General features: G+C 44.2%; 1 protein-coding gene across 3 annotated transcripts; it reads left to right on the forward strand.

Annotated features, from left to right (window-relative positions):
- The first annotated feature begins 16,070 nt into the window (after positions 1–16,070).
- On the forward strand, positions 16,071–101,669 carry DUSP8 (dual specificity phosphatase 8). 3 transcript variants are annotated; one of them, XM_083470884.1, is made up of 7 exons: positions 16,071–16,410; positions 35,170–35,575; positions 49,496–49,634; positions 87,772–87,938; positions 89,538–89,697; positions 90,715–90,838; positions 91,673–101,669. In XM_083470884.1, the coding sequence occupies exons 2-7, from the start codon at positions 35,345–35,347 to the stop codon at positions 92,784–92,786; spliced, it is 1,935 nt and encodes a 644-aa protein (XP_083327010.1). In that variant the 5' UTR covers positions 16,071–16,410; positions 35,170–35,344; the 3' UTR covers positions 92,787–101,669. The 3 variants fall into 3 exon arrangements, with proteins under 3 accessions (XP_083327010.1, XP_083327011.1, XP_083327012.1); XM_083470885.1 differs by lacking the exon at positions 16,071–16,410 and having other exon boundaries at positions 35,028–35,575; XM_083470886.1 differs by lacking the exons at positions 16,071–16,410; positions 35,170–35,575; positions 49,496–49,634 and adding an exon at positions 68,206–68,632.
- The last annotated feature ends 35,074 nt before the right edge of the window (positions 101,670–136,743 follow it).

The raw sequence follows: 136,743 nt of genomic DNA on the forward strand, positions 1-136,743 counted from the left end.
TGTGGAACCCCCTTCCATCAGATGTCAAGGAGATTAAACAACTATCTGACTTTTAGAAGACATCTGAAGGCAGCCCTGTTATCGGGAAATTTTTTATGTCTAATGTTTTAAAATTTTTAATGTGCTGTGAGCCGCCCAGAGTGGCTGGGGAAACGCAGCCAGATGGGTAGGAAATAAATAATAAAATTAGTAGTGGTGGTAGAAGTGAGACCAGGAGCCACATCAGCAGCACCAGAAGCCACTGAGGACCATTCAGTTTGGTGTGAATCCCTCTTGCACAATCTGTCCCTATAGTGAAATTTCACCGTTTACCACGACCTTATATAAAATGGGTAGCAGAAGGCATTATTCATGCTGGTGTTATCCCTTTGTATTTTTAACATACTTTCTCCCCCTTTTACGCACCTTAAGTAAGAGGCAGCCGTGCTTGTACAAATGGAAGGAAATCAAATATATAACAGACAGGCAGCAGCGCCGCAGGCACAGGCGAGTCAGCAGAATGAAGAAATGGATACGCGACCAGCATACACAGTTGCATGATGAGAGGGGAAGGACAGGTTACAGATAATAGCTCTGCGAAGACAAGGATGTCCAAATTCCGTGTTGGCAAAATGCAAGGACAGCATGAGAGGCTGTGTGTGTCCGCATGCAACTAGTCATAGTCACGTGCACATTCGTATTCAGGGAGCTGGAGAGCAGAGCAAGTGAGAGTATATTCCAATCTCATTAGGCAAATATGGCATATTCACAAAGAACCTGGTTAGCTGATACTAAAATATGAATAGCTGGAACAGAATACAGATTGGTTTGTACCAAAACAGTAATGCCTATTATCCAGTACTGTACAGTGGTACCTCGGGTTAAGTACTTAATTCGTTCTGGAGGTCAGTTCTTAACCTGAAACGTTCTTAACCTGAAGCACCACTTTAGCTAATGGGGCCTCCCGCTGCCGCCGCGCCGCCGGAGCACGATTTCTGTTCTTATCTTAAAGCAAAGTTCTTAATCTGAAGCACTATTTCTGGGTTAGCGGAGTCTGTAACCTGAAGCGTATGTAACCCGAGGTACCACTGTATAGTCAATAGCAGTTGTAAGATCTTAATAACACACAGGCTTGTCGATACAGTACAACAGCTTCCCCATTCATTGCAATGGAAGGGGTGGGTCTGCACATTTCTTTCCACACATAGAGCTTCCTATGCTGCTGGAGCTAGCTGCAGCATACAGAATCCACCTGCATCCCGCCATACACAGGTTTCTGAACCAGACAGAACCAGCTCATAAAACCTAACGCCTTTTGTATTAGGATGTGCTACATGAGGCAAATAGGCTAAACAATTACACAAACTGGTCTCCCCCTGCTGGGTTGCAGACTTTCTCCAGGGAGAAATGTTCTAGCCTGATAGGTCTGAGAAGAGATGTACTGTAGCTGCTACAGTTGCTGTTGCTGTTGCATTTTTCCTCATCCCATTGACGTGCATATTTTTGTTTTACTTATTGCTCCAGTGATCTGAGAATCTTTCATGTCTGATTGCTTGCTCCATTTGTCAGAAGGTTAGCATTTCGGAACCCGAGAAGCAGCAAGGTGCAGGCTTTGATTTGTTATTTCCTTGGAATATTGCTACACACTTCCCTCTCTCGTCCTTGCCTTTTGCTCTGCAGTGAGGAGTGTCTTTGCAGCAGAAGCTGATTGTTGCTTTCAGGTTATTGATTAGCAGGGGAAACGGCCCACCTCTCCTCTGTTGTGCTGTTGGCACTCCTGTGTAAACAGAAGGGGAACAAACCACTTTTTCCAGTACTGAAGGCAATTACAGAAATATATTAGAAGCAGGAAGCAGAGGGGCGCAACCAATGTCCATTTTTCATTTGCATGTAATAAATATTTGCACAATGAAGGAAAATCCCAGTCCAAGGTCAGCAGAGACTGCTTTAGTTTCTCATTACAGTCTATATATTTTACAGCTTATATATAGGACTTTGATACAGTTTATCTACTATATATTATAGTACAGTAAGCCCGCAACTTACGCACGTTTAATTTGTGTGCATTCAGCTTTATATACGTGTCTAGATAGATAGATAGATAGATAGATAGATAGATAGATAGATAGATAGATAGGGGGCAGAAGGAAGTGAGCGTGTGGGGGGGAAAGACTTTGGCAATCCCACCCGCCATTGACCCTAATGTGTTTTGATCATACACAATTTTGGATTTAGGTGCCATCTCTAAAATGTAACCCCTGCATAAGTTTTGTACTTTCTGGTGCTGAATGATCTTTTCCCCAGCTGCTTCTTCTGTGGTTTATGTTCTTGCCAGGGCTCAGCATCAGTAAATTCAGGAATATGTGAAGACATAATGAAACAAACAGTCCCTAAGCATATGCAGAGTGCCTTTCCTTGATCACAAAGAAATTGCACCCTGCCTCCACACCTTTGGGTTTAAGGCAGAGGGTTTTCAAGGCTTCAAAGGAGGTCTTGCCCAAACATCTTTTCAGGGAGAAATTCAAGACTAAACTGCAAAACATGAAACCACCATAACAGAATTTGTTGTGATCATTTATACTTCTGTTTCATACCTCACAAAAGCTACAGTGATGTTAGCAATGATAATGACATGGGCCAAATATAGTCATCCTATTTTAAATAAAGAATACTGCACATATGGCATGTACACCTATCCCATAAACTCTAGATAATTGTTTAGAATAATAAATACTCAGCAGGCACTCACAATCCAACACAGAATTAGGCACATTTAAGTCTGGTGGATTAATATGTGAATAGCTCTGTGATGGACTACATCCTATGTTGTTGTTTATTAGTTGCTAATTTGTTATTAAATTTGGGGTTATTTTATTACTCCCTAATCCAGATATATGTGTTCCAAGGCCCTGTGCAAAATATAATAAAAGCAGCTTAAAAAAAACATGAAACAGTGCAGAAATTGGAAATATTGCATTTGACTTGGAAACCAATAGGAGGCACAAAATGGAACATTCTGATAGGAATTTGGCCTGTCACGGTTCCTGTGGTCCCTGCAAAACCTTGATGGTCAGTCCAGAGGAAGGAGGAAAGGTCAAGAACCAGTGGGACTGACTAGGCTAAATTTCCACATTTATTTACTTTTTGGCTGCCGGCTCTTAGTAATAGACAAACCCTCTGCATCCCCTTCTTACAGAGCACTTGAGAGGAGTACCCATGCGTGTATCATGAGTAATGATGTTAATGCCAGCAACACACACACACACACACACTTTCAGAAGTACACAGCAACAATGGAAGAGGGGCAGGATCAGGGCTGTAAGTAAACTTCCTTTGTAGGTTCTTTGAAAAAGAACAATAGCTAAGGATTAGCAAGACAAGCCATTCCTCTTTTGTTTCAAAGGATAACACCTGAATGATCATTCCAGCCAGAAAGTTTTTGATTATACAGTGCAGCACAGAAGTCATACAAGATTCTGCCTTCCTTTTTTAAACACTTTCTAGAAGGTGCTGTGATTTGTTTTTGCAATTTCTTGAAGAGATTCATGGGGTGAGTGTGGAATTGGTGAAGACTGGGAGACGGCTGGGGCACTTTGCAGGATTTCAGAGCGACAGGCATTCCTGAGGCATCATCACTTATGATCTAAACTTAGTAAAGGGATGCATGCAACAGTTCTTGTCCAAGAAATGGTGATTCTGGCTCTGAACAAACATGGTGCTCATCTCCACTTACCTCTTGCCCTGCACTTGCTAGGCACAGGTCTGTGCTTTAAAGTGCTATGCCAGAGTTATTTCTTTTTGCCCAGGGCTTTCCCTGCAAAAACTCGCTCTTTAATGCTGAACTGGAATAAACAACAACAATTCAGGTTTCCCACATATTGTGGTTTGCTCCAATTGAGCGGTAAAGGACTGGGCCAAAACTAAAAAGCGCTCACTTTAAGACCTGTGCCTAGAAATACCCACAGCCAGGGCAGTACCAGGAAAAGAGTGCTGGAGTGGCATAGAATGGGAGAGAGAGAAACAGGCAAACTGAGGCACAGGATTGTGTGTAGGCAACAGCACAGAGAGGGTAGTGGTTGTGTGGTTGTGTATAGTGGGACAAAAGAGTATATATTAAGCAGAGATACCAATTCTGCCTCTCTCTCTGAGACCTGAGGAGAGTGCAGAGCTTTACCAGTGTCTTAACACTAGAAGAAAATCCACCATCTTTACATGTGCTGTGAGCAGAGCTGTACATTATAAGGCAGGTGTGTCCAGCGTCCATTTCGGGGGCCGGTCAGTTTAATGCGGCCCCTGTGGCAGTTTATTTCAACAACTTCAATCCTAAAAAAAGGTCGGCCCTTTGGTCAGCCCTCATGGCCCTTCACTTCATCAAATCTGGCCCTCTTTGAAAAAAGTTTGGACACGCCTGGGGAAACACAGAGTTGCCAACCCAGCATTTTCCTTGAACTGGGCATGGGGGACACTTGCAAAGGAGTACTGTCAAGCGGGAGGGTGCTGACCCCTTATGAAAAAGTGCATGTCCCCACCTACCTTGTGAGGTAGGACAGGTTGGGAAGCTCCTTGTGTGTGATTGACTGCCAGCACCTCCTAGGTTCCCCTGACTTTGAAGGTGGTGGGGTTTCAAAGCTATGGGGTTTCCTGAGACTATGGAAGTAATGCTTATCAGGTCCACTGGTTGCCACCAGCCCAGACCCCACCCTGCAACTCCTGTTTATCCCTCCATACAAATGAGTAGCATATAACCCACAATAGCTTGGCACCTGAGTAAGGCCAAACCTGTGAGGTAGCACAATACTGTACTTCTTCAATTCCTGGCCTATAATTCCAGTTGCGTATTAAATGATTCAAGACAAAAGAGGAAGAGGAGTCGGAGACTGCAGAAAAAGAAAATAAATGGCAATTTGTTTTCTAGCTAACTTTTACACAGTTTCTAAGTCAGTTTAACATTTACATAAAACTCTGCATCCTTTACAGCAGAGATGCACTGGACTCCTTCGGAGGCTCAGATGAGGAATAAGCCATATTCAGGGTGAACAGAGACAAAGACATACTCAAGCCACCTTACTTTTATGCTGCTTTCCAGAAGGGGGCTATGGGAGAGGGGTGCAATCGGTAAGAGAGGATCTTTGGGTTCACCAGTTCCAGCAAAATAACAATACTTAACACCTTGGTAGCTCAGGGGAATAGCTTTAGGAAACTGCAAACCCAAGGCAGTCTTTCCCTCCTGTTCTTGCTAGACACTGTATGTATATGGATAGGAAATTTCTTAAAATGAGAAGACATTTCTTAAAGTGATAGGAAGGTGGCGCCATTGCTTTCATCACACAGTTTTCTCCCAGGCGCCAGCTCTTCCCCGTAGATTCTCACAGGCTGTTTCTCATTAGCCACACACACTCCTGACTCAAAGTATGAAGTAACCCGTGTGTGTGTGTGTGTGTGTGTGTGTGTGTGTGTGTGTGTATACAGTCATGGGAAGTGCATTTTCATAACAGCAGACCTAGGAGAAGTTAAGTTCCTCTACCTCTTGCCTGTTTTTGCAAGTGTCGCCTCAACCCCTGCATATTCGCAACCCCGAGTCTTCACTGCCAGCATCAGGAAATTTGAGCAGTTACATCGTCTGCAATAATGCCTTCCCAGCACTCACAAGTTTGAAGCAGTCCAACACAATGGCGGGGGGGATATCTTCCAAATGTCACCTTGCTCAACCACCTTCAGCATGAGTGCTTTGTTATTCATTATGGCTTTGGAAGAACTTCCTGTACATTCTGCCTGAGAAGACATAGTGAAACCACATCAGAAACTAATTGCTTTTGGTCCTCACCTTACCTTCCAAGATATGCCATACATCCCTCCTAGAAGATGGACTTCTTCTTCTTCTTCTTCTTCTTCTTCTTCTTCTTCTTCTTCTTCTTCTTCTTCTTCTTCTTCTTGTTATACAAATACAAAATTTAAACATGAACAGTGCAGCTTATCAAAATCCAAGGCAACAAAATGTTAACATTTCAAAAAGTAATAAAAACCAAATGCATTCATATTCCTGCCAAAAAAAAAAAGGCAAAAGGATGTCAGTGAGAGCAAAGGGGAAAAGCAATTTCTTCTAAGGGTCCGCGGCAGGTGAAAAGCTTTACCCCTTGACTGTTCCAGCAGTCTCTCCCCTGTAGCAAGTATCAGTGAACACAGTTTGACCTAGCATAAGGCAGCTACCTCCCTGTTGACCCATCTAATCCAGTGTTGCCTGCCTGGCAGACCCTCATCACCTGCTATCTGATTCTTCCATCCTGAGGAATCCAAGACCCTTGGCATGCAAACTGTGGCTGCTTTACTGCTGAGCTAGGCCTAGGAGGTGCCAACTCCATTCCTCATCTCCCCCACCCTGGCCTATTCATTCTTAAGTGAATCTGCCCATGGTTGCTCTGTGAGAAAGCCACAGCCACTCTTGGATAGAAGATGGCATGGAGGGACAAACAAAGGAAATAACCCTATCTCCAGAATACCTGTGCATTTCACAGGGAAACCAAAATGCTTGCTTACAAAGCTATTGTACTACCAACCTTACTATATGGTTGTGAAACATGGACCACTTATAAACGCCATCTCCAACTCCTTGAAAGATTCCATCAACGGTGTCTCCAAAAATTTTTACACATCACTTGGGAAGACAGGCGAACTAATATCAGTGTACTGGAAGAAGCAAAGATCATCAGTGTTGAAGCAATGATTCTTCAACATCAACTTTGTTGGACTGGTCATATTGTGCAGATGATTGTCTTCCAAAGCAACTACTCTATTCCGAACTTAAAAATGGAAAGTGTAATGCTGGTGGTCAACAGAAGACGTTTAAAGACTGTCTCAAGGCAAATCTTTAAAAAAGTAATATAAACACCAACAACTGGGAAACACTGGCCTGCGAGCACTCCAGTTGGAGAACAGCCTTTACTAAAGGTGTCATGGGCTTTGAAGACACTCAAACTCAGGATGCAAGGGAGAAACGTGCTAAGAGGAAGGCACACTTGGCAAATCCACACCGTGATCAACTCCCACCCGGGAACCAATGTTCCCACTGTGGAAGGATGTGTGGATCCAGAATTGGCTTCCACAGTCACATACGGACTCATTGTTAAAACCATGTTTATGGAAGACAATCTTACTCGGCTATGAGTGATCGCCAAAGAAGAAGCAGCAGCATTCAGACAGTTGCCTTCCGAGCCGAAAGAGTGATGGCACCTTTGCCACTTGTGGGCAGGGCTGTCCATTTCTAGTGCCTGAGGTAAAAAAAATACAAAATACAAATGACACCCCTTGTGCTAAATGAAATAAACAGGAAGTCCATAAGAACACAATGGTGAGCTATATCAAAGTCAATTTGTGTATAAATGTTTTTGCCCTCACTGAACAACAAAAAGCTCCCACTTGTTTGCGGACCTGACTTTAAGGTCTGCCACCTCCTTCAGGGCTGTGCTTGTAGTCATATCCATTTGTGCTAACCGACACAACTATTGCCTTGCACAGTGTGGGGCTTCCATAGATCCTGCCTTTATTGGAGAGCATTATTGATGTGGCAGGCAGAGGGCCCCCTCAGACTGTGCAATCTTTATGTAGTCAGGGAAGAAGAACCTGAAGTGGATTTGTTTACATTTTTTGCTCCCCAAACAGGCCTTTGGAACACAAGCCCTCTGAATGTTTCATTTCTCTCACATCATTTTTCATGGCCCTGGGACTAGGTTGACTCTTCATGTACTCTTCACAGGAGATTTGTCTTCTTCCCTGTCATTTGTGGATGCCACGGACGGAGAACTTGTTAGGTGAGTGAAGAGCTTGCGTAACTGGTAGTCACTAGAATCTTGTGTCTTTTTTTTTTTGTAATGCTAATATAAAGATGTTTTGCCACTTTCCAAAAGACATCAAGCTCTTCAGTTGCTTCTAAGATCTTTGCACTGAATGACCTCTCGTTGTACATGCCTCAGTGCCTGCAGGTTTGGCAAAACACACACACCAAGACCTTCATTTACACAAATGATGTAGATGATTTTGTTGAAATATAACATCCCTTTATGAAATACTTTACTGATAACCCTGAAGAATGGCAACCACCGAAATCACAGACTAAACCTTGGCAAAATTAAATAGACTGATCAGTCCTGGAGTGGGTGGGTGGGGGGCGTAAATTGGGGTTTTTATTTTGCATTTTCTCTCACTTTTTTAAAATTTATTTTATTTTATTGCTGCTATATATTGGAAATCAATCAAACCTTTTAAAAAAGAACTTCAATGCACTGCTGGCAATGTGATTAGTATTGCCATGAAATTGAAGTTGAACTAAATGGGTTTGGGGGGTTCACCCCTCCGACTGCTTGTGGAAAAAAGACTGCTGAAAGAGACACTAGATGGACAAACTTCGCCTGGCAGATTCTCTTTTGCTGGGAGAAAGTGTCTTTGAATGACTCCACTGTTCTTATGCAAAGGCCATCAACCTTACCACTGGTTCTTTCTCTATCTCTTTCTCCAGGAGATCACAATGTGAAATTATGTCTTTCTGCTGGAAAAGCTGGCAACTGACACCTAAACAAATAAATCTGTTACTACCTCCAGTGGCAATGAAAGCCCTATCGGTTACTGGGTTCACCAATTCCCCCTCCACCGCCAATTCCCAGAAGGAATGGTAAAGAACCCCAAAAGTTATGAAGGACCATATGTGCTTCAGGCTCCTGCTGGAAAAGTGAATAAGGAACCAAATGCTGAGTTGTCTTAGGCTTGGAACCTAAATTTCAATGCCGTTCACATAAGGAACAACCACCAGTTCCCTCCTCCATCAGCAGCTCCTACACAATCTATTCCAACCCCTCTCAAGCAGGGAGAGTTGCAAAAGGGGGTGGGAAAGTCCAATTTCATGAATGTGAGCTCCGTTCCATTCACAAAAAGGATAGTTCGGATCCAGTCCATAATCTTAAGTGTATTTGTAAATGTACCATCTGTTCAATGTGCGTTGTCATGGATACATTTGTGGGTGGCACTCCAGGGTGAATGATGGAAGCTATGTAATACCACCATTTGCTTGTGACTATCACTGCATGGAGAAAGTAGGGAAGGGCTGCAGGAGAAAGGAGGTCGGAACCCTTTTTCTGTGATCTAAAACCACTCACCCACCAGTGCTGCTATTAGCTCCACCACAGGAAAACACAGGCACATGCATCATACGTCTGCCTTTTTTTTTTAACCCTTGCACAGCAAACTGCAACCCTACAATGTAGACTGGTGAACTGATGGAGAACAGGGTTAAGACCTAGTATTCAAAGCACCTGCGAGGGGCTGCTGATTAGCATTGCAAATGCAAGTAACCCTGCTCCGAGGCCTCCCGCAGCACATTTAATTTGTCCTTCAATTGATTTTAGACATTTTCTCAGCCCAACAGTCAGGCTCATAGTTGTACTTAACAAATGTAGAATTCTCTAATGTTGTGGTGAGATAAATTCAGGGTGTTCTCCCCCAAATAGGAAGATGGATGCCTAATCCAAGACTCTCCTGATCTTGATAAGGATCTTGTATAGAGCAAGTAGTTTCATAGGAGTTGCAATATCAAGGAAAGCTTGAAGAGAGCAATTTAAACCATCCAAGTTGGCTTTATGCTTTCAGGTCACCCCGTCCCAGACTCCTTAAGGAATGGAAGATCTTCAAGGGACTTGCCCACTCATGAGGCAAGGCAAGACGACCACCTTGGGCAGCAGGATCCACAGAATCCAGCCTCCAAGGAACGCACCACCACCCCCTGCTGCTTCTGCTGTCGCAGTGTCAGCAACAGCTGTTGCATGCTTCTTGGAGGGACGATCTTCTGCCTCCTCGGCAGTTGCCTCCACAACAGCCTCTCAGGGAATAGGAGGCACCGCTGGTCTCCTCTTCCCCCTAGAGCTGCTCTTTGGGGGTCTCCTGGGCTCTGCAGCTGCCCAGCATGATTCAGAACAGCCCCCCCCCCGTAATGTCCTTTGATTCCCACTTCAGCCATTGGGGAAGGTTGATTTTATTCCCCACCCTTTGTTCCTGATGTAGATATTTATTCACCCTTTGCTCCTGGGTGTAGGTCTTCACAGCCCTTCTTCCCTGGCTGGGAGAGAGGTGCCGTATTGTGGTTTGCCTCAAGGTGCCAAACTGTATTGGGCTGGCCCTGGCCAGCTTACAGTCTACTACTCCTTCCCCTTTCTGACTCCAGTTGAGTCATCTCTACAAATGGGTCAGCATGGAGCTGCAGGTGCCTGACATAGAGGGAGACAGTTCCTGGTGTGGGGCAAAGCTTGAAGGGTATGGTGTGTGGCTCTCATCTGGGCATGATGCTGCTTCCTGGGTTGCCTTCTAGCACCTCTGGCTCCTGCACTACTGGCCTGAAAGGTCCAGTCTGGCCTGCACTTCTGAGTCGGCAGCTGGAGTGAGGACTGCTCCTCAAGACTGGGGTTCTGACAAAAACTGCTATCTAATCTAGCACCCCAAAGCTGATCCACAAATAGGCTGAGGGAGGCTCAAAGCAGTTCAAGGTCAGTTTAAACCTGCATGGGTTTTCCTCTCCCTGTCTCCATTGACATACCTTTCCCTGTTGTTGTTGTTTATGAATCTTGGCTACACCCACCATTTTTCCCCAGGGGAAAGGCTGATTCCTGATAAAAGCAAGACCCTTGCTGTTTTGCTTCAGCACAGCTTAAACGGTTAAGTTGTCTTGTGGATTCCATATGTATTCTCCTTGCTGAATGTGCACACACACACTGAGCATAAGAATTTGTAAAAGGGTGGTCTGATGAAAGCCAGCATATTGTCTTATTTCAGAACAATCCACAATCTGCTTAAATACATAGTGGAACCTTGGGTTGCAGACGTGACGGAGGCACGTCTGCAACCCGCAGTGTTCATAACCTGCAGCGCCACGTCTGCGCATGCGCGTGACGCAATTTGGCGCTTCTGCACATGCATGAGTGACGAAACCTGGAAGTAACCCTTTCCAGTACTTCCGGGTTTCCCGCGGTCCACAACCCGAAAACACATAACCCAAAGTATTTGTAACCCAAGGTACCACTGTACAGTACACGACTTGCATTTCTGGATCAGAGCAAGGTCCATTTCCCAAGAACTTTATATTAAATGGATTTCCACAGTAGTGACCAGCCAGATTGCACAGAGCACTCATGGCGGATCTGGGCATAAATATGGCAGCATCCACAGTTGTTTGCCTAGTTGTGGCTAATTAGAGGAATTCTGCCTTTCCATTTAGGCCGTGGGTCTAACAGCCCTAGTGGAATTATCCTATGTACCAGTTATCCCAGATGGGAGAAAGCAGTTCTTCTGTGATAGGGCATGTCATATGCATGCTCAGTTTGGGAGGTGAAGGAGTAAATCCACATCCAGAGTTAAGCACACCCTCTGGGTGGATCTACACCTGGGGGTAAAACTCTTTGGAAAAATCACAAAGAAATTTATTTGCTCTCCAGCACCACCTGGTGTTGCATGTTTATAACTCATTCAAAACAGTTTTTTGACTAATGTATCGGAGTCCTCTGTGTCCCTTGAAATACTACCAGGTCTCACTAGTCAGGGATTGTGCTAGCAACAACACTCGTATACTTCCCACACATGGAGGGAGCTAGTGAACCTATGACAATGAGGAGTCTCCCCATCACAAATCCCTATATCAAATCCATGCCCATCACATGCAAAATAACACCACAAGAACCCTCCTTCCTGATCAGCTCCAATGGCACAACCTTGGTCCTTCCAAGTCCCCAGGCATCCTTCAGGCAAGGGCTCAGGTCTACTTATGCTGCTCTTGTGCTGTGTTTTGGAGCACGATAAACACACAATGGGGAGGAAGGACACAGAGCCTAGCACCCACACAGCTTCCTGGACAAGAGTTCTGGGACAAAGGTTAAAGAGCCACCCAGAGAGAGAAAAAAGAAAGCCAGGGGAGGGCCAAGACACTTGACAGGGGGAACCCACAGGCACACCCTGATGTCACAAACACAGCCACCCCTTCCAGTGACTCACACAGCGTCACTCTGTAGGAAAGAGGAACTGGGAAGCAGGAGAGGAGTGTTTGAGCCCCACCAGGCAGAATCTGAAAGTGAAGGTGCTCCCACTCACCTTTTGAAAGGTCTGGTGCAGGGGAACCAGTCATGTCAAGGCAAATGGGAGCTTCTGGAACTGAAACCCCTTCTGCAAGCTCTGCAGAGAAGTTCCCTACCCTTTTACCCACAGTAACAGACAGGAATCAGACAAATAATGGAGAACTAGTCTCTCTCCCACATCCCATAGATGGTGCACACACTCCTGTTTTCTCTGCATCCAGTGTACTCCCACTACTGGTTCTGTAAGCAGTGTTCACAAGATGTTAGCCACAATCCATATCTATCTGTTGTTTCTTAGAAAACGCAGTACTTATGAAACACGTTTCTTATGAAATGATGCATTTCCTCTCAGCTTGAATTGAGGTAAAGAATAACCTGGCCACAAGGGAAGTTGTTTCCTGGGCTGCCGTTCCTCCCACTTCTGAGGGCAGTGGAACCACCAAGAGGACCCCCTCTGCCAATATTAGAGGGTCTGAACAAAAGGAGGAGACAGTCCTTCATATATTGACAACAGTAGAGGAGAACAACCCATTATCTAGCTCAGTCCCTCAACACCTTGGATTTGCTAAACTTGTTTTCCTTGTTTTCTTGCCACTCCCAAACTGTGTTTTTCTGATTTCGATGCCCGATTAAGGAGAAGTGAGTGGTAAAGATCAAAGGCTTTCCCCCTACACCTCTGTCCAAACTGATATCGACAGCCTCTTGCATGCATTGTGTGTTTTACTCACTCCAAGCTAGTCCAGTGGCCTGTTTTTCTGAACTTGTGGTATTAATTTCTTCCGGGCTTTTCTGAGTCTGGTGTCTAGCTGGGTGCTTGAAGGCCAGGCATTTGACCTGATCCTGAATGGCAGTTTATGTGTTTATATTGCAGAAGCTTGAAAAATAATTTCGTTGAAAAGATATGGAACAGATACATAAATATTTATTAAATATAGGGTGTGCGTTATTTGTTTTTCACGTTAATAAAGCAAATGTCCCTTACTCTTTTGGAACCAACCACACAAGGATTTTCCACATTCAGGGCCACTATTTCAGATTTCAGCTGTGGTGAAGGCAAACAGATGTTAGTGGGAAAGGATTACAGGTCTCTGTCTAGTTTAAATATATTTCAAGATTAAATAATGGCAAGAAGACTGTATTTTAAATTGTAGCGACATTTTTATACCTTATAGTAACTTTACAGTGTCTTCAGCATGAGTCAATAGATTCATTCCTTTGAAATGTGAGTCAAGAAAAAAGGCCCACTTAATGGTTTATCACAGTAGTCAACCTGTATGTAGTGAGTAATCCAGAAAGATAGGTGTTCCTGAGGAATCATTGTTTTTGACCTTATTCTGAAACAGAGGTGGGTGGATGATGTTCCCTGACTTCCCTAAATGGAGTCCCTGCCCGTTATCCCGCTTCCTGAGATCAACCCACAGCATCCTCAGCTTTCAAGGGGAGAACAGCCTTTCATCTTTGAAAACGCAATTATGCAGGAAAAACTGATGAGCTCAGAAAAGACTTTTGTCTTTGGCCAGATGGACAGAGATTGTTGATGCCACATTGGACTCTAGGGGCTATATATTGTTAAAGGGGCGAAACCTTAAGGGAATTGGAAGGGGTGGGAAAAGAGCACTTTGGGCCTGAGGGTTAGAAAACTACCGTATTTTTCACTCTATAAGACGCACCAGACCACAAGACGCACCTAGTTTTTGGAGGAGGAAGACAAGGGAAAAAAATATTCTGAATCTCAGAAGCCAGAACAGCAAGAGGGTGAAAGCAGCAATCCCTCTTGTTGTTCTGGCTTCTGGGATAGCTGCGCAGCCTGCATTCACTCCATAAGACGCACACACATTTCCCCTTACTTTTTAGGAGGGAAAAAGTGAGTCTTATAGAGCAAAAAATACGGTATATAAACCACGGTCTATACTAGGCCTCTGCTTCAACAGGACCTGGCCAGCTGCATTCAGAAATGAAAGAAAACCAAGAAAAGAAAAACCAAGGAACCTGGAAGCAAAGGGACGTCTGGAAGTGAGGTTGGGTTGTTCCTCATGTTCTTACAATAAAAGGATATTACTGAGATGGGTAACTCTGGGAGCCATATTTCAGTGTTGGGAGTCTATAACATCCCTCATCTTGCAGAAAATCCTCAATTAATCAAAGGTGTTGTGCCACTGCACCTTTAAGAGGCACACCCTCATAGCAAAGGCTCTTCCCGAAACATTTGTGAAGAATTTGGGTTGGGTTGTTTTTAATTTTCCCATGTAAAGTACCCAAGCTTAATAAAATTTAGATGATCTAGCTATTAAATGTACCCTTGCTTGGGGGAAAAAATCCCTACTGGGATTTGTTAGAAACATTGACAAATTAATTAAATGTTGCACATGTAGGCTACTGGGTATGCCCAAGCCATTGAGTTGACAATAAAACCCTGCACTAGCAGCGGAGAGGGAACTGGAAAAATTCAGCTGGACCTCTTCAGAACAGCCACAAGGGAAATTAGGGAAATGTCAAAACTCTCTCTCTCTCTCTCTCTCTCTCTCTCTCTCTCAGCTCTTGGTTTGGAAGAATATCACAGTTCAAAAGCCTACCAATTTATAGAGAGAAAAGTCAGGCATGCATTAAAACTTTAGTCTGAACAAGGGAGGAATTAAGGAAGACACTCCCCCACACTTCCCTTTTCCTTATCTTGCATTCCTTATGGTTTTGGATTAATAGACTTAAAGGATTATGTGTGGAAATCTCAGGTAAAATGTTACTAACTGGAGTATCTGTGACAGAAGGGACTCTCCCTAAAGTATGTCACACCTCATCAAGGAAGATCAGGAGGAGCAAAATTGTGACAAATGGGGGGGTTGGGTTTTGGTTAAAATTGGGGGAGGGAGTACAAGACTGGTACAAGGCCTTAAAACGGTGACAGCGTTTATAAAAGCTTGTTATTCAGATGTCAGTGCTGGATATGTTTTGCCCATATGTTGAATTTGATTACAGCTTATGCTAAAATACATATACACCACATTGGAAGGTTATGACTCTCCATCCTTGGAGGTTTTTAAGCAGTGGTTGGATGACCATATGCCATGGATGCTTTAGCTGAGATTCCTGCATTGCAGGGGGTTGGACTAGATGACCCTTGGGGTCCCTTCCAACTCTAAAACTCTATGATTCTATGAGAATAACTGTGTTATTACTATTAACACTGTTTACTTTGTCACACAAAATGTAAAGGCATTTTCATATGTGTTGGCACGCATGAAAAATTCCAAAATCCACACTCGGGCAATACTTCTGTTATTATGCCAACCAAAATGTGACAGTAGCTTAGATACTATTTTGCGATATTTTGGTTGGCCTAATAAGGTTGTTGCCCTAATATGGATTTTGGAACTGTTTCATCTTCTAAATCTATCCTTCTCTGGGTCATCAGGGCCAGCATTTGTGCTTCTTTGCCATATAGAAAAAGCACCACTAAGGTTTCGATACAAGAATGCATTTGTATTGGAGGTCATTTGGTACATCACTCCATCTGATGTGAAAATCTTAAGCCTGCTTCATTCAGCAGCCAACCAATTAAACTTTGTCTTGCCTTTGGCACAAGGGAAAAATATTTCCCAGTTCCTCCTTCTGAGCAGCAGGGATTATCTGTGCGCCGCTGAAATGAGCCAGCCCTCCCTTTCCCTCCTGCAACAATAAATGCCACATTGATTTAGAATGAGCGGCTTGTTTTACAGTGCTGCATCTCTGCACCAGCTTTCTCCACGGAGGCTGGGGCATTTCCCTTTTAAGAGCTTGCAAAACTGGAAGGGAACGAGGCAAAGAAGGAAAATCTAGGCCATTGCCCCTTTTAAGCTGCAATTCTGCCTGCTTGTCTCCCTTTAATCTGCACCCAAAGCCCCAGGATCAGAGGCTGACGTCATCCTGCCCCTGAGCCTCCCTCTCTGATTGGCTGAGGGTGACGTCAGGTGCTTTTTTTCAAGGCATGACCTCATCCTCAGTTCATTTTTAGTTCTAAAGTGCAACCTTCTGTCTTCCTGGATCCCTTCAGCCCTGTTAATGCTTATCTGTGCTACCTCCCCCCCTCACACTACCCTCGCCCCTTCTGCAGATACATGCCTGCCCCTTAGTTACAGGGCTGGCATTATGAGCGCATTTCAGTGTGGCTGCGCGCGTGTATTTGCAGAGGGCTAGATCTTGCATCATCAGCACTTGCCCCAGCGTTTCCAGAGCGTTCCCCACCCGACCTTCTCTTAATTGTGGTTAAATCATCCTGACGAATGTGCAGAAATCTGCAATCAGCTGGAGGGTTTAAAGGGCTTTGATCCTGGGCTACAGAGGAAGTGCCAGGAAGGTAAGTGTTTTTAAATGTTATTAAGGATCCGCGCGAGAGTCGGGGGTGGCGGTGGGGACTGGACTTCCACATATCGTTTAATGACCCTGCAGAATACTGCAGTACGGGAGATCCCATGAGGGTTTGTATGGGGGGCGGGTGGGCAGCGGGGTGGGTACTACAACCTGCCCAGGCTTTTAATACGCTTATTGGACCTTCCGCATCAAGACGCGAATGCTGCATGTTGCTGCATTCAGCATGCGTTCCCATGGAATCCTATGTGTAATGCCGGCTTCTACTAGATCTGTGACTGTGCATAAATTTAGTGCATGCATCGTAATCTTATCTGGGAAGGGAAGGCTTTGGGGATGGGGGAGTGGGGGAGTGCTAATTTTGGAAGGTAGAGCAGGTGCCGAAGGTTTTTGCAAAGAATAAATAAAGGTGTAATTCTAGCAGGAGGAACACCTCTCCAATGCTGCATACAGAAAAATGCGCAGTAGAGTCAGCCGTGCTGCAGGGAAGGGAGAGCTGCGTTCAGCGAATCGCATATTTATGACGTGTGTTTAAGTAACAGGAGGGTTTTAAGAATCGGATTATACTAGGCTGAAATAAAACAGCAGGCTCCTGCGAAGTGAAGGGAAAGTCTCTGTGCTTATATATGGGTGTGCGCAGTTGTGACCGGGGCGGGGGTGGGGGGGACGTGTTTGTGTGCGTTTCAGCTAAGAGGTGATTGTTATGCCTCGAGACTTTTCCTTGAAGAATCAGACGAGGAGAAATGTTCAAGGCTCGCTTTGGATGCGGAGCGTGGAGTGTCCTCATTCTTCTTAGGATCGCGGGGGGGGGGGGGAGAGAGAGAGACAGAGACGGTCCATAAAGCTTTCCCCCTGTGGTTTGTGAGGTTGGTGTTAACAGCCCTGTGGTTTCCTAATACCGAAAGTTTGGTTTGCCGCCCGGTTCCTTGGCGCTTCGGAAGCACCCGAGGAAACAAGAGTCTATTGCGTTTCACCTTGGCTAGCGCCTTGACTAGGAGCAGTAGTGCGTGTGTGTGTGTGCTGTGATTCAGCATTTGACGGTTTGAAAACAACAACCACCTCATCCAATAGAATGGCCAGGAAGGTTTGCCCACATTTCATGTCTTCAGTTCAACCAGGAACAGAGCAGGAAGGGCCTTTTCCCCCCTTGGTGGTGGAGATGGGGGACTTTTCTATTTTATTTTTTGCACGATACAGAATTAAGATTTGATACAGCTGTGGCCAAGAAATACTGCATGCAGACGTTCTGGGGCCTTTCTGTAGGAGAGGGATTGCCAACTTGTCATAATGCATGGATTTTTTGGGTGGGTGGGTGTGAAATCACTATGCTGTCAGTTGCAAAGGTTCTAATCCAAGCTTCATCGCTTTAGGCATCTCATACACACACATACACACACAATTAACAACCTGCATCTCAGTATGATTAAAAATATAAGACTTCTCTATACATCTCTCATAATGAATGTAAAGAGTTGTTTCAGCCTAACTCCTGCAAGCATCAGCTTAATAGTACGGCCACCTATAGAAACGCTTGTACTCCCTTGTTTTGAAGGCTTGCAACAAATGACTCCCAAGATCTTGCTGCAGTTTGGCTTAATTCTGGCACAACCCAGTTGAATTATGCTAGTCAAAATGCAAAAACTGCAGGGTGGAGGGACAGAAGCCCCCATGTAAATTAGCCGATGCAAGCCAGAACTTACCTTTTCGTACCTTTTTTTGGTAAGGCCAGTGCAACTTATATTTAAGGCTTGCATGACTACCTAGAAGCTTGGCATCACAACAACCCCGTGAGATAAATTAGGCTGAGAATACGTAAAGCTGAGCAGACATTGATTTGCTTTATCCAGACATTCTAGCCATTGCATCAGGCTTACCCTCTGGGTACTATTTTATAAAAGTATGGCTATTTTCACTGATGACACAAAGCAGTCAGTCTAGTCTTTCGTGCCACTTGTATACAGGTGTGAACAATGGGAAAGTAAGGGAAACGAAGCTGTTTTTAAACCAAATGTGCATTCTACTTTGTGTGGGCTTTGCAATCGTATTTTGCATGCAGGGGATGCAAAAAAGAAAAAGGAAATACTTTCAGTGTCATGGATGAAAATGCCCTTTGTCTGTAATGAAGTCTAAGGAGACTATGTGTGAATGGTCATTGCATCCAAGCCAGGGAAGTGTGCTGAGCAGACAGCACTACACATTTTGATAGGTCAGCTGATTTGTTTTGCATGTGAACAATAGCTGAGCTCAAGTCTGAATGAAACGGTGTGAGCAATAAAGAGAGAAGGGTTGCTAGCTTCACTGCACTCGGTGCTAGATGTCTTCTGTTCACCTCAAACCTTGCATGGGATGATCCCTCTCTTTCTCAGTCTCTCTCTCTCTCTCTCTCTCTCTCTCTCTCTCGCACACACACACACACACACACAGTTTGATTCCCTCTCCAGTTCTTTTCTTGTCACAGAAAGGGCCCAGATACCTCATCATAGGGAAGATGGACCAGGCATCCTCCAGGCCCCCAGACAAGGCTACCAGATTTCAACTTGGATATGTTTAACCATTCTAGAGCTGCAAAGGGATTCATCCACAGCATCCTGATCCTCTCTTTCTTCTTTGGCCCCTTTGTCCATCTTCTCTTTCCCTGGTGGAAATGGTTGGTCAAGAAGCTGTGGATTCGGAAAATTCAAAACCGCCCCTTCCTTCATGGTTGTGTGGTTGTTCAGAAACAGCATGATCTCTGGGCAGCAATTTAGCAGCTTGACTAGCAGGCCGGTGTAGACTGCGGTGTGTCACATGAAGAGAGCCTGCGCTTCAAAGGGGAATCCCACAAAGAAAAATGAAAAGCATCCCCAAAGCCCAGGGTCATTGGCCAAATAAGATTGTGTACGAGGAAACACTCTCCCACTCTCAATTAGATGGAACGACCAGTCAGATTCAGAGTACGGCCATCTGCACCTGTGCACTGATTCAGTTCTTATGAGCTGTGCTGAGCGCCACTCATTAAAATGTCGAGCAGCAGTCAGTGCAGGTGAGAGCAGTGACTGGTGGGAGTTAGGAAGAGGTTTGCAAAGCAAGCCTCCCGGTTGCTGGCCTGGCACTGCAGTGAAAAGCACTGTCCAGAAGCACCTTAAATAGCAAATATTTAACTCCAGTACTGAGCTGTATGCTTTGCAGAAAACAGAAGGGTCACAGCACCTTCCCCGTCCTGAGCACATGTGTCTCTTGTGGCTTGACAGAAATGAAGGTGAGAAGCATAGCTTGGTACTGGAAGTATCAAATATGGACAGAAAATGAATGAACCTTACAACATTTCATTTCCTCATGCTGAAAAGGGGTTGTTTGTAGATGGGCTATTTCTCCACAGGGGCTTGGGGAAAACACTTCTTTGTTTGTTCACAGGTCCAGCTAGTGTGTTTCTGTAATGAGCAGGATTTTTTAAACCCACACAATTGGCTGTGCAGGATGAAAACGCCTACTCTAAAGATCAAGAATTCTCCAACTGTTTAACCCTGAATATTCTCCAGTATGGCACAGTGAAGTTGTTAAGTGTGTGGATATGTTTGTACTACAGATACAGGAGAAGGTGATCTTCAGGTAATGTGGTCACAAGTCATAAAGGTTTAAGACCAGCACATTAAATTGGGCCTGGAAATAGACTAGCAGCCGGTGCAGCTGACAAGCCACAGGCAGAATTCAGTCAGAACCATGGGCTAGGAGTATGTGTGTGTGTGCACACATGCACATTCATATAATATTGTATGGTATATGAAGTTAAACATGGTAGTAAGATGGTCTTTAGTGAAACGTGGAAAAAGGCAACTACAGATTCACTCTTTATTCATTATTCCATAGGAATAGCTAAAGGGGGAAAGTGGGGTGATGGTTCAGAAAGTGCTCTAAATAGGTAATGGTATGCATTGACAAGAGCAGGGTGGAATGAACGGAATATGGCTTGTTGAAACTTTGTATATCCCTTCATCCTGGGCTTTTAATTTCACACGGTGAAATTTGCGCAGGCTTAGTGGATTCCACATCTGTGTTTGTGTGTTGTAGCAAAGAAGACAAGAGAGTCTGGCGACTTAAAGGCTGTTATTTCAGCATGAGATTTCACATCCTTGTTTAAAAAGATGGAGAAAGTATGCAGCATGTAAACAAGAGAAACACAGCCCTGAGTATTTATAAAGTATGGCCCTGTCACTGAATTATCTGCAAGAAAGCTGCAATTTTTATTTATTTTACTTTTGTTCAGGGGTCATATAAAATCCTTGCAAACTGCAGCAGCCTTTCACTTTAGCAACAGGACAGAGCCATTTCAATGCTTTCTATCCAAATGAATAATAAGTTTGATGAAATAATTTTGCAAAATGGGGTGGGGAAAATGCAGAGCTTGAAGGACTAGTTTTCCTTCAAGCTCTGCATTTTCCCACCCCATTTTGCAAAATCATTTCATCAAATATTCGTTTGGAGTAAGTTAGTCAGGGCAAGATAACATAGTGGAACAGAAGTGAACCTATTGGGTTTTTCTAAGGCTTGTCCTTATGAATATGACTGCACTCTAGCAGTGGGACCATAATGCCTACTTCATCATAAATTTGGGTTTAACAGTGCATTATATAGAAGGGCAAGCAGTTACTACATTTGTTTATTCATTTATTTAAAAATAGTGGGTTTTTTCCTGTTTGCAATTCATTGATTTATACGTTTCAGTGTAGACTATCAGTAGAATTAGTCAGAGTTATTTTATATGAAATCAATTATGGGATATATTAATATGGGCTTGATTTCTACTCATGGCTGACAGTTCAATCTTTGCTGCTGATTTAATAGAGACTTAGACCACATTGTGCAGTCAAATTTATACTGGCATGGTTTTTTTCTTTAAATGTGGAGAAGCTGGGTGGGCCAACATAGTTTATTTTGTAGTGAGCTAATTGAGGTTTTTTTTTGTAGCATTTATGCTGGTTTAACTGCTGTAAGTTTATTCTCTGGCATATTAGTGAAAACTGAAAGCAAGTGCACTTGAAAAAATGCAAGTGCTTCTGAAAAGTAGGCGGCTTTTGGCAATTTTCCTGTAGACACAAAGTGGTTTCTTATGGTAGACTTAATGGACTGTTGATGGAATAAAGTACTAGAGTCTTACATCACTTGCAATCAAGCTGAAATGGGAAGCGGAGGAGAAAATACAGTGAATTAAACTCTGCAAAATTAAACACACACATGTTTCTGAGGCATTAAAATAGCATAAATGGTAAAGATACCTAAAGAGTTAATCAACAGTGCAAATATTTCTTACACTGCTATCTAAGTCATGACTGCCAATAAATCATCTTTCCTACTTTTTATGCCAACATGGCAACAATGTTGTAAAACGCTATTGAATAGCTTCTTAACTGTTTCAATTAATTAAAACTACAGAGAGCCAGTGTGGCGTAATGGATAGGTGTGAGATTAGAATTGGCGGTAGGGGTGCGCTGCATGGGAATAGTAGAAATTGTGGAAGCAAGATAATTGACATTGGAAATTATTTTCTTGATGTCATTTTGATGCCTCGTGCTCATTATCTTTTTTGGTGGAGTTGTCTATTCCAGATACCTTTTCCAGTAGCTGGGGTCCTGGTCACCCCATTTTTCTTCAGATATTTCTTGTTGTTCTTTAAGCCACAAGTGAGGTGGGTTTATACATTTCCTTACTGGTTCCAGATTATGTGAAAGACACAGAAGCAAGAAAGATAAAACATTTTAGTAGATCAACTTTGCAGGGGAAAGGCTGACCTTTCAGTTGGACTGTTACAGTTTGCAAAACTTTCAGGACTCAGGGCCCATCTTTTGCAAAGTGCTACTCTTCCAGAAATAGTTAGCAAATGAAAAGTCACTCTACCATATGCTGGGCTGGTGTAGATCCGGAAGTTTTGTTTGATGTCTCTCCCATCACTTGGACCACAGTTGCTCTGTGTGTGTCAGAGACAGAGACTGCTGCTAGGAGCTTTAAACTATTGATCTGCATTATAGTAATTTTCCTTTCGGAGCATTGGCTTCTGTGAAGATACAGGACATGGATCTTCATCTGTCTCACTGTCAGCCTGGCTTTGAATTGGGTTAGCTCCAAGGTGCACCAATTTGTTACATTATGCTGTTCAGTAGGTATGGTTCATAGACTGTGCCAATATGAGGAACTCCTGCCCAGCACCGAAAAATGAAAAAAGGCAATACAAGATGGATTTCTTTAGGTTCTCAGCTGATGGTCTGAAACATGAAGGCTCCCTTTGTACATAGGCAGGAAGTGCATAAATAATTTTATTTACCATTAATGTTAAAACTTCCATTAACATCAGTAAGGTCTAAATTTAGTAGTTTCACACATCCTGGCCAGTTTAAGTTGATGTGTATAGCAATATGTGCAGAATAAACAGGGGAGAAAACTACTCTGGAGTGGGTGTTTACACATTTATTTAGCTATTTCTTCTTTTTTTATCAGTCATATACCAGTTCTAGTGAAATTCTAAAGCTAAACTGAGATCAGCAGCAAAATGGCGTGGGGGAAAGGATTAAGGCTGCGCATCACTGGATTGCCTCTGATTCAACCATGTTTAAACTATGTCATGGAAAATAAGTAGGCATTGTATCTGTAGTTTTAATTCATTACTGAAACAGGGATGAATAAAACCCTTTATATGAGCATGCCTGTCCGCTTCAGAGCAACGCTTACAGGATGAATTCATGTAATGGTTAATGCATGACAAGCTTGCTGCGGGCCTCCTTTCCTTTCCATTGACAAATACTATGCTAAGAGACTTGGACTGTGTTGATGGTGTATATTTATTGATTACATTTTTATCTTGCTGTCCCTGCTATGAGCTCAGCACTGTGTGTGCTGCTCCCTCCTCCTCCTCCCAGTCTTCCTATGCTGTGTTGAAAGGTAGCCCAAAGTGCTTCCAAATGAATTGTGCATTTGAACATGGGCACCTTTGAACCTAGTACAACAAGAACTGGCAACACAGGCAGGCAACCAGTCAGGTCTTGAAAATCCCAAATGCGCTCTGTGTGTGTGTGTGTGTGTGTGTGTGTGTGTGAGAGAGAGAGAGAGAGAGAGAGAGAGAGAGAGAGAGTTGGGCGGTGATGTTCCTCAAATTTCTGTTTCTTTTGTCAAGGAAATTTGCATGGCTGTGCACAAGATAGTGCTTAAAAATCTGGTGACAAAGAAATGACTCGATGGATGCAAGAAGCAGTTTTGTTAAGCATGGCACATTCTTTGTCCAGGGAAATATATATACCTTTTTAAATATATACAGTATGCTTTCCTTTTTTATTGCTCCTAAAGGGAGGCACTGATAAGGAAAAGCTTGCCTTCTACAATGCATTTTGGAGCAAGTAAAAAAAAGGAACATTAGAATATATATTTCTGTGACAAAGAGCTAAACCGGGACTAGGAAACCTGTGAGCTTCCAGATGTTGTTGGACTCTAGCTCCCATCAGCCCCAGTCAGCATGGTCAGTGGTCAAGGATGATGGAAGTTATATTCCAACAGCGTATGGAGGGCCACAGGGTTCCATCCAAGAGCTAAACTCAAGAAGGGCTGTTTTTTAGAATAAAAAACTGCTTGCTTCTGCATTTGAATCATTCCCTTTGCCTCTGGATATCCAGTGCCAGTGGCCCCAGAATTTGAGGCTGGTGCCTTGACATTTTGAATTACTTGGCCTATAAGCAATCAAGTGATGGCTTCTGTTATCATGTGAGAATTATGGTCATTTGAGTTCTTTGAATGTCTTCCCCTTTTGTTTGCTAAAATCTGAGTTATCATTTTCACGAGGCCGTTCTTTTTTAAGCCTTCCTCCCGCCCTCCCCTACTTGTTCCTAGCTTTGACACCAGCATATGGTTTGATCAACTAGTAACTGGCCCCAAAGATGGAGATACGGTGCCAAATTGGAAAGGGATTCAAAAGGAAGAAAATTATCCACTTGGTTCTTTCCCATGACCAGTGGGCTTTGTTGCACCTAAAAGACCAGCTGCCCTAACTGCTTTTCATTTCCCCTTCTAAAGAACTGCTGAAACATGTGATCGGGTTGCCAGCATCCTGGCTTGACCTGCTCCTGTGTCGTTAACAGCAGGCTGGTCTAAAGAAATTGGTAGCTTTTCATTGCATGGGCATGGCACGGAGCATATTGCCATCTGCTAATGATCTGTATCAGCCTTCCCTAGTCCAGCTGTGCTGCCTGGAGATAATGGAGGGCACCAGGTGGAGAAGGATGATATAGACCAACCTTAAAGGCGAAGGTGCAATGGCTGATCAAATGTTTACATTCCTAACTGGTAGTAGACCAGGTTATTTACAATCCACATTATTCAAGACTGTGCACTTAAGCAGGAGCTGGAGCCTGTCTCACCTTGGAGTATACCTTCATGTTGGATGTTTCTGCAAATGTTTCTTGCATAAACACTTGTAGGTGCATAATGCTAAAAACTTTATTGTGCACCTTAAAATGTAATTGTGAAGTGGCCTCCTTGGATAGGGCATGCCATCAGACAAAGGACAGGCTTTTGATAACAAGAATGCCCTAAAAAGTATACAACTTTGGAATCCATTTTTGAGAACAAGTACTGGAATGTTCTGCCTCCCTTTTCCAGCCAAAGTGGCTAATGAGCTGACCCATTTTGCCAGCTGTTACATCAATGATCCCACTGGAGATTATCTGTGCTGGAATGCTTTTTCCCTATTCTGTAAATTGGTGCAGTGAGGAATGAGAGATTTTGTGATGCAAGAAGAAAACCATTAAGTTCCAGCAGTGCGCATTTGCTACTCTGGGTAGCTGGGCTGGATGAGGGAGGAAGAAGAGCATGCATTGGGTTGATCTCTTACCCTCCCCCCAAAACACTGCATCAGCAAGCACAGCAATCCTGTTTGTAAATCGCAATTTTCAACCTAAAATTCAGGAATCGCATATCCCATAGTGTTGGCCCATCATCTGCATGCCAGATGTTCTTCCTCTTGGCATAAAGGTAGAGTAGGACCTCTCCAAGCTCCCCGATAGTGCCAGCCTATGAATCTCTTTGAGAAACTATTGTGCTTACAAGTACTGGTGCATGCAGGAAGTTGGACAGGTCTTAAACTGGATTGAACAGCTAAGGAACGGTCACACCTAGGCCAGTGTTTTGCATTACTTTTTATTATACTGGAGGACTTCTCTTAAATCATTCCCAGAGATTTGCAGCATTGTTGGAAACGATAATATGTAAAAAGTTTCCACAGTGACATTTTTAAGCATAGGAGTGATTATAACTTGGACAGTAGCTCCTGCTAACTTGTGTTCAGTATGAAGTTAAATCACTCTGAGTGCTCTTCCATTACTCCAAAGGTGACTTCATAGAGTAGAAACTCAATGCCTGTGTGAGTGTTTACATGAGGGGTGGGATTCTGTGGCCTTCCAGATGTTGCTAGACTCTAAATCCCATCTTCCATGACAGTTCCCCTCCCCACCCCACCCCACCCCGGTTTTCAAATTAATTTATCTTGAGGCCTTGATTGCAAGGTCACTGGACATCAGAGACGGGAGTATATTACATGCAAGGAAGGGATGTCCTTGATTAGTCTTCTTTTTCCTCCCTTCTGTTTCACTTCAGAATAATTGCACCCCCAACCCATCATGGGATGGGTTATTGAAGTATACTCAAGCATGTAAGCCTGTCAGGAACTGTTAGGAAGCATGTTAGAAGGCTGTGGAAAACGGGACTCAGATGGTGGAGTTGTTGATATTCGCTAATTGTTCCATTGAACTCTTACTCCTAGATAAGTGTGCAGAATTGTAGGTTCAATAACTGTATATTTGGGGCTTCTTGGTATTGCTGAAAACCCCTTTTCAGATTTCTCAATATAAATGGTTGTGTGGGAGCTTAGGAATGCAGAAGTCTTTCTGGAATTCCGCTTTTACAGTCAGTCATTGGAGTTCATGGGAAGGGTACATTGTTGTCTTCTTATGTGAGTCACTCCTATGATTTGAACCATATCATTGGGTAGGTTTATACATGTGCTTATTTGTTGAAAAGTCATGGCTCTGCTGAGAATGCAGGAGTCCAGTTGGGAGACTATGGACAAGCTCCCACAAATATTAGACTTGTTTCTTCTCTCTGCCTCTTCAGAATTCAGGTAAGGCTGGCCTAATTGAATATGCTCCAGAAATCTTTCCCAAACACAGAAAACTGGATGTTCAGGGGGAAAGGTTTTAGTCTAGTGTACTCCCAAGCGTGCTAGTTTGTATATACAGAAAAGTATTTTGATTCATGTTCTTATTAACAGATTTTGGCTTTTCACTTGTACTTGTCACAGTGCTAAAGAGTCTTACAAATGCCAATCAATTTCCATATGGGCAGCAAGAATGAGGGCTACAAGATCTTATGAAGGAAACGTATAATCTTTTCTGGGAAGATGCCCAGGACAGATGGTCTAGGAATGGTTTGACCCATTCTTTTTTTGTTAATTTATTGGTATAGAATTGAGAAACTGCCTTCCAGGTCCACAGTGTGTGTTATTTGCAGTTCCATGAGCATATTAGGAAATGCAACTTAAACTCCACTATAAGAAGACTGAAATGTCAACAGTGAATCAACTTTGTTCAGTGATTAAACAGTCTTTAATTATTTTTGTGTGTCAAATAGAGGTCCAGAACTCAGGTTATATAGCATGCCCAGTGTCTGCTTCACATGCTTCTTGTAAACTATCCGTGTTTCCACAGGACAGACTAAGAAAGCTGTTGTAAATACTGGAAACCAAGGCAATTCATGTGAAGTGTGTGGCATTAATTTCCAAAATATTTTCGACCATTTCATTCTTGTAAGTTGCCTTGAGGTCTTTTTTTAGATAGGTGGGCTATCCTTTCTTTTTTCCTTTTTGAATAAATAAGTAATATAAAATAAGACTTGATTGGCATGAGCAGTGAAAATCTGCACTCATGAAAGTAACTTCTGTGCCGAATGTCTTTTAATGAGCGATGTTACGAAAATGCTAATTACGCATATGTTGCCCTATTTTTCTAATTGCACCTGTTTTCAACATTGGTTTGCTCTTCAAAAGTTAGCCAGAGGGAGTGCAGAGATTAGTACAGAAAAAGGGGTGGTGGTGGCTGGGAGTGGAATCCCACCCGATTTGCGTGGATAAGGGCCATCTCTTGAAAAAGACTTTCAAAGATGCTTTTGGGCCCCAAAGCAGACAAGGTATCTCCACCCACCCACAGTGGGCAACACCTTAACAGGGCAGTCTGTGGAGATGTTGTCCCCTGTTCCAAACTGATGTTCTGGCTGTAGGAAATTGCCTGGGCAGCAGAGAGAACCAGGCTATGCCTGAAATAGTAAGAAACCTGGTCAGTGTCTGCCTGGGCTCCAAGGTATAGCTGTTGCCTGGCACCTGTGCGGTTGCTGTGGAAACACAAGGCGCTAACTTGTTAATAGGACTCGTATCCTTGCTTGCCACTATGGCAAAAATATGAATAATGATTTGGTAATAGTCATGTGATGTAGGGATTCCTTGTGTGGCACGGGGTGGGTGCTAGAGTGAGGCTTGCTAAGCACTTAAGCACTTGAAAGAAGAAGGGGTGGGTGGAAGGGAGGGAGGTAGGGAGAGATTTTAGCTACAGTGCCAGAATTTACATCTTAATAAGACTGTAGGTAGCTGCCCAGCTTAAGCCATCCTGCCAGCATTGCAGGTTCTAAGCTGACAGTTATTTGCCTTAGTAATCCTTCCGGCAGATAATAAACTGCCATGCCTGAAGACTGAACCAAGAATTACTTTCTGTCAACCCCTTGCCCTGCACATATTTTATTCTGAAGGCTTGCACACACTGTTACCCTTTACCCTTTAATTGCTGTACCAGGAAGCAAGTGCTACATGTAGCTCCCTACATAATGGCAGCCCTGTCTCCAAGCGGTGGCTACAGAAGATTCACTAAACAGCAGCTGGAAGCCCCAGGGCTCTTACTTGCCAGACTAGAAGCAAATGGGGTATGGAGAAAATAGCTGGGGATTCACTCAGACCATCTCACTATGTGTTTGGTGGCTGTGTGAACAGGCTTTACATGCAAATAGATGTAGATCATGGGTAGGCAAACCAAGGCCCGGGGGCCGGATCCGGACCAATCGCCTTCTCAGTCCGGCCCGTGGATGGTCCAGGAATCAGCATGTTTTTACATGAGTAGAATGTGTCCTTTTATTTAAAATGCATCTCTGGGTTATTTGTGGGGCATAGGAATTTGTTCATTTTTTTCCTTCAAAATATTGTCCGGCCCCCCACAAGGTCTGAGGGACAGTGGACTGGCCCCCTGCTGAAAAAGTTTGCTGGCCCCTGATGTAGATCCTGAATGGCACACGATAGATTGGAATGGGTCTAGATCAGGGTTAGGGAACAGGATCTGGCCAGCTGGCAGGCTAGTCGCTCAGGTCCCTCAGCCCCTTGGTGCTGATTGCAAACTCTGCTTTGGAAGGCGTTGGCTGCATTTGGGCATGGCTTGCATCCGGTGCGCAATTTAAAAGGTGCTGAATGCAAGCCCTGCTTGTCAAGGAATTATTCGAAGTACACTTTAAGGTTTCTGATTTGTTCTTTCTCAGCCATGGTTTTACTAGCACCGCATCTGATGTCTTGTACGGTGCTGGGTGTGGACAGGTGAGCATGGCTTAGGGAAAAATAAGGACACATAGCCTGGAAGTTTTGGCACATAGGCCGGAAGTTTGCCATGCCTGCTTTAGATTAGGCAGGCATGTCCAAAGTCCTAATGGGGCCCGTCGGTCGATTCAATCCGGCAGTATATGTCCTGTGATAAAATCCTTTAAAAAGCCCAGTAACTTCAATCCTTAAAAAAACCCTCAACAATTTTTGGGTAAATTTCAATCTTAAAAAAAGCTCAGTGACTTTGGTCAGCCCTCACACATGTTCACTTAATCAAATCTGACCCTCTTTGAAAAAAGTTTGGGCAGCCCTGCTCTAAGGATTCCTGAAGTTTCATTCAAGGAGCTTAGTGCTCTCTTGGCATGCCTCTACTGTATCTTCTCCTCCCTTCACTACAGGAACTGCATGTTGTCCTCAGGCAGCCTGTAGTTACCCTAATACCAATGTTAAGCTGCCCGTCTTGTCCCAAAGCTGCAGCTTGGCACTGCACCTCCTCCCTGAATATTTTCATTCAGGTTAACCCTGTGCCCATCTCCTCACTAAAGTCATTCAAGAGAGATGTGGGATTAAAGGATTATGATAATGGTCTTCGGGAGCACTCAAGAAGATTACAGTGGCTTTGATAAACTGATAAAAGAGGGGCATCATATTAACCTCCCCCCACTTTTAAGAATTAGTAGCCTGTTGGTCATTGTACTGAGGTAATAAGGTATACCTAATTCCTTAATTTTACCTCATCTTCATAAAATGCCTAGATTTGCAGCTTGCTCACATGAATCCCCTCTGAAGTTTGTAAGATTGTTGCTGGGTTAATGAGGAAGGTCTATTTGTGTTAACTAGTATCTTAAGAACATAAAAACCCTACTGGGTCAAGCCAAAGGTCCATCTTGTCCACTATCCTGTTCTCACAGTGGCCAAACCGATGCCCATGGGAAAGCAGCAAGCAGGACCTGAGTAAAACAGCACATTCCCCACTTGTGATTCCCACCAACTGGTGTTCAGAGACACATTGCCTCTGGCAGTGGAGGCAGGACATAGCCAAGAAGATGGTTTTATTGTTGGTAGCTTATGCATTTGGTTTAACAGTTTTTGTGATGTAAGGCCTTTGGTCCTTAACTTGAAGAGTTTTAGGTATTTGTGGCCTCCAGTGGGATAGGATGTTTTAGACCTGCCCCTTATATGAATGGATATGATTTTAGTTTTCTCTTCTCTTTGGGGGTTTTAAGTATTTAGTTTTAATGTTTATACTATTTTGTAAGTCACTTTTAGCCACTTTTTGTGAGAATAAATACAATAAAAAAGAGTATTGTGGTTGTATCATTTAATATAAATAGTGCCTCCATGTGAGCCCATTAGCAGACTCTGCACACACTTGAACCAATGCCATGAGTGGCTCCTCCTATCTGAACTGGACCTCAGAAGACATCCTTTTTCCAAGGCCAGGTAGTGCTTCCTGGTAATATTCTTTTTAAAAAGCTGTGTGAGAGAGATAATGAATAACACAGAGCTTGAAAAATTGTAAATTTTGCTAGCTTATTAAGTTGGGGGTGGGATCAGACTAAATTATATTTTTAAATTCAGCTGTGCCAGAGTCAAGTCAAATATTTTCCCCCTCCCTGCTGGTTCCCAAGAAGATATTGTTTTCCTTTGCTTTGGCAGCCTGATAAAGAAATAGGCTAAACATTTTCAGATTCTTCCCTGGAAATTTTGTTATTTTAAAATTAATAATTAAGAGGGGTTTTTAATAACTTGGTTGAAGTCATGTTGCTGCCACTCTTCCCAGCAGCTGACCCCTACAAGTCACATTCAGCCAACCAGTCGTATCCTGTGGCCTGCTTGTAGTTGACAAATCTCTCTCCTTTTCCTTTCCTTTCCTTTCCTTTCTTTTCCAAGAAGTGTATTGAACCTGTGGCAGGCCTTAACACATGGCTAGTGGGCTGCATCCTGCTTAATGTGGGCCTGCTTTTGACTCACTTCTTCACTAGGATGGTTTTTGCTGGCAATTGCTCCTGGGATGAGGAGTTCCTCTGGGGGTGCAACCCAACACCTCTCAAGTTAACACTTTCCCCCTTATTTGGGGATGTGTGCATTTCCTGTGTCTTGTAACTCATGATTTCCACTTCCATTTTGCTTTTGTGCTTTTTTGACGTGTCCTTTTTCTTTCTTTCTTGGGGCTGGCTTTGTATAGTCTTTTGCAGGTAAATGACCACATTCCCCTGGGAGAAAATAGTGAGGTTGGGGGAGGGCACATACAGGAGGCTCAAACAGAAAGTAGATGGGGGCAAGAACCAAAAATGGGCAGGAGCTCCCATCTCTCTGTCACCTCTCTCCATCCTTGTCTTTCCCCTTCATTCATCCGCACCTCCCCTTTCACTCAATCTGTCCATCCCTTCACATCCCCCCCCATTTACATTCCTCCACACACCCTCCCTCTTTACATGCATCCTTCCTCTAACTAGGGAGAGAGAATTATCCAGAAATCACAGCACGTCTGACAAGAAACGCCTGCCTGCCTGCCCTTCTCTCCCTTTCTCTCCTTGCTGTGATCCAGTGGGGCAGGAGAGAGGAAGGGCAGGGGATTGCTGGAGGCAAGCAGGCACCACTTCTAGCGTGACAGCTCTGAGATCCGCCCCCCCCCCCCCTTCTGCCCCTACGCTGGCCATCCTAAGAGAAACCTTTTCCATGTTCCATGCTTGCCTGCTTGCATCTCTCTCTCCTTTTCTCCTTGCAGCTGCAGCCTGATCACGGCTGGGGAAACAAGGGAGAAGAGAGTGTGGCAGGAATCGGGCATGGCCATGGGGCTGGAGGCTTGACTACAGAGTGCAGTGACTAGAGTGCCCTGTGGAAAGTTGCTTCAGACTGGCTGGGCTTTTCTGCCCTCGCCCAGGAGGGGCCTGCCTGCCTGCCTACCCGCAGTTGACTCCCTTTCTCTGTCTGTTCTTTAGTTCAATTTGTACTTGTGCTGCTAGAGGACAGGAAGGGCAGAGGAGAGAGAAACAGGGTGGGGGTAGCGCAGGGCCAACCGGAAGCGGCTGGCAGACCTTACGGAAAGGGCCTTTGGGGGCCAGAGCTATGTCACAGGCCACCACAAACCTTTTTCATCAATTAAGGCAGGGTCAGAGCACAGACTGGCTCAGTTGCTATTCAACCCTCACATGGATTTATTTCTTCACTACAGTTAAGCATATGCAAGGCACCTGAAAACCGTGTTTCTTTGAGCAGCTGTGATAAAGTTTTGTTTTGTTTTTAAATCTATAGGTCCTCTTTTGAATTGTGTTTTGAAAGACCTGGGCATTTGTCCTTCTTCATAGCCTTGAGAGCGGAAGGACTCCAGTTGTTACCTTGTCCTCAATCTTTGGCCAGCCTTCTGTATTCGACCACTCCTCCATTTCATTCTGATCTCTCTCTTTCTCTCGTCCCTTTGTCTGTATTATCTCTGTCTCTTTAATGAGAGCCTCTTTGTCTATCTGCTTCAATTAATCTCCTGGTTGGAATTTGGAGAAATGGAGAGAAATGTGCGGCTAGCTTTCCCCCACCAGTGGAGAGAGATGGGTTAAAATCAGGAGAGGAATGTAGGGGGAGAAAGCCAATTAATTCGCATCCTTTCTGATTACCTTCAGTTCTGTAGCTCAGGTACAGCAGGGGACCCTCAGCAAGGCGGAAAGTGCATAATGAAGTGTGTCATAAGGGTAGCAGGAGCCTCTGTCTTCCCCCTCAGACCCTTCTTAATTAGGGCTGTTTCAGTTTTAAAAGCCTGCCCTGAAGTGCAAAAGAAAATCTAATTGTGGAACATGAGAGAGAGAGAGAGAGAGAGAGAGAGAGAGAGAGAGAGAGAGAGAGAATATATATACATACATATTGAACTGAACCTGATGGTGCAGAGGGGTTGTATGCCAGCCAACTGCCAAAGCAACTGCTGTAATTGGTATCTTTGGCCAAACCTACAGATAAATAAATAAATAATGAATACTGAGAATTGAGGCATGGGAAGAGATTTAAGCAGAAAGAGTTTGTTTTCTTGCCTTGGCTTCTAGTATAGTTTTCAACGTTTCTTCTACAAGGAAAAAATGAAGACAATACTATGAGCTACATGATTTAAGGATTACTGGGCCGTCGTCCCCTCGAATCAATGTACGCAGACAGTTTTCAGTTCAGCATCTTCAGGCAGAGTAGACTGTGAGTAAATCAGAACAAAATCCTATGCATGTCTGCACAGGAATTAGCTCTATTAAATTCAGTGGGACTTACTCTTAAGCCCTAAGTCTGAGGTAAATATGGAAGGAGGAAGGTTCAAATGGGATCTATGCTGATTGGATTACAAACTGGGCCTGCAGTTTTTGTATTTGTTTTTTAAAAAAACAAATCATAGGGAGCGTGTGAATTGATCAGAAATGTAAAGAAAGCAGAAAATGTGTTTTCTTCTCTTTTAATTTGTTGTTTAAATGATGAGCTGGAAATGGTTTACTTTTTGTGATGGTTTTCTAAATAATTGGCAAATTAAGCCATGCCAGGTAAGATTTTCAAGTGGTTAGTTGCAACTTGCTAGGTTTAAGTTATAAGGGTGAATACAGATATTGATTTCTTTACAGAGAAATCTCACTATGAAGTGAGACATTTCTGTATATCGCCTCTGTTTTATTCTCCCCCACCCCAGTATAACCTTTATATGCAAAATAGGGGGACAAAATAGGGGTAGTATTTCTTCCAGTGTAAACATAAACAGTACATCCCCCACCCTGTGGTTTTCATGACCTATGTCAATGACTTTCAGAGTTTCTACTAGCAGGGACCCCTTCCCAACAGTGAGTTGTCTGCTGAGAAACCATAGCACATTGCTCTCTAGTCCAGAGCAAATGGTGGCCATGCCTGCTGGGTCTTGTACCTTCTGCATGTGAAATAATAGAGTGATCTAGAGCATATTGACTTGCAGCTATGTATTACAGGGTTTGATCCATAATGGTGAGCATGCTTTCATTGGTAGCTTCACCATTACAAACCTTCTTTTTGAATGGCTCATTATGGGTTTAGAGAAGGGGAGATAATCTGTGGTCCTCCAGATGGTGTTGAACTACAGCTCCCAACATCCCTGATAATTGACTCTGCTACCTGGGAGTCATGGGAATTGGAGTACAATAGCATCTGGAAGGCCACAGGTTCCCTTTGGTGTAGAGGAATCCCAGGCTCCCTGGAACATACTTTGAGAACCCTTCTTCCACACAGAACAGAGTGGGATTGAAGATCAGTGAAGCATCCAGAAAAGTTGAGGTCTTTTTTCTTTTTCTTTAGTTGTGAGTGATGTACAGATGATACACTGATGCTCAGCATCAAGGTCAAAAGCCCCAGGCTGTATCATTTCCAGGCTGCCATCTACAATTTCAGGGTTTTCTTTCTCTCTTTCTCTGGATGGCTGATCCATTAAGCCATTCAATGCACTGTGGTGCCTGCTTTAAAAGGGATGGGGAACATATGGCTCTTCAGATGTTTTTTGACTCGCAGTTTCCATCATCCCCAGTCAACATAGCCAATGGTCAGGAATGATGGAAGCTGTAGTTCAGCAACATCTGGAGGAGCCACCTCTGTTATAGAACTCTATGTAGCTTTTGCCAAACCTAAGCTAGGTAAAGGTCAAGGTACCTCTGACCGTAAGGTCCAGTTGAGACGACTCTGGAGTTGCGCTCTAATCTTGCTCTATAGGCCGAGGGAGCCAGCATTTCTATGCAGACAGCTTCCGGGTCATGTGGCCAGAATGACTAAGCCACTTCTGACGAACCAGAGCAGCACACGGAAACACTGTTTACCTTCCCGCTGGAGCAGTACTTATTTATCTACTTGCACTTGACGTGCTTTCGAACTACTAGGTTGGCAGGAGCTGGGACAGAGCAACGGGAGCTCACCCCATTGCGGGGATTCAAACTGCCGACCTTGCGACCGGCAAGCCCTAGGCTCTGTGGTTTAGACCACAGTGCCACCCACATCCCACCTAAATATGTCTAAGCTAGAGAAGAGCAAAATAGTACCAGTTTGGTATATGATACTTACAGCATCTGACTACATTTTCCACCTTTCTCTTTTCTCTGTCTGTCTGTCTGTCTCTGTACTTCTCAACAGGTTTGGCACAATGACTTGCTATACAGGGCCTTAGCAACGTGGCAAAATTTGGCTGTTTTCAAGCTGCCTCCCCCCTTCCCCCTGCCCCCTTCGCTTCTGGGAGATCTGAGCTGGCTTCCCCTGCCCTGGGCATTCCTTCCCTTCTCCCACTTGCTGCGGAAGGGACAAGTCTACCATGGCTGGGGACAGACTTCCACGCAAAGTGATGGATCCCAAGAAGCTTGCCAGCCTCTTGAGGAATGGGTCCGAAAGCATGCTGGTCATTGACAGCCGCTCCTTTGTGGAGTACAACTCGTGGCATGTCCTCAGCTCCGTCAACATCTGCTGCTCCAAGCTGGTCAAGAGAAGGCTTCAGCAAGACAAAGTATCCATCACAGAGCTCATCCAGCCAGCCTCCAATATCAAGGTACTTAAGCTTGGTGCCTTTGGTCACCCTTCAGTCCTGCTGTGACTCAGTGCTCCTGTGTAGCCTCAAAGGGCAGTTGACATATGAAGCAATGCAATAAATGATCTGCTAATGCTGTTGTATTAAGTTGGGACTTAGGCTACATAGTGGTCCTATTAGAGACCTTTTTATTTACAAATATGCATCAGCCCAGGTTGCAGTTCAAAAGGAAGGCCAGTGCAGAACCAGCAAAGAGGAGCTTTTTAATCCTCTCCCCATTTGCTGTTTTTCTACTGAAAGTTGCCCCAGACCAGATGCTTTTATCCTTATTGGAGAAATATGAGTATGAGTCAGAAAGGGTTAAGAAACTGCTCTCCTCCATTTCCAGTCTTCTGCTTCCATCATGGCTGCATAATTCCCAATTCCATTGTGGTAAAAAACAACCACACACACACAAAATTCATACTCAAAGAGAATACTGGGATTACACAAAATGTGTAGTTCTGCCTTTAAACCAAAACTATTTTGGACATAGTGGGAACCAAATAGAGTTAACACAAGCATAGTATTAACTAACATAGAAGGCTGCACAAACACTGAGAATGCTTTGCAGTTCTGATTGCTACATATATTCATTGGCAATGCAAAAGTGTTTTAAGATTGGTTCCACACAAGCTCTTTTCTCTGAAAGTACCTACTTTTTTTGCTTTGCTGTATAAAAATGAAACCAGAGCGGGGAATAAGAGAAAATATAATTAACCACTCATCATAACAGAAAATTACAATAAGGAACAATGAAGAGAGGCTGTTCAAGGGGTGATTAGAGGGCTGTTCATCATTAATCCCCAGGATACTCAATGGTCAGCAATAAAACAGGCTGAACCTGCAAACAGGAAGTTTTTAATTAACATTGAAAAGAGACCTTTGCTGAATAGGGCTTACTATTAAGTAAACATTGTGAAAGGCTCTTGGCCGTGAAATAGCACATTGCCTGATAATATAGTGCTATTTAAGTGCTATGAGGAAACTCTTTTTAAATTTTGTTTCCAGAGGATCACTAAAAAAACACACCAAACTCACAGCATTAAAAATATTTGTGTGTGGAAGAAACCTCAGAGTGTCTGTAATACAGGCAGTGTTTCCTCTATTCATTCATCGAACCTAGTTCTGTGTCTCTCTGAACTCAGTTGCCTGATGCATAATCTATCCTCAAGAGCCGTGGGTTAGCAGGGATAATCCTTTGAAGTAGGATTTATGTCAATGAAAATAATTGCATGCAGAGTAAATTGTGTGCAGAAGGGAGGAAGGAGCAGCGTTGTGCTCCTGACGAGCCATCATTCTTGATCCTTTTTCCTTACAAAGGGCAGTGAATGACACAGAGGTGGTATAACTCTGCATGCCCATTTGGCACGGTGTGTCTTCTGCTTGCCAATGTTCTGAAGCAGGAGAGGTTAACTACTGGTGCCTCTTCTTTCTAGAACCTTGAGGGCAAGCAATTCAGCCTCATTATCCAAATTGTTGATCAATTCCATCAACCTCCTTTTCCAGAGTCAACCTCTGCTCACATCTACTTTGCCTTTTTACTAACAAGTTTTGTTGTGCTATGCTCCTTGGGGCTGGCATGCAGCCTCCTTCACCTTGGGTGTGAAGGGCATAAGTGCCCAACACTAAGGTTTCCTTCGGATGTAATAGAGCACACCCAGAAGGGAACTGCCTATGTTCCCCATAAGGAACACCTGATTCCACAATCAGGTGTGCAGATAGTACCCTGTGAAATGAGGCATACGTTTCCCACTGAATATCCCCATGTTCATCATAGCCAACCAGCTGTGTGGTCCAGTAGAAGAGCAGAATAGGCTGAAGCAGGCTGTGCAGCTGCACTATGAGATCTAAAAATAGGTGTAAGTGCAAGGCTTTGCCATGCTGCCCTATAGCAAAGGCAAGCTGGGATGCTTATTCATACAGCCGAGGAGGAGACAGGTGAAAGGGTAAAGAAAGGAAATTTTATAAAAATATGTGGTTTTGCTCCACCCAGGGAATTTAATCTCAATGGTGCTTACTCCCAAGGAAGTACAGTGGTATCTCAGGTTAAGTACTTAATTCGTTTCGGAGGTCTGTTCTTAACCTGAAACTGTTCTTAACCTGAAGCACCACTTTAGCTAATGGGGCCTCCTGCTGCTGCCGCGCCGCCGGAGCACGATTTCTGTTCTCATCCTGAAGCAAAGTTCTTAACCCAGGGTACTATTTCTGGGTTAGCAGAGTCTGTAACCTGAAGCGTATGTAACCCGAGGTACCACTGTATACACACTTATGTGACAGCAAATCCCTCTGCATTCAGTAGGCTTTTCTCACAGGTAAGTGTGTATTGTATTGCAGGCTTCTGGTTGCCATCATCTTTTATATCGGTCATGCTTATTTGCCAATGGCATGTAGAAATTAAGCAGGTTAAGCTACACGTCAGGCCGAAGAGCACAGCTAACAGCAACAACAAAGAGAGTCTGGCAACCCTTGTCAGGTATGCCTCGCTCTTTTTGACATGCTGGGTTTTAAATCCTTGCTACCAGCCTTACGAAACAGAAAAGCAAGGAGGCAAGCTTTTAGCTCATGACGTATAGACCTTGTTGTCTCCCACACAGCCTGCTGCCCTTCTTCCGAAGAGCCCAGGTACAGTCTATTCAGTTCAGCAGCCATCCTTTCACAATAGACCCTCCCCTCCGGCTCTCTATTTGTGGGTAGCCCTCAGCAGCTGGATTGCTTTTTAGTGTTTGTTCTTGCTTTCCCTTCCCCCATTTTATTATTTTGTAGCAAAGAATGGTAATTCAAGCGATTAATCAAATGCTAGGCCCAGCTGGAGCCATCTGTGGAGTCCTCATAATCTCCCTCCTCCCCTTGCATGTGTGCACACGGCTCATTGCAATTGGCTAGCAGTGACATCACCCCTGCTTGGATGTGGGGAGCGTGGAGTGTGTGTGTGTGTGTGTGGTGGGGGGGGGGATACTTCTTGCCTCCAGCCTGCTTTACTGACGCTTCAAGGGAACGTTACAGAGAAAGGTTCCTGAATGGCTTTTTAAAGCACTACGAAGAACACCGAATAATATACAGCATTATCTCTTTTTGTTCTTAACTGCTTAGGGAGCTGTAGGGGTGGGGGTGTGTGTGTCTGTCACTGCTGCCGTGCTTAAAAGCTAAACGCAATTCTGAGAGAGCTTCTTGACCTAGAATAACTTGCTAGCTATTCCCAAATACTGTACAGGGAAATTGACTTGCCATCTGGTAACTGTTGCAAGGAGAGCAAGAAATGAGTTAAGGAGCTGCTCTCAAATGAGACAGCTCAGAAGGCATCTGCAGACATACCTGTATTCCATGATTCTGTATTCCATGCAGGTACCACATAAGCATGGGCAGTGTCCTGAGGACCATAGCTCTGCACTTAAACAAAACCCAAACCCCAGCCAAACCTACAACAGGCTTTGAGCTCTTTTGATTACACACGATAGGCTTTCAGTGCGCATGTGACCTGGTCAAAGGTATATGTTGAACTGGATTTTTAGTGATCATTGTAGAAAGGCAGAAAAAAATGGTATGATAAGCCAAAGTTACACACATTTCTTCATTTAGATCCTTCATGCATGTTGAAGAACTGGTCTCTTTGGGAGCCAGATTTTGGGTTACATACGTGTAGAAGTTTGATCTTGCTTTTATTTTTTAGTGGAGGGTGGCCCAAACACCCAGACAATTAGTTGGTGATTGTGGAATGAATGCAAGCTTCTTCTCTCCCTGCTCTCCAAAGGTGAAGAGTTGGAGTAGGGGGCCTGATTTAAACAACACCTCTCCTATACCTCATGCCAGTGCCCTGATCCAGATTGGGCCTCCCAAAGCTGCCATTTATTTTTAAAACTCCATTCACACAATTGCTAACTGTGTGATGGCTATCTCATCTATAGATTTTGGCCCTAAATCTTCTCCCCAGAAATTATTTTTGCCAGTTAAAATTTTTAATTAGATGGTTTAAGAAAAAATAACTTGAGTTGAAAGGCATTTTTTTTAAATTTAGAAATATTTCTGTTTTTGCTTTATGGTTTTCAAATGCTACAGTTTACAGGTTTTGATTTCATATAACTACTAAAATAGCAAATATGAATATCTATAGGGGAAAGAACTGGAGTTAAAATGCAACAACAGTAAAGGAACTTGGGGGAATTTTCATGGTGACTTTCACAGGAACAAAACATTTATTGATTCAAATGATGTAATCAAAAACTTGCACAGGTCTTTTGTATTCATCATGCTAGATTTCTCAATGTAAATAATAGTACTGCATCTGTTGTATTGTTAATCATCATGTGTAGATATGGGTATACAGTGTTTGATTCGTAGATAAATTCTGCAGCCTGAACAAACTATCCCAATCTGACAAATTTGCTTATTTTGCTTATTCTTACATAATTTACTCTGCTTCAGAGACTCTTAGCCCTATCCTTTCTGAATCCTTTTTAAAGCTGTCTGGCAGTCATCATATCATGTGAGAGTGACTTCTACAAAGTAATTATACATCATATGAAAAAAAATTCAATGGAATACCCACCATTGTTTTCAATGGGAGTCAGTCAAGATACCTGAAACCTGCGCCTAAATTCCATTGATTTCAACAAAAGGGCATTAACGAGAAGGTACATTGAAGATGTAAATCATGTAACAGCAGCAGGTTCCTAGCTCTAGGTGTTTGGTGATCTGTTGAAAGTGGGGTGAGCAATTTTGCATGGTTGGGTTTTTTTGTTTTCACAAGATTTGGAGAAGAGGTGACAGCAAAGGAAGAATGCCTTGTGAGATTTTGGGTGCTAGTTAATTGTCTCTCTTGGGAAATGAGGCAATTCCAGGTGGAGATTTCTGCTATAGGATTTGTTTATTTTGTCACATTCCTGCGAAGGCGAATACATTGAGCTATCCATGTATGTTGTTCTTGTAATGAATCTCTGAGGTGGGTTAGGCTGAGAGTGGCAAGACTTACCAAGTGAACTTCATTCTTCAAGAGCTTAAGTAGGGATTTGAACCCAGGTCTCTTTAGTCCACATTAAACACTACTATATACATTACATCTGATTTAGGCACTGTATCCTTCTGTCAAGGACATAGCAACTCTGTCTAAAGGAAAGCAATCCTGGCCCTCTAACAACATATTGTTTGCATATTTGCTCTGAAGTAAGCATCATTGTATTCAATGGGATCTACTGACTTGTATGTCTGCATAGAATTATACAATTAATAAAACATATTATGTAGGACTCGGTATATAAACACACCACATTATTCACAGTAGTATGACCAGTTTTGAATCCCCGTGACGGGGTGAGCTCCTGTTGCTCGGTCCCTCTCCTGCCAACCTAGCAGTTCGAAAGCACATCGAAGTGCAAGTAGATAAATAGGTACCACTCCGGCGGGAAGGTAACTGGCGTTTCCGTGCGCTGCTCTGGTTCGCCAGAAGCGGCTTAGTCATGCTGGCCACATGACCCGGAAGCTGTCTGCATACAAATGCTGGCTCCCTCGGCCTATAGAGCAAGATTAGAGCGCAACTCCAGAGTCGTCTCAACTGGACCTTACGGTCAGGGGTACCTTTACCTTTTTATGGCCAGTTTACTGTCAACTTACAGCCAGTGTTGTGTAGTGGTTAAAATAGGACTTGGGAGACCAGGGTTCAAGTTGCCCCTGGCCATGAAGCTCACTGGGTGACCTTGGGTGAGTCACTGTCTTTCAGCCTAGCCTACCTCACAGGGTTGTTGTGAGGAGAAACTAGGGGAGGATACCATGTATGCCACCTTGAGCCCCTTGGAGTAAAGGTGGGATATAAATGTAAGTGACATAAATAAATAAATTTCACATGCACAGAACAGGATTCCGTGCCAACGTGACCCAAGTTCAGTTGTAAAAAAAAATTGTATTCTGCAGCAGCAATAAATTATGCATATCTAGCAAATTTGCATGCACTGCTTGTTTTCCATGTTCTGCTGCTTCTGGTCATGAGCATAGACTAGGAGCTGTGCAGGATGGCGAAGCTTTGCATAGCTTTGCATAGCTAGAAATGCTATGCAGCTACTCTCTGGCTCTTGATCTTTGGCCACTGTGTGTGAACAGCAGGGTGATGGTGAGGGTATGGCCAGGTTCAGGAGGCCAGCACAGTGGCCAAAGATCAGAAGAGGGGAGCCTGCTCTACACACATAGCCACCCCACCCCCATGATCTAGAACCCTGTGATATCAGGGTTCTAAGTCCACCAGGGAGCCCCCATGCATAGAGTAGGCCCCTTTCCTGAGACCTTACCCTCAGTGCATGGACAGCAGTCGGGGCATTCAGCCAGGATAGGGTGCAGAGTCAGAAGCATGGCCTTGATCTCCTTATGCAGCTGTAATCACGCAAGGGGTAAGTGCCCAAACAGAGCTTATATGTTGTCAAGATGCTTGTAATAAAGGACATTCGTAAATTATAGCTGTAAGCCTTTGGGGTTCTGGGACTAAGGGGCTTTAGTTGTTGTTAGAGGTAAGTTCAGAGGTAGCACAGAGAGAGAGAGAGAGAGAGAGAGAGAGAGAGAGAGAGAGAGAGAGAAGCAAATCCCTTTCAGGATGTTGATTATTGCACCCTTATCTTCTCAGTTGCTCATGTAACAACTGCATGAAATACAACTAGTTCTTCTTTAGCTTTTTTTAAAAAAACAAACAAACAAACAAACAAACCAATATTAATTGAACATGTGTTTGCTGTCCTTGTGGTCAGAGAGGAAAAACTTGGGAGGACTGCCAGTCCATTCATGAAGTTGCAACCTCTCCCTTTAACTTGCAGCCACTGAGTCAGTCCCTTGTGTGGCTTCTGGTGGGTCGACGGGAGCCTCCTTAAGCTTAGTTCAGGTAGTATTGAGTGAAGCATTGAGTCAGAAGAATCTGAGAGCAGGGCAGATCCCTACTACATGCCTCGATCACTCGCCTGCAACCCAGGGTCACTATTTTGGGGACAGTAAAAAACCCCAAACCAATTACATTTAAATTGTGAGTTTTGGCCTTCTTTTGTAACCGGTGATGCTTCTTCAAATTCTCCTGAGATGAGAATGGACACGTGGAGGGCAGCAGTGTTGTGAATTACCCTCATGTTATTATGTGGGGTCTTTTTGTTTCTAATGGGGGAGGGGGCAGGGGGTGAGTGGAGCTGCTGCTGAGTAGCAGATGGCAGGAAGGGTGACATCATAGGCACAATTGTCCTGCCCCATTATTCTTCCTGACAAGCTCCTGCCCTCCTTTTTGGTTTCCTGCTGACAGAATTTGAAATTGTGTGTGTGTGTGTGCTGGGAGGCAGCCAGAGGTCCTCCCAAATTCCTCCCTTTTGGGTAAATTATGTTTATCTAGTACTAGTAGTATTTTATTATTGCTTCTAAAACAGTCAGGTACTGACCATAAAGACAGGCCCTCCTCCCAATTTGCAACTGTAGGGAATGGAAAGAGTAAGAGGAGATCAGTATGGCCTATATAATTTGGGTTGGTATGTGAGACAGGAAGGTTATGTTTTTACACATGCGCACAGGCCAGACGTGGACATGCTTTCCCAGGATCAGGTTCCTGTGAGTTCATTGTGACTTACTAGAGATTTAGGATTGCAGCCTTGGACTTGTCAGCTCCAGGCTCTACAAGGTCTCCTGTTTCTTTATGGTTTAAGAGAAGGAAGATAATGTGCTGTGTGTTGTCCCACCTCCCGGCAATTGTCATTCCAGTAATGTGATGGGGAAAATGCATTGGGAAAATATGCCCTTCCCTGTAGCCAAGGCTGGCATCAAGACTCTGCAATCCATTGCTCATTCCAAGGCCTCTGCAGTGTGCCTGGCACTAGCCTCTGGCCCTGGTATTGCCCCTCCTTGCTATGGCTAACTTTTCACCTTCCCTCTCTGAATGAGCAGGTTGGGACAGGATTAGGAGCAGCATCCTCTGCCTACCTCACCCTCTGGACCAATATGCAGGTTGAGCCCACAGAAGGAGGGCAAGTGAATGGGGCATTCACTTCTTCTTTGGTGATCACTCGTAGCCAAGTAAGATTTTAAGAGGAGGTTTTAAGAGGAGGTGGTCCCATTCAAGCAGATGGCTTGCTAAGGCCATTTTGCCCAACGACCCCTCCATACACACAGTAACAATACAGGAGACTTCTCTAGTTTTGAATGTCACTCTTAGTCTGTGTCCCTTGCTACTGGGTTGGCAAATTTGCATGATCACATGTGTGGGTTCCTTCATTAGCAACACTAAAGGGGGGGTAGGATCCTTTTATTGTAGCAAACCAGTTTATACTTAGGGATTGATTTGTTACTCTGCAGCTTGAAACACGCTTGATGTGGAAGGTGATTTCCATGGCATTTATATTTTCATGCAAATGTGCTTAGGATCGCAACCTTTTGAATGAGGAAGAATCAACATTGCTGCAGTTAAGCTTGATTATTTGATTGCAGGTTTTGCTTTGATGCTACGGGCTCATTCAGCCAATGATGCAGCATTGTATAACCCAGGTATAAGTTTGTTTAGAAGCTCATCCCTTTTCCATGCCTCTTCTGTCATTCTCACAAGTCAGGATGAGGTAGTAGGTGATGAAGCCTGAGCTGGAGACAAGGTAGAAGGCTTTGGTTATGACAAGTGGAAACTGCATAGGGTCTGGTCAGGGAAGCATTCTGGGGGCAAAGAAATGAAGAAATGGTTTGGGAACCCTGTGCAAGCAGGCACTAACAGTTGAGGCTTTTAAACATAGATCCATGTCAGCCGTCACTCAACACTTTTATAGTTGAAGGAAACGCAATCCCGTTTAGCCAAAATGTATTTGAAACATCCACACCCCTTCCCGCTATTCCCCAGTTCTGAACTCAGTCCAGGCAATACCATGTTTACTCGATGTGGCTTGCTTCTGTGCTGCCAGTGCTTGTCTGGGATTTCTATTGCCTGAAACCTTATAACTTTAATAAGATATAAACCGTGTCGCATCCATCTGCCGTTGCTCAGCAACCCGTCAGTAATGCCCAAAACAAAGCTCCCCATGTGGAAGGAACACTAAATCCTACTGTGGGATAATTCTGCTTCCAAAGCTGTTGTTTCCTTCGCTGCTAACAGCCCTGTCCTGGTAGCGAATCCTCCCACCTGTGGCAGCAGTGCACACTGCGCATGAGTGACTCTCCTGTCACCTTTGCCCCTGTGGCCAGGGCTGGAGGGATTACTGTGCTTGCCATGCTAGATGTGCTTAGGTTATGTCACAAGAATAAATGTCTGCTGTTATTTTTAAAAATCGCAGGGCACTTGTATTCACATCCTGCATTAAATTTTCCAATACAAGCCAGGAAATACACTGTTGTTGTTCTTTGTTTGTTTGTTTTTTAAGTCAGAAAGGCCAATGAAGTGTATCCTTTGGTGCTTCTCAGCTAGATCAATAACTCAATTTCTCAGTATTCCTCTCAGGTGCAAAATGATCGTTGCAACACTGCATGTCACATGCATTTTCTTAGCAGGTTATTCATGCTGAAGCTTTGGAATTGGTGTTAATGTGCGTGTTGCAGGGGAAATTAAAACAGGAATGGGCCACTCAGTATCTTTTGGATTCTGATCACAGGGTTTCGGAATATGTACTAGGGAAAATGGCAGGCAGTGAGTATAAAAGATGTGGCATGAGTATATATGTGTGAGGGTGCAGGTGAAGGCAGGATCAGCCAAAGAACCAGGCTCACTTCTTCTGAGAACCTCTCCATTAGAGCATAAAAATGGGAATTCTCCCCCTCTCCTTTTCCAGCCGTAATGTCCCACAGTCCTTCTGCTGCTTAACTCCCACCCCTCTTGAGTTTCAGATACTACAGACAAAACCAAATATCCATTTCCACTGGAAATATTTAGTGAGGCATGACATGCTTGGCATTTATTTATGCTACTCTCTTATAGTGGTTTGTTTTGACAGTCATAATTGAGGGCTAAATTAGCATCAATAGCATCCCTCAAGTTTCATGCTGGCAGCCAGACACGAGTCAATCAGCAAGGGATGTGTTGAAAGTTGCCAGGCAACTACACATGGTTAAACAGGTCCAGTGAACTCAAAACAACTTGGAATATAATCTGTTTTCTCTGTGGATTTGCAAGTTGGTTTTGCACACTCTTCTATGTCCAGAGGAAGGTGCGTGGGATGTAGCTTTTTGTTCATCTTGTTTCGGCTTGCATGAGCTTCTCAAGTGGCTAACATAGAATCATAGACTTGGAAGGTTCCCCAAGGGCCATCTAGTTCAACCCCCTGCAATGCAGGAATCTCAACTAGATTGTACATGACAGATGGCCATCCAACCTCTGCTTTGAAACCTCCAAGGAAGGAGACTGCAATTAAACAAAAATCTGGTGTGACCTCTAGGGATTCCTCCCCTAGCTTTTTGAGGACACAGTCTTTTGTTCCCCACCCCAGATTTGTTAGTATAAAGGGAGAAATGTGAGAGATTGGTGTGGCATAAAAAGGGTCAGCCATAAGGGCTCCATAGGCTGCATCTGACTGTGTTAAACCAGACCTAGTGATATTAATGGATCTAATATAGCCATGTCCATCCATTGAGTGGGCATCCTTGTAGTACTCTCACAAAAGTGGTCTCATATAGGGATGGGTGGTACGGTTCCCATGGCAATTGCACACCTGACATGCACTGCATGGCTGGACTCTTTCTGCCATCTGGGCTAGTGGTAGTCTGCATGGGCACTGACATGCCAGACACTTGAAAACCAGTTGTGCACAGAAGCAGCATTAGCTTCTACCCACAGATAGGTTTTCTTATTTTCATGCATCTAATTAACTAGGCTAGTGCAAAGGAATTTGAAGGTAAAAAGGAAGTGAAAGGAAATTTGGAGTTATTAGCATTACAGCAAGCCCTAAAAGCTGCAGTCAGAAGTCTCTCCCATCCTGATCCAGAGATGCCAGAAATAGAGCCAAGAAACTTCTGCAAATAAACTAGATGCTCTATCATTGAGCCATGACACTTCTCCGCATTGTGACTGTATGTTTCCCCACCTTTTTTTGCTAATAGCAGCTCTGGAAAGGGTTAGGATAGAAGCTGTGGGGATGGGGGAGAGAAAGGGTTAGGGGACCCCCCCCCCCTGCTTTGCACACAAGTTCTACGGTTTTATAAAAAGAAATTTACTGATGCAATCACCAATTGGCTTCATGTCTATTTGAGTGCATAGGCTTGTGCCAGAGATTTAGTAACTCCCTCTCCTCAGGGCCTGAGTTAGGAATCTGAAACAAAGAATTCTCAGAGTTCTCAGCAAACTACAATTCCCAGCATTCTTTAGGAGAAGGTATGTGCTTTTGGTTTTGTTACCAGGGCATGTATGCTATCCACTGCTCTTCCTCGGTCTGATACACTGAACAGCGGGATGGCTGCATATGAAAGCGAACTTGATTTTAAGTGTCTTTCAAAGCTGACCAAACACATACTCAGAGACTATCTGGAATGTAATGGAAAGAGCTGTTTAGTCCTTTCCCCCATTTGGCTAGCGCCCTCTCTCTTTCTATCCGTCCGTCTGTCTGTCTGTCTCTCTGGCTTTGCTTCACCACAGCTGCTGTTCTCTGACAGCAGAATGATAGATGTGCTTTGCGCCAGAGGGAGGAAGGCCGCCAGCTCAGAAGGCCGGCGTATGCCACCCATCAGCCTATTCAGTGGATGCACTGAGCCATGGCACTGTGAGGATTTTATCGGCCTTTAATGCATTAACCTTTCATTAGGCACGGCAGCCCCTGACTGTGCCTCGCACTCTCCGCCTCTGCTCCTGCCATGGCCTAGGTACGCCACGGAGGCTTGTCATCGGAGGGAAACCCCTTTTGTCCCTACTCAGGGATCAAATGATACATTCTCGCAAACCCGCTGAACCTCACGCCTTCTTTTCTGCACATGCACAAAGTTCCAGACTTGGGTCTGCTTCCTTGTGCTGGTGTAGAGAAAATCGTTTACCTTCCCACCGCAGCTCCCTCGGCCTGCAACAAGATGAGTGCCACACCCCATAGACGCCTTTGAATGGACTTAACTTTTTTTTTTTTTTTACTTAGAGAAAATTGTGCTAGAGAAATCGTCCTCCGACATTCTTCTCTGCTCTAATCTGCATGCACCCCCACCCCCACATGGCATTTTGTGCCATGGAGAAATCCTGTTAGAATCTGAGAGAATACAACTGATTGCAGGCCAGATGGCAAAGAACAGCTTATTCTGATTCTGGGAATGGGAGTAGATGTGTTTCCTGCAGCCTTTGCTAACCTAGTGCCCTCCAGATGTTTTGTACTGTGACTCCCAGCCAGCACGGCCATTGGGAGTTGCAGTCAAAACACCTGGACGGAACCAGGTTGGCAAAGGCTGCCTTAGGAGGTGTGTGCTTTCTGCCCTTGTTCTGAAAGGGGGCTTAGCTTAGCTGATGAAGGCTGAGGTCTAACCCTAGCCCCCTTTTAAGGGCACTCACAAACACTTGATTCCCCCTGCTTCCTGACAACTCCCACCCAATTCATCAGAAACGATACCACTGCTATTGGGGTGGATGGTTAGGAAATGGGTGGTACAGGATGGAAGTATGAAAATGTGGGGTGAAGAGAAAGAGTACGCATTTCCACCCTGGTTGTCCAGCTTTAATTTCTGTGTTTGGGTGGGTGGAGTTAGCATAGTGGCTTTGACCCCCCCCCCAAAAAAAACCCCACTGTCGAGAGGAAGCCTCTTTTCATGCTTTGTCTGAAACATATGCAATGGGACTTTGCACGCCTTCTTTGCAGAGAGAGAAGTGTGAGCTCCACACAGATCTGTAATTACTGTATCTCCCCACAGATGCAGTGTGCAGATTCCCACTTCACACCTTCGCAGGAAGTGTGAAAGAAAGTGTGGGTCATTTGTACTTCATCTGCTCCTGCTTATTGCTAACATCTGTAGTAGTCCTCAGCCTTGTGGTGGCGGTTGTGTTCTTCATAGCGGATGTATCCCTGCCCATAATTAGTTCCCTGTCCTCATCTATCAAATGACTCCTATTCCTTTAAAAAACAAAACAAAACAAAACAACCTCTGCTTTTTCTTCCTTCCCTGAAATTTCCTCCAGAGCACGTATATGACACCACTTCTCCAGATCACTCCTCTTCTTCTGTGAGGCTGCTGGCTTAGCCCAGCTTCCTCCAACCTTCAAAGTACCCATTAGCCATTAGTCCTTGTCTCGTTTGGAAACCAGTAACCGAAATGAATGCTGTGAGCTGCCTCCATTTTCTTACCCTCCTTTTTTGTCTCCTCTGTTGTCAAATTTTGGTTTATAAGCTTCTTAGCAGGGATCTGACTTTCATTTTGCAAAGCAGCGCACACATTTTAGTGTTGCTTTGTAAATAATCGCTGAATGCATGGGATGCTAATAGCACAGAGACAGGGGTGGTTGATGACAAATTGGCTGAGTTAGTACTTCTGCTATAAACATCCATTATCATTTGTGTTATTTGTTCTGCGAAGGTGCTGAGAGGACCTCTTCTCCCTCTCCTGGCCTCCACAAACTTCAGATAACTGAGCACTGCACTGTACTGTACAGTTCCTGAATACAATTTGTGCATTTTCGGAGCTGTGTTACCTGCTACGTTCTGGCATGGCTTGACCACCCTTTGCTAGCATAGGTGGATAACAGAGTTTCTGTATTTTACATATGCCAGAATAATAAACTCTGTTAACTCTTTCTGCAACCACTAACAACAGCTTTCTCACACGAGTCCTGCTCTCTCCTGCTTTCCTTCAAAGCATTTATAAATGAAGAGAGATCATACAAAGGAGTGGGGCAAACCATTGTCCCCCTGGGTGGGGACAGTAAAGAGATCCACTCAGTTTTCTTTGTTTTGAAAGCTGTAGCAATTTAACATTTATGGGTTATGGAATAATGTTTGTCTTCTTGTGGCACTTCTCTTGCAGGTAGAAGCAGAAGACCACCAAGATGTGGTGGTCTATGACCAGAGCACACGGGATGCCAATGGACTGGCGTCTGACAGTTTTCTCTCCATCCTCCTAGGCAAGCTGGACAGCTGCTTCCACAATGTCTCCATCCTCACAGGTAGGAATTGGTGGCAGCCATAGTGAAAGGCCAAGATTTTGCCTGTTAAGTGTATGGGAAAGAAGCACTTCAGAGGACAAAGAGCGGCGGTAGAAAGCCACAGACTACTCTGTCTTGCCGTTTAGTGTTCTTTCCATGTGATTTATGTTGGACACAAGCCCCAGATGTGATGTTTGCTGTAACTAATAGAGCTGCATTGGTGGACCGAGGGTCGAATAGCTTCCCCCTCCATCTTTTGTGTCACTCCTGAATTTAATTGCACAGCTACGAAGAAGGGAACTTTACCAAGGGGTTGGATGATGTGTCATGGCATCAAGATGGATGCTAGAGTGTGAGAGAGGAATCAATGGTAAGCCTTTAATGCAATACCTTTCTAGGTCTCGAGTACCTTGTGGCCTAAATAGCAACCTGTATTCCTGAAAGTGCTTTACTGCAGCCACGTCACAGTTTTGTTTTGTTTTTGTTTTGTAAACCCTCCTCTTCGGGAACAGTAACATTATCTGAAGTGGAATGTGCATGCTGATATAATTTTGGGAAGGGAGCTTGTGACCCTAAATGTTGCTGGACTATAAATCCCACCATTGGCCATGCTGGCTGAGGCCTTAAATGGCTCAGGACCACAATATCTCAAGGACCGCCTCTTTCCACATGAACCTACCCGGTCGCTGAGATCATCTTCTGAGGCCCTTCTTCATGTGCCTCTTCCTTGAGAGGTCCAGAGGGTGGCAACATGAGAACAGGCCTTCTCTGCAGTGGCTTCCCATTTGTGGAATGCTGTCCCAGGGAGGCTCGCCTGGCGCCTTCATTATACACCTTTAAGTGCCAGGCAAAAACATTCTTTTTTAACCAGGCCTTTGGTTGATTTGATTTATATCCTATGCCCTTTTGAAATGTGTTTTTTTGGGGGGGGGCTATTGGGTTGTTGTTTTTATTTTTATTAGGTATTTTGTGGTTTTATATCTTGATTTTATTCTGTGAATTGCCCTGAGACCCCAGGGTATAGGGTGGTATATAAATTCTAATAATAATAATAATAATAATAATAATAATAATAATAATAATAATAATATATAATGGGATTCAGTCCAACAACATCTCCAGGACCACATTCTTCCCACTCCTATGATACTAGATACCTTGACTGCCTTGAGCAGGGATTCAGCTAGGATTCAGGAACTTTCAGACCCATGAAAGGGACTTTAAAGTGACCATCCTGCCTGATGCCTGGTGCGGGTGCCTGATGATGCCACTGAGCTTAAAGTATCAGATCGAGAAAATAGACTGTGTTCCTACAAAACTCAAGCACTCATATGATTGTACCTTCTAGGGCTTCTTTGCCATATACCTTTATTCCCAAGTTCTAGTTGCCTTGCTTAACTCTGTTAAGCTATTGTGTGAGAGCAAGATTCATGGACTTCTCATTTGCCCTCTTATATTGGACAGGAATTGATGTTAAATATGGATATGTGTTGTGGACTCAGTTAGGGACTCTAAGGATACGGCTTGTTCCATATATTAAGATTATCTTGTGATTTTTATTCAGTTGCTAATTGTTATGATGACCCTTTGGGGTTTTGTAATCTGTTCCTCTACTTAGAGATGTAACGTATCCAGGAATATAAAAGCCTAGAGAGAAAAATGTTTTTGGAGGTGAGGGGAATGGAAATTGAGGGAGGGGGAAATAATGGAAATATACAGCATTTTTATCCAACCAAACTTAAGTTAGGAACGTGAAATCCATTATGTATAATGTAGGTAGCGGGGAAAAGTGTGGTGTTTGGCATTTTTATGGAATGTGAAAATATAAGTTCTTAATTTTAATTCAAGCAATAAATAGAAATATTCTGCTTCTGTGAGCTTTTACACCCTAATGTGCCTGAAGAATTGTCTGCTACAAAATGTTGCAATGGGAGCGATGTAAATAGCTTTACAGGGGTATAAGTCAAAGGCATAAGCACGTAGGCCCATCAATGGCTAGTAGTCATGGTGGCTAGATAGAACCTCGCATGTTCAGATGTAGTGCACCTTTGAATATTGGGGAACACCATTGGAAGAGAAGGCTGCCTGATTTTGGCCACGGACTGGTTGAATAATATGTTCTGAAGGAAGCAGGAGTAACTATAGACACCTATTCCACTGGCATGTTCCACTTAGCATGGAAAAGTTCTGTATGCTGTGCTGGGGGTGGGCAGAAGGATTGCTGCATCAATGCTCCACAAATCCCATTTTGCCCAGTAGAGGGGAGTGTTGCACATCTGCAGGAATCAGCCTGAGCCAGTCTGTGGCAGCGAGCCCAGGCTTACTGAACATGAGCGCATTGTCGTGCCACTGCAAAGCTTTCTTCTTTCTGTGCCTTTCCCTCTTACCTGTGCCATAACTGCTGGCATAGATCTTGCATCTTGGCTCTTGTTTGGCATCATTTCCATGAAACTAGTAACCAACAGGGTTTGCAGAACTGGACAATCAAAGTAGAAAAGTAGGTAGGATTTCAGGGAGTCAACAAATCTTCCCCGCTAACCTTGTGAGTATTTACAGAGTGAATGAATGAGCAGGGCTCTTTTCCAGAACACTTAAAAAAAATAATCAATGGATTCATTCGGAAAGAGGAAAAGGAGGGTGGTGGCGGGGGGTTTGTTGCAATGAATCAGGGTCCCTGAGGGACTCTTATCCCAAACCACAGCCCATATGGTAAAGTGGCTAAGTAAGCATGATATTCTAATTATAGCTTTCTGCAGAGTGCTTACAGTTACAGTGCTAGTGAGCTCCAAAGGAAAGGCATGTGAATGAATGAAATCTCCCAAGTGGACAAAGAAAGGAAAAGGCAGATGAAGATTAAACCCACTTATTCATTCCATAACTCTGGGAGCCAGATCTACTGCTTATATTGTTACCTAGCACTCTGGGCCAAGCGACACATGGCATTTTGAGTGCAACCCTTATTTTTTCCAAAGACTGCCGTCCTGCCCCCTCCCCCCACCACAATATGGGTTCAGATCCTAGCATAGGAATTAGGGAGCTTTAACACATGCAGCTTCCAATATCAAGAATAAAATTTTCATCCCTCCTGTGCAAATTGTAGAAGAAAAACTTGTGGTGCTCAGAATCCCTTTGAAAATAACAGGCAAAACATCTGTTCTCCCCCCAAAGAAATAAAACACAGATAAGGAAATCAAGCAATCAACACCCTCCAAAACAGAAAGCACCCACAGCAACTATCCAAAGAGGCCCCCCAATCTCAGTTTTAAAATCGTTAAATTTGGGAGGAACAGGGAACCCTGGCAGATGCCAAAGGGGCTGTCTGAGAGTGCCACATGCCTTGATACACAGGGTGCCGAAATAGACACCCCAGGACTAAAGTCCTTTCTCCGTTCAGCTAACTTTTCCACATTTATGTCTGGCATTAAAGTCAAGCAAATTAGTTACAATATAGCACGTGAAATGTTTCTGTTTTAGCCCTTGCATTATAATGTGTACTGCCACCATAGATTGAACAGAGCTGCTGTTTATATTGCTTTGTTTATATAGTTTGTTTATCCAGAAATGTCACTTGTAGTACCAGGTTTGTGCCATGATGGTTGTTTTGTGAAATGTTGCATTTATCTGGATGCCTTGAATGCATAACTGCTTTAAGTGGCGTACACATTTGATGATGGTGATGATGATGATAATGATAATGTCACAGGTGCAGAGAGGGGGTAGAATTTCTTTAGATGTGGGATCACAGGAACAAGCATGTGATGCAAGGAGAATCGCTTGGAAGCAATGTGAATAAAAATCTCAGAAATACAGTCAGGGTGTCTTCACTGCAGGATTTTAGTCCGTTCCCAAGCGTATATTTGATCTCTGGAGAATAGTTCTTACCATGAGCTTGCTGTATGCTATTGACAAGTTGAATAATCTTTTGTCCAACACCTATAAAATGGAGAATGCAAATGTCAGTGTCTTATCTGTTGGTGCCGGAGTCCTTCTGGGCAGAGACTGTTGCTCAGCAACAAACAGCATTTGGCATAGCAGAGCTCTGATGTTATATTGGCTAAAGATGCTTACACTCGCTACAGTATATAGCCGTAAAATAATCGCTAGCTTAGGAAGATAGTATCTGTAATGATGGCTTTAGAGTCTGCTGCCCATGCCCTGCACTGCCTTAGGTTTGATTGTTACAGAACACAAGCAGTGGGGAGAGGAGGAAGGTGGTGATTCAGCCAAGTGTATTTGCTGTGCTCTGAACAATTTTCACATGACAGCAATTCCCCATGGAAGGAGAACGGATGTAGGCAAGGCAGACTGTGTGCCACGGTTGCAAGGTCACTGTGGTATAAATCAAGGACAAGCAGCCCCTGCACAAATTACATAATTCTGGGTCTTCCGTGAGCACATCCAGAGTATTTGTAATTTACCCTGAACTCCCAGAAATCCCTTCTGCTTTCCTGGGAGTAGAGTCTGTAAAACAGCTCACTGGTCATACATTTCAGTACAGTGGTACCTCGGGTTAAGTACTTAATTCGTTCTTGAGGTCTGTTCTTAACCTGAAACTGTTCTTAATCTGAAGCACCACTTTAGCTAATGGGGCCTCCTGCTGCTGCCGCCGCGCCGCCGGAGCCCGGTTTCTGTTCTTATCCTGAAGCAAAGTTCTTAACCTGAAGCACTATTTCTGGCTTAGTGGAGTGTGTAACCTGAAGCATATGTAACTTGAAGCGTATGTAACCTGAGGTACTACTGTATCTCCTAGGCACAACTACAAATAAAGAGCAGCCTTTTTACCCTGGAGTCTTGCTGCCCAAGTTGTAGCTGTTTATTTCCAATCAGTATGTGAACTTCATCCTCTCTCGTGTCCCTGCAGTCCCTGACCATGTTTGCCTTCCCTCTCTGCCCATTCTCACTCCCAGTATGTTTAGGAATACAGGAAGCTGCCTTATGTAGCGTCTGTCCAGTTCAGTTTTGTGTACACTGACTGGCCAAACCGTGGCTTATCACAAGCATATGGGTTCCTGGACAGAAGACTGTAGCCAGAGCACTCTTCCCCCAGCCTCCTTGTACTGTTTGACTGAGTTTGTTGACCAAGCCACAAGCAGTAACCCAGGTTTGTTCTTGGGTTTACATCTTGTTGTTTGTCTGGATGAGACAAACTGAGGGAGGAGCGCAGTGGCCAGGATCTCTATGGCAGCTTGCGGGTTCATGGTAAGCCATGGTTTGGCTTAGTTTAATGTGCAAACCAACTCACTATCACATTCCCCCTGTAGGTGTGGACAGGCAGGAGGCCTGCAGGATCATTTAATTTTTACTCAACCCCTGAGGTCCTCCAGCCAGAGCAAGCTGCAAAATAGTGGCTTAAGGGAACAGAGACAAATGCAAAATGATGGCTTGGGGACAAAGCCAGTTACTTGCATATAAAATTAGCTTACCTACATCTGAGTTATTACTGAGACAGGATTCTAACAACCCAGTTTAACAGCAGAAGATAGGCAGTTTTGCTATTAACACTGTTAAACATTTGAGAGTCAGAAACCTTTGACAATCTAACTGAAAATATGCCAGGAGATCCTGATCTAATTCCATCCACCTGACCCCAGTGTAAGGGATTGGATGTTGGGCTTGGATTTGGGATTAACAGGTTCAATGCTTAATCAAGCACACGGCAGAATTATGAGGATAAAATGAGCTGCCTTGAGCTCCTTAGAGAATAAGCATGATAAAAAACCTCATTTTTAAACTAAAAAATCAGTATAAGTGTCTTGTAAATGTTCTCTCAGCGTTCTCCAATACAATCCTTTGTGTATTTTGCAGAACCTTTGCCATTGAAGAAAAAATGGCTTATCAGACTCCATATACGTTTCTGTTTCACATTCACATATCCCAACTTGCACATATATTCGGTTTCTCAGGCGTGTGCATGCACACCCACCCCATTACATTCAGGGAGGGGAGTGAGCCCGTTCCCAGAAGTTGCTGGTAATTTCCTTCCTGAGGTTTTGGCAAAGATTCTTATGTGTGTTTTTGCTGTGGCGTCATGAACTGCATGCCCTGGCGCCTGCCAATTCACTAATGTCAAACACAGACCACTAATGTGCTGGGTGGAGGAGAGGAACTGAAATGTAGAACACTGGGTCACGGCTGCTGAGTTTTATGTGGAAAGCATGACTCAAAATAAGAAAAAGGCTGCTGAAAACTTAAAAGAGGAAGGCAGAGCAGATTTCTAACACACACACACACAAAATTTCCTCTTTGGTCTAATGTACAGGCTATTAATTTAGACTAAATGGTTCAGTGCCTGGGTGGTCTGAAGCTTACTTTGGTGTCAATTTCCAAAGGTATACCTGCCCAAACATGCAAACATCTATTTTAAGATATAACATTGTAACATACATCCATGACTACCAGGAAAGGTTCATATTCTTCACATTTGTTTCTTTACAGAAGTTTTCCTGTGCAAATGTATTGTTTTTCTGTGGTCCTGTTTTCTAACATTTTATGTTTCAAGAGAGTGAGCATGTCTTACGTTGAGAAGTGGATATAAGGGGAATATTTCATAGAATCTGTTGAAACTGTAATGGATTCAGTTATTAAAATTTCAATTGAACAGCCATTAAATGCTACAATTGGCATACATAGGGGTAATCCATGAGTAGGCAAACTAAGGCCCAGGGGCTGGATCCGGCCCAATCGCCTTCTAAATCTGGCCTGCAGACGGTCCGGGAATCAGCGTGTTTTTACATGAGTAGAATGTGTGCTTTTATTTAAAATGCATCTCTCTGTTATTTGGAATTCATTCTTCCCCCCCCCAAAAAAATATATATATATACCAATCCGTAGGCATGCCACCCGTAGGCATTCCCTCCATAACACGCACAGATATTTCCCCTTACTTTTTAGGAGGAAAAAAGTGAGTGTTATGGTGCAAAAAATACGGTAGATATATAGATATAGATATAGATATAGATATAGATATAGATATAGATATAGATATAGATATAGATATAGATATAGATATAGATATAGATATAGATATAGATATATAGTCAGGCCCCCCACAAGGTCTGAGGGACAGTGGACCTGCCCCCTGCCGAAAAAGTTTGCTTATCCCTGGGGTAATCCATCACCTCCTCCAGGTGTTTTCCTCTTATGTAATCAGGGTTCCAGATGACAGGGAGAGCCCACATGCATTTGGCAGGCTTGCTGGTTGCAGACATTTTCCTGGTGAATGGGTGTTGTCCCAGTGCAAGGATGTGTGGTCTGCTGGTGTGGCCCTGTTCTCCCTCTCAAGTAATTTAATTACATGAGCAGGGACACAGGAAGGGGGCTTACTTCTCTGGTATGAGAAATGTGGGAGGATTGTAGAAAACTTCACAGTGAGGGAAGTGACATCCAGTACCTGCACTTACACCCAAGTAATCATGCATAGGATTGTTCTGAAAGCACCCACAATTCATTGGCCCACCAAATTCAGTGGGACTTATAGGAAACCTGTTTAGACAACTTGTCTGCCAGGTAGTACCAATAATGTCAATATAGTGTAATCATCACTACATCAGTAAGATCATCATCATCACCATCATCTCATAACTGATTTTGTTGTATTCTGGTATGGGGGCCCCCATGATGAGTGCATGTGGGGACAATTGGATATGAAGGCAGCATCCATGCATTTTTTCAGGCATGCAGTTTCCATACATACATGTCAGGAGAGACCCAGTTTGTCCCTGACCATTGCTCACTTATATTTTAAATTCAGGTAGGTAGCCATGTTGGTCTGAAGAGGGCCATAGCATGCATTGATGGGTGCTTCCTTCATACTGGATGGGCTGTACCTGTGTATGGTACTTTTATTGGGAAGTCATATCTCAGTAGAAAGAGGAGGAGGAGGAGGCCTTTAAGAATCTTTGTGCTAGCATTTCTTCTAGGGCACAAAAAATGAAAGAAAACATCTGAGCCAAAATTGTGTTTTTAAAATCTTCTAGGTAACTTTTTTTATTTAAAAATCTCATTAATCAGATGAATATGTGCAAATGTGACTATGTTTTCATCGGCAAGAAGCAATAGCCAAAGCCCAGATGGTTAAGCCCATAGATAAAGATCTGTTTCAGATAGACTAGTCTTCATACCTATATAGAAAACCAGCAGAAAGGCTGCTGGTAAGCAGCAGTATCCTCTTTTACCCTTGATATCTTGTGGTAAGGATACAAAGCACTCCCACTGGCCTCAGAAACCCCATTTGGAATTTCCCTGCCACTGACAGCCATTAAAATCTATTGGCTTATGCAACCGGGTGAGCTTGCTGCAGTGAGAATTCCCCACTTGTAGCAAGAGTTCAATCACTGCTACAGCTCCACAGTCAGCAGGGCTAGGACTCCAGGCTGTCTTACCCTTGATGGTGCTGCTTGCTTGCTGGGATGCCTTGGGCACACACACCTGCTGTATGGCTCTGCTTTGCTGTCTTTCATAATGCTTTTATCATACCTCATACCTCTGCATGTAGCGACTTGGTGCCCATGTTACCTGCAGGGAATATAGCAGCTCATAGTGCCAGAGGATTGACATGGGGTAGAAGGGATTCCTCCTGCAGCCCCAGCTCTCAGCAAGCAGGTATAGGTGGGAGGATGCGAGATGGGAAGGAGGAGGAGAGTTCTTCTTCTTCATTTCTCAGGCAGTAGGTAGGTTGCCAGTACTGCTTTGCAAGTACATGTAAACAGCCCTGCCTGCTGCCCACCCTTTGCAGGAGGAGCAAGCCTGTTGATTTAGATGGATTTCCTGACGTCACAAGAAGCGGTGAAGAAGTGAATGGAGCCAACATTTTTTCTGCATTACGTACCCCCTCTCCCTCCCAGCGCTGCTATTCCTGCAGGAGCCTGACTGTTCTTTAACCTCTGCTGATTCCAGAGCAACATCTGCAGCCCCTCCCTCAACACCTCTGTGCTTTTATTATAATTGGCTTATCAAGCATGTTGCCTGAAAGTCCTCTTAAGTTCATGCTGTCAGCAAGGATGGTGTTGGGCTGGAGGAGGCAAGGGAGCCCTCACCAGCCTCTTTCCCCTTTTATGTTTGCTTACAGGGGTGGTGAAGAGTTGGCATGTGCCGGACCCAAGTGCTGACACCGAAGCTGCCTTTGGTGCTTCTGTGCAGCTCGGCAGGGGCCACCTACTCCGCTCTGGAGAGAGGACCAGGCGTGCATTGTTTGATTGCTAATAGGAATGGGAGAGACAGATTTCCTGGGGAGGGTGGGGCAGAGCTAGTCAAGAATAGGATCGTGCTTCAGCATCAATGGCACAAATCACAACTTACGTCACTGGTGCTTGAAACAGTTTATGGAATTGGTTATTTAAAGTCTGAGTCAAGTAGCTCTTTTGAGACAGTTGGCAGCAGTGTTTTCCCTTGTTTCCTCCTCTAACAAAAAATGGGTGCTATGAGCTGGGGTGTACCATGATGAGGGCCAGCACCATGGGCATAGCCAGGATTTTTTATGTGGGAGCAGAACCTCATATTTGTATTGATTTGAATTGATTTAGGGGGCAGCTGCCCCCCTATCCCCCCCTTGGCTATGCCCATGACCAGTGCACTTACTAATAGTAGAACCATTAGCATTATCATGTCACACTAGCTTGAAAGATGCTCCAAATAGTGCGTGATCAGTTGCGCACAGTACCTGTGGCTCTGTTACTACCTGACTCTAGTGATAAATGAAACTAACAACACATGATGTATCTCTGTAAGACTTACTTATACTTCCTCACAGTGCTAAGTCAGTGCTAAGTCAGATGTATTCACCTCAGGTGGTGGCCCAGAAGGCCTGTTATTTAAAAACAAACAAACCCTAATTTCCAACTAGAGGCCTCTTTCTGTGTTATCCTGAAGCAAGCAAACCAGATCCTCAGCTTTGCCCTGAATATACAAGACAAGGTTGTGGGTGCTGAATCTGTCTGATGCTAGCAGAGGGGAAGTTACAGATTGGGCCCTGGCTTGGTGGAGACCAAAGGACTTGCTGAAAGTATGACTCTGCTCTCAGTTTCCCATAGCTCTGAAGTAGCTCTTGCTTGAAAATTAGGGAGCATAATTTGGTGGTAGCCTACTTAGGACTAAAATGCACAAATCCTGCCTGGTTCTGCATCACAGGACTGATGGGGTGGTTCTGACGGTTGGCTTTTCAAGTGCAGCATCCTTTATGCTTTCATAGATGCAGCCTGGGAGTGTGGAATAGCCACATCTTTCTCATGGGAGGTACACTGCAGGCACATGAGGAGTAACCTAGGGCAATTCATGTGAGAAGCCTAAGGCCATTCACAAGAGAAGTGGATGTGTGCACAGCCTAGAAAAATAAAACAGTTAACACTAAGAGTTGTGTGGAATTAGACTTTGAAGTAAAATAAAATAGAGGACTAAATTCAGCCTGCATTTGAGCACAGGATGAATAGTTCACAACAGTTCAAGACATAGGTTATAAAGAATTCAGTATTCTGCAACTGAATGAGCTACTTCTGAAGCTCTGACTGAGTCCCTCCCACACCCACACTCTTGGTCACCAAGCTGTGCTAAAGCCTTTTGTACCTTTTCTCAAGCCAGTAGCTTTTCATCTGGCCGGGTATACATGTGAGCTCATCAGCCATCTTCTTCCCCACTCTAGAGCTTGTACCAGTTCTGTGAAGAATGTTTAGATTTTTCCATCCCTCTTTTTTTTCTAAATTTAGAGCACCCATTTAACACTCATGATTTGGAAAGAATGTGGCATGGTAATAATTGATGAGTGATCTCTCCATCCCCCAGCTCTTCAGCAAACACATTGCCTTTGACAGGTCTGGCCATACTCCCAGACCACTTGCAAACCTGCAGTGCTATGGAGAGCCTGCGTCTTTCAGAGGCATATCATACATGCCCATTTCTCCTCCACTCCTATTTCCCCAAACTCAGTAGATCCGTTTATTTTCTTTACCTCCTGTGGGATATATATATCAGGAAGGGTTGAAAGCACATTAGCAGCTGTGAAGAAATACTTCTATATTCACCTGACAAGTCAGGAGCCAATATTTGTGTCGGCCCATTTAATTTCCCCCCCATTTGTTTATGTGGGGTTGTTTAATGGTGCCTGGTAAATGAAGCAAAACAGGACCCCAATATTTACAAGTATGTGCAAAGGAAATGGTCAAACCAGTAGCATAGACGTATATAGTTTATTTGAACTTCCTAAATGGGCCTATAGATGTCCTTCTCTGGAATCTATTAAAAAGGGTAAGTATCATAGAGGTAAGATCTAAAAGTTTAGTAATGGGTTAGAAATTGGCTAAGCACTAAAAAGTAAAACAGAAGAGAAGGGTCAGATGCTTAGAGCAGAAAGTTATCAGTGGGAAAGGCCTGTAATTCTGATACAGTGGTACCTCAGGTTACAGATGCTTCAGGTTACAGGCTCCGCTAACCCAGAAATAGTACCGCAGGTTAAGAACTTTACTTCAGGATGAGAACAGAAATCGTGCGGTGGCAGTGGGAGGCCCCATTAGCTAAAGTGGTACCTCAGGTTGAGAACAGTTTCAGGTTAAGAATGGACCTCCAGAACGAATTAAGTTCTTAACCCGAGGTACCACTGTACAGCTTTCAAAAGATGTACTAATTGTTGATCACATGGCAGCACATAAAGATAACAAAACAACTTTCCCCTGCATCAAACTATACTGTTTGAGATGTTCTTTAAAAAGAAACAAAACAAAAAAAGCTTTTTCAAATCCATTCACTTTTCAGATACTTGGAAAGTTTGTTTTTTTTAAAAAAAAAAGTTTAGCACTGTGAAGTGGTCCATTGCTGCTGTATACATGATAACTGAACATCTAAGCTTTTATCTTACCTTGGGCCAGCAATAAGTAGAATGTGACAGTGAAAGAGGTATAGACAGGGTTTGGGGGTTTTTTAACTGCAACTTTTTAATTAAATCTTAGTAAAGCTGCCAACACAAACTTGATAAACTGCTCTTTCAACTGGCAGAGTCATTGTGTTGACTTGAGATGTTGGTGTTTCTTTTTCATGCACTGCTTAATTGGCTAACTTGTATGTCCAGCTTTTGATCTTCCTTGCAGCCATCATGCTTTAGGGCAGTGATACATGTTGTGTATCAGTCTTAATGGATAAGATACTTTCAAGGCAAGTGATTGAGGAGGTGGCACTCAGTACCCCATTAATGCTGGAGAGCATTGTGTTGTGAGTCCAAATATGGTGTGCAGAAAGGGAGAGCTTTGAAACTTGGCATCCTAATTTAATTCCATCTTGTTTTAATATGCTGCCAATCCATGTTCTCTGCACTGAATTCCATTCTAGCTAATGTTTGGTGACAGATTATATCATGCCTTTAGATATGGTTTGTTAAGGGATTTGGCATTTCCAGTTCGCTACATTTTCCACAGGACCGGCCTGTAAGGAAACTACAGGAACGTGGACAAAGATATTTTGAAAACATGTAAATACTGTACTTGGGAGCCACAAGGCATTATTGGAAATTTTACAGAAGAAAACTTCTAGGCTTGGTTTGGATTTGTCTAATAAATCAGTTTCCAGCAAAAACAGTGAAGCACGTTTTGCATAGTGAAATAGTGAACGTTCCCTATGACATAAGCTTTCATGAACAAGATCCCACTTTATCGAATGCATGATAATAGATAAAAGTTCAGGGGTTTGTCGGATATGACCATTAAGGTATCAGTTAAGTTTTCTAAAGGAATTATCCTTTGTGCATCCATGTTTCACACTTACGTTAACTCTCAGGACAGGAGTGGTTCATCATTGACATGACTACTTACTGTACTGAGATAGAAACAGTAGTTTGTGCATAAATGGTGGGGAAGAGAATGGGAATATGTTCTTGGGTTGGCCCAGAAGCTGAGGTTGCAGCTGCTGTCTGCTTAGGCGGCAGCCTCCTTAAAAGCTTGTTAACAGCAGGTGTTAATGAAGTGCTAATGAAGCAGTTTGCCAGAAGCAAACCAAAGGCGCTCACTAGCCTCTTCATCTCAACAGGAACCTCAATGGTCCCCTAGTACAAACTGGTTTATTAGATGGAGTCAAATAACCTGTAACAGATGCAGCTTTTACTTCTGGAAAGTGGGTTAGCAACACACTGATCATTTGTAGTTGCCTAGCGACTGTTACACACACACACACACCAATGGAATACTGTCCCAACGCAAGCAGTACTGATACTTGCACAATTCTATTTTCCAGTGAAATTCCAATAGAGATTATTCCAAGTGATCTTGTTCAATATCACTGAGTATCCACAAAGAATCATAGTTGGTGGTGATGGCTTTTAGTTTAATACTGAAAGTTCAGGTGATTGCTTCCACATTGGGCATGTACTGTGGTGTTGCCATACTTTGTTTACCCACTTTTTATGGGGCATCTACATGATCTCATGTACAAAACCCTCCCTCTTAGTCCTGTTCAGCTTGGTTCCCCCCGACCAAGTTCAGAAAATGGTTGTTGTTTTTAGAGCAATGACATAGCAGCACAATTTCCCCTTATGTACACAGCATATCGTGCTCCTATGCTGTTCAGTTGTGGTGTATATTTCTGCTTGTGGGTGGGCGCCATTCAGCCAGTTATGTGGCATCTGTGATGGGGATTAATGTGGACCTAGTGGCATTAGTCACAGTGGCATGGAGGTATGGCCTTTGGTCCATTGAAGCAGAGACAGAAAGTCTTCCAAAGCATACCCTATCTGTTCACAGTCAAACAATAGATTATCTTTGTCTTGAACAAGCATGTGTAAGTGAAATGTTTCATTGCCGCACAGCACCCTGATATTGCAGTATATAAATGGTGGCATATAATTACTTTTAAATAAAACTAAAGGTGAAATGTGTAGTACTAATGCCCAGCAACTTGGAAGAAGAACTAATTTTCAGCTCTGTACAGAGAATTATGATTTTAGTGTTTTTCCCCTGCTGCCCCCCCCCTTTAAAGTAAGCTCAGGAATATGCTGCAAGCTCAAGGCTTGGTAGCGTGGCCTTTTCAAGGCTGGACCCACAACGGTAGAAAACCCTTATGCCAAAAAAGGAAGAAGAAGGAAAAAAACCACCAGTCCCACTTGGCTGTCCTCCTTTTTTGGAGAGCTGTAAATACTTTTCTCTTTTCTTTTCTTTTCTTTTGGACGCTCTCTCCAGTCAGTCGGTGGTTGGGAGTTGTCATTGTGACCTCCAATTTTACGTGGAAATTGATTTGAACTTCTTATAGGTTTACATTCATAATTCCTTTATTCATTTGGATTAGAAATTCCATAATATTTTGTTATGCTTTGAGGTTATAAATGCATACATGTCAGTAAAAGCCAGTGGCTTCACAGTGGAAGCCTTAACCAGTCAGGTATCAAAACGGCACATGAAAAGCCCCTGTCTTTGCCTGTCCTGTCTAGCCCCCTGAAACACAGCTTGTAAACTACAGGTCCTGCATGCAGAATCTTGAAGCTCTGACAAAGACTGTGTTAGCTCCCAATCTGCCAGTTCTGCTCTCTTCCCCCCACCCTCTTTCCTCTTATGCTTCCTGAAACAACTCAGAATGGGGTGCCTGTGTGAGCACACCCTGATCAGTCCCTTCAAGGAAAGGGAATGGATTAAGGTGAGATGCAGCAGGAAGAGGGATGTCTTCCCTGGTTTTTTCTTTTCTCTTTTCTTCTAGAAACATCATACAGAAGATAGGAGAATGGTGGCTATGTTTGCTGTCAGGGGCCAGCAAACCTTTTCAGCAGGGGGCCAGTCCACTGTCCCTCAGACCTTGTGGGGGGGGGCAGACTATATTTTGAAAAAAATACAAATGCCCCACAAATAGCCCAGAGATGCATTTTAAATAAAAGCACACATTCTACTCATGTAAAAACACGCTGATTCCCGGACCGTCCACAGGCCAGATTTAGAAGGCGATTGGGCCAGATCCGGCCCCCAGGCCTTAGGTTGCCTACCCATGGGCTAGCCTGTCCTTCACTCCTGTACAAAGTGGCCCCAGTGGAAATGTAATCACCAGCCAGAATCTTAGATGTTTCTGGGTGCTTCATTCAGAGAGGGAGACTGAGCCAGGTCACATGGCTGAGTGAATTGTATTCCAAGCCTGTGTTCTATAACATTCTGTTTAGCAATGTCATCATCAGAAGACTTGTTTTCCTGATTCTATAATTATTCTTTGGAATGCACTCCCACCCACTGTCTTCCCTCCCCCCACACTGCCAAGACAGCTTTTGTAACAATTGGACCAAGAGCAAGAAACTCATTGTGTGGGGCTGCTGGGGGTGGGCGGGGACAGGAGAGGCATTCAGCAAATTTCTACATACAAAAATGGCAAAAGTACTGTGTCACGTCATAATTCAATGCTTGCAAATAGAAAAGAGGTGTGTGTATAACATAAGAGCCTGTTCCCAGTTAATATTTATTTCCTTTTAAGAAAACTTATTATTATTATTTTTCTGACAGAGCTACCTAAAGAAGTCATGCAATGGAAAGGTGGGAAGTTTCCATTGTTGTAGATCACAGGAATCCTGTGAACTGCAACTCCCATCACTCTGAACCAGCATGGCCAATAGTCTGAGGTGGTGGAAGTTGTAGTCCAACAACATCTGGAGTGTCAGAAGTTCCTCACCCCTGTTGTAGATGTTCCTTCTCACCAGCTGGAGCTTTTGATAAACCGAATGCTGAAGTACAAAGTGCTTTCAGTATTGCAGACACTTCTTGATTGCTTTCACAAATTGTGTTGTGCCAGTCAGTGTCGACGTTGCAGGGAGCAGCTGCTGTAATATTTGCATGGGCCCTGGTTGTCTGCATGCTAGGAGGACTTGCACTGCAAATGTGCAACAAAAGATGCTTATTTTTCTTAAAGTACCCGCAGGATTCACCCAAGTGCTAAAGAGAGAGCATAGGAAGTCCTGACAAGAAGCAGCGTCTACTGTCCAAGGGGCTTGCTCAGCTGCGACAAGCCAAGGAGTGAATTAAATAACATTAAAAGATAAGAAACTGAGCTCGTACATCTCAGTGTAGTGACCTCTCCATTGATAAATGGTATATTTATGGTACCTCAGTTCTAAACCAGGTCTTTAAACACATTATCAACCTTTTGCTTGATTGTTGGGAGGTGGAGGTTTTTTTTTAATTGGAGGAAGGTCCAATTAAAAATGGGAGGAAGGTCAATTTTGAGCAGTTCAACTGGGCAGAGAATACATACATATTGAACTGAAAATGATAGACTATAGTATGTTATAAAATATGACCTGATTTTTCATTAAGAAACTCCAATCGTAATGCAGAGGGGACATGGCTGCATAGGGTACTTACTCCCCCTCCTAAAAATAGTTTCAGGAAGCAGTGTTCAGAAATAGAGTAAATAACAGGTTTGCTTGGCTAAACCTACTTTACCCAGTGAAAATGTTACGCAGTTTCAGGAAACAGTTCTAAATGCTAGGAAAGCAAATGCGATTGTCCTCTAAAGTTATGTTCTTCTACCCCAGTTTTGCTGCAGTACACTGGCATGATACATTGACCGGGGCTCAAGCGATATGTTCTGAGGGCTAACAGGAGCAGCATTCAGCGTACTGCCTCTGTTTAAACACTGCCCCTCTTCTTCAGTGTAGTTTCATTGTACTTCTCTAAACTCCAACCCACATATGATAATAATCAACCCCATATTTGTTACAATAACAAGTCTCATTAGAACACTGGTTCCAATCATGGAGCGGCGGGTGGGAGGGAGGGTTTATTTAATGCTGGTGACTTCATCTGGAGTGATGTCACTGTTAAGGAAAAACACTGAACACCCATGAAACAGTTCAGCCTTGGAGTCCTTGCCCTTGTAAATCATTGGCTTTAAAGAGACAAAGCATCCCATCCAGCCCATCTAATCCTGGATGGTTTTCCATAGAACTAGGAACCATTCAGTCCATGAACAGACTTAGAAAGCATCAGGGCATAAAGGCAATTAAAGAATACTGAGTATGTGCTTGTCCAGTGTCCTTGTCACAGCAGAACAAACATTAGGCCCCACTGCCTTATCAAGCTCTCCTCTGTCAGCAGGGTGGAGTACCCTTGCCACAGTCCACACAAGTTCAGGAACTAGGAGCCAGGCCTCAATATCAGCTTCTTCCACTTCTCCCTTTATGATTGTTGCACTGGTGTCAAAAAGCATGAAATGTAAAGGAGAGCAGAGCAGAGTGCAAAGGCCATGGAAGCTGGGTGCAGAAAGGGTGGCAGTCTGTGGAGCAGGAGATTTGGGTGATGGATATGTTCAGGCCAACGGGTTAGGAAACTAGGAAGGTGCCGCACACTGAGTCAGGCCCATTGGTCCATCTAGCTCAGTATTGTCTACACTGACTGGCAGTGCTCTCTGGGGTTTCAAATGACATTCCCAGTGCTACATGCAGATGGCAAGGATTGAAATTGGGATGTTGTGCATGCAAATGGGGGCTGGAGGGCCAGCAGTGGCAAGTGGCAAAGAGCTTACACGTTGGAGAGTAGAACATGCAGTGGGGTGCTCACACCACCAGGGCAACTGGGGATGGCAGCAGTGCCATATTTTAAGAGGCAAAATGTGAGAAGGTGACACACTGGGGTTTGATAGCAAGAGGATTTTTTTCTGAATTAACCGCTGGCCTTGCAAAACCTTCCTTGCCCTCATAAAAATGGATAACTTTGCTGGCACAATTAATTTCATTTAAATTGTTCCCTGGCTTAATTCGTTCCGGAGGTCCATTCTTAGCCTGAAACTGTTCTTAACTTGAGGTACCACTTTAGCTAATGGGGCCTTCTGCTGCTGCCGTGCGATTTCTGTTCTCATCCTGAAGCAAAGTTTTTAACCCGAGGTACTATTTCTGGGTTAGCGGAGTCTGTAACCTGAAGCGTCTGTAACCTGAGGTACCACTGTACTTGTGTGTATTCTGTTATATGCGTTGTGTGGTTGGTGTTGGGATGAAAAGGTGTTGGGAGGCAAAGTCTAGTTGAGCCCTGGTTCCAGTTTAACAAATGGGAAAATGCCGTGGTGCAGATTTGCTGTGAAAAACAATGCTTTCATGATGGAGCAGGAGCTGGGCAATGGCCAGAAATAAGGACAGCTTGGGACTCCTGTCCAGAACAGTCTTTAATGAGATGCATAGTTTTCCCCTGGGTGTGGAGGTGGTGGAGAGGTGAAGTTCAAAGAGTTGCAGGAAGAGGATGTAATGTACCGCACTGCCACCCCTGATCACAAGGGAGATGCAGTGGATTGTGCAGGAAACTGCTGGCTCAGATGTTAGCTGTTCTGGCTAGTACTCTGCCCACTATACCACACTTCCTCCTGCTTTCTGTTGGTGCTTTGGGACCAAGCTTGTATCAAATGGATGAGCAGGGCTGCACAGCCTTCTAAAGCTTCAGTTTGCTGTGCAGATATATTGACTTGCAAAAACAAAAGGCACCAGAGCTGTTTCTTTTACCCCTGCCGCCTGCCGTTCACTAGGGTGGTTGGAGGAAGCAGGGAAAGGGATGTTGTCCCTTTAAGCAGCTGAGCGAACCATATGCCAGTAGCGTAGCCCTTGAGTTAAACTGCATGTCTGTGTGCTGAGTAAGGAATGCGGTTGCATGCCTGACCCGTTAGCTATGACTGCTCCTTAGTGGATCAGCACGGCTGTTGCTCATGTGCTGATCTCATTCAGCCTCATTGGAGCTGGCGCTGCACATACACAAGGAGTGGAGAGAGGGGGAGTATCGTTCTGCTGAGAAGGAGCAGGAATATTCCTATCCTGCTCCCTCTCTCCCCTTTTTTATTTCTCCAAGAAGCTGGATCTAGGGGTGTTTCGGGCTCCCCTACTTTTTTTGGAAAATAGGAGGTTTCCACCCACCCACCTCTGGCAATTGTTGTTTTGCGAGGGCAGGAGGTAGCTCTTGGAGAGAGACGCAGCGCAGCTGCCTGGATGCCTTTGGATGTTATGATTGCTCCCTCTGAGGACCAGTTCTGGCCAGACATGCACAAAGAGCAGATGAAGCTGAAAATCAGGGTGAGACGGATGAAGGAGAGCAGGGAGATGCGAGGTTGGTTCCCTGGATTTCCCATCCTTTTAGATGGGTGTGTGTGCATGAGAAGTGAATGGGGATGGGACTGGAGTGTGTGCTTGGGGGTGCGGGGGGGGGGAGGAGGGATAGAGGAATAGAATCTGTTGCCTGAACCATGTCTCCTGCCTCCCGAGTGTGCTGAGTGGGGAGGGGGTTGGCAGCTGGCATCATGCCATCACAGGACTGGGACAAGTTTAAAATTCTGGCGGCAGGAGGGGGAGAATGCCCATCATTTCTCCAGCCTTCGCAGATGCAGGACACAACAGGCAGCAATCCAGAGCACGCGAATGAAAATCTCATTTGTGAGACTTACTTCTGAGTCAACATGTTCAGAATTGGGCTGTTGGAATGTGACAGAGTAACACTCCCCCTTGCCCAGAATAATCAGAAAATGTGCTGCTCTTTCAGTGTAGGTCTTCTCTCTCTCTCTCTCTCTCTCTCTCTCTCTCTCTCTCTCTCTGTATACTGCAAGAAGATGGGCATTGGGTGATGCTTGCCTTGAGTCCCTCTGTGTTCCTGCATGTGCAGTGCTGCAGCACACATCTAGAAAAAAGAGTTGCTTCCCCTTTAACAGGGTCTGGCTTTTTAAAAAAACGGATGAGGGGGGGACTTAATTTCACAATGAACTGGGATCGTTAAAACTGGAATATAATGGGAAACTCAGAGGAGTGAGGCAGATTCTTCCTTTCTTATGTAACTCACCACATGCTCCAGGGCAGAAGGGTAGGGAGCTATGGAAATTTCCTGGGGACATCTCCATGCATGAGAAAGCATCTTGCATTCACTGCTACCTTCTTTAGAGGTCACTTTCTATCAAGTGGATGTGCAGATGGAAGGAAAGGAAGGAAAGGGGGAATTACCTTCCAGAAAGGCAAAATAAAAGAAGAGGCATTGAGGAAGGTGGGGGCACTATGCTGTCCCTAGCTTTAGATCTTGTGCATTTGCTTTGCTGCTCAATATGCCTGACTGCATTTCTGTACTGAGAATGACTCCTTTATTGAAAAGGCATCCATAGTGGTTTATTACTTGCAGGGCTAGCCCGAGAGGTGAGAAGAGAAATGAAAAGCAGCTTTAAAAAAGTAGAATGACCTACTTTTACCAAACGATGGAACCATGAAACTTTCCCACAGCCCTTGCACTCTTTACAAAATCAGAATTTTCCTGCAGCGCTTGGAAGCCCTTTTGTGTCATGAGATGCATAGCCCAGCGATTGTGTCATTAGTAATAAGTCATTTATGGAAATGACACATTTTTCTTTACTTAGAACCAGTAGAGCTGGTCCTGGTGAGGCACATTTACCAGAGGAAAATCTAGACCGGCAACTCAGGAGGGCTGATTCTTTCAAGGGTGTTATTGCCCAATGCTTTTTTTAATAGAAAAATATTGGTGTTAATGGTTGCTTTCCTATTTACGTAAGGTCTTGCACCTTGGAGAAATATAGCAGTTGGCAAAGATTCAAAAAATGAAGCATGACTGACTTGAGGACAGGGAATGTGGAATTTCCCCCCATTCTCCCTTATGGATTCTTCTTTCTGTTGTACACGCAACCCAAAACTGCCTGCCCAACAGATGTTAGTTAGCTCAGTAAAAGCAAGAACCATACTTACTTCTAGCCTCTGGTACTAGTATAGACAATCAGAACTGGCTATATGCTGCAAATAACATGCCTAAAACATTTTTGTTTTTTGTGGCTGGGGGAGCATGGAATGGGTAGAAGTGTGCATAGAGGTTTGGGTCTTTGTATGGTGGTGAACTAAGGTTCCTGTTCCTTCAGCTAGGAAGAATTTAGATGTGATAGTCTTTCATCTGACAAATTATTGAGCTTCCTCACACAATGGCGGTGTCAAAATTGTCTGAATTGGGGGGAACAGAAATCGATCACCCCAGAGTTAAAGATACCTGATGATGATGAAGATGATGCCACCAGCAAAAGTGCCACCAGCCATGATGACAATGGCATGAAAACAGAGATTACTTGATGCAGCACAGGAAGATGGTGAGAGTCAATATAGCAGGGGGCTGTGAGGGGAACAGCTGCAAAGACCAACCGAGCCCTTTCACTGCAGTAATAGAATTTAAATAGGAACTTGATGAGGTAAGATCCTAAAGCCATTTAAAATGAGGGATCAGGGGAGGCAGTCTCCAGAGACCTAAGAGAGAGTGTCGATTCTTTTTTTCCCCTTTCCAGAAAGCTGCTTTAACTGCCATTTTAGAAGCCGGTGTTTGGCTCTGGCGAAACAGCAAATGTTGCCCTTGCAAAAGGGGCCAGTGAGGCTGCATTGAAAAAATGTGCTGAACATTCCATCCGCTTTGATACATACGAAAAGGGGCTTTATGTGGAATTGGCCAATGTCCAGCAATGGGTGAGATAATTGAGCCGATATAAGGAGTAGAACACCATTTGTTACTTGAGGAAGGAAGTCAGAACTGACTTTTGCTAATCCTAGAAGGGGTGGGGGTGGGGAATGCAGCCAAGTGTCCTTTCCTCGTGAATTTCAGAGACTATTTTGCTGTTTCAGGTCTTGATATATCCCGCCCACACTCTTCAGTTATGACAGCTCTCCCTTACTTACCCTAATAAGAACAGAGGCCAAATTCCCATAGAAATATAGTGTGATCTACCTCTGTCACTTGCTTGTTCTGCTGTTTCTCCATACTCAAAAAACGCATACCTGTGCATGGGAGTGAAGGTGTGAAGTAGCCCTGGAAGCGGTGTCACCGCTCTCCTCCTACTTATTTAGCTATGTTGAGAGAGTAGCAATGCTCCAGTGTGACAGCTAAGCAGGGTTTCGTATGTGACCAAAACATATAGCTCATGCTGGAGAACTCTGCTTTGTGTGGGAACAAAAGAACCAAAATCAGGGCTGTTGTCTTGCACGTAAAGGCAAGACAGCAGAGCAGACCATCTAGCTGCAAAAAGGAAGTAATGGTTGTGAAAGCCAAGGAATTTTCTATGGCAGGACTGAGTAAGATTTTCAAGTGCTGTGATTTCATCATTGGCGAGGCTTGTAATGGAAGCCATCCTTAAGCAAAAGTACCAGACATTGAACCGTATATATTGAATTCAGTAAGCCTTTAGACAAAGCCCCCCATTATATTATTGGGGAGAAGCTGGTAATATATGTGCTGGACAAGGTCACTGTTAGGTGGATTTGTAGCTAACTGAACCCCAAGAGTGCTCACTAATGGTTCCTCATCATCTTGGAAAAAAGGGACAAGTGGGTGCTGCAGGGTTCTGTCCTAGGCCCATTGTTGTTCAGCATCTTTATAAATAACTTGGATGAATGAACTGAGGGGATGCTCATGAAATTTGCAGACAACGCCAAGCTGGGAGGGGTAGCCAATGCCTCGGAAGACAGAATCAGGATTCAAAATGACCTTAATAGATTGGGAAACTGGGCCAAAACTAACTAAATGAATTACAATAGGGAGAAATATCAGGTTCTATACTTAGGCAGGAAGAACCAGCTGCACAAATATAAGATGCTGGGCACCTGGATTGCCAGTAGTACACGTAAAAAGAATCTAGGGGTCTTAGTAGATCACAATTTGAACACGAGTCAACAGTGTGATGCAGCAACAAAAAGGCTAATGCTGTTCTATGCTGTGTCAACAGAAGTACAGTGGGACCTCCAGTTGAGAACGGGATCCGTTCCGGAGCTCCGGTCACATCCCGAGGAATTTGCAACTGGAGGTGATGCTTCTGTGCATGCGCATGACGCGGTTTAGCACTTCTTTGCATGTGCGCAGCACCTAGAGCACTTCTGTGCATGCGTGCGGGGCAAAACCCGGCAAAATACTTCTGCGTTTGCCGCATACGTATACTGAGGGATACATAACCGGAGGTGAACGCAAGTAGAGGTACCACTGTATAGTGTTCCAATCAAGGGAAGTTATAGTACCACTCTATTCTGCCTTTGGCAGACCACACCTGCAGTACTGTTCTGGGCACCACAATTTAAGAAGGATATTGAGGAACATGTGTAGAGGAGGGTAACCAAGATGATAAAGGGTGTGGAAACCAAGCCTTATGAGGAATGGTTGCAGGAATTGGGTATGTTTAGCCTGGAAAAGAGGAGACTAAGAGGAGATATAATGGCCATCTTCAACTATCTAAAGGGCTGTCACATAATATATGGAACAAGCTTGTTTTCTCCTGCTCTGGAGTGTAGAACCCGAACCAATGGCTTCAAGTTAAAAGAAAGGAGATTCCAACTAAACCTCAGGAAGAACTTTCCAACAGTAAGAGCTGTTTGACAGTGGAATGGACATCCTCAGGTGGTGGCAGACTCTCCATTTAATAGTTTCAAGCAATGGTTGGATGGTCATTTGTCATGGATGCTTTAGTTGAGATTCCTGCATTGTAGGGAGTTGGACTCGGTGAATGTCAGGATCCCTTCCAACCCTACAATGCTATGATTCGCCAGTCTGAGCTGCCTTTAGTGCTCTTCAGTATTTTATATTTTTTTCTAAAGTTATATTCAAGGGCTTAATGTGTTGGAATAGTTAGAAAATTCATTTTAAAACCGACAGACTTCATTTTCTTCATTGTAGATGAGCAATTAAGGGACAGATATTCTAAAACAGGCATAGGCAAACTCGGCACTCCAGATGTTTTGGGACTACAACTCCCATCATCCCTGACCACTGGTCCTGTTAGCTAGGGAAGATGGGAGTTGTAGTCCCAAAACATCTGGAGGGCCGAGTTTGCCTATGCCTGTTCTAACACCACATACATAGCATGATACATACCTTTGTACTTCGTATCAGTCAATATTCAAGAATTACCACCCTGATTTCATATGTAGTATCACTAAAGTTGATTAGAATCCCCATCTCACCCACACTCATGCACTGAAAACGTGCAGGCTGGGGGAAGTGTACCTTTTCACAAATCTTACTCTGACAATGGTAGGGTGGTATAAGGACTTTATAAGGAACTGAGTTCAAGTGATTTTAAGTAGATGCATTTTGTCATTCTGTTCACCCGTGGCTTAAATGGGGGGGGGGTGATCTCAGGGTCCTAGCTAGGCAGTGTAGACTTCTTTATTTCCTCTTAAGTAATAATGTTTAGTTTTGGCTTAGGGTAAAGGAGGGTTTTCAGCAGTACTCTTGGAAGAACTTTCATGAGTCCACCCAGCAGACTGCTAGTCCATTGTTGATGCTGGCAAGCGCGTCAGGAATTGACACCAGCACTAAAGTGCAACTACGACTGAAAGTCTTAACAGTGTGCATTGTTTTCATGTTCATGCAAGGAACTGTGGCAATAGCAAATTGTGGGATAACTGCTGCAGAATGGCGAGAAATCGAAATTACACTGCAAGGTCATAGGGTGCCATTGAGATAATGTGAATGTGTGTGCGCGTGCGCACACTAATGTGTGTGTGTGTGCATGCGTGCACACACATACACAGTTCCATATATCCCTTAAGTACCTTTTCAAGAATATCGTTCTCTGCAGGAGCTGCAGAAAACGTTGCACATTGACAGCTCTGTGCTGGGGGATGGAAGTTGATTCTAAATCAGGGGTCAGAAACCTTTTTCAGCTATGGGCCAGTCCACCATCCCTCATACCATGTGGTGGGCCGGACTATATTGTGAAGGGAAAAAATGAACAAATTCCTATGCCCCACAAATAACCCGAGGTGCATTTTAAATAAAAGCACACATTCTACTCCTGTAAAACATGCTGATTCCCGGACCATCCACCGGCCGGATTGAGAACGTGATTGGGCCGCATCCAGCCCCTGGGCCTTAGGTTGCCTACCCCTGGTCTAAATCTTACCCTAGAGTAGGTGCCCAAATCTCTAGTCACAGGTAGTTTTAAATGCTTTATCAACCAGACTTGCCTAGCAGATGGCTTCAAGCTCTATTGTCTGAGGGGATCACATATCCTTAAAGTACATAAGATGGAAGATGATAGACCACTAGCTACAGTTAAACAAATACAAGGCCCTGAATCATTTGACATCCTTTTACAGTTGCCTAGTCTTTGCTGTCCAAGAGAAGCCGCAAGATACATTATTTCTGAGCTAGTTACTAAAGCCAAAGCTGAACTTGTCTCAGAACCTGTTTGCTCGGGAGATCTTTCTCCACTCGTTGATAGGCAGCTGGCTGGTTGCAGTAGCTTTTTCACCTAAAGAATAGTGTCAAAATGCATGTGCACCACAAAGAAAGCGAAGGCTGCATCTGCTCCCTCCACTGCCACCACACTGACATGGCAAAAAACATGAGGGGTTTGGAGGTATATTGTTCTCTAGATAATGGACTGTGAAGTGCAGGCCTCATTCAAGAGTTCCGTACAGATGCTGGCACAATGATTGCATCAATAGCTGAGCCAGCCTTTTGTCCAGATCCTGTGGCTTGGTTTTAAATTGGTGCAGGAGTGACGTACAATCGATCAATGCCACAATGCAGATTGCAAGGGCTGGTTGCACATCAGCGCATAATGATGTTAAACTAACCTGCTGCTTTGTTCCTGTGTAAAAACAGCTAGGAAAAAAAAGATGAATTGTGAATAATCAGTGGAGTTATCTTGGATGCTGTGATTGCTGGCCATTATTCCTGTATTTTTAAGGGATATTTCAATGCTTGTTCCTGGTTTCATAAACCAGGGATTCAGATATGCTTTATGCAAACGAGCCCAATATATTTTAATTGTTATAGCAGCCAAATAATAATGTTTGCTTGTTCAAGAAATACATTAATTCAAAGTGAGTATCCTTATTGAAATCACTGATTTAAGACTGTCTTTTTATTGGTGATGTAATTCATGTTTTTAACAGCCTTAATTTAAATCAATCCACCTATGGGGGGGAGAGGACATTTAAGCATGGAATCCAATTGTAAAAGAGTAAAGAACAGAGGGCAGGGGAAAGAAATGTTTAAGATTAAGGAAGCAAATATTTAGAAACCTAAGAAAGATGTTCAGTCTCAAAAAAGGGAAGGAAGAGCAAGGAAAGAAAATATAACAAGAGGAGCATGAGTGAGATAAGTTGAAGGAACAAGAGAAAATTAAAGTAACACATTTGTCAAAGTAGGAGCAGTTAGCAGCTGTTGCATGGCAGATAGATTCCACCAAAATAGGAGACAACATCATTAGGAGGCAAGTTGGCACGGCAGAGTTAGGAGATGAATAAAGAGAAATAATATTTGACAAAAGGTGGTAAGGATTAGACAATGAGCAAAAAATTGGGGTGTGGGGGGGAGAAGCAGAAAGAAAAATAAATATTTTGTGACCAAATATTCAAACGTGATCACTGGAAACCAAGAGAAATCAAGACCTGTTGCCAAAGGAGATCAGTGGACAGGTTAGAAGAAAAGTGAAGGAAAATAATGAGTTGTAAATGAACTGACTGTTCTGCAAGGGAACACAGAAGAATAGGTGGGGAAAGAAATCAAGGGCAGAAGAATAGATTAGGAAGAAGAAGAAAAAGAATCCAAATCAATACAAAACTAAGCAGGGGAGTAGTTGAATTTAGAAGTAGAAATCACAGAGGTAATTAAAATGTAGTTAGGAAGAGGAAGACAGAATTGCAAAGACAGCACTACAAAGTAATATCTAAATCAAGAGCAATCTTGGGGAACTAGGGAATTTCCATGGAACTGTAGGGAAGCCAGTATGTGCCAATATTTACAAAAGCGGACAATCTTTGGTGTAGAGGAATAATAGATTGGCTTCCGCATGATCAAAAAGATGCTAAGTGCTTAAAACATAAATAGCCACCAGGCACCACATTATGGTGGAAACTAGTTCTTTTCCAGCAAATAGACTTTTTGATACTTTGATGATGGTGATGATATTTCTTTCACATTTCTGGTTTTCATACTATGGTTATTACAGAAGAGAAGGCTTTCTTAGTGATCAGGCACTAACCTGGGGCTTGCAAGTCTAGCTTTGTTGACTTCAGTCTCATGGATGGAAAAGACAGCATCTGCCTGAACTCTGGGGACTTTCTTCAGAGTTTTCCCAGGCAGCTGCTACCAGCTGGGCTCACAAGGCTGAGAAAGTGATAAACCACGAATGAGTTAGTTGGGTGTTGTGTCTAGAGAAAACCTTTTCCGTGTGTTCTTTGGGAGTGCAGCCATTAGCTGCTGTGCCACAGATTTCCTGTGTGGCCTTGGAAAAACCTGCTCTGTGTAACATGTGAGACGAAAGTAACATTTCCACCTCACTCTAATGCTATGAACAGTGATATGTTCAGGACTGCAGGTGTTCTTCTCCTGCCCACCCCCTAATATTCTTAAGAGGGTCTCTTCTCCAGTCTTCAGAGAGTAGCTGGAAGTGGCGAGGCAGAAAAAGGTCCTCCTTTCCTTCTACACTGCAGTTTTTATCTGAAAACTTAGGCGCAGTACTGCTGCCAGAGCTCAGAAACCACTCGCGCTAATGAAATTCCCTGTTGCAAAATGCACCTAGAACAATGGGAGTGTCTAACACTGCACTTGACCCTATGCAAATTGCCATAACAAACCTTCTTTATGTAGCTTGAGAGAGAAAGTGCAAAATTTCCAACTGTACCCGTGGTCCAGCAAATTTCCAACAAATCATTTGCAATGAGCATGGGGTAGAGTACAGACTGGGAGAAATGATGTTGGTTGCACAAAGAATGACTGGGTGAATCAAGCCTCTCTAATGGCCTAAACAAGACAAGGATTAAGAAAGCTGTCTACTGTGTCATTTAAAAGCATGCTCTTATTTCTCTTGGATGGTGTGAGGTGGGATTATTTAATGTCTTCAAGATGCTTCAAGATGCTTAAATAGAAAGGTTGATTCATGAGTAGTTTGATTGCTAAAACGGGGACTGCATGTGGAGTAGTCCTAACCCTTTTCTGCTGACACCCAGGTGGTGCCCCTGTGACGTCCTAATCACTTGTAACCTTTATATCATATGTTTTAAAAAAGTGAGAGAGGCAGGTGCCAAGTGTTCTCTCCATATTGGATTCCATATCTACTCTCAGGTTATAGGACACTTTACTATGCAGGTAGACAGCATTTGCGTTTGATGAAGCAACACTTTCCTTCTCACAGACACTGCAGGCTGAAGGCTTGTTCACTCACAAGTTGCTATCAGAGGTGAAATGAAGGGATGACGAGCATTCTAGTGCTTGCAAACGAGACATTTCAGGCACCCACCTGGGCCATTCAGAAAGCTTTTTGTGCAGTATCTGCAGAACTGTGAACCCCATTCATCACAGAGAGCAACCGTGTTCTTGATTATATAACTCCTAGATGAAAGAGGAGCCAGGGAAGAAAATCCTTTTTGAGCTTTCCAGTGGCCATGGATTGCTTTTCATCTCATTTCATCCACTGATGTGTTTTGGGGACATGTAAACACATTCAAGGTTGATACATACCCAGTTATTGTTATTTTTTAATTATGCATTAAATTTGTATACCGCCCTATACTTGCAGGTCTCAGTTCTGGTCACCACAGTTTAAGCAGGATATTAAAAAGTTGGAAGGTGTGCAGAGGAGGGTGACCAAGATGATAAGGGGTCTGGAAACCAAGCCTTATGAGGAATGGTTGAGGGAGTTGGGTATGTTTAGCCTGAAGAAGAGGAGGCTGAGAGGTGATATGAGGGCCATCTTCAAATATCTGAAGAAGGAGCAAACTTGCTTTCTGCTGCTCCAGAGGGGAGGACTCAAACCAACAGAGTTGAATGACTAGATAGGAGATTCCAACTAAACATTAGGACATGCTTTCTGACAGGAAGAGCTGTTCAAAAGTGGATTGAACCAGCTCAGAAGGTGGTGGACTCTTCTTCTTTAAAAAGAGGTTGGATATAGATAGATATACCAGGGATTCTGTAGTTGTAATTCCTGCATTTAGTAGTATAACAAATCAGGGTGGGGTGTGCAGGCTGCACCGGGTTTGTGGGGGACTTAGGCCGGTACAGTGGCCTGTAGTGCGGCACAAAAGCTACTGCATGTCAGGGATTGGGATTCTGTGTGGCAGGGGAGTTTGTGGGCGGCATGGTGGTTCCTGGAGTTTTGGGTGCTCTGCAGTTCCTGAAAAAAGTGGCTGCCCTAAAAAAAAGCTCAACAACTTTGATTTCCCCCTGAAAGCTCCAAGCCACTGCTTGCATTACCAGAGTTTGGACTAGATAGCCCTTGTGGTCCCTTCCATCTCTATAGTTATATCATTCTGTGCTTGGTAATCTTGTCGAAACCCTCCAGGAAATCTACAGCTCTGGCCGGCCTCAGGATTTTCGACAGGGCAAGGTATCCTCTCTTGAAGCCTCAACCAGATCTCCTATTGGAGAGAGCACTTATAAGTAATCTGAGAACTCTTTCCGCCCACGCTGTCCCGCATACAGATGCACTCCCTCTCTTAATTCCACTCATGCCAAGATAATACCACTCCTAGGCCATATAGCTTGACAAATAAAAGAACCACAACTGTACAAGGCCAGGACTTTTGTTATTCCCTTACCCCTCCCTTGCTTGATCTGATGCTAATTGATCTGATTAGCATGTGTTAATAGCAAAGCCAACCCAATCATCAGTCATGTCTGGAACCCTGCTTGTGGCCTTTGCATTTTTTGCATTAAGCTATGTTGACTTCTTAAGGTTAAAAGAGGTTTTAAGGCCACTATTGTGGCTGAGAGGTCTGTCCGTCCCCCCCTCATTCCTTTGAAGGATTGCTCAAATCCCCATTTAGATTAAGGAAATTAACTATTTAATTGGATATTTAACCCCCACCCCTGTTCCAATGGGACCCAGGCAGACTTAATGTTTCTTTATTCTATCCAATAAATTAGCTTATACAGCCTTTGCAAGATCATGCTCATAATGAGGCTGTATCTCTGAAACAAAAGCTTGTTGGGATAGGAGGACGTGTGCCAAGAGTAATATCAGATGCTGGGCCCGCCTTCCCTCAATGAATCCCCACTGGCATTCTTAATAGACCCTGCATGCTTGCTTGCATTTTCCTGAACAAAACTAGCAGTGAATCTGCTGACAGTTAAATTCCCTCTGCCTGCATTTTCTAGTAAGGCTGTTACAGATAAGAGCAGCCTGGGTCTGAGCAGATTTCTCAGTGCCCCAATTCCTCCCAGTTGAAAATGGGCATAATAGGCAAGTAAATGAATGGCAGGTTTCTCCATCTGCAAAGATTCTAAAACCTCAAGGGGAACGTTTTTGCTGAAATGAATGGGAGCTGTGCAAGAGCTTAGCAGTGCCCAGTGGACTGAGCCCTAAGACAGAGCTAATGCTCCAACATGGCAAGAGGGTATTACTTAAATTAGGAAGGGGTAGGGCACAACCCTGCATTACATGACCTCCTTCCTATGACACCCTACAGCATAGTGACAACTGGCAACCGCATCACTCTGCAATACAGATTACAACTGGGCAAGAAGAATCTATTGGGAGACAAAAAAGCAAGCAAAAAACAACAACCACCCCCCCTCCCTGCCTGACACGCTGAGTGCTGGCTATTCTTAGCTTTTCTTCTGAGTATTCAGAAAAACACATTAGGGAAGGAGGAAATTATAGCTCAATAGCATGCGTAAGGGTGCCAGGCTCAGTTTCTGACATCTTCAGTTAAAAGATCATGAGCAGAATAGATCTGATGGCAGCAGACCTGTATGCTTAAATGTGGCTCTACCCCCAACCACATGGAAGAAGGAAGGGGTTGTTTTTTAGGGACAAATACATGGCAACCCGGTGTTCACAGCTTACCTGTCCACAGTTTCTGTGATGGTTCTCTCCTTCTCAGCTAAACTCCAATAGCAAGAGTGTGCTCAGCTGAGAAAAGTGCTTGAAGAGTAAGGACTACAGGGACATAAGCTACAAGCAAGGGGAGGATTCTGTACCCATTTTGCTGTTAGAAACAGACCATTCACTCCCTCTTTCTGCAGTTCTGTCTTGAGGGGGTTGAGTGGAGAGATCTATCTCTAAATGCACAGAGCTGCCAGAGCTAGTTTGAACCTTAGCCTTAGAGGGCCTCTACCACTCAGAATACACAGTTCTGTCCTCTAGATGGACCAGTTGACTCAACTCGGCATAACACTGCTTCATCCATTTGCAGCAATACAACAAGTTGTGTAGAGGATGACTTCTTTTGTCTAGTCTTTCCAGATGCCCAGGTCTTGACTCCTGGATTATCCGCCAACACCCTCAGACCAAGAAAAAATAGAGAATTACATATGCTTACATACACACTTCCCAACCCCGTAATTTATGCTTCATGGTGAAATTGATGCAATTGTGGTGCGGGGGGGGGTGAGGGAGGCAGCTAGGAGCAGGGGCGCCGACTTATAAAAAATATTGGGGGGGCCCATACCGGGGTCCTGCCGCTGGTTCGCTCGGGTAGCCGGGAGAACGCAGTTCGAGGTGGCGGTGTTGGGGAGAGACCCTCGCTCAGGGCGCCACTAGACTTGGCGGCCGGCGGCCTATCTGGGGGGTTTTGGAGTGTATTTCGGCGGAGCGATTGGGGAGGAGGGGGCTTGTTGTCGGATTCTTCAGCTGAGCCGGAGATCCGCTGCTGGGGGTCCCTGGGCCGAGTTGTGAGCACGGCCTGCTGAAGGGAGATCCAGCCGATTGCGCGACGGGGACGGCCGGGGCTCTCCGGCTAGGGCGCGCGGCTGGCTGGCTGGCGAGGGAGCAGGTGGGGAGGAGGCGGGGGTCCTCACTCTCTTAGGAAACACTCCCGCGCGCCCGATTGCCACGAAGTCCGAAGGGTGCGTGTGTGGAATTAAAAAGCAAAAACGAGATACGGGCAGGGCAGGCAAAGAGTTTTCTGCAAGAGGATGGAGGGCAGGTTGAAGAGAAAATCACTCAGGATGAGACAGTCAAATCAGCCATGATAAAATGGGCTCAGGATATTGGGTATAACATCATGTTTGAGGACTGGGAAAGGTTATGGACCACCGGAATGAAATTCACGGCATGTAATGCCTTGAAGGAAAATATTATGAAAATGATTTATAGGTGGTACATGACCCCAGTCAAGCTTGCAAAAATATATCACCTGTCTGATAATAAATGTTGGAAATGTAAGGAGGCTGAAGGGACATTCTTTCACCTCTGGTGGACTTGTCCAAAAGTGAAGGCCTTCTGGGAAATGATCTATAATGAGTTAAAAAAGGTATTTAAGTATACCTTTCCCAAGAAACCAGAGGCCTTCCTCTTGGGCATTGTTGGCCAGAAAGTGTTAAAGAAGGATAGAACTTTCTTTATGTATGCAACTACAGCAGCAAGAATACTTATCGCAAAATATTGGAAGACACAAGATTTGCCCACACTGGAAGAGTGGCAGACGCAATTGATGGACTACATGGAACTGGCTGAAATGACTGGCAGAATCCGAGATTTGGGAGAAGAAACAACGGAAGAGGACTGGAAAAAATTTAAGGACTATTTACAAAAACAATATAAGTTGTATGAATGTTAAAAATTTACACGATTCGGAAACTATAGCTTCAGCAATTAGATTTGGGAAACAGGAAATTATATTTTAAGTAAGAAAAGGTCAAAATCTAAGGTAATACTATGTTTAATTTAAGATATAAGTAACTGATGAAAAGTATGTTAAATTTAGAGGTATAGTATTTGAAAAGTACAAAATAAGGTACGAAACAAGGTAATAATTTGCTGATATCTTTATTATAAAGAATGCAGGGTAAGGGAGATGCGAGGAAGTCCAGTTAGTTATATAAAAAATGTGTTGAATGGTTGGTTTTCTTTTCTTCTTTTTCTTTTTTTCTTTTTCTTGTTCTTTTACTTTTTTCTTCAGTGTATGTTTCTAACTTTGTATTTGAAAACTTAATAAAATATTTATAAAAAAAAGAAGAGAAAATCCTTTCGCTTTTCTGGGGCGCAGGGAAGTCTCAGAGCCGGAGGTTGGGGAAGGGACCGCCTTTGCTCTGCCCTCTTCTCCCGTCTTAGATTCGCATGGGGGTCCCCGCCCGAGCTTGCCTGGCCACCGGGCCACACAAGGGCCGCGCTCTACGCGGCGCACCTTGCTAGCCGCGCAGCTGTCCTCCGCGGCTGCGGAGCGGCCCTGCGCCGGTGCCCAGCCCCTCTGGGCGCCCGCTGCGCTGCCAATGACAAGCGGGCGACGTCGCAGGCGGGGAAGGCGTCGCTTTCTTTCCCGATCCTTCATCCTCCCAGTCTTCCAGCCCTTTTTTGGGTTGGAAGCTCGTCTCGTTCGCCCTTCTCCTTTCTTCACCCTGCGCGCAATTTTCCTCCCTCGTCTCCCTCCCCATTTCTCCTTCCTTCCTTCCTGACTGACTGACTGACGGGCTTGGGCTCGGGCTCGGGCTTTGGCTCGGGCTTTGGCTTTGGCTCGGGCTCAGGCTTAGGCTCGGGCTCAGGCAGCCACAGCGTCGGCGGTATTGGCGATCGGCGGCGCGGGGGGATGGCCCTCCCGGGGGAGCCGGCGCTGCTCAATGGGGTTGCCAAGGAGACAGGCCGGCCGCCCCCCTCCCCCGGCCCGGCGCCCCCCGCCGCGCCGGTGCCCGTTATCGAGCTGGTGCGCGCCGGGCGCCCTATAAAAGCCGCGGACGCGCCCACCGCCGCCCGAGATTATTGGGGGGGCTGAGCCCCCCCAAACGAATTTTTGAGGGGGCTCGGGCCCCCTCAGGCCCCATGGAGTCGGCGCCTATGGCTAGGAGTAACCAGAGCTCATGTGCACCTGTGCTAATCTTGTTTCGTTCATTCTGATTTAATATCCCAGTTGAGGGGTGATGTCATGTCACAAAGAGCCACAGAGGAAGTGGTGTTGCAAAGTGCATTTAACTCCTCACATCCCGAATGGACAAGACTTGGTGATTTTTTTTAAAAAAAAAAATTCTAGTATTTATCTGGCAGCAGAAATAGTGTTGTTCACAAATATTATTAGTGTTTAGGGATTGGGTTTTTTTTCTTGTTTAGTCAGTTGCCAGATTCTGCAGGGAAAGCAAAAAATATACCCTGTGAAGCATTAGATCAGAAGGCTGTCTCAAGGAAGATGCTTGCGTGGACTGTATGGTCAGGGTTTACCTTCTGATAAGAGTAGCCAGGAACAGTATTTTACGTAAAAGGTGGCTTTTCAATTGTGCCTGCCACAGGGGTGGAAAACACAAGTCCTTTGTAAAACAATTTTTTGTCAAACTGTATTATAAATTGGTGCTTAAGCAAATATTTCCTCCTACTGAACCTTTGTAGCTTTTTCCAATTTAGTTGTGTCAATCCAATATAAGATGTGCAATTTGGAAAGTAAACTTCACAGAATCTCGCTACTAAACATCAGTATTTCAGAAGAAGCCATTATCGCCGATATGTCCTTGCTGCTCAGTTTTGGGAAGCTGATCAGAACAAGAACAAGCCTGAAGCTCTAAGTTAGAACAAGATCTGTTTGATTCAGGTGCTGCTTGCTATGCCATGTTCTGCAACGTCTGGAAAAAAATAAATCACTGTGATCTGTTCAGAAATGAGATCCTACCATCTATCTCAGCCGCCCACCCAGTATATGGGCTCGCTTTCCTAATTAGTATTGTACACGGGGCCGCTTTATCGGCCATCCACTGGGGCATGAAATAGAAAAGAGCTCTGTGTGCATGCGTGGGAGCCACAAAGAGAGAGGCAGACTACTGAAATGCAGCATGACTTTGACGTAGGTCTGTTTCAAGTACAAAGGCCTGCAGCTATGTATGCTGTGATTCAGCTGGAGATTACGGATGATGGACCGGGGGTGGGGGGTGGACAGGGATCTACCAGTAACAGACCGGCGCAGTCAAAGGATCCTAGGAGTGATTTCCTAAGCCACTGATTTTCAGAGTGTTCCAGAGGGAACACTAGGGTGAGGATCCTCAATGAGAAGATCACTCAGGGCTTTCCTGAAAGGCTGCTTTTACCCAATGTCACAATTCTTCCCTCTGAATAGGCGGCTTCAGCAAAGTCTTGGGTGTGTTTGAGGTCTGTAGTCTTCAATCTTAATAGATCCAGGTCCTATCTTTAAATGAAATGTACCTTGGGGGCATGTCCTGCTTCTTAATTATTATTTTTTAACATATACTTGTATGGTGGCAGTGCCGTTGGTGCAACCCAACTTAGTATCCTAGGTCACATTCTGATTTCACTCGGGGAGACCCAACACCTCCAGCCACTGCCCTGAAGGAACTGAGGGTGTGCTCTAGAAAATGCCCTAAATTTGTCTATAGCACACTGGGTTATCCCGGCAGCCATAGCAAGGCTTCCTTGGCAGAGAGGTCAACACAGAAAATGTACCAAAAGGTAGGCAATTTGAAGAAACACTGCTCTGGGCAATGCTTTTCCCTCAGTCACTTCTAAACCTATAACAACACCACTGGCAACTGCCTGTTCTCAGATGACAAGCGTTGCTCACATGTGGCTGCTAAAGATCCCAGGGGGGCTATTTATAAAAGAGGAGTAAAATTAGCCCATAGCATCCTGGCCAAATTCCAGTGCAGGTAATTTATTTCCTGTCTTCCTAGAATTACATGCATACACATTCTCTCTCTCTTTCTCTCTCTCTCTCTCTCTCTTACTCCACCCCCACCCCCTGCAGATTCAATTTATTTTATTTAGCATGGTGTGTTTATCTGCTGCTCTCCCGTCACTAAGATACTTGGTTGCTTTGTAATCATTTAAAAATCTGCAGGCTGGAAGCAGCCTATGCTGCTTGCTCATGCAGCTGGGAGGTGACAGCCTACTAAAACATTAAAGGGTAATGTGAAAAATAGTTTATCCTGTTGGTGAGTTATTGGGGATTGACAGTAGACAGCACATGTGAATCGGCTGGTGCCCCCCCCCCCAAAAAAAAACCAGTACTGAAAGAGATGCACAGTGATCGGAAGAGAAATGGTGAATGGTGAATCCACCCTCTGTTTACTATTATAGTAAAGGCTGAAAGAATGAAGCGATTAATGGATATGATAAATGAGCTGATTCATTAAACTCAGATTTAAAATGTGGGGTTTTTATTGGAACGTGCAGCACACTCGATTTGGTGCTCAGTGCTGATGACAGCACTGTTGAAAGCATTGCATGTCTCAGGATTTTGGCAGTGCGTTTATTTCCCGAAGGGAAAACGATGCGATGTTGTTGGTTAGTCCACAGAATTGTTCGCCTTCATTTCAATATCCACAAAACAGCACACTTCTTTGAGTATGTTAATATTTATTTCAGCCAGTTGATTAGCTAACCTAGTAATAGGTGGAGAGCCCTAGCCCTTTGCAGAGAGACCACACACAATGCTTCATGCACCAAGGGATGGGGGCAGACGTCAGGACTGCAACAAAGGAGTGAGCCAAGTGTGACAAGGGAGGCGGGTTTAAAAGCCTTTAAAAGCAGGGGTGGGAATGCTGATGATGGACTCCGGTACCATCAGCCCCAGCCAGTGTGACCAGTGGTCAGGAATGATGGGAGTTATAGTGCAACACCACCGGGAAGGGTCACAGGTTCTCTAACCTTTCATTAGATACCAGTGAAACGCCTGTCTTTGTAATAGGTAAGTGAGCAGGGAAGTTTATAGATTCTAGGGACTAATCATAAAAAGATGAATTTTACACACCCAGACAATCTGTGTCGTCAGAGGTCCAGTGTTATCCCCAAGAGTGTTGCTTTATTTTTATTTTTGCTAATGAATAGAATTGTTGCCTTTCCCGTCCTCTAGAGCAGTGTTTCCCAACCTTTTTTGGGTAAAGGCACACTTGTTTCATGAAAAAAATCTCGAGGCACACCACCATTACAGCCCCGTGACATTAGCAGCAGCGTCACGCCGGGAGGGACGCACGAAAATGTAAGATTCAATTTTTTCCCCTCCCCCTTGCCTTCCTTCTGTGCCAACCGCCAAAAACCCAAGAATCGCGGGACCGCTGGAGGAGGGGGGGAGGGCGAGCGGAGGCAGCGGCGAGCCCTGTTCCTCCCCATCCGCCCCATTCCGTGCAAGGAGCGCGAACAGGTGTGAGAAGGGGGTCAAACCTGCGGGTCGGCGCCGGGGAACCTCCAAGCTTTGGGGGTGGGGGGGGAGGAGGCAGCAAAGCGAGGCAGGAAGGAGTGCGCGGCTTGGCGAAGTACTCAGCGGTGAAGGCCAGCAGGTCCGGCGGCCGGTGCCGCAGCACCTCCACCGTGTAGCCCTGCAGCAGCTCAGTCAGACCCGGCGGGATCTCGATGCTCATCTTGTAGCCGAGGCGTGCGGGAGACTCAACGGACGGGCCCGGGAGAGAGAGAGAGAGAGACACGACGGAGAGAGAGCGGGAGTCCCTGCTCGCCGTCGCCACCGCTACAACTACTGTGGCGGTTGGTCTTGGTCGCTGCCGCCGCCGCCGCCCACCTCTATCTATCTCTCCCCCTCAGCTTTCTACGCGGGCCTCGAGCCGGAGGTGGGGGGTGGCCGCTGCCGCTTTCTCCACCTCCACGTCCTGCCTCCTCCTCCTCGAGCCCTCCGTCAGCCCTGAGGGAACCGCCACGCTCGCGCCGCCGCTCTCTGACACGCGAGAAAGAGAAAGGAACGGAGCGGCGGGGTAGTCGGGGGAAGGAGGGGCCGGAATGGAAGCGCGAGGCGAGCTGCGCATGCCCAGCAGGAAGCGGCGGAGAACGCCACAGAGAGAGAGAGAGAAGCAAGGGAGGGCGGGGAGTGGGCGGGAACACGCTTCATGCGTCACAATAACGGACAAGAGGCGCTCGAGGGATAGATTAGGACCTAATTTGACTTTTACAAAAAAAATAAAAATCTTTCGAATTTTCCCCACGGCACACCAGGCAACATCTCGCGGCACACTAGTGTGCCGCAGAACAGTGGTTGGGAAACACTGCTCTAGAGGACAGAAGGGGACATGGCACCAGAAGCCCATCGTGTGTAACCAAGGCAAACGGCGAAGGAGCTTGCTTTTATATGCATCTAGTATCTAATGCTCTTGTGGGAGCTTAGGGTCTTAATATGTAACATTATGCATTTATATTATGCAAGAATAGAATATAAGATTTCTCTTCAGTGTGGAAGAATGGGGTTTAATTGTCCTCTTTACCACAGGGTCATTATTTGACTTTGGGACTTTGCATCCAGTTCTCTGATTCAGTTTCCTATCTGCAGAATTTTCATAAAAATCAGTTTGTGGGGAAATAGGGATAGTTGATCAGTAACCTTATTCCCTCCACTCTCTTTCTCCAGGGGGCTTTGCCACCTTCTCATCTTGCTTCCCAGGACTCTGCGAAGGGAAACCTACTGCGATCCTGCCAATGAGCATCTCCCAGCCGTGCATGCCAGTGGCCAATGTTGGCCCAACTCGCATCTTGCCTCATCTCTACCTAGGCTCCCAGAAAGATGTCTTAAATAAGGTACATCATGTAAAGAAGAAGAAGAAGTAGTGGGGAGGGGAGGGAGAGGTAGCTTGCCTTAAAGAAACCCTTCCCCTTAAGACTTGGGAGAGCAGGTGGGTCACCTGTGTGGGAAACTGTATATCATGGGTAGGCAAACTAATGTCTGGGGGCTGGATCCAGCCCAATCGCCTTCTCAATCCGGCCCGCAGATGGTCTGGGAATCAGCGTGTTTTTACATGAGTAGAATGTGTCCTTTTACTTAAAATGCATCTCTGGGTTATTTGTGGGGCCTGCCTGGTGTTTTTACATGAGTTTTTACATGTGTGCTTTTATTTAAATCGCATCTCTGGGTTATTTGTGGGGCATAGGAATTCGTCCATTATTTTTTTTCAATATATAGTCCGGCCCCCCACAATGTCTGGGGGACAGTGGACCGGCCCCCCACTGAAAAAGTTTGCTGACCCCTGCTCTATATTGCCTGATCAGGACAGCGGTAGGCCATTTTTGAATTGTGCAGCAAAACAGAGCTATAGAAGTGAGCTCCCTTTTGAAGAGCTAAGGACATTAGCAGCAGGAGCATCAAAACTGCAACGTTGACCCTGAGAGATCTTTATGACAGGGGAGCCAGCTGTTTCTTGCCAGAGCCCAGTGCCAGCCAAGCTAAAGAATAACACTGACCTCAACTCTTCCATGTCCAGCCTCAGAGCCAGAGGATGAGGTATTAAGCTTGGCATTCAACAGTGACTGATGTTGAGGTGAGGGCAAGGGAGAGTGTAGGGAACGGCAGCCCACATCTGCAAGCAAAGAACCCTTTGAGCAGGCCCCAAAATGGACAAAGATCTGCTTTGGGAATTGGAGAGGGGAGGGAACAGGCAGCATCCTTTCAAAGGACACCAGAATGCTTGGGCTATGATATCACATCGGGGAAGAGAATTTCATTGAAAGAAAAAATAATACAAGTTAGAAGAAGAAAGAAGACACAGTTGTTGTGAACATACCAGTGGGCACATATCCTGGGCAGGAGGGAGCCAGTTGGGCATTCCTGCCTTGGGGGGAGGGTTAGGTAGAAGCGCCTGAACTAGAAACACTGAGAGGGGAAGGGGAAACATTTTACACAGGGAGTAGAAGGAAATGGGGGAGAAAAATGCCAGGAATGTGAGCTTGGGAGGTGAGAGTTATTACACAGAGACTACTTGGAAAATGGAGCCACAGAGCTCTAGGGGGGCATAGCATTGGGCATCAGTGGCTGAAAACAGGAGGAATGGAATATGAGCTGGAACCCCAAAGAACTTTGCTCTGGGTATTTTCTGTAAAACTCTGCTTTTAGAAGTGAGTCTTGGCTTCCCTACAGAAGTCCTGCTTTTTTTCATTGTGGCAGCAGCCAGTGGTTTTTACTGAATCTTCATTGACCTCAGGCAACAGTGCCCAGCTGGCGGCCCAGACAGCCCCCCTCTGTGATAGCACAGCCATACATTGCAGGCTGGGCAGCCTAGTAGCCAATGGAGGAGAAAGAAGAGGAGGCAATGACATCCTCAGGGGCTCTGGAAGAGTGGGTGAAAACATCCTGCACTGGACTGCCAAACATCCATTGCTTCTCTCTTCCTCTCTCTCTCTCAGGACCTGATGACCCAGAATGGGATAAGCTATGTCCTCAACGCCAGCAACTCCTGTCCCAAGCCAGATTTCATATGTGACAGTCACTTCATGCGCATTCCAGTCAATGACAATTACTGTGAGAAGCTTCTACCCTGGCTGGACAAGTCCATTGAATTCATTGGTAAGACTGCGGATCAACCATATTTGGGGGAGTTCATTACTTCTTCTGGGCTGTAACCTTGGTTGCTGCAAAAGGCATCTGGGCAATAGTTCCTGGGTGGTTCAATTTCCCCCCATGCACATGCACAGACTTCTGGTTTTTGTTTTTTGTTTAACTCTGATGTGTTCAAAACACTCAGTCTGCCCTTGGGAGGCACACTTTCTCCCTTTGTACAAAACAACCATCCTGTCCCCAGACAACAAAGCTACCAAGACCGTTGTAAACCCATAGCATCACCTGAGGAATAGCTAACACCACTTGGGAGAACAGTTGCTGCTACAGAAATGTCTCTTGCTCTATGAAGGTGCTTTTCTTTATCAACAACAACTATGCTCTTTCTGGTTCCAGAGATGATTGATTAAATGAGACTGGGAGTTCAAATAGTAAATTTATTCCTATCAAATAGAGAGGGTGGGGGAAATACCCCCAAAAAGTCTCTTTAAAGCATTGCATATACTAGTGAATGGTGTTTTGTTTTGTTTGTTTGTTTTAAAAAAGAATAATAATCTGGTGCTTTATTAGCAACCCATTGCAGGCCAGGAAGTCCCTCCACTATTTCTCATCAGATAAAACAGCAACATTATTGACAAGCCAAGAAGCCAAATAAACAAGTCATGGTTTTCTAGCTTCCACTTCTTGGTTGCACATATTTGACTTACTTAAACCATTTAGATTTGTGTTTTTCCTCTTTATTTACTCTTCCAATTTTGGTAAAAAGCGTCTTCCTTCAGAGCCATTTCCAGAGAGGTAGCTGTGTTAGCATGCAACAGGAAAAACAACCAAGACACTTGTGGCACCTTAAAAGACTGACAGATTTATTACGTTCAAGCTTTGGTGAAGGGGATTCTGGTCCACAAAAGCTTATGCTGACATAAATTTGTGAGCCTTCAAGGCACTGCAAGTCTCTTTGTTGTTCAGAACAACTTAGATAGTAGAGTCCCAGAATATTGACCTGAAGGCTGTTTTCTCCTGCTGCAGACAAGGCCAAGGTGTCCAGCTGCCAGGTGATCGTTCACTGCTTGGCAGGGATCTCCCGATCGGCCACCATTGCCATTGCATACATCATGAAGACCATGGGAATGTCTTCAGATGATGCCTACAGGTAGGTTGCCTTCTGAAAGAGAGGCACTAATGTTTTTCTTTGCATTTGACTTTGGGGTGTGGCTTTTTTGTTTTTTAAGTGGTGCTGTTTATCATGAAGCATACTTACAGTGTGTCTCGCTCAAGAGTACTGGCTAATAAGCATGAAAGAACATAGTGCCATATACATTATAGGGTTGATTCCAATCATAGTCCTACCAGGAGTAAATCCATGGAAATCAATGGACGTGACTATCTCAGGTCCATTAACTTCAGTAGGTCTAGTCTGATAATACCTTAATTAGATACCTCCCATAATCTACCTGTGCTGTGTTTTCAGTTACTCGTTTGCCAGTTTCTTCAGTGTAAGCTAACAGGCTGGTTTGCATGACTGTCAGGCTTGTAGTTGCCACTTGAATCTCATCTGCAGGTTGGCTCCCAGCCTGTTGCCAGCTGGTCCCCATGCATGTGCCAGCAGGCTCACAGCAGACATAAGTGTTTAGCTGTTAGTGGCAACATGCAAAAAAAGAAGAAAAAGAAAGAAAAGAAGCACCTTGGTGTGACATGTGGCAGTGGCAGTATGGGGACAAGGAGCCAACATCCACAGACAGATCCTATGGCTACTGCCGTGAGTCTGAAGGTTGTCCAAAATGACCATTACATAAACAAGGAGTGATCTTTAAAGCGTCACATTACACTCCTACTCCTTGATGTCCCAGGGCGTGTGGGGGAAACAGATCCAGCCGATTTCCAGTGCTGCATTGAATCATACAATTTTTGCAGCGCCCCGCACCCAAATCCTTAGAAGTAAGAAAGGGCCCAGTAACAACTGCAGCTGTCTTGTTTGCCCCAACAGGTTTGTAAAAGACCGGCGTCCCTCCATCTCGCCCAACTTCAACTTCCTGGGCCAGCTCCTAGAGTATGAGAGAAGCCTGAAGCGGCTCAAGGCTCTGAAGGCCCAAGGGGAGAAGGGCAAAGGGGAATCCCAGCAAGACCAGCCAGAAGCCCCTGAAGGCTGCAGGCACCAGATTCTGTCTACCTCAGAAAAGGCTGAGGAGCTTTTCAGAAGCACAACCTCGGAGACCTCCTCGCTTGACTCCGAGAAGCCAGCGGGAGTCTCCAAGGTTGTCTCGCCTACAGCACTGCAGCAAGGGCTCCGTGGCCTCCACTTGTCTTCAGAGCGCATCCAAGACACCAACCGGCTGAAGCGTTCCTTCTCCCTGGACATCAAGTCAGCCTACACCCCTAGCCGGAGGCAGCAGGATCCCCCAGGTCCAACAGAGGCAGGAGAAACCCCCAAGCTGTGCAAGCTGGACAGCCCATCAGGTCCCAACGGCACATGCCAGTTCTCCCCTGTCCCAGACAGCCCGGACTGGCCCAGCGGGCCCGACTTCCTCCTCGAGGCCAAAGTACGGCAGAGACGGAAGCACAGGCACCAAGCCGGCTCCCCTGCCCACGGGCTGAGCCTTAACTTCAGTGGGGTGTGCGCCATGCACAAGAGCGCCAGCGTGGAGGACAGCCTCAAGCAGACCCTTCGGGCGGGCCTCCCCGGTGTGGGGCAGCAGCCGACCGCCACCCCGGCCCCCACTGGCACTTGGGGGGTGCACTTGGAGTCCCCCGGCACCCCTTCCTCCGAAAACCCCTGGTACTTCAGCACAGACTCGGCGGCGGGCGGCAAAGGCAGCGGGAGCGGGGCTCTGTTTGCCGGCACGGCCACCTACTCCTCGTTCAGCTGCAGCACAATCCAGGCGAGCTGCGAGATCAGGCTGAGGGACAAGCAGCGGGGCGAGGCGCGGGACGTGCGGCACAGCTGGCACGAGGACACCGCGGCCGAGAAGCAGTTCAAGCGCAGGAGCTGCCAGATGGAGTTCGAGGAGACCCTCTCGGAGAGCAGGTCTCGGGAAGACCTGGGCAAAATCAGCAAACAGTCTAGCTTTTCGGGCAGCATGGAAATCATTGAGGTGTCCTGACACTCACCTTGTGAGATCTGAGAGCAAGTTGCGTGTGCATCAGTGGTTGGGTGGGGAGTGGGAAGGCTGGCGAGATATTTAAGTAGGGAGAGGGAAGGGGGAGGGGAGGGTATTATTTATATGCCTGTGTGCGTTTCCAAAGGGCACACATGCTGAAGCAAGGCAAAGCTAAATGAATCCAAAGTCAAGAAACATAATGGTGCATGCTTGGTGCCCTCCCCTTTATCTTCCTACCTCCACCACCAAGGCAAAACCACACCGCATTCCCTTTTTTGGCTGGTGGAGGGTGTATTAACTCTTTAAAGCCTGGATTCCTTCCTTTCGCATGTAGTGCTCTCTCTGCCCACCCGCCCGCCCCCCCCCCAAACATGGCAGGGGGAAGGGGAGAGCTGAGGTGTAACTTCAAAGGTGGGGTGAAAGAGAAACAGGGGAGATATTAACATTGTAAAGACTTCCACTGATGTAAAAGCTTTTTTTTTTCCTTGAAAGAAGATTATTGTTGTTTGATCTGCAGGTTTGCAGTGGGGGAAGTCTAAAGGGAAGCAGGTTCTTTTCTTGTGAAAGTACAATAGCAACTGTTGATATTACCCACCCACTCCCATTACAGGGGGAGAGCTTCCCTCCCGTTCCATCAGGGTTGGACCTTATCTGTGGGTGGCTCCTACCCAGATTGGGCTGCAGAAACCTGGAGGGGCTAAATTTCAATAGCTTCCCTAGGTGTGTGTCCCCCTTCCCATACTGAGCATGCTCCTCTTGTGTTTCTCTGGCTAGAATTCTTAAATGCTGCACTGCGGCAGCCCTATACATATATAAATATATATTATATATAATATAAGAGAGAGAGAAACACAAAGAAAAAAGTTTAAATGGTTTTACTACAGTTTTTATTGAGACAAATAATATTTCAACTTTTCTTTTTAATTTATTTGAAGCTGTTCATTCTGGCAATGATTTTCAGACAATGTAGGGGCGGTACTTATCAGCTCTATTTTTACTGTGTATGGTATTTAAATCTGAAACACGAGTTTCAAAGCAATATCCTAGGCCTGCGGCTCCTTCTGTAACTCACGTCAGTGACGCAGACACCCCAAAAAGTGGGATGAGAAATCTGTGTGTGTGTGTGTGTGTGAGAGAGAGAGAGAGAGAGAGAGAGAGAGAGAGAGAGAGAGAATGCATGTGCGTGCACTTTTATTTAAAAAGAAAAGTGAGAAAATGTTCAACACAAACTGAGCCAGGAATCCTTCTTAATGCTTCTTTACTTCCTACACCTGTCGCATCTGCAATCAAAGCCATAAAACCTTTCTCTTCCTGGGTCTGGGTGGAGTATCACGGGGTTCCTTTATAAGAGAAGGAGAGTCCTGTTCTAAAGTCAGGAAGGGTCATCAAGAGAGCTTGATGAGTATTGGGTTTTCTTTTTAATTTTCTCTCTAGAGGAAATGTATTGGAGCTGGGGGTTAAATTCCCAGAGGATGAGTCCCTTTCCAGCAGTCCAGGATATCGCCCAGATGAATGATGGTGACAATAGGCCATTCCCTACCCTTCCAAAGGAGGGTGGATTATGGCGAATGGCCATTCAGATGCTGCTCTTTTCAAACAGTGTTCAACCCAGTCTCCATCAGGTTTTGTGGAAGGGGTTAGGGAGATGCTTGATGCCTAAAACCTTGGCAATGGATGGCTTTAGCCAGCTGAATGCATTCTGTTATTGTGGTACTAGAGGGGGGGAAATCATTGAAGGTTCTTAGGGATCCATTCCACAGTAAGGAAGTGTCCACTTACTGCTGCAAGCAGGAATTTCTTCCCAGCTTCAGTTCTCCATCATAAATTTGTGCCTACTCTGAAGTACATGTTCACTTTCTATCAGGGAGCTGCTGCCATACAGAGACTTCATAACGAATGCAAATCATCCAATGACAAAACAGTCCAAAGACAAATATATAAACCAGTAAAAGACCAAACTGAACAGCCTTTTGAGAAAGGAAGTTCTAGGAAAGATAGAAAGTATTTCAGCTGTAGTGCAAAGGACCCACTGATCCATTCCCAGCTCTCCCACCTTCAGCAGTCATCTTCCAACTGATGCGTTCACAAGGAGATTAGCTTGGCTATAGAACCTATTTGTCTTATCATTGAGAAATCATGTTCATTGGCTGTGATATTACCCACAAAAGAAACCTAGTCCTGAGATCCCCACCGGCATACTTCATGGGGGAATGGTTGGCTGTAAGAAATCCTCCTGCACAGGATTTCTTTTCCTTTTTTCAGAGATAGGGAAGAAAGATTCTCCCGACACCTTTCTAAAGATATACACCAAAAGACAGAGAAGAGGACAGGGTTAACCCAGGGTATTTTGACCCTTGAAATGGATAATCCATATCTTCCCACCTCATCCCAGTGGTAAAAAGTATAAGAATAAAGTACACCACTTATGTCACTCTTTAATGGCAGAAATCTCCTGCCCGAAGTGGCTGCTTCGTTCCGTTTCATATTGGGGCTGGCCCTGGATGAGGATGAGCTGGAGTCTGTTCCCCCTAGTTGAACTAAGGCAGCCTTGCCCACCCTAGGGTTCCCAGGTCTTGTTGGGATGATGAGAGATGTAATCCAACAACACCTGGGGTCAGGGGAAGGCTGAACCTAAGAGCAGGTTGAAACATGGTGGTCTTTTTTTGTGTAGTTGCTAGGAAGATTGCAGTGCAGTGAAGGCTCTCTACAGAGGTGGTAACATTTGTAAATCACCAACTGTGCAGATGGGCCCAATCGCATGGAGAGTCGATCCCCAGCGAATCACGTTCATGGTTGCCATCTGTCCATGTGATTGGACTGATCTGTGTGGTATGTAGCTGTGAAATATTACCATTCTTGCACAATGCTGCTGCACGAAGTATTTTTTGGAGGCCACATTGTTCGCATTGGTCTCTTGTTCTGCTCCAAGTGATGGCCTCAGCAGTACGGTCACTCCAACCCACAAGGCAAAGGTCCAGGTTCCAGCAGGTACTAAGCTGGCAAGGCAAGGTCTAGGTTCTGGCAAGACGAGAGCTCCCTGGACAGCAGGCTGGAGACTCAGAGCAGAGCTCAGATGTTGTCTCGGCACTATTCAGCCTCATGCTGAACCTTATATAGGAGCTGCAGCTCTGTTTAACCAACTCTTCTTTGGGTGAGAGGATTCTCATTTAAAGGGGCCCTTCCTGCTTTGACAGGCAATGGATCCAATGGAGTTAGGGAGACTCTAGTTGCATGAGGGCTTCTAGAGTCCATGGAGTCAGAGGAGGGCACTGTGATCATCTTGGGCCAAAAAGGTGCTGGAACAACGGGCTTCTGCTGCACCAGTGTTTCTGGTTAGTGTGGACATTTGCAGCTGACCAAGGGTCGATCCCTCTCACATTCTGAATATTTGGCCTCATCCCCCAAAGTTTGGGAGTCTGACCCTGGGGGCTTGAGCAGGAGAATGAGTTAGCAAATCAGTAGAGTGTTGATAATTCAGCTAATAGGGCAAAGGTTCCCAGTCAAAAACACAAAAGTGGGAGGGAAGAACATTTTCACTCTTTGGCCACACTGGTCTTCTTCCCTTTTGAGGAGTAGCAACACATTCCCCCAACAGCTCCTGGCAGAGGCACTGCAATGCTGCTTCCTTCTTTTGGAACACAGGCCTAGAGCCATCTCTCTTAAAGCCGAAAGCACATTTTTCTCTTTGTGTAACTGATTTTGCATTTGCTCCTTTCTTATCACATGCTGGTTTTTTGAGCCAATACCTCAGGGTTGTTTGTGTAGCTTTTAAATGAGAAAAAAAATTATTTGAGATAAAAGCAACTTCATTTCTTTTCCCATTTTCTTTCTTGTTGAAATGTGATTTTTTTACAAAAATAAAAAATCCTACACAAGACAAAAAATAAATAAAAATCTCAGGTTCAGAGCTTACCAACACAAACCACAGGGAGCAGCAATATGATGTTTTCATCAGATTGTCTGTTTCCTGACTGTAACAATTGCTGTCTGTACTCTACCAAGACATAAGGTAGAGACCTCATGATACTTATTTTACCAAAATATTTTCATATTAGATGCTGCAAGCTCAGAAGTGATCCGACTGACCTGCATAGTATTTTGAAAGTATCTTGACAGAGTAGTGGGGGCTGGCGGAAGTGGAATAGGGTAAACATGGGTTACCTAGGTTGAGAATTTCTTTTTGATCCCTCTTCACATCTTCAACCATAATTTAATGTATCTGGGTGCTTAATGTATATTGATGCTTTCAGATGCTTTAAGTTCAGAATCCTCATTTCCTCCAGTAGATTGCATCCAAAGGGTGGATTAACCCTTTAGCAGCATGAAACTCCATGTTTTAAACCAGTGTTTCTCAAACTTTGGTCCCCAGCTGTTGTTGGACTTCAACTCCCATCATCCCTGACCGCTGGTCCTGCTAGCTAGGGATGATGGGGACCCAAATTTGAGAAACACTTAATCCTGTGCCTCTTTTCCTGTGGGACCAACAGGAGAATAGCATTCAGACATGCAGGTGATCAGAGCAGATATTGCTGCAGGGCAGAACAGTTCATAATGGAGCCCTGCTTTCATAAATGGTAAGCAGTAGACATGAAGGATGAAATCTATAAGGCTGTTAAGCAATCCAGTCTTCAGCAGTCACTCCGCAGCATCTCTGCTTTTCACAACTAAATTGCTGTCCTAGGTTGGTTGTTGTTGTTTTTGCAAAAAGTCCACAAGGAATTAAAAACAGTCACTTGGAAAGTTCACAGATCATTGGCACTGCAGTGTTCAGCATGTCCCTTGGGAATATTTACAGGGATGACCTGGAAAATCCTATCTCTTTTCAATGTCGGCTGCCATCTTTGCTGTGACACAATGTGCTACTTGCATTCTGTGAATACCAAGGGCCCTTGAGATCTGTTCTGTGTTACAAGTGTAGCAGTGTTTGGTGCAGAAAATACCACAAGGACAAATTCGTGACAGCTACCGAACACTTGAAATTTATACAAAAGTGCTGCAGTCCATTCTGCCAGACGGAAACTTTCTCAATTCACAATCTGATTTCAGCCAGTGCTGCAAAGTCAATCCTTACAGTATATTTTAGCAACTAATAGCATCAGTGGGGAAGGACAAAAAGGAATGGTTGCTTGCTCTGAAGAGCTGCCACCTGCTGTCATTTCAGAGCAATCACTCCTCCAGAATGAAAAGATGGGGAAGAATATGTGGGTATTCAGGCTAGCATTCCCAGCAAGCTACAAAATTGCCAACAATTCCCTTCAGCAGGAAAAAAAATGGGCCAATCTGAGTGGGGGGAGGAATTTTTAGGACAATTGGTGGAGATTGAGGTGAAAATCTGGGGATTTTCTCAAATGAAGAGAATATCAGGAAAAGAAGGGCAATTTAAAATGGTGAAAGACACAGTCTTAATCTTCACCCTTCTTATGAAAATCAAATTTGCATTTTCTATTTCCTTTCTAACCTTGTTAGAAGCCATATTTGGGCTATTTTCTATAGCCCTATGTGGAATGTAACCTGCAGGAAATAATCTACCATTGCCTTCTATTGAAAACATCAGAAGAATGCCATTATGCTTGTCTTAGTTGAACTCAAAAGGCATCTTTGTCTTGTCTTTATTGGGATCAGGTTAAGCCCACAGGTGACCTAGAACAGCTTTTCCTAAAAATATTAGCTGTTTAACTAAGGGTTGCCATATTTCAAAAAATGAAAATCCAGCTACAAAAGTTGTTGAGCTTCTTTTGCTAAATTTCAAGCTTTTTTTAAGGAAATTCACCAAAATCTACATGCCCAACATGGGCTGCCATATGGCCGGCCAAATCCCAGCTATGTCTGGAAAATTCTGGACGTATGGCAACCCTAGTTGAACTCGCCAATTCTTGTCAACTAGGAAATTGCTCCAGGGGACCTCCGACTCCAATTCTAATCTGATGTTCATGCTTCAACTACACAGTTATCTGCCACAGAATTATTGCCAACTCAGTAGCAGCATGCGGGAGAACCAAAGCCCCCATGTGGTAACTCAGAAGTAGGAATCTAGGGACTGCAAATAGGTTCTGCTCACGGACAATCAGAATTATATGAAAACATTTGATTTGCTGTGAGACAAGTGTCTTCCGGGATGCAAATAAGGTCTTTAAGATTTATCGAAAAGGTAAGGCAAAACAAAACAACCACCCTCAGACACAACAACCTGGCCTTGCGTACGATGCCAATGAAATATCCCAGGAACCTTTAAAAAAATTCCTCATAAATCCAAGCTCTAGTGTTTGTGGGACAATGCAGTCTCATTGAGTTCGTAATGCAAATCTTGAAGTCCAGGACCAACCTTACCATGAGGCAGTTTGCTTTCATGGCAGATTCTGGAGAAGTATCTTTTTCCTGCCTCTTAACCCTCAAGCTTAAAAAACAAAAAGTGGTGGAGATGTGCTCACTTGAGGTGCAAAACACTAAGGCTGGCACCACCCAGGTCTATGGTGAATTTCTGACTTGCAGCACCTTCTCTTTGCAACAGCAACAAAAATAGGTTGAGTTTCCCTCCCGCTTTGTATGTCTGTGCTATGTTTCTTTGACCCTCCCCCTCTTTTCTCATCTGCGCTCTCTGGTTTTATTTATTTTTCCTTTTCCCTGTGTTTCTTCTTGTAGCCATATGCTCTTGTTCTGTCTCCTCTCCTGGATGCCATCCCTTTAAAAGGAGGTATTTTCTGCCTTCCTCCTGATCCTAATGCTAATGATAAGCTATCAATGTTGTAATTGCAATGTATGAATTATAGATTTAAGTATTTATTATTATTATTATTATTATTATTATTATTATTATTATGTAATTTTACTTCTATGTACGTTGATCTTTGTTTCTCTGTTGTGAGTATATGCAGAACTTTTCCATCTCCAACTGCCCTTTTGCCTTCCCTGACTCCTTGTATGTAGTGGCTGGTCAGTACTATGGCACATCAGGTCGTTAGATGTCGTAAGGAGGAACAGATCAGTTCTTGTGGAGTTTGGAAAGGTGTGGAGTAGCTATCTCTATTCCATGGAAGTTTCTAGGGAGCAACAGAAGAGTTCCAAAATGATTTCAAATTATTAAGTAGTACTTTAGAAGATACAGAATCAACATATTCCACATTTTCTTTATCCTAGAGCAGTGATGGGCAAACGTGGCCCTCCAGCTGTTTTGGGACTACAATTCCCATCATCCCTAGCTAACAGGACCAGTGGTCAGGGATGACGGGAATTGTAGTCCCAAAACAGCTGGCAGGCCAAGTTTGACCATCACTGTCCTAGAGCTTGTCTGCACTGCAAAAAACGTTTCAGTGCAATGTCTTCCCAAACCCTAACCCCCCCCACAAGTAGCCCTAAGAATTATAGTGCAATGACCACATTTCAGTAATCCAGATTTCTCCCTAGAGATATAAAAAACAAACAAACCTGCATCTGTGCCCAATGATGAAGTGTTTAGTTTCCAAATCCTATCATAAGAACTCTGAGTTTGACGGCACTGTGCTCTAGAATTTTCAGCCACCTCAAGAACTGGGATTACGTTAGTCCAAACAGACCGGAAGAGATTTAAATGCTTATGATTTACTTAGAAGTAAGGATATTTCCACACAAGAATCTTAAAGGAGTTCTTGCTTCAGTTGCTTTGTTATGCTAACGCAAAATTCTCCCTCTTCCACTTTAATAGTGATCAGAGATTCACATCACTAATGAGAAAGTTCAAAGGTGAATTAAGATTAAATTATTACTGGAATTATTGTCCTAGTAAAACTAAAACCACAATATAATTTATACAAAGTTCCAGGTCATGAACAAGTCTCCAAAACACCCCGATAAATGTGCTGAGGCCTGTTCCTGTATGAGAAAGAACTGTCCATGTTCCGTCACAAATTTCTCAAGGAATTTAGGATGACAGAAACTATCAGGCACAACTCCTGTGTGTTTAGGTATCATCTGGTGACTCATGTCTCAACATTCCCATATTGCTAAACACATTTTCCTTCCCGGCATTGGAAAGAAATGTCAGTATTACTGAAAACTCCAGTGAACAAAAAGACTTATTTGCCTCCTGTAAAAACACCTCTGTGCCACAGTACTTTCCTAGCCAACCTTGGTAGGAATCAGTTTAAGGTGAGATTATTAAGAATAGCCATCAAACTGACTATATTTGCAATGCAAAAGACACAAAAGGTGGAGGAAGAGAGGTGCAGAATGAGGTCTTTCCATTGCAGTATCTTACATTTATTTATTGTTGCTCAGAATTCTTTGGGAAGGAGTAGAGAAACTGAGTTACCTATATTCTCAGGAGGCATACGTAGAATCCCTTTTTGGTCTCTTGTCTTCAGAGCCATGTTTTTATCCCAGGTCTCCTGTCTTGCAAACATTCACAGACAAAGATTGATTAGGGGCGAGTTGTTGGAACCCCCTAATCCAGGTGCAGAACGGGAAGGTCTTAGTCTGTGGGGAAATCCTCATACACAAGAAGTGACTAGGTCTCAAACTGAGCAGTTCAGTATCAAAGGTTGCCCTTGGAAGGCTTGGGGAGTGAGTTTTGAAGTCCCTGTGCTTTCTAGGATTGAATTCCGAGTACTGTCCAGGGTGGGCTACAAGTTGGGTGGGATGGGGTGGGGAATAGACTTCTTGCATCTAGTCTGTGAGTTCGTTCCCTCTCTCATGAGTCCTGATAACCAAAATGCATCCCCTTCTGCCTGCTAAAGGAATGCTGACATTGGATGTTGCCTGGCAGGACTAAGTGGTGTACTCTGCCCCGGCTTTGACTTTATTTATTTATTACTGGAGGCTGTAAACAGCAGTGCTTTTTTACCCTCTCTTTCTTTTCCTTTCTTTTGTATTTGGGAACAATGTGTTGTAATAAATTCCTAATAGATGTTTTAACAGCCAGTGTCAGTTTTGTTCTTTAATGTGTGTGTGTGTGTGTGGAGTGACAAGGGAGGGAGAAAAGGGGGGGAGGGAGTAATGAGAGCATTCATAGGGGATCACAATAAAGCTGATGGGAGCGATGGTCAGGTCAGCTAAAACAACAGTATTTTACTGTTCCAACCAAGAAAGCCCACATTCTGCCATAGAACCAGTGCTGAGATGTGACTAGGGACAGCCTTCCCCAACCTGATGTCTTCCAGATATTTTGGATAGCTCCGTTGGTAGAGTATGAGACACTCAGTCTTGGGGTCTTCTGCATTGCAGGGGGTTGGACTAGATGATCCTTGTGGTTCCTTCCAAGTCTACAATTCTGTTATTCTGCATCTCCCATCAGCCCCACCCGGTTGGCGAAGGCTGGAATAGGGATGCCAGAGAAATGAAATCTCTGAAGATTCCTATATGACACTGTTTTAGAAATTACCTATAATTCCCAGGGGACCCATTTAAGAGGTAACATACAAGAAGACTCAGGAAATCACCTCAATAAACTTTATTTCTGATCTGAAAGGCTCCCAGCAGACACACAAATGAAGGCCAGGACACACATAATGGTCAGGCTGGAAGCCCCTAGCAAAGGTTAAGCAATGGTCTTTATAGGGTAGGGTAGGATAAGTTACGTTTAGGCTACCACAGTTTGTCCAGACTGAGCATGCCCATTCCAGAACCTTCTAACTAGCTCAAATACTGACCAATCATAAAACTTCACCCCATATATCAGAACCAATTACAGAACATCAACCCACTTAACATCGCACCACACCTAGAATGTTCCCCCAAACTCCACTTCCCATCCAAGTTCACACAAAGTTTACCTCAAAAGAGACTCGTCTTAACAGTAGAAAAAGCAATTTCCCCACCCCACCCCTATACACAAAACCAGATTGGCACCTCCCAGACTTCTCTGAATTTCATGACACAGTTTGCCACCATTTCAGTGGCAACAACCTGCTGCATAATGGTGGGATGGAAGTTGCCCCGCAGGCTAAAGGTTTTGTACCTGTGCAGCTGGGGATGGTTACAAACATGTAGGAAGAAAGCATGATGAATTCTATATTGGTATGGTACACTGAGCTATAGGCAGGTACGAGTTAGGGACACACTGAAGCTTAGAAGAGGCAATAGGTTCTTAGAACTATCCAGATAAATATTTAAAGTGCTATATTTAAAAAGAAACCCATGTCCACAAACAAAAACAGGTAAGATTGAAAAGGAAGGAATACAAATGCACGATGGCTTAAATGCTAACTAGAGATAACTGGTGAATAAGGAGGCATGGACCAATTATTTATTTATTAGCTATAAATATTTATGCCCCACCTTTCCGTGAATCATGCCCAAGGCAGCCAAAAGCAGCAGTAGATACAAAAAATCAATGAAGCAATTATGGTTGTATCAGGACGGGATGATGGAGTTAACCAGAAGGCATTACCCACTTTTTAAGTGTGTGAGAGATCCACATAAAAACACCCAGACAGAAGTTCCCTTAATTCAAATAAATTTAAAGGCACTGACACAAAATTACAGTGAAAAAATGGTTTTGAGACCTGACATTCACCATATGTTTGTGTCAGGGAACTGCCATCAGAAGGAAGGGAGGTGGAAGGGCTCACACAGGTTGGGAGAGACTCAGCAGCTGAAGAGGGAACCAGTAGGGGGAGAGGAGGTGAGCTGAGGGAAAGTGAGCTGGAGGGATGGCTCAGAGACACTTCCAGCGAAAACAGTGGGGAGGTTTCAGGACCTCCTGTAGGGACACCCACTCCTCGCCGGAAACTGTCACGCAGAGAGTCCAGAAGACGTGTTTCCGTTAAGGAGCTTTTATGTTGGAAGCGATTCCGAAAGCAACCACTGTCGGAATCTGCCAGCGACTGACGGAGCCATGTTTAAGGGGCTCCGTTACAGACAGAGGTTTGCAAACTTGACCAAACTCTGAGGGACTTGGATTTTACGCACAAGCAGCTCATCGTCCCATCACAGTTTGGGCCCAATATTTGAAAAGGTTTCCATATCCACCTAAAATAAGTTTGTTTTAGTGGCTCTAAAACAGTGGTGGCTGTCCTGTAGCTGTCAGGTGTTATTGGCTTCCATCAGTCCCAGTCATGTGTATTAATAAAATTAAATTGATTTTATCTACTGTATATAAGCATACAAAGAACATAAAATTGGTTCCAGAGACTAATAGACACAGCAAAAATCACTCAGGAACAACTTTCCACAGAGCACTTTTTTTTTTGCTACCATAAGCCTAACTTTGCTTTACTGTAATTACCACAAGGTCTAAGCACTGAAGATTCAGACTGTGCTTTAACTCCCTCAAAATCTGCACTGGCACAAAATGCAGAAGGTATATATTGGATAACACCCCCAAACAGTCTCAAAAATATCCTATTGCAATCCACAGTGGCACTGAGTTATCCCCCAGTCACCATGATAAGATGCCATTAATAAGCCTACTTCCCTATTGCATTGTGGGCTAGTCTCAGGAGAGACAAAGGATAAGAGTTCCTATAGACTAAAAAAGTTAAGAAATGGACCCTGTTAGTCTACACACCTTCTGTTAAACCTCTGCTGTCAAACCAACTGCAGATGTATTGGCAGCTGCCCTTCCTCTAGGTTCAACCTGGGTGGTCAAGAAGGGAAATCTTGTTCCATAGCCAGTTTGTGTCTGTCACATGGCCCAGGCTTTTTCATCACATTGGACAAATGATTGCACTTGTGCAAGCTCCAGTCCAACGCTACTATCATGATACCCATCTCTGGTATAACAGCAGGGGCCAAGGAATAGCACAGATTGAGAGGAGGAACTGAACTTGTTCTCTTTGCAAAAGGGCCTGAGGAGCTTTGCACTTCATCAATGGACACCAGGAGTACACAAATTTCACAGAGCTAAGAAGGGAAATTGGCAGGAAGTTCGTGAAAGAACAGCACATTGCTCTGGGCAGGGTGTACGCCATTTCTGGTGTCTTGCATTTTTGTGGCAAGGGGATTGCAAGACTCAGTAAGCTGCAATGGTAGAGCAAGAAGGAAGACGTTTCTTCAAAGTCTGTGTAAATAAATAAAACCAAAACACTTTGTGAAATGGCACAGGCATAGACAAAGTGTAGTCATTAGTCATGCTGTTGTGGGCACTGTTCAATAGGTGTCCCTGACACTTGCAGAGCCATGAGCCATGTTCCACATTCCACACTGCACCCCACCCAGGGACAAAATCCTGCAGTTTGAGAACGCTTGGGAAATTTAACAAAATCAGAAACGGAACTGCTCAAACTCCCTGCAACAAATCAGCGGCTGTTTTGTATTTATTCCCTTTTTAAAAAAAAACAAATCCCAAAGACTGACCTGTGAAGACATTCACATTGCTACTGTGCGTAACAAAAATCGATCCCACTGGAAAATGGATCGTTGATCGTCTTCAGAAATCCCTAGACAGCTGTGCTTAAAGAACGCTGCAAGTGAATTTTCGCAGAGCAGTGACAAAGGCAGCCTCCTGTGTAGGAGATCTTCAAAAGGTTGGTAATCTTGGAATGGCTGGCTGCAATGCATCAAAGGCTTTTGATTAATGGCCTTAGATTCTGCATAAGGGGTGGGCAACTTGCCTGCCAACGTGCTGATCCCAACTCCACCTCTGGCAAGAATTGAGCTGGTGCCCTTATGCAGCTTTGAAGGGGAGCCTGGCTCAGGCGGAGATCTGGGTTGCTGCCCAAGTCTTCCCTCCCACCCCCAAGTTAAATTATTTCCAAGCATTGCTAGTACTGCTAGTTTGTTAACCAGCTACAGTACTTGGCAAAGGAGGCCTTGCAACACTCTCCCCTGCCTATTTATGCAGACTTTGTGACAAATATATAGCAGTGCAGCATCCAATGGCTTAACGGAGATCAATGATAATGTGCAGCTTCTGTCCAGCAGCTACCAAAGGTTCTGCAGCATAATGAAGTGGCAAGAGGTGACCAATCTAGGTCACCTATTTTATTGTCATGAACCTTTGAGCTGCATGTATTTTTAAAAGATTTGTGGACCTCCCTTTAGGAATTCAGTCCATAGCAAGAGCCTCTGGAATGCATTCAGCCTGAGCATGCTTCCTCAGGTAGATATACCACTGAATTCATTGGGGCTTACTCCCAAGCAAAAGAGCATAGGATTGCAGTCTTCATATTCAGTCTTCATATGTTTTCCTCTCTGCTCAAAAATCCTGTTTGGTCACTTCCCAAACCCAACTTGTATACTATATATATGTACAGCAATTTAAGTTAAGTTTATCCTTCCTTGACTCTGTTGGGCAATACTTGGGGGACAAAGCAGAGTGGTGCTCAGTCTGGGCACAGAGAACAGCAAGCAATCAACATGGTAAAACCACACCAACATGGTATCCACAGGGGATATGATTGAAGAAGAAGAAGAGGAGGAGGAGGAGGAGGTGGGGGAGGAGGAGGAGGAGGAGTTTGGATTTGCTATCCCGCTTTATCACTACCCTAAGGAGTCTCAAAGCGGCTAACAATCTCCTTTCCCTTCCTCCCCAACAACAAACACTCTGTGAGGTGAGTGAGGCTGAGAGACTTCAAAGAAGTGTGACTGGCCCAAGGTCACCCAGCAGCTGCATGTGGAGGAGCAGAGACGCGAACCTGGTTCACCAGATTACAAGACTACTGTTCTTAACCACTACACCACACTGGCTCTGAATTCTCCCCCATGCAAACAGAAAGCTAGCACATCCGGGACAAAGGTTCTTGGCCAGCTCCTTCCCTGCTTTTGTTACACTTGATCAGATCAGTGTCATCATTGAATTCAGTTTTCCGCACTGCACCAAGAAGCAGGATCCACCAGAACCACAACATCAGTCTCTAGTCTCATAATTTAATCAAGGAATACTCTGAAGCTCTAATATAGATCGTCTGACCTTTCTATAACATAATCAGCTTGCAAAGCAAACCCCGTGATAGCTATTGTTTTCCCGTTGCATAGAAAAGTAACAATTTTTAGTAACCCCTTTATATATATTTTCAATGTACTGGGAAAAGCAGCCTATCGTGAGCCATCAGGACAAGGTAGGATACGACTTCATAAATGAATGTGAGGAAAGCCTCCTTCAGGTGGCAGTGGTAGCAGCATTTATTGCATGAGAAATACTGGAACATCCTTTTTCCAGTACTCAGGCTTTTATTGACTCGGAGCGGCTGCCAAACCTATAAATAAATGTTCTCATGCTAAATATAGAAGCTACTGAAACAGGCTGCAGTCTATTTATTTAGCTTGGTGCCTCCATGAGAGGCTGCCAATATCCAATCTATCACTGCTTTATCCCCATCGTGCTGTGACCACCCATGGAGGGCAGCAGGCCAAGGCGCCGCAGTGCATTAGCGGAAGGAGGTTGCATTGCTGAACCTCTGCACATAAACTGACCCCTCAAGGTGCAATCTTCATGAGCCCTTGCCCCACAACGAGAGGGGGGCTTTTCCATCTTGTTCAGGGCAGGAATAGGCAATCTGTGACACAGGTGCTTGCTTGTGGCATCGGCATTCCTCCAGCAGTCTTCTATAGGGCATTGAGAATTTATTTGTTTAGTTATTGGTTAACCTCCTCCCCCCCCCCCGAGATCCTGCCCTTTGTCCTAAGACCCCGGGGTGGGTTACAGCAATGCCTGTCAACTTCTTACTAACTCTGATAGAGGCAACCTAGTCTTAATTCTCCCAAATCCTGGCAGCTTCAGTTGCATATTATGGAAATTGCTCCCTAATTATGCAAATAGAGCCCATTAACTGGGAACATTTTCTATCAATTGCTTTGTGTTTGCTCCTGGCATGTAAAACCACACACACACACACACACACACACACACACACACACACACAATGAGGGGAGAGAGAGCCAAGTTAAGATTGTGTACCTGTTTTGCTGTGGTCATGAATGAGTGGCCTTTTAAGGAAAATTCTGCCTGCTCTCCACTCCGGTCTGATAGCACAACAAAGCATATTGGGAGATGTATGGGCAGCAGTGGCTGGTGCCCATTGGAGCTGGTGGCACAGAAGGTAAGCAGGAAGGGGGGCAGGAAGTGGAGCTAGAGCCAGTGACAGGCAGAGCCAACGAATGCTGGTTTTGTCCCCATCCTCTTCCCTGCTCAGTTCTGCATGGGAATAAGGAGCAGGAAATTGACAGCTAGTGCTTCCCCTGTAGCATGAAAGAAGGCAGGGCAGATGAGAGCTGGCTGAGGTTGGTGGGGCAGCTCTCATGGATCAGCCTCCATTGAGTACTGTATGGACACTTCTGACCTGTAACACACGGCTCAGTTTGAGAGGGAATGTCTTGTTTTTCTCCCAGATCTTGAACTCATGGCAGCTGAATACTAAAAGCAAAGCCCCTCCGTTGATTCATAAAGCAATAAAATAACAATAAAATCCAAAAGAGTATGGATCAAAAATCCAACAACTACACTCAAATCCACCTACATGTATGCAAGAGTTGGGACCATTTTACATGAGCTAAGAAAGTAGCAGCTAAGAGCAACACAGCCACAAGACAAGCAGAGAAAATATCCAGCTAATTAGGAATGAGAGGATGCTAAAAGAATGTTGAAAGTCCTGGGAGAATAGAAAAGTCTTTGCTTGGCACTGAAAAGACCAAGATTGGCACCAGGCAAGTGGGCGCTGTAGGAAGAACATCCCATAATGGGGCAGGGAGGGGCACTGATGAGGAAGCCACCTTCTTTGCCATAAAGGCCACCCCAAAGTCTTGGTTCTTATCTCCTTTTTGAGGTTGGGTGCCAATGTGAACCCACTTCCCTTCACTTAAAATGTGCTTCTCCTGACACGTTGCTCTTTACAGAATTGTCACATTCTGTGCCAAAACTCCAACACTTCTTCCAGAATTAAGCAATCAAAGTGAAGAACACTGATGCAAAGCAGGTATTCTGGCATGGGTGGAAACAGATTTATGCAATCTATGTGCACAATTGGAAGTAAGTTCTCTGGTGCAATTTTCCTAGCTTCTTACTTTGTGGCTCTTGGTGTTTTGAACATAATTCTATAACTGCTATTCCCCCATCCTCCATTCATAATACAGGTTACCTACTGAGACACTCGTGCTTCCAGGTGGTACCTTATGTCTCAGTAGTGGCACATGTATTGCTTCACATTCAGAAGGCCTCACATTTACCCTTCTTTTCTTCAGCTTACAATATCAGAGTCATTTCTTTTATGAGTCACGGGCAGATGGATGTGCAACTTGAATTCTCCTGTGCAGCTTCAAGGGTGCAATTTGGAAGAAAACCAGCATGAAAACCTCTTTCAATGTCAGAACACTAGCAGAACACCCAAACTCCAGCTATCACCTGCAAGCATGCTCCATGCACCTGAAACTTAGAAAACCCACACTTGCCAGTTCTTGGGCATTGCCATTTTACAGAGGACCTTGACTTGGCTTGTAAGTCTCACTATAAAGTGATGAGGGCAAAGACTTCAGGGATCAAAGAGTTGAGTGGGGGGTACAATTCTGTGGTGTCAATAGGATCATTCAGACCTCTGGTGGAACAGAGAGGAACAGGATGCACTCTGGATTTGACCCAGATGGAGCACATACTATTTACAAACTGGCTTCTGCCATTCCATCTGAAGTGCCCAGAATCCCTTGCATGAGCTGGTTGACAAGGCCTTAAAAAGGCTCCTTCGCGGGTCGGGGGGGCGCAAATGGTGCCCGCCGAGTCACCAAGTCCACAGGCTGCAGCGCCTGTGGTTTCTGAGGGTCCCCGCGTTGCCACGGCGGCAAGACCCATCTTCTACGGAGCCGATTCCCTCCGGAGCTCGGAGGGAATCCGCCATTAGTCGATGGCGCTTGACCCGGAAGGCCTTGAACTTCTGGACTGCAACTGGAATAACTACATACAGGGCAGCCTGTTCTTTCCGTAAGCATCCTGAGGAGGCAATCAATGTATATCATGGAAAAAAGCAGACTTCCTATGGGGAGATCGAAGTGGCAGATGGAAGACCAGGAAGGGAAGAAGAGGTTAGATGGTCATAAAACAAAAGAAAGCATGGAGTTCTTTCAAAGCTGGAGACCAGCTTCCCACACCTCTGATGCTTCAACCTGTTTATTCCCTGTGAGGCATCTGTTGGGAACAGACTGCGATTGAGAATAGCCATGTTGAGGCTCCAGCATGGGTCTGCTTCCTCAGTGACTCAGAGCTGGCTGGTCATGGCATTACTCAAAAGTGCCCATTACTCATCAGTCTAGGCTGCCCTAGGATGGAGCCAAAGCTCTCTTTCCAAGATGCATGCTGTTCTTTTCTTTTTCTTTTTCTTTATTTTCATAATGCTTTCTGTTAGCAGCTTCAGTCCAATACTGTATAGGTTCCAAGTATCTGCATGCAATCATTTTTCTGTGTACCATGTTGAACACTGCTGGGACAAAATTATGTGCAAAGTTATTTATTGGGCATAAGGATTAAATGATTGCATATACACATTTTAAATGGATGCATGCACCGACTCCACACAAAAAATTCCAATCCTCTCAGAACTAAATGTTTGTGTATGGGGCAGAGGCAGGGGGAGAGGTTAAATTGTTTGTCTGACTTTATAACTCAGCAGTTCCTACATAATTACTTGGGTTCCAGATTTTCAGAACATGTCAGTCACATGTGTTAATGAAGGATTAAGTCTTCTAGAAAATAGTGTGCATAACTACTGTATCAATTTTGTCATCCAAAGGTCAGAATTCTCAGCTGATAACACCACTCTGCTTCATTTTGCAGCAGAAGAAATCTGTGGTTTCAAAAGTATGCAGGGTTTTTACACACATACACCCCCTAAGAAAACACCAAAGCCCCGGCTCTAGTTGTTTTATTTTTACTTATTTATTTATTTGGTTATTATTATTGCAGGTAGAAAAAAGCAAATGGGCCTGCCAGCAGACTCCTTTATCTTCCAAGGCTCCTCCATGATGTGTGGCTGAACGAGGCGCAAACGCTTTGGCTCCTGCCTGCACTGCACTGAAGTCATTGCCAGCCTCCTTCCAGCAAAGACAGATGACATCAGCGTTGTGGGTCTGTGCCATGTAAACAGAACTGTACAGCCAATGCAAATGAAGCCGAAGGAACTTTGGTTCCCCCCCCCACACACAATCTCCAGTTCTAATCACCAGTATTACATTGTTTACAGCCCTGCCACCCAGACCTCTTTATTCCTGATCACAGATCCTGCTGCAGATAGGGTTGGCTGGCAGATACTGATTGGCTCTAGGGACTACCTTGTGAGCAAAACTTCTTTGTGTAATAAGAGGTAGCAGAGATTTTTTTTCAGGGGCTGTCAAAGTCTTTTTGAAGTCCTGAGCATTGGTTTTGATAAATTATAATGTTATTACATTTATTGCACTTGAATTCTGACCCTCCACTCCCTTTTGTAATTTATAAAGATTAGAAGTGCATCTATAGGAGCCATATTCACTCCTAATCAACACCCATTGTTCACTCCCCATTGCTAGGGGGCTAACAGATTTCGAAACACACCTCCTGACCTCATTGGCTACTACAGTAGCTGGGATGAACTAGCCAGGCATAGAAATTTAGAGCCAGATAATGAGGGGAGCCCACGCACTGAACTACCAGGAGCCTCCGCTGGCAAAGCATCAAGGCAAGTTAAGCAGATGAGTGAGTTTGGCAGGAGGAGGAGGAGGCCAGAGCACCACACTCTGCCCTTCCTTTCCTTGACCTAAAGAAAACCCAAACTCTTGATAAAGTAACTAAAACTTCAAAAACAATTATGCAAGGAGAATGCCAGCAGGAGTGTGGGGCAATGAGTCCAGTCTTGTAGGCTTGATTTGATCATGATTTGGTCACATATTGTGGAGGTTTTCCATAGCCTATTCAATTCCTAATGGCTTTCAGAATGTGCATTCACAATCTGCACTTGGACATAGGAAGATGGAAAGCTGCCTCTCACTGCGTCAGACCCTTGTTCTGTCCAACTCAGTATTGTCCATACTGGTTGGCCATAGCTCTCCAAGGTTTCAGGCACAGCATATTCCCAGCACTTCTGCATCTACCATTGAGCTATGGTCCATTCCCTAACTTGGTTTCTAGAAGGAAAGGCACCTGCATGTTATCATTTTAAGATCTGCAGGTTTTGTTTTATAATTTTAAACAATTATTTATTTAAATAATTCATAAACCTGTAACACTAGCAAATGGCTAGGTCAGTGATCTGCAGTAATCTAATTCCAGCTGTACTTTCACCAACACACAACACACAAACACTTTTAAAATTTGTAATCACAGAAGTTAGTAGTATCTCATAACAAACATTACCACAATTTCCCTGTGGATGGTAAACAGATTTTCAGTTAGATCTGTGCTAAGTCAATTCTCCTTATTGACACAGGCCTGGAAATTGCTGGTCCACGGCTGTTTTGGTTTGTTTCTCCTGAGATGCATGCAGGAGTGGTAAAAGCCTCCAAACAGCTAACACAGACACCAGATGAGAGCAAGGCAAAGGCTTTGGCATAACTCTCCCAGTGCCTTAAGAGGTCCTCCAGCACCCGGTACATTCTTTCACCTTTGGTGGACATGCCCAAAGATTAAGGCTTTCTGGGAAATGATATATAATGAACTGAAAAAGGTATTTAAATATACCTTCTTGAAGAAACCAGAGGCTTTTCTCTTGGGTATGGTCGGCCAACTGGTGCCAAAGAAGGACAGAACATTCTTTATGTATGCTACAACAGCAGCAAGAATACTCATCGCAAAGTATTGGAAGTTACAAGAACTACCCACCTTGGAAGAATGGCAGATGAAGGTGATAGACTATATGGGACTGGCAGAGATGACTGGCAGAATCCTAGACCAGGGAGAAGAGTCGGTGGAAGAAGACTGGAAGAAATTTAAGGACTATTTTAGGAAACATTGTAAAATTATTGAATGTTAGAATGACGTTGGTTTAGAAATTATGTGGTTTCTAGCTGTAATGATTAAGTAAAAAGAAAAGAAAGGCTAAAAATTTAAATAGATAATAAGGGAGAGGATTTTCTGAATTAATAATTGGAAATTGGAATACAGAAAGGGGAGGTATGAGGAAGTCGGGGAAGTAAGTTACAAGAAAATAAGGGATTGAAATTATACTTGTTTTTGGTTTTTTTGTTTGTTTGTATTATTGTTTTATCTTGCTTTTATATAATCTTTGAAACTTTAATAAAAATCATTTAAAAAAATAAAAATAAGAGGTCCTCCAGCACCCTTCCCCTATACTAAAAAGGTAAAAGGTAAAGGACCTCTGGACGGTTAAGTCCAATCCCCTATACTAGAAGTGGGAGACCTCCAAGTGTTATTCCACTACAAGTCTCATCAGCCCAGCTAGCATGGCCAGTGCTCAGGGATGATGGGAACTGTAGTCTAGCAACATCTGGTGGGTCACAAGTTCCTAACACCTGCTTTGGCACATGTATCAGCAAAGTCCCATAAATCCCTAGCTGCACTTTAAGTGAGCCAACTGTAGTTCGGCAAAAGGAACACATTTTTAGAAAGAAAAAAATATGCACTACTAACTTGCATAATATATAGGACAGGATCAGCCTTGCACAAGGACTTCTTGTGTGTGTGTGACTTCTAGGTGGTGTTTGCCCCCCTCCTCCCCCTGTGTGCCCCCCACTTCCAAAATTGGCTGGGGGAGTTTGGGGGGAATCCCTGGACCAGCACAAAGGAGAAGGAGATGGGAGTCATTCATCTAGCAAGCTGAAATGCTTCTGCAGTGAAAACAACCAGAAGAGTGTGACATTCTTCTTTATAGTAAACAAATGTACATGTGTGGACACATAGTGGCCCCGGAAAATCGATTGATGTTAACTCTGCTGTCAGTCTCCCAAAGGTGCAATTATCAGCCTGTTGATGATGTGATTGACAGCATCCTTGCTGGTCCAGACAGCAGGGAAAATACTTCGCATCGGAGGAGGGTGAAAAGGTTCTGAGTATGCTCATGCACTCTCGGTCTCCCTCTTACAAAAGGTGAAATCAGTGTGTTTATTTGGTGCCATTACATTGCTCTGGGTTGGAGATACTGGTTTGTGTCACGCAGAGCCCTGGCAACAGTTGTAAGCAAAACCACTTAAAGGGCCATAATAGCTAAAAGGAGAAATGTTTATAGGCTATGAGAAAGGCTTGAACAAGACATCTCTGGCAGACTGAGATGGCGACACAGTGCCAGGCACTAGGAGTTATCTGCACAGACTGGAATCCTTTACTCAGGGTGTGTAATGGTCTGGCATTACTTCATCGTGTCACTCCAGCTTGGAGGATTACTTCACTAAGAAAATACGCACAAACACACATGTATGTGTCTACTTAAGCCTCCCATCTTGACTGCAGTATGAGTGGTGAATGCAGATGGATGTTATAGCCATTCCCTTGATTGTCTTTTGAGGAATCCAAGACAAGGGAACAGACTCACATGATGTGCATATGGAAGTAACAAAAATAAAATACAATTCAACAATGGTATAGCTGCTACAGAAACATAGTGACTCACTATGGCAAGCATAATCACGAAGCTTCTCCACAGGCATAAAGTGACCATTATCTCTATGCTGACAAGCTGATTTGCATTGGCAAATCTGGCTGAACTTTTGCACTGGGGTCCTGTTTTTACACACACACACACACACACACACACACTTGTGGAGAGACTTGGCTGTCACTACTGATTCCGTATATTATATTCCCTGAGGTTTGTTTCTAATGCTTCTTCTGAGTTCCAGTCCAAAATAATAAAAATGGAATCACAGCTCTGGACAGTCATTTTGGGCCTTCTTCCTCAGCATTCTGAACCAATGTCAATTCTTGAAATCAGCATAGCATAAGATTTGATTTTGTGTCTCTCCTCCAAAGAACCTAAGATAACGGCCAACACCATATCTTATGACACCTATGCATTGCATTTTGAAGACACTTTGTTTTGCTGCTCATAACCTATTTCCAATCAGCTTCGTGAGGTGACTCCAAATTCTAGTATTATAAGGGGATGAGTGGTAAGAGAATCTCTGCCTACACCTTCTGCTTCGCTCAACATTTTATAAATGCTTACAGTGGTGCCCCGCAAGACGAATGCCTCGCAAGACGGAAAACTCGCTAGACGAGTTTTCCATTTTGGAGGTGCTTCGCAAAACGAATCTCCTATGGGCTTGCTTCGCAAGACGACAATGTCTTGCGAGTTCCTGCGGGTTTTTTCCCCTCCCCCCCTTTTTCTAAGCCGCTAAGCCGCTTATCAGCTGATCCGATAAGCTGATAAGCCGCTAAAAGCCGCTAAAAGCCGCTAAAAGCCGCTAATAGTGCTAATAGCGTTAATCCTCTAATCCGTCAATGGGCTTGCTTCGCAAGACAAAAAAACTGCTGGACAAAGAGAATCACAGAACGGATTCTTTTCGTCTTGTGAGGCACCACTGTATTTTGTCCCCTCTGTCATCTTTTTCTAGATGTGAAAACATCAGTCATAGAATCATAGAACTGCTGGGTTGGAAGAGTTCATGAGGGTCATCTAGTCCAACCCCCTGAAATACAGGAATCTTTTGCCCAATGTGAGGCTCAAACCCATGGCCGCGAGATTAAGGGAAGTTGCTACCATTCCTTTTCAGTTCCTCTTTCCAGCTTTCTGGCAGCAGCCCCTCTACACACTTACCTGGAATTTAATGGAATTTACTTCACTTTTCAAGGTGGGGCTATAAGAACTGCACACAGTATTCCAATTATGGCTGCAGCCTAGATTAATAGAACAGCATTAGGATCATCTTTTGTGTTATTCTCAGTTGCTTATTTTGTCTTTTCAGTAAGCAGTTGTTCACATAATCCCAAGATTTCTTTTTTGGGGGGTGGACCCAAGCAGCCTCTTGGATCTCAGTATAAATCTCAACATTAAATGCCATTTTATGACTATGGAGTTACCCTTTTTAGAACATCTTATGCAAATAGTTTTATTCTATTTTTTTGTTTGTTTTGTTTTTTAAATGCAGTCTGGAATTGCCAGTGGGAAAGAAAGGCAGGATATGCCTTTAAGGAATAGATATATAGAAATGCTTGTTTCAACACCTTTGCAATGGCTCAAGAAGTACAAAAAAGGTCCACTAAAATCATCACAGCTTTGGCTTGTGTTCCTTTTGAAAGTTAAAACCATAGACAGAATAACAAGTGAGCAGAATCACCGATCTGACCCAGATGTTATTGTGTAACACCTGATTAGCCAAAACAGTTTGCACATACACAAACACTTTAAAAATGTCTAGATTGCATCCCTGAAAAGAAGGGCTTTGCTCTTTAAGCAAAGACATTCCTCATGTGGTTATGGCAATTTTAGAAAATGAGGCTGTACTGTACTTCATCAATTAATTGGCCAAAACTGTGTTGCAGCCCTACTTGATACTGTAGAAGTTCACAAATTCTGCCAATGGTATCTGAACAGTGTGCCAGGACACTCCAGTTTACTGCAATAGTAGATGAAGTATGCTGTAAAAAATCAAGCTGCTATGATGAGTGCATTCAACACTCAGCAGGTATAGGAACACAAATGCCACGCAGCACTTTGGCCCCCTATTTACAGGCAGTATGGTAGACAGGTCAGCCTATTTCATATGCTTTCTATTATAAGTTCCCATTTTCTTCACATCCAAAGTTCCTTTTCCTTAAAGTATGCATTTTGTACACACTCATCGTACACACTCATCTCCTATCCATATTTTTAAAGAAAAATACACATTTTGTGCTATTTTTTCTGTAAATCGCAGATTTTTGTGCACATAGTTTTGAACTGAAACTGCACTCAGATATAACTGTGTTTTTGTAGGCCAGCTTTGGCAGGTGGCCAGATCATCTTATTTCATAAAGACATCGGGGATTGACACCTGCCAAAGCATGGCATTTTCTTTAGTGTTTCCCAGATGCCCAAAAAGCTTATTGTCAGGTGCTCTGGAAGTCGCAAATGGGTAGTTAGCAACAGGTTTGTTTCACTTACCGGATTTCCCCTGAATTAAAGGGGGTGGGAAAGGAACACAATCTAGCATTTTGATGCTCACAATGCCATGTGGCTGCTGCAAGGGGGGTGGGGAACTTGGACACCTGTGAAGCACTGGTCCCCAAATAGCCACCTGTTTGGAAGCAGCCAAGGATTTCCCTTTAGATATTCGATTGGATTTTCCTCTCAGAAAATCCAGCTCTGATAAAGAGGCATGTTGGCATCATCTAGTGGCAATTCAAGGAAGTTCAGCTTGAACTTGGGAGACATGATTGGCCATGGGTAGGCAAACTAAGGCCTGGGGGACAGATCGCCTTCTCAATCCGGCCCGCGGACGGTCTGGGAATCAGTGTGTAGAATGTGTCCTTTTATTTAAAATGTATTTCTGGGTTATTTGTGGGGCCTGCCTGGTGTTTTTCATGAGTAGAATGTGTGCTTTTGTTTAAAATGCATCTCTGGGTTACAGTATTTGTTGGGCATAGGAATTCGTTTATTTATTATTATTTTTCAAAATATAGTCTGGCCCCCCCACAAGGTCTGAGAGACAGTGGACCAGCCCCCTGCTGAAAAAGTTTGCTGACCCCTGTGACTGGGTGTCCTGAATTCCTTCTAACATACCTTTCTTTCTTTCTTTCTTTCTTTCTTTCTTTCTTTCTTTCTTTCTTTCTTTCTTTCTTTCATTTATATCCTGCCTTTCCTCCAAGGAGTTCAGGGTGGCATACCTTGCCCATACTTTGAGCGCTATATCAGAGCTCACAATTCGTAAAGAGTGGATCTATCCTATGCTAACCTATGTTTGTCAGCAGATGTTGGTCTAGGTGCAGCAGTGCTGTGTGGTGAACTATTGAACTGTAGATGGCAGCTTCTCAATGAAGATCTTTCTGGCAGGGGACTAACTCCACACACCCAGGCTGGCCATTGGATCCTTCTGTTCTGGTAAGATGCTTGGGTAAGATCATCCAGTTAACTTCATGGACTGAGCTCAGGTCTGCTCTTGTCCCCTTGGTTCTGTTCTGGTCCTCAGGAGGCACCCATGGAGTTGCTCTGAATGAGCAACTTTCTTCCAAAAAGAAAAAGCAAAAGCTGGGCCTCTTCCTCTGGTCCACCTCTCCTATCACCTTCCCCCTCCATTGGAGCACTAGCAACTCTGCATGCTGGGTGGGTGCTTCTCTTCCTCACCATGTCCTCTTGGCTGGAGTTTTCTCCTGTGCACTGGAACTGGAGTGGTAGTGTGGAGGGCCCAAGTGAGGGTGCATTCTCCTTTACTGTCTTTTTTTCAAGTGATGAATGAGACACTTCAGGGAGAAGGCCCTGCTCACAAGAATGGAGCATGATTTCCTGGTGGGTGAGAGGCCAGCCTGCAAGAAGATGGTGAAGAAAAATGCATTTAACTTGGGCCCATGTGGTAATGTTTACTGCTTCTTCACAGAGAGTTTTCTTCAGGAAGCCTACTCATTGGACAACATTGCAGAAAATGAATGCCCAAAGGAGCACTGCAGCTTCTGAAACAGCCCCCCAGGAAACTAGTTCAGGCCTTGCAGACTGGAGAACCTAAGCAAAGCCTTTTTAGAAGCCTAGCAATATGTCAACCATCTTGTCTGCTTCTGTAAGGTGACTGTCATCATTGCCCTTGCACTCTCTCAAGACATATCACATGGCCTCTGAGCACAGCATTCTGTCTGCCTGCCTCCGAGAGAAGTGAACCACCATAGTTGCTGACTAACAGGGATGCACAGAAATGATACCCACGTTTCACCTCTGCTTGAGCCAGTAGGTGCCCTTGGGTCTGGCATCTGTTGGAGTTGTTAGCAATGAGGTCATCCCTCCATTATAACTGATCTGGAGTGTCTGGGAGGCTCTCGGAAGCTTAGCTATCGATCACCCTCCACTTAAACTTCCCCCAGAGGGCTTCTGTTTCAGGAAATCTCTACTTTTCCTTCTCCTACATATATTATCTGTGGTGTTATTCTGTGAGGGAGGCTGTGGGAGTGGGATTTAAAGAAGCAGTAGCTGAAAGTGCGGCTATCAAGTGAGCGTGTCAAGCATTTTGCTGAATATTAAATGTTTCTGACTTCTATTCTCCAAGGTCTATTGGGGAAATGACCCTGAGATCAGAAGTATGTTTCCTCAAAATAAGTGGGGCTTGGTTTGGAGCCTAACAACATGAGCACATGGCCCTTGCAATGGCTAATTAGAAAATGCTTGTTTTCAGTTACATTTCAGCCATTGAGCACAGATTGGTCTGTGGTACTTGGCTGCAATGAGGTCATAGTGCTACTGGGGTGGGACAGGGAAGGAGCCACAGGTGGCGAAGCATTGTTGTTTTTAAAATCAGGCCTGAGGTAATTCAAATTCCACACTGATAACTCCCGGTTTGAAATGCCAGTTCTTAATCTCAACTACTAGGGGACTGTGGAATGGCCACTTGCCTTGCAAATATATGCAAGGGATTGTTTGTAAAGTGTGTCACAATACTTTTTTATAAAAAAAAATCATTCTTAATCCAGTGCCCCCTTAGTTACTGCTTCTGTGACTTCAATGCAACAGTCCCTCACAAAGTATATGGCACACATATCGCAGCACTCCCAGTGTATATCTTATAATTCTATTATACTGTAATAATGAAGGCGCTGCATTGTTATCTTCCTGTGGTGAATTCATGTGCTACTCAGTGCATAAAGTGCGGAGGTTGACACCAAGGGGGGAGTAGATTTGTTGTTCATCAAACAGAAGGGAGAACTGAGGGAAGTTTAAAAAGCTTGCATGTGTTATCATGGGCTGCTGTTTCTGTGGGGCTGTGCTGGGCCCAGGTGTTAACCTGAACAATGCGGTCCAGGTCTGGTCCCAAATCCAAGGATTCCATGAGGAGTCAGTCCAACAGTGCCAAGGCAGGAAACCAAGGGTCAGGCACAGGGTCTCAGGCAGGTTCTAGCAAACAGCAATGTGGCTCCTGCAACCTGGGGCAGGGTCCGACAGTCTTTTATCTTTTTTGGGGTAGGTAACGGCTGGTCCTGATCCCCTGGTGACTCACCTCCCTGTCTCACCCAAAGGTGAGCACTCCTCCTGCGAGAACTAAGGTCTCTCCTTCTCTCAGACCTTAGTCTCTGCAGCTCGGGAGATGTCGGTGGGTTACTAGACCCAGAGGCTGCCTCAGCCTCTCCTGACCCAACTGGTATTGGAGCAGCTGTAAGTGATGGCCCAGCTGAAGGCAACGAGGTAATCCCCACATCTGGAGCCAGGGCAGGCTCAGGCCCCTGACTCGGCCCAGTTGGTGCTTGTTGCAGGGGAACCTGTGCAGCCTGGGGCTCTTCAGAATCAGGCCCCAGACCTGGTTCAAATGCTGCCTGAGGCAAAGGATCCAGTGCGGACTGAGATTCCTCCGGTTCCGAGTCTGAGCCCGAGTCCCAGGCCATCACAGGGGCCACAGCAAGGCCCTTGCATGAGCCGCAGCAGCTATTTGGATCTCAGCCATGATATTTAGCTCTCCTGCTACCAGTTAAGTTGGGAGTAGCCAGCAGAGTGCTCTCCATATGTTCTGGAATGCAATGCCCATCAACCACAGCCTGCATGATCAATGGACAAGGATGATGGGAGTTGTAGTCTGCAAATCTGAAGAGCACCAAACTGGCTACCTTTAAAAGCCTCTTTCCAACTTATTTGTAAAGAAATCTACAAATATCAAATCCTCCAAACTGAAGGTGCTCCTGTATTTAGAGAATAAAATCAAGGGGCACCCTTGGTACAGAATTTATTACTTGTTAGCCTGTGGAGGTTTGCGTGGGTTTAGAAAATAACCACACAGTGTAAGTAAAGTGTTGGGATGGGGCGAGTAATGTAATGTTAGGCATGTCTGATCTAATTGCATTGGCTGGGGGAGGGACTGGTAATTAATGGGACTGGAATGTCTGTTAACCATGATTATTATGTTATGCCTTCACTTTGGGAGGCAGGATGCCTCTGAGGACCAAGTGCTCAGAATCGTAAGTGGGGAGAGAGCTGTTGCACACAGGTTCTGCTTGTGAGCTTACCTTGGGCATCTGGATGGTCACTGCGAAAGCAGGAGGCTGAACTTGATTGTCCTTGGCCTGATCCAGCAGAGCTCTTCTTATGTTCTTTGAATGGCAGTGGAAGTTCTTTCCCACCTCCAAAGCAAATACTAGTTTCAGAAGACAGGTTTCCCTCAGGACTGCCACATGAAGGGCTAAATCCCTGCTCAATGCCCGGTCTCATTAATTATCAGATGGAGTCGAACTGCACAGTAATTCTCCACTGGGAAATCCTAAAAAGAGGGGGTGCATGAAAAAAGCCAGAAGTCAGCACTCAACTAAAGCTCTGCTCCCTGCTGTACAAAATGGGAAAGCAAGCAGTCAACTGCAATCAGCCAGCCCTCGGGTCTGCCACTGCTGCTGTCGAATGCCAGGTCGGCCTGGAACAAAATCTCCCTCATCCATGATCTGATTATGGATGAGGAGGCTGATCTGGCATGTATCACTGAAACTTGGGTGGGTGAACAGGGTGGGGTTGGTCTCACCCAGCTATGCCCACCTGGCCCACCTGGGTGCAGCATCAGGCCAGACTCGAGGGTTGGGGAGAGGGAGTTGCTGTGGTCTATAGAGATTCTCTATCTTCAGGGTCTCTGTCCAGTGTGTGTGTGGGGGGGGGATTTAGAATGTGTGTTCCTAGTGTTGGGCGATCAGGACAGATTAGAGAGTCTACCGGTTTACCACCTGCCTCGCTGCCCAGCAGTTTCCCTGCCTGAGCTGACAGAGCTGGTGTTGAGGACTCCCAGACTGCTGGTTCTGGGTGACCCCAACATCAACATCTATGCTGAGGCAGCTGGTTCTGGGGCAGCACAGGACTTCATGGCTGCCATGACAACCATGGGGCTGTCCCAACATGTCACTGGCCCAACACACATGGCAAGCCACACTCTGGATCTTGTTTTCTCGACTGGGCAGGAAGAGGGTGGTTTGAAAGTAGGGACAGAAAAGAGAAATTTCCCATGTGAAGTTTCCTGAGTACTGTTTTTTAAAAATCTCTTTACACTCATGCTGTAAGTTCATATCCCCCCACTTCAGTCCCTCCCATTATCAGCTGGGGATGATGGTGGAGTAAATAGGCTTTGTTCCTTTTTATATATATGACTATTAGGTGGTGAAATTGCATTTTATTCTCTTATCTTGGAAGAGACTATAATTAGCTACTGCTTTGGCCAATGGGCTGAGAAGAAACTCAGTCACCCTAGCTGCTGGAATATGTAGTACCAATCACCAATTTTTAGTGAAACAGACTGGTGATGACTTTTTGGAGACAGTAAGGGAGAATTTCAGCTGCTTTCCTAATCCAAGGCCACTTTTTCATCCATTATCCCAGCCTGGCTCAAACTTCTGTTATTCAGAAGATCACACCCAATCAAAGACCAACCTAAACAAGTGCTCAAGAAGTGACCACAGAAAGAATGAAGAAACCAATTTAAGTTCAGGATGTGGTAACAACATCTATTTAACAGTATTCCAAGCGTAGTGGAAAGTGCATTTTAGTGGCATCAGATTTACATTCCTGAGCCCTAAAATATGTACTCTTTTCTCTTACAACTTTATATTCATACTTAGATGTATGAATGTAAGTTGCTTTGACGTCGTAGGATCGCAGAGCCACAGAGAGCCCAAGATTAATCTGTGCCTTTTTCTTACTTAACCTCTGCAGGTAGTTGCAAGAGATCTATAGACAAATCCTAAGGCAGCTGCGCCCTTTCTGAGATGCTGGGGGATTCCTTGTGTGCCCAAGTGGGAAAGTGGAGAGGAGAGCTGTTATAGCTCTTCCAGTCAAGGCCTGGCCTGCTTCCCTTCTATTGAAATTACATTTCCCTGAGGTAATCTTCAGGGATATGTTCTGCTTTATTGTCTGAGCTAATTGCTCATATGAGATGTATTTACAGAAGAGTCTCTGTTTGTGAGAGACCACTCGTGCAGACAAATAGGTTCTGGTTCCACCAGGCTTTTTCCATTAAAACGTGGAGGATGGGAGCACTGTCAGAAGCTGATTAAGCCCAGGCTAGCAAGGGCCCTAGGTTTCCTCAACACTCAAGACTACATGTGCTTTTTACTCATTGTTCAGCAAATTGCTAAGTTAAATCCTCCATCAGTGTGCATAGGAACATAGGAAACTACCTTATATCAAGTTAGACTACAAGCTCATCTTGCTCATTCTTATCTACACTAACCAGCACTCTCTCTCCAGAGTTTCAGACATGTCCTTCCAGACACCAGTCTTGCCTGGCATGAAACCTGTTACCTTTCAGATGCAAAGCAGGTGCTTCAATGTAGCAGACAAATTGTTCCCATCAGCAGAAGTTGCTAACTTTACTGCAGTCCATAATAATAATAATAATAATAATAATAATAATAATAATAATACAAATAACATGGGGGGGGGATTCTAGCATCTCCAGGTAGGGCTGGAAAATGCCTCGTCTGAAATAATGAGGAGGCACTGCCAGTCCATATATATAGTACTGAGGCAGATGGACCAATGGTATAAAGAAAAGAAATGTGGCAAGGCAACAATTTATTTATTTCGAACTCTTGTTGGCCACTCAGTCAACAGAGTCCTCTGGATGATCCACAGAAAGACCATGCCTTCAAAGGCCTCTGCACACATGCCAAGGACCCTTTCTTGCCAGCCAACTGCAGAGAATCCAGTGCCTTTTCCCCACTGCAACTGCATTCAATCTGCCCAAGCCCCACCTAAACAGGCAGGATGTGCCCGTCACCTAGCGCTCACCAACCATCACAGGCCGACAGCATTCACTTAAGCAAAAGTCTTCTAGCCCTCCATGTGCCTTACATGACTATTTTTGCTATTAAGTAAGCTAACCAAAAGTCTAGAGAAAAGTTCATCCTCCATGTCCAAAGTAGATACTTACAACAGTGTTATGTAATGCTTAGCGTTTTGTTAATGATTATCTACAGGATAAGGCAGCTTTCACATCCAAATGCACATGTTGTTATGGAGACTATTTACAGATTTAGGTAATCTTGGCCATAATATGTTTTCTGGGTTGTGTCTACAGCAGTGCTTTATGTGTTTTATAGTTTTGTTTTAATGTTTTACTATGGTCGTTACTGGCTTCTTAAATGAATTCAGTGTATCATGTATCAGAGATCTCCACCCTGCTGCCAAAAGAAGAAGCATGGAATCAGCCCGTGCCTTCTCCAGACGAGTAGTTTCACCCAGAAACTGTAGTGATGACTTGGGGACTGAAAATCTGTTTTTAACTAGTTTTTATACCTATAGAGCACCTTCATTATAGGACTGCCACACATTTCCAGGCTGCTTTCCCCCCACCCCAGATCACAAGGCAGATGTTTGTTTCCTTAAATAAACCCTGGCACTCATGTTTTATTACAAATGTTGCCAACCTTACCCATCTCTAAAACAGTCACATTCACCACACAGTATTTGGCAGCCCTGTTGGAAAGAGCCTGTCCATTTGCTGCCCCAGTTCCAAGCCTGAAGCTTAACAGGGTGCTGTTGTACAGCAGGCTTTCTTGCAAGCAGAATCACAGAGCAGCTTGACTGCCAATCAGATGACCTTAAATTTTGCATGAGACATATAAAGAGGCCACTGTTATGGATGGAGCCGTGTAGTGGCCGGTTGATTTATGATGGGAGGGCAGAGAGCAAAATGCGAGGAGGAGGCAGCAAACACTTAGCGAAACTTCCCAGCTCCCTCAAGCAACCACACGACCCGGAATTAAAATAAAATAAGTTTTCCTTCAGCTTAACTATTCAGTGCCTATGGTCCCTGCAATGATGAAGAAATGATTTGCTATGCTGGAAAGTTATTGCATGGGTGATGCAAACAGGGTGGTTGTTGTTTTAAATCATCTTCCTCTTATTATAAAACCAGAAGGGGGGAAGACAGTGATGCTGTCAGGGCAGAGGGCCAGGGCCTCACTCAGGAGAACGAGTAGTAGGGCCCCACAAAGGCAGCAGGGCTGTTGGCTTGCCACATTTTGAAGTACACACACATTACCATCTGAAGGGAAAGCCTGTATGACGAATAAGTCCAGAGTCCAAAATTACCTAACTGCACCACGGGGGAAAGGGAGAATTAATAGCAATCCCTGTACGCAGAGAGAATTTCCCTCTCCAGCCTTCAAACGGGCTGGTTTCCTTGTTAAACCTTGTTTTATTTCTTTGTTGACCACTGACTTCTAAAATTAGATGTTAGGCACCAGGGCCTGGAACATACCATGTATTGCCGGAAGATACCAGTATTGTTTCTCCCAAATTCCAGATTTGTAGCAGCATGTTGTTGCTTGAGGAGGAAGAAATGCACTTGTACTTATTATTGGTTCACATGTAGCAGGATTCAGCCACTGTAACAGGTTTGGTGGGGCTAAGTGCAAGTGAGCCTTGGCTTAAATAGAGTCCTATCTAAAACCACCTAGGTGGTTTTACTTATAGTGGCTTAGTCCAGTGTAGACTCAGGAGTACAGTTCCCGTACTTTAAAAAAGGCCCTCTACCCAGTGTGCTTGAAGACTCTCATTCCTTACTTACCCTGGCCAGCAAAATCTGAAATCCTATGTAGCTTAATAAAAAGAAGTTATGGTACCACACTTACTTGAACATTGCACAGTAGCTGTGAAGCAGGGTGATAAGGAAACCCCAGCAGTGAGGATGAGGAAATTCCAGTGCAGAGTGCCTGTTTTCAGGATTCCAGTCACTCTGTTCCATTCTCCCCAACAGGCAGTCAGCATCATATGCTCATTGAGCACCATCAGTTTTCATTGACTCTGTTTTTCCCTATTTCCACTTGGGTGTTTGGGAGAGTGGAAGCACTTCTGCCTGATAATACCAACTGCACTAAAATTACTGGTTTCTCCATTGTTGTTTATGAGCAGCTGTCACTTACTTCCCTGGAGACATTTAAGAATTGCTTCTCAAAGTGAACTAGAAACTTGCTCAGGCAATGAGATGGCTCTTTTTTACCCTTTAAAAATATCTATAGGTCCTTCTCCCTTTCCCCCACTGATCTGGCTGTGAGTTTTCCTTTCAGTTGTTCAATATTCTGTGCCTCTGAGTTATTGTGGAGTGGTTCTGTGTGGGTTTCATTCTCTGAGAGCCTTTTCTATACACTTTTGGGCATCAGCAAACCTTGGGGTTATCCCCAAGTCTGCCGATACCTCTCTTACACACGAGTGATGCCGTTTTTGCCTCAAATTCTATGAGCAGGGAAGATCTGAACTGGTATTAAAATAGAATATGCTTTTTATATATATAAAAAGGAAGAATGTAACAATGCATTTCCATATCAGAAGAGAGCACTGTCTTGTTTGCACAAGCTTACAAAGAAACTAGAGGAAAAGAGAAACAGAATTAATCTTCAGCACTATCCGCTCATGTTACTCGCTGTGAAACAGCTTGAGAGAGGTATAGGTTACAACAAATGTCAAAGTCAGGAGGGAATCTCACTTCACTAGGTGACTTTAGTCAAACTACTATTAGGCTCAGCTTCCCATTCCCCCTGCCATCTGCAGTATGTTTGGAATAAGACTACCTTAGAGGGCTTGTCGACAAATGTATTACAAAGAAGTAGCTACGTCAGAATTTTCTAGGGCACTAGTCTGCTCTTCGAACACACATGGATTTATAAGAGCCTTTGTTGGATGTGCAGCAGCAGGGATCATTTGGATAGTAGTCTAAGGGTTACAGTTCTGTTCACCGTTAGTGGACCAAAAGTTTGGTAGAGGTATATCTTGCAACCACTCAGATTGGCATTATCCTTCCTGAGGTAACTCTAGTTCTGATTGACTGTGTAGTTCTGAGGGAGTTTCCTCCTATATGTATAGTTATATATCTTCCTGCTATGTACTATGCTTGAGATACTAAGAAAGACAAACCTCTCTGTTCACTTCTCCTTATATTATGTACTGTTTTTGTTCAGTTTATACAGTATAGGATTAGCAGTGTCTTTCCCCTCTGGGCTCTGTCTGCATCATTCAAGTGACTCTCTTAACATCCTTCAATAAGAATTTCCAGGGCAGTTTGTATAAAAATATACAATTAACAACAATGATAGTAATAATAGTACTAGTGGCCCCTCGTTGTAGACCATTCACTGTTCTGTTTCTGTATTTGGTAAATGTCTAAAAATACAGAAACAAGCTTTCACTTAATGGGTGAAAGGCCTTTAGATATCTTTTTTTTTTAAAAAAAAATAATATTTATTAAAAGTTTAAGAATTACAGAAAGAAGTAAAAAGAAAAAAGAAAAAGTAAGCAATACAAATCAATAGATTAGAGTACATATAAAAAAATCAACAGACACAATACATCAAAACAAAAACAAAAGCAAAAACAATTAAAAACACATCCAATATTTCCATATCTTTATCTTTCATTAACTTGTTTCATCGACCTCCTCACACCTCCCTTTTTTTGTATTCTAGTTATTAGTTATTTCAGCAAATCCTTTCCATCTTTCACTGTTTTCTGTCATTTAATTGTCTTAACTTATTTTAACCTTATCTTACCATTAAAACCCTAAAACTTATTTATACTTAACTACTTATAACATTTTTACTAAAGCCATATAATTTCATTCCAACATTTTTCTAGCACTCATTAATTTTACAATATTTCTCTAAATAAATTTTTAAACTTTTTTCCAATCTTCTTCCACCGTCTCTTCTCCCTGGTCTCAGGTTCTGTCAGTCCTTTCTTTCTATCAATTCCATATGGTCCATCAACCTGGTGATCTTCTGTCCGAGGCTCTTAACTCTTTTCCATGTCCCTTCTGCAGATCTTCTTCATATTTATACATGCACTTTACTTTATCTTCTGCTGATCTTATTCTTAATTTCCTTCCTTTGGCACTGGGGAGTAGATCTCGGGGAAACTCCAACCTAACAATGTCTTTGTTCCTTCTCGACAGGTCAGCCCATTCTCCATAGTCAGAACTAAAGTCCAAAAGATATTTCAGAGCATGTTTCAAAATCCCTCCAAAGCTAAGGGCCCCCACAACTCCAATCTCCCCCTGACCCAAATCCAGATCCCAAAAGCCAGAACATCCCTGGAGATCTGACCAACTTTCCTTCTCCAAACCAAGCGGGACTCCATCCCTCCAAATCTGGCTTTCTCTAGATTCGATCATAAAAGGCCACAGCTTATATTCATCAAATTGCCTCTGTAAGGCCGGGGCTCTCTCCATTTGAATTACTTGAGATTCGACAACAACTTTCTCCTTCATCTTCATGTCAAAACAGATTCCTGAATCGATTCCTGAGTAGTTTCTGTATAGGTATTCACTTTTTGTCCCAAATAAGTCATTTTTTGTCCCAAATTGTCAATTTTAATAATCCTCACATCCGTCTTCTCATGAAGCTGTTCCGATAAAGCACTTGTCTTGCAAAATGCAATCACTAAGGCTTCTTCTGTCAACATTCTTGTTAAGGTCAGTCTCTGTTTCTCACGGTCTTTAATCTTTACAGCTGGAAAATTCCCCAGCTCCACTCCTGCAACAGTTTCAAAAGCTCCCTCTAGGGGAAACAATTTTCATTTGTATCCATCCTTTTGAACGCAGATCCAGCAACAAAGTTAGTTTCAATTTTCCTTTTTAAGTGCAAAAGGAAACAATGGAAACAATATATTTCTCTTATTTAACTATCTGTCAACATACGTTTATTCACAGTCAATGAATTTTCCCAAAACGTCGATCTTACTGGCAGCCCGTTCCCAGGTTCGAAATGGTGGTAATTTATCTTTCTTCACTCTCTCTCCTGCAGGCATAGACGATCTAAAATTTCCCCCCTCTTCTCCTGCTTCCAAGGGGGGGTTAGTAATTTTAACTAATGGAGATTAAATCCTTTACAAAAGGCTTTCCAGGCTTTAGCTTGCAATGTCTTTGCTTCAATTTATTTACAAAAGAGGAAGGCGGACTTCCTGTTTGGGGCCTTCCCGTTACGATGCCAAATTAAGATGTTTAAAGATCCAATTTTCTGTTCTACTCACGGGTAGTTGTTTAAAATCCAATTGTCCACAGGAAAAAGTCAGCGCTCTCCGGCAACAGCAATGAGGCTTCACTCCGTGAAAGAAGCAGTAGATTCGAAGCACCGCGCCGCTCACCCCACGTCGCTCCGGATCCCCGAAACCAGGTTTCCCCGCGAGTAGGGGAGGCTCAAAAGGTGCCAGCCAAATCCCACGTCCACAGGCTTCTCCCGCCTGTGGTTTTTAATGGGTTTCTGCCTCGCCGTGGCGGTCCAGACCCTGATTTCCATGGAGCGGATTCCTTCAAATCAGAGGAAATCCGCCATTGCCAGAGGCGCTAACCCGGAAGTCCCGAAAGGCCTTTAGATATCAGGCCTTTTATAATGTTGCTTTAAAAATGTATAGTTCTGTTCTGGATAACTCAGTGGGTTAGACAAGGTTGCAGGTTCAATCCCCATATGGGACAGCTGCATATTCCTGCACTGCAGGGGGTTGGACTAGATGATCCTCAGGGTCCCTTCCAGCTCTACAATTCTATGATTCTATTTACAGGAATGCTGTGAGGAACGTGCATATAACTAGAATAATAAGAAAGCCATTTCTGATTGTGTGGGGGTTTTTTAAAGTGCTACTTTCAGGGAAGTCCCAGATTTTTCCGATATTTTTTTTTAAGTACTGTACTTCATTACTTTTTCTCCTGTGCAAAAAGTTGAATTTGAAATGGTTTTAGATAAATATATGTTGCATTTCAGGAGCCATCTGTGCAGTGTAATGAGACGGTTACTCCCTAGTAAGTGTATATAGTATTGCAGCCTTAATTAAACAGATGTCAATGTTCCTTTATTTATTTATTTATTTAGTATTTGCAAGCCAATTTTTAAATATTTCTATCCTGACTTGTTACAGCTATCAAAGTGCAAAAATTAAAATATTGAAAATAGAAATCAAACTGTAATTCAAAACAACAATTAAGGGGATGCAATCAGTACAGGAAACCAGTGGCGGTCAAAAATAAAAATCCATAAAAAACAATATTCTTAAAAGCCTGCTGGGGGGGGGATGTATTTTATAATGAAAGTGTTGTGGTGATAATCTCCTTTTGCTTTTTGTCATATATCATCATCGGCCTGATGAAGAAAATATTTAATCTGACATGACGCACACATTGTTTTGGGATTCAACCATGGATTAAAATGTGTGTCATATAACTAAATACCCTCCTCTTAGTACAATGCTATGCACAGTGGAACTGGAGAAAATTCATCCTTCACTCACTGCCAAAAGTACTCTTAACAAAGGGTAACAAGAAAGCATAATTCAGATAAGGGACATCTGTTCTCTAGTGTTTGCAGATAATGATGGATCAAGTGTCTGCATAAAGGATAATTATTATCAGCAGATGGTTTATCATTATTTTAAAAAAAAAACTGGAAAGGGGGAAGAAAAGGAAATTATCGCTGCAATAAATTGTATGATTTCTGCAGAATGTCATTTTTCTATACAGCATAAAGTGATTTGCAAATGAATGATTTCTACTCTTTCAAACAGACCCTTGAAAGAGAGATGATTATTTGTGATCTCATGGCTAGTCACACTGGGTAAAACTGCTAATCTTATTCACTGGGGTTTTATGCTGAGACAGTTTTCTTTGTGTAAAGGGATTTTATGTGAAGCGATGGGTAATACTGTTGTTGGAATGTAGCGTTTCCTTTGATCTTTGGGTCTTGCCTGTCTATGTCATGCTGCCTACCATTTAGATGGTCTCTCAGAAGTGAAGTGATTGCAGCTGCAAGGGGGGCAAAAGGAGCAAGATTACTCAAGATTTCAAAATGTAAGACTCAATGCACATCTGCGACATCTGCTATGCGCCGTTTTATGGCGTGTGATACTTATTATCGTACAAGAGGAGGAAAGGGATAACCGTTACAAGTAAGAGATGTAGAACTTTCTTAAGCATGGTGTAAATAAATGTTCAAGGGTCTCCCCTAAAAACTCCACAAAAAGAACGGATGTCATAACCTAGAAACATACATTGACATTTTATGTACCATATTTTTCGCTCTATAGGACGCACCCGGCCATAGGACGCACCTTGTTTTAGAGGGGGAGAACAAGGAAAAAAAACCCTCTCCCTCTCTGCACAGCACCCCTTCAGTGAAGCGGCAGGAGAAACGGAGCCCCTTCCATTTCTCCTCCTGCTTCGCTGAAGGGGCGCTGCGCAGAGAGGGAAAGCTGTGCAGCGCCTCTCCAACGAAGTGAAGCCAGGAGAGCCAGAGGGATCAGTGAGCACCGATCCCTCTGGCTCTCCTGGCTTCAGCGAAAGCAACCCGAAGCCTCCGGAGCGCAGTGGGAACTCCGAAGGTTTCAGGCAGCTATCCCTGAAGCCTGGAGAGCGAGAGGTCGGTGCGCACCGACCCCTCTCGCTCTCCAGGCTTCAGCGAAAGCAACGCGAAGCCTCCAGAGCGAGGCGGGAGCGCTCCCATTGCGCTTCAGGGGCTTCGCGTTGCTATCGCTGAAGCCAAGGAGCCTGCATTCACTCCATAAGATGCACACACATTTCCCCTTAATTTTTGGAGGGAAAAAGTGTGTCTCATAGAGAAAAAATACGGTATTTACCTCCTGGCTTTCAGGGTGCTCAAGGAAAGGCACACAATTCTATACCCTCCCAGCCCATAATCCTAAAAATACTGCTGTGGAGGTAGGTGAGGTAGAGAGAGAGAGAGAGAGAGAAAGAGACACAGAGAGAAAGCAATTGGCTCTAGGTCACTCTAGGACCAAAACTGAATAAGGATTTAAACCTGAGTCTTCCTAGTCCTAATCAGGCACACTTGAACTAACTTCAGCACACAGGTTCAATCACTGGTGTACTGTATACTGATGGGATCTAAATCAAATGATGCATAGAAGTGGCATGTGCAAATATAGCACAAAAGCTGTAGAATAAAAAATGATTTCCAAATGCTGTAGAATATAAAATGATTTCCAAATGCTAAGGTCAGCTGTTCATCGATCTGTTCTGAGTTCTTAAGAATAAGCATGAGTTCAAGCAAACTCCACTAAGTTCGATATGGCTGTCTGTCCAAATGCTAACACAAGGAGGAGCCACTGAAGTTTGCTATGCATATTTTCCTCTACATCTTTTCTTTTGGTTTCATGCGAAGCCGCTGCACCTTGGTGTGGCCGTTCCAGTGAAAGCACAGGCATTCAGCATATATTGCCATTGCAGTTTGTTGCACTCAGGAGGTGATTCAAAATCCAGAGCATTAACAAGACTAGCCACCAAGCCCAACTGTACACGCATGAAATCATAATCACTCTGCAATTTCCATGCGGAAAACCTTTGTGCAAATTGTCCCTGAAAAGGACAAGGAATAAAGACCATGCTATGAAGTGTGTGTGTGTGTGTGTGTGTGTGTTTCATAAGTGTGTATTTACACTCACTCTAATACAATCACGGTTGTCACATGTTCTCATAATACTGTGGTGACCTCATTTTTGGTGCTATGAAAATCTCAAATACTGTTTAAATTATAAACATCTGTATGCCAGCCTACAGTGTATTTAGTAGCATTTTACCATATTATTTGCAATATAAAATGATCAACATGTCTATGCTTTGCCAGGGCGGGTTATGGGCATTCGGTGAAGTTGGCTGTTTAAAGGAAAAGCAACTCTGAGCAGCTTTCCAGGGTCAAAAGTACTTTTGCTAAAATGCTTGCTCGGTCTTTACATTTTCAGTGATTGTTTCAGAAGGAGCATTGTATTACTATGGACAGGAGAAATAACTGCTTCTGTAATAAATTACATAGAATAAGTCGTATGAAATCAAAACAAAGCCTGGGTATTGAATCTCACAGTGGAAATGTATTTTTTGTACTTCCTCTCTACTAAGCATGTTTCCTCTGAATAAAATCCTGGTTCTCCTTCATACCACATTATTATTATTATTATTATTATTATTATTATTATTATTATTATTCAGTGCTTTTTTTCTTAAAAATGTTTAGGGGTATGCGTACCTCCGCATCCCCCCAGAAAAAAGTGCTGTTATTATTAATAATATTCTGTTGGGAGCTGTCCAGAGTGGCAGGGGAAACCCAGCCAGATGGGTGGGGTACAAATAAACTTCTTCTTCTTCTTCTTCTTCTTCTTCTTCTTCTTCTTCTTCTTCTTATATTTTGCACTTTACTTTTTGAGGCTCATTGTTTATTTCTGTGAAGCTTTGGGATCCTGTAAATTGTGGAACCACTCAGAGCTGACAACGTTTCATAGACTTGGACAGTTGGCACTATATATAGAGAATGCATTTGACCTGACGTATGGAAAAAACAGGTCAGGCACACATGGCATTGGAAAATGAAGGTATCTCGTCATTTAATATAGTATCCATTTAAAGGCAAAGTAAAACTATATAGCTGAGACAGGCTGAGAATGAGTCTCTCTATATTGGCATTAATGCATTTATTTCACCGGCAACCTGATCCACACCTCACTGACAAAGGGCTACTGCTGAAGCGACACAAGCACACAGATACACACAGCTAAGAATACTTCTGCCATTTTGCTTGTTGGGATCAAGTGGTCCGAATAGTAGTTGTGTTTCTGAGAAAATGCTATCCCCCCCCCTCTTTCAGTGGGTTTCCCCACCTCCCAACCTGGTATTTATAAGGCATTTTTTTCAGGGCACAGTATCTCCAAGACAGCCAGCATAAACATTTTTAAACCATGTAATCTTGAAACAACAAAAAATTCAAGATGGGAGGGGGAAGCAGAAGTAAAAAGCAGAGGGCAGGGCAGACCACTAGCTTCTCATTTAACATCAATGCAGCAACACAGGGAACCTATGCACAAACACACACGCAGCAGTGAAGAAAAGATCAGTATGCCAATTAACACAGAAGTTGGGCCCAGCCTCACCCAGCAGCCTCACCCACATGGCTCTGAAAGTGTATTAGGGATCCAGTGTTAACTCCAGGACAATTGGTGAAAGGAGTTCACCAATAAAAATGATTTAATAAAATAAAATAAAATGCATCTCTGGGTTATTTGTGGGTCACAGAAATTTGTGTGGGTTTTTTTCAAAATATAGTCCAGCCCCCCACAAGGTCTGAGGGACAGTGGACTGGCCCCCTGCTGAAAAGGTTTGCTGACCTGACCCCTGCCTCACCACATCCCTATTTCAGGGCTTGGACAAGCATATAACCCACCAGATTTGGCTCAGCTGGCTGAACTCCAGCTGAGTTCATATGGGGGACTCATATTGGTGTATCTCTGGCTGAGCCAGATTGCGGGTCTTATGCTGGTGTGACCCAGCTGAGCTGGAGATCTGCTGGATCCTATGCTGCTTGGCCCAGCAGATCTATGGTCAGGATTCCTCCCTTATACATTGCAAGCAAGATGAATCATATTGAACAAACAGCAACAATTGGTCAATGGATCTGTCAACGGTGTTCATTATCCCATACAGTCTACAAATTTTAAGAAGCAGTTTTCTTAGGTACAAAAGGAAATTGGAAGGAAAAGAAATCTGGCTAAGCAGGAGTGACGATATAGCAGTACATGTAACAACAATAAAGAAGGAAAGCTGCGGAATATGTTAAATAAAATTAATTTCAGAAATATGGGCGACAAATAAACAATTTCCATGTGTAGAATTTAAACAGAACTAGAGGTGGAAGATCAAAAGCAGAAATTAAAATGTATGCTATAACAGACATTTGAGAAGAAACTACTATTGACAGGGGGAATGTTCACATTTTTGTAAGTGTATCCTTTTCAAACCATTGCATAACCTCCAGCATTCCTCAGATGAAAATAGACATTTCTGACTCCTCCCCAACTGACCTACCTCGGCCCCCCCATTTTTGTCCCTCCTCCCCTGCAGAGCATTTCTTGTCAAAAGAAGGGTCAGTGCCACCACCACTTCACCAATGGGACACAGCACACACCCCCTCCACCATCCTGAGAAAAATCCCAATTTCATTTCATTACATTTTTTGGGTGGATTTACAAAAAGAAATCGGGACGCGGGTGGCGCTGTGGGTTAAACCACAGAGCCTAGGACTTGACAATCAGAAGGTCGGTGGTTCGAATCCCCATGACGGGGTGAGCTCCTGTTGCTTGGTCCCTGCTCCTGCCAACCTAGCAGTTCAAAAGCACGTCAAGGGCAAGTAGATAAATAGGTACTGCTCTGGTGGCAAGGTCAACGGTGTTTCCGTGCGCTGCTCTGGTTCGCCAGAAGCAGCTTAGTCATGCTGGCCACATGACCTGGAAGATGTACGCCGGCTCCCTCGGCCAGTAAAGCGAGATGAGCGTCGCAACCACAGAGTCGACCATGACTGGACCTAATGGTCAGGGGTCCCTTTGCCTTTACCTTACAAAAAGAAAAATGCACACCAATACAAATTTTTAAGAAAGAAGCAAGAGTAGAGGCAGACACACAAAGCATTAAAAAACAACAAGACTCTCCTGAACTGCTGCTTCTGATCCTTTCCACTTCTTGCCTTGCCTAGACCATGGAGTTGGTTTGTTTGTTAGCTAATGCTGCAGAGGAGCATGTTGTTTGGAGGTCTAGGCTAATGGTTAATTTACCAGCTAACTAGTAATTTTCCATGTATTCCAAAATACCATCCCATGTATACGGGAGTCTTTGGCCGGTTGGTTTGGGGAAGATAACATTCCAAATGTAAACAGATCAAGTAGCTTTTGCTTTAGTATGCAGATAGCCAGGAACCATGACTTTTAGATGCCCAGTTGCTGCACTAATTTTAAAGTAGGACAAGATATGGATCAGCAATATTCATGAGATCAAATGACAATTTATACTTTTTAGTTATTTATGGCCCTAAAGATAGTACAATATCTGAGTAATTCAGGCTTCAAAGACTCCATTCTGGACCTGAAACCAGGAGTACATTATTTTCTGACACTGATTATGGAGCTTTTGGGTAGTTATGTGCCCTCTAAACACTAGATAATGCTATGCAGTTTGGCATCCATTGATTGTTTACCCCAGGAACACCTAAAATTAACCTCTAGCCTTGCTAATAGCAGGAGTCACATGGTTCTTTTTATTTCTTTTACCTGCTTCTCAAGGGACCTATGTGTTCCCAGTGGGACTGTAGCAAGATCTGAGATTCTTTTTTAAAAGGGTGGCACTGGGGGGTGGGGGGAGCCATTTTTGTTTTGCTGCCCCAGAAACCCTTGGTGCAACTTTGTTTTGCACCTAGCAGAAGCTAATCTAATGAAGCCTGTACAAAAGCTGGAAGATATCTTAAGACTATGGGTAGGCAAACTAAGGTCCGGGGGCTGGATCCGGCCCAATCGCCTTCTAAATCCGGACTGCAGACAGTCCGGGAATCAGCATGTTTTTATGAGTAGAATGTGCCCTTCTATTTAAAATGCATCTCTGGGTTATTTGTGGGGCCTGCCTGGTGTCTTTACATGAGTAGAATGTGTACTTTCATTTAAAATGCATCTCTGGGTTATATGTGGGGCATAGGAATTTGTTCATCCCCCCTCCCAAAAAAAATATAGTCCAGCCCCCCACAAGGTCTGAGGGACAGTGGACCGGCCCCCTGCTGAAAAAGTTTGCTGATCCCCTGTCTTAGACTGTTTCAACCTGCAAGTGCTGGACTTTAACACCTTGTTAGCTTTTCCTTTTGTATTTTGCTTAACATCTATCCTACCCTGGTGTCAAAACAGGTATTTATGCTTTTTGTTTATCCTCATACCATTGTTTCATGATAAAGACCAGAATGGATTTTTTTTTGTTGGGTCAACATTTGTCAGGAAATCGTAGCTGTACTTCTCCACTACAAAAATGAAGTTGAGCTGGTGTTTCCAAGTATGTGTTGACCATTGAACAGCTTTGTAATGCGGGCCATCATTTATCATACAAAGACTTTCACTTTGCAATCCACCCCAGCAACTTTTCTAACACATCTGAAACCCTGGATGAGGGAAAAGTGGTTTGGTGGCTGTGGTATTGCAGAGGCAAAACAGTAGGTGGGAAAAAGCTAAGCATCCTTGCCTTCTCCTCCCCCCCCCTTGCAAAAGATTCCCAT

This window comes from Podarcis liolepis (genome assembly GCF_965112155.1).
Source record: "Podarcis liolepis genome assembly, chromosome: 1".
In the NCBI taxonomy this organism is placed as follows: Eukaryota; Metazoa; Chordata; class Lepidosauria; order Squamata; family Lacertidae; genus Podarcis; species Podarcis liolepis.

What these genes read in the sequence shown, in the direction of transcription:
- DUSP8 (XM_083470884.1), top strand. Translation starts at nt 35,345, where the DNA reads ATGGCTGGGGACAGACTTCCACGCAAAGTGATGGATCCCAAGAAGCTT. An exon ending in CAATGTCTCCATCCTCACAG is followed by an intron (nt 49,635 to 87,771) that starts GTAGGAATTGGT and finishes CTCTTTCTCCAG; the next exon opens with GGGGCTTTGCCACCTTCTCA. An exon ending in TCTTCAGATGATGCCTACAG is followed by an intron (nt 90,839 to 91,672) that starts GTAGGTTGCCTT and finishes TTGCCCCAACAG; the next exon opens with GTTTGTAAAAGACCGGCGTC.